The sequence below is a fragment of the Scleropages formosus genome, chromosome 7, assembly GCF_900964775.1.
Source record: "Scleropages formosus chromosome 7, fSclFor1.1, whole genome shotgun sequence".
Taxonomy (NCBI): domain Eukaryota; kingdom Metazoa; phylum Chordata; class Actinopteri; order Osteoglossiformes; family Osteoglossidae; genus Scleropages; species Scleropages formosus.
Window position 1 is genome coordinate 19,735,110 of NC_041812.1, and position 144,179 is coordinate 19,879,288.

Genomic DNA, 144,179 nt, shown 5'->3' on the forward strand with positions numbered 1-144,179 from the left:
TAATCTTACTTTTTGGTTTCCACTTACATTGATTGACATTCTCAGCCTTCTTCTCTGAAGTCAGCTTTACTGTGGCTTGTAGACCCGGCATGTTGCAAAAATTTTGACAGCTGCAGGATTATATATGAGGTAATGTGTATTTATAAGCTCCGTATACCATATTACACACGTACCTTGATCAGCGCGACATCGTCAAACAGACTTTTTCGGAATACATTCGTTTCCCTGTGTATATAAATGTATCGCTTCCTATCCACTAAACACAATCTTTTATCGTATTGGCCACAGTTGCTGACAATCTTGAATAACTTTCTTGGATCTAATGACTTACTTTCTTCACATTGGCGCAACAGCTTGTCAATCAGAAATAATACTAAGTCTCATTGTTTTCTTCCATTTTATTGGCTGGTTTAAACGTGACGTCTTATGTTTTTGTTGCCTATTGGCTTATTCTCCAAACAGGCGGAGTTACGGTGCGCGAGACCAGCATCGCAGACCGTCTTGTGGATAAAACGTCAATTTTCGGGCCAGCAAAGTTTTTCAAGCGAAGTGTTAGCGGTCATTTTTTGATAACGTATTCAGACACAAGTCTTGAAAATTTTGGGCAAATGGGTTTTTTTTTAAAATAAAAAAACTCGCGGAAGTCGGACATCGAGCAACCGCAACGTCTTTTAGGGAATTAGCTACATTTACATTAGCTGAGGTAGAGACTGAGGAAACGCAGCGTGGAGAGCGGAGAGTGGATTCGGCCGGGCGCTGAGGTAACCACCGTTCATATTTACTGTTATTGGTACATGAGTGTGAATTATACTGCTACCTACCGTTTCGCTATAACGAGATGAACACGCGCCGCGGACTTGAATGTACAGGGGAGATGAGAAGTGAAATTGCTTACAAAAAATAGACTAGACGTGTGGCCTCGGAATGGCTGACTGGGGTCAGCGCGAGCGTGGCTAGTAGAAGAACCCGCGAGGCAGAGAGTGTGTGTGTGAGTGTGATCGTGAGTGTGATCCCTAGTCTGCGGGGTCTCTCGACTCTCCTTTCTGTGTGTGAATCACACTGTTCCCCCAGTTCTGAGCACGCAAGGCTGCCCGTTTCTTGGGAGACTCTGACTGTGGCCTAAAATTCGCAAGCAATCTCTTTGCTTACTTAACTAAACTAGTTAGTTAACCACAGCGTGTTACAGTTAGTTAGTGTCTGGGATGGTCGGCGAAGTATGACAGCCAAAATTTAATGTTGAAGCCTAGGGAGGTGTGAAGAAGTGAATCTGTCTCATGTCCAACAGAATACCAACAACAAGTGAAGTGTTGTTGTTATTATTTATTACTTAGCATTCAGCATGTTTGATGCTTGCCACAGCTGTGACGCGTATGTTATGCTACTGTTGTTGTTAACCATTTATAGCTGGGTAATTTTTACTGGAGCAATTGGTATTGGGCTCAGGGATTTATATTTATTGTGAGGTGGGATTTGAGTAAAAGGTAATGGCTCTATCTTCACTCCACTGGTTGTACCGTTTATCTTTACTTAGACACTTTGGTTTGCAGAATGATTGTAATCTGTGCTTAACATTGTAAGCCATGATTTTGGCAAACGTTTATGCAAAGATGTTGAGTAACTGTGTTGGACGGTGGTTGTCTGGCTCCTTTTCCAGTGTGTTCTGTACAATACTTTTCTTGCTAGCGTGTTGTTTTTGTAGAACCAAGATGTGAAATTTGACAGCACGTGATATGTGTGTGAGGGCGTCCAGCAGTGCTGTGGGGTCAGAAGCAGTTATTTGGCTACTCTGGAGTCAGAGTCGGTAAAAACGACGTTCCAACTCTGACTAAATGATGTACTGTGTATTTGCCGGCGTATAAATTGATCTCCAAAAATTAGAGGTTTAGGTTTAGGCCTGTAGTTGCCAGATAAGTCGGCCCCCCAAATAATGTGCAACTTTTGGGCAGTGCTGTGGAGTCGGAAGCAATTATTGGGTCACTGAGTCAGAGTCGAAGATTTTGTATACCGACTTCACAGCCCTGCTGTGTAGATAGTTGACAAATGGAATGCCACAATATTTTATTTCTCTTGAAACTCTGGAACTGGAGCAGGATGGTCCTATGATGTCGTGTCTTTGTAGTAGTGCACCAGTGGATGCTGGGAGCTGGTTTCTCACATTGCTGCCATATTTACGCAAGCAGCAGCTGTATCTTTAATGTCTTTACAGCAGCAGTTTCTGTAGAAAGAACCATGTTTGTGTGGTATATCCCATCTGGCCTGCATCTCAGGCTGATTGACAGTTTGGGAGGCAGTTTTTGCTCTAGGGCGTTCTCTTCACATGTACCTATGTTGACAAATAACAGAACTATGGGGCTTCAGAATGGTGCTCTTTATGACTCAGTTAGTTCAGTATGGTTACTGTGAACATTGCCAGTTATCCAAGAACACTTGCTGAGTGTGCCTTTTTTCCTTGCTTTGCTTGAATGGTGTGGGATGAAATGTAGGATGGCCTTTTAGCTACAAGGAAACAAAGTGGAGCCGTTGTGAGCAATCTAGGCTTTATGTCAAACCATTTCATAACAAGTAAAGAACATGGATAGTACTGCAACCTAGACACTCTATATATTTGGTTTCTTACAATGTTTTTTTTTCTTTTTTTAATTGAAAGGGATGCAAATGATTTATTGGTTGACCAAATGTTTAAGACCCTCTCTGTCTATGTATTGCCTGTTGCTGAACAAGTAATAAATTTCTTTCCTTAATAATTGTCTGTTACGAATGTGTGGCAAATTACTAATCAAGTTTCTTATTTTCTGTTAACGAAATGTAAAATATTTTACTGCTTTCAGGAGGGGACAATGAAGCCTTTAAAATTGCTTGCATAAAGATGACTGAAAAAGGCAGTATAAAATAGTTGTCTCATCAAAAATTATGGAAAACTCAAGTTTTCATATAGTTCTTCTAAAGCATGCATAGGCAGTGGTGTTTTATACAGGAATGTAGGTTTCAACAGCTGTTTTTTTTTGGACATCTGATGGTGTAGTGGTTGGAGCTGTTGCCAGTGAATCCAAAGGTTGCTGGTTCAGATCTTACCTACTGCTGTAATACCCTTGAGCATGGTACTTAAGGTAAATTGCTCCAGTAAAATTACCCAGCTGTATAAATGGGTAAATAAATTAAGTAGTTAACATTTTAATTTCCTTTGAAGAAAAGCATCAGCTAAATGAATAAATGTAAACTGTAATCATTTATGGCATCCCATGTGCTATTTCTCTTGTTTGTTGCTGGTGTCAGAAAATAAAATATGCTGTGGAAATTAAATGTTACAACTAAATTTCAAATGCTGCTTGTTCATCTTAATCCAGGTTGCCAGTACTTTTAGAAGCCATTGTATCTGCAGATGTGAGTGTAGCCAAGTGTCCTCTCCTTCTTCTCCTGCTCCCATATAGAACACCTGTTATCAATATTTGCAGATGAACAAACTGCTTTGAAAGTGTAAACTGTTTTTTGGGTCTTTTTTTTTGTCCTTCCTAATTTCAAGATGACTAAATTGCTGAAATTGTCAATTGACAGTCCTAACTTTAAAAGTGTTGTAAAAAATGTTTATTAATACATTATTACTACTATTATTTGTATGTTTGTCATCTTAGAAACTACTGGTCATCCCTGACTGTTGTTCAGAAGTGAGTTGTACTTACCTGTGTTGTGCTTAGCAAGCCAAGGTTTTACAATAATAGAAATATCAGGCCCAGTTAAATATGTCATGGATGTCTGGATAGTTCCTTTAAAAACAGGATATATACATTAGCGTGGAAATGCGAAGGAGTGGTACGATGTATAACACATTTCAAAAAAGTAGTTCAACATAAAAACTGGAGGGATTTGCCTGGGCACCTATGGATTTGGAGCTCAAGGTCCTAGGTCGCTTGTTTGCCTCGATAAGGGGGCAGAGCCGCCGGGTGTTTACAGTTGTGTCGGACAAAAATACAGTCCAATGACACTGTCAATCGCTTTCACTTACTATTAACTAGTTGACAGTGTTAAACCAACCAACCAATGTCAACAACTGCTTATCCCGAGTGGTTTTGTGGTGAGCCGGAGCCTTTCCCGGAAACACAAGGCGCAGGGCTGAAGGGGGAGGGGAAACACTCTGGACGGGACGCCAGTCCATCGCAAGGCACCCCAAGCAGGACTCGAACCCTGGACCCGCCACACAGCGGGCACTGGCCAAACCTGCTGCGTCGCCACACCCCCCATTACAGTGTTAAACATATTGTTTAAATTATTTAAAGGTTACTGATTATATTATAGTCAGCTGTTTATTTTGATTAATAGTTGCTGAGTTAAACTCTTAGTAGCTTGTACCAGTATGCAGAGCTTCTGAGTTAGTTTTTGCCGTTAGGCTCTTCCAGTGTTTGAACAACAATAGTTTCTGTCTTTTTCTCTTGTGTAAACCATCTCAGGCTCAGGCCTGCTTGATATTTAATCAGTTTGTTGGCTGCAGAGTCTGACTGAATAGAGCGCCGTTTTCTGTTGCCAGGTAATTTGATAAGGTAATGCCATCCTTGTTTCGAGCAATTAGTTACACTAAAGGGCCAGTCTAGTTCCCCTCGACATGCTGTTGCATACAGTTTGAATTTGAGTAGGTAAATCATTTTGTACACAATGTTTACAAATATTTCAAGTGGATTGCATTTTTAAAAGTATCCACAACAAATGGCTTCTTTTGTAATCAAACTGATGCAGTTTTTTATTCATAATGTGATTAATAAACAAACTTGTTTATAGAGGGACTGATTGAAGACAGAATACATTTTAATGCCTTATTTTAAAGCTTTACTTGATATTTTCCTGCTTCTGTTCAGATTAAATGCTTTTTGCAGGGATATAACTCCACAGATCCTAACAGGACGTGAACCAGTGACTAGTTCACGATTTACATTTCCCAGTAAACACCACTTTTTGTACTGCATCAATTTTAAGTAATATCTTTGTCACCCTGTTTGAAATTTTTTTAACCTAGCTGTATAATTTTGTTGCTTTCTTTTTTGGTTCCAGGTGTGCGTGTCCCCCTGCCATTCTGTTATTCTCCACCTCTCCAGTTTGTGGAGATGCATCGCCTGACTCCCTTTGAGCCAAAAGACTGACTGGCACCCCGCACATCTACCAAAGATGGAGAGGAAACGCAGAAAGAAATGAGGACCCTGGCCCTTTCTGATTCAGGCACCATGTGTCTCAAAACCGAACTTTATTTTCCAGTCTTGATTTCAGTTTTTTGGCTTTTTTGATGTGGTGAGTGGTGGCCCCCATCCGGGGAGGGACTGAACCAGGACGCTGTTGAATTTGTAGGAGTGGGTGGCTGTGGTTATGGCTGCTGCCAGGACACTATGGTTCTCCATGTTGGTGGGCCTCCTGTGTTGGAACTGTCCCCTGGCTGGAACACAGCAAGAGGGTGGCCCCTCCGCCACTCCAGAGACACTGTTTTGCCAGAACTGCTCTCAACTTACCCTTAAAGTGGAGTTTTCTACCAAGGTGGTGGAACATGGTGAGTTAACTTTCCTCCCTAATGTAACATGTGAATTGTTCCACTGTTGTTTTATTTTTGTGTCTGTAAAAGTTGGCATTGTGTCAAATGCTGGTGATGAAATTAAGATTTGTTTGTTTGCTTGCAACCCTTTATGGTAGCAGCTCAGTTCATAGTGCATCCTCCTAGACATTGGCAAAATATGAGTTATAATATTGAACCGTTTACTGTGAAGGTGCCGTGTCTTTGAAAAGAAAAACTGGTGCATCTCATGGGTGACAATTTCTTTTTGTTTTGTGATCTGTGAACTAGGCTTTAGCAACACTAACAGGAACTCTTGGGATGTGGGACTGAGTTAGGCTGGAAGTCAGATGAGATTTGTATCTGTGAAAGTGCAAAGTTTGGCTTGAATTGTACATTCTAGGATCAAAAGTGTGCAAGCACCAGTATTTCCCCAGATCACCGTGCGCAGAATCTTATGTATGTTTTCAGTGGAGTGCTGTGTAGGTATGTTCCTTCAGTGCTTGTTTTTAATTATGCAGTGATGTTTTACTCAGTCTGATTCAGGGTACACTGCATTTGGTGAGAATTTACAGCTTTTTCTGTTTTAAAACCAATGTGTTGAGAACAAATTATTTGTTGTATTTTAAAAAGCACAACCAGAAAAACTGCCAGGCAATGACATTTTGGATTCTTCTTTATTACAGATGCTTATTTTGAAGGCTGCACATACCACACTAATCCAGCCAATGTTTATAGTTCCCAATATAACCAATCTGGATCCTGTAGTCCTGTCTTTAGTATCTGTGAAAGAGTCTGCTGCATACACCTGTGCTAGTACATTGTATTTTCTAGAAGCTACACTCTGGAAATGTTTTAAGAACTTTGAATATTATAGTTTTTTGTTTGCATGGGGGGATTCTAAGATTTAGGAATTTTGCCTTGCTTTGCTTTTTTTTTTTTTTTTGAAGATGGACTTTGAAATTTTTTTTTTTTTTTTTTTTGCAGATACCAACTATGGTTGTGAAATGGTTTAAAATTTTTGTAGCAAATAACCATCTATGCTTGACACAATGTTTGATTATTCACATTCTTACATTTCAAAACACTGCTAGCATGCTTTTATGTCTTATCTGCCCCCCTCCCCAACTCTGGAAAGTCTCCAGTGTTGATCACCTCAATGTTAATAGTCTGTTTTGTTATGCTTTAAGAAACAGTACTAGTAGCCAAAGTAATATGTGATTTGGACACTGAGTGAAACTGTACAACTATTTCTCAAGTTAAAGCAAAGGAAACTTTGAAGGCTGACCATGATGATATGGAGTGGAAGGCCCACATGAAGTGGCATTGAAAGCTGCTGAACTGAAATTCAGTTATGTGCCTTCATGTTCCTACAGGACTCAGCATTCATTGGCATCAAGCCCAGAATGTGGAGAGGCCTCCGCCTACTCCTTAAAGGGACAGAATCCTCTTGGACTCCCAGAACCATGGTGACCAAGAAGGATGGGGTGGAGGGGCAGGCTGTGTATGTGTAGAATGCCAGGGGGGGAAAAACATGATATTTATAGAGCTCGGTTATTGGTCTTATGAATGCGTGCTTTGTCTGTAACCAGTTTCTTCACCGGATTCATTTTTACTTTGTTCATTGTGGCAAAGGTAGGACATTTTTCACTAGGCGGGTTCTTGCCTGTGGGGCAGGCAGGGTAGTGGTTTATGAGTATGTTGAAGTAAACTTTTAATTAATGCAGAACAATTATGAAAATACCATAGTTTCTTTAAAATCCCTCTCTTTCTGCATTCCTCTACCTTGCGTATTGCTATACGTGTACATTGTATTAATGGGGATGATTTAACGTAACTGCACTCTGGTGGGATTTCAGAACACTTTTTTGGACTTTTCTAGTAATTAAGTATTAATCTTTCCCAGAAACAATGACTAATAGTATTATTTACTTCAGGTTGTGGAAAAAGAAGTGTACTTGATTAAAGCCACTCCAGTGATCTAAAATATTAATTAATCTCATTCATGCTTCAGTGGTGCTATTGGCAGTTAGTAATTAGTGTACAGGCCTTAAGAACTGATGTCTTTAGAACAGAAGCTTTTTAGAAATTCCACAGTTTGTGGACTACCAGCAGGAGGAGTGTTTTAGTGCTGAAAGAGGAATAGGCAGTCTCTGCTTTGACCTGGTCTGATTTGTTAAACCACGTTACTTATATCGCCTTATTCATTTGCATCCTAATACTGCTTTTTTGTACAGTGACCTTCTGCAGGGTTTCTAATAACATTTTATGCAAGCTGGTGAAGTGGTATTCTGCATTTTTCTTGAGGCTTATATGCTTTTGTTGTTCTGTAATGAGCATCTGAAATAACTCCTGCTCTTTCCTGTTAACATTATATTTAGCTGAGGCTTTTCTCCGAAGCAATTTATAGTGTTAGGCACTGCAACAATTTACCTATTTTTACAGCTGGGTAACTTTTTTTTTTTTTTTTAAACATGGAGCAATTTAGGTAGGTATCTTAGTAGTACTATATCAGTAGGTTGAGAGTCAAACAGACAACCTTGGGATCAAAAGGCAGCAGCTCTAACCACTACACTGTCGGCTTCTACCTAGCTAGTGCTATGCTAACCACCATTACACTTACCCTCTTTGAGTTGAGTCATTAAGGTAAAGATTTCATGGCACTTTTTTTCTGTTCCTTTCTCTGAAGAGTGTAATAGTGTATATACAGGTTGTGAATTCCAAGCCCAAGAGTACATGAACAACACTGTCTCTGGGGATAAGTGTGTGGTTTTTTTTTTTTTTTTGCTGGGCACTGCTCTGAGAGTTGTACTTTTGGTCATCTGTCTGTAAACTGCTTGCACTTTCAGAACTTCGCAGCGAAATTAAACTGATTGTTAAGTATTGAGTATGCTTCTTCTGGAAATACTGCAAACAAACTCCTGAGTATGATGGGCTCTCCTGTCAGACCAAGGTTGGTAAGGCTCTCATGGGTTTTTGACATTAGTGCCATCCTGAGATCCACATATAAACAATCTCTCAGGTAGTGTGCAATTGTGTGTATTGTTGCTTAATAAACAGCAGGATCGTGTCAGCAGGATTTTATTCTTGGCTTGTTATAGCTGTCTTATACTGTATAATATAAATAGTTAGAAAAATTTGTGTATAGTATTGCATACGGGTTTTAAAAATGTACAGAACTGTTTTCTAACCCAGTTCTGTCTGTATAGCAGTGATGGTCTCTATTCCCCCTCCACTGTCTTTAGAGTACATTGTGGTGTTTAACGGCTACTTCACGGCCCAAGCACGAAGCCGCTTCATCAGCAGTGCCCTGCAGGGCTCGCATGCGCTAGCTTGGCGCATCCTTCCCCGGGACAATCCAGCCAGTGACTACCCCAGCGACTTTGAAGTGGTTCAGATCCGGCAGGCCCCCCTTAAGGACCTGCTCACCCTCCAAGAGCACCCCTACATTAAGAGGGTCACGCCTCAACGCAAAGTCTTCCGTAGCCTCAAGTTCACTCAATGTGAGTACCTGCCTTTTCTTTTTTTCCTACATATTCAGAATGCTCTTCCTTTTCCTCATAGCACACAGTTACATAGCTGTTTATTTACTGAATATTTTGTCTTAAATGTTGAACCCGATTTGCTTAGATGCTGCTTACTGAGCTATACAAGGTGCATTATCTTTTTGTTTTGTGAGTGGGAGGTCTGTTGCCCTCTAACAGCAAGTTGTCTTTAATTAGTGAATAGAGGATATTCTGGACACACCCATCCCTCTGTGTCTGTAAAGACTATTGTTCAGAATGTGGTTGTTGGGCCCTTGGAGCTGTTTTTGTGCAGTGGTCCACCCGGAGCTTGAATATTTATGCCAGCTCATCCACCCGCTTTCCTCAGATATGTACCACCAGGCGAGGTCTCTTTTGTGAACTGAACTTGCGACATTGAGGGGTAGGGCTGTGTTTCTTTTTTTTTTAAAAAAAAATAAAACCAGATGCACATACTTACTCACATATTTGTGTGTTCCAGCTGACTGCTATCTGTGACTTGGCCTGCAAATACGCCTAAGCAGTAACTACTGTTCGACAGGCCCGCTCCTCTTTGCAGAGTATGACCCAGTAAATTTAAGTGGCTGTCTGTAGCAGGATGGTCTCCACCTCCAAAGGGCTGCTTCCTGTAACCCCATTTGGGGTGGAGTGAGGGTAGGCTGTCAGCAAAAAGCTGTTTGTTGTTACAGGGTATATAGAGAGATGATGCTGTGAAGGAGTGGGCTTGCAACTTGCTCTTGCAATATAGTATGAAGTAAAAGTCTCAGGTGTTTGGGCAGCCCGTACACCTTGCCACCTTTTTCTCACCCCACCCAGGCTACATGTATATGACACTATTATTATTAAAGAATATATTTTTTAATTTTTTTTTTTAAAAAAAAAATTTAAAATTGTACCCTTAATTGTGATGAAGTAAGAAGAAGGGGCCGACACAGTCACCAGGATTGCTGGGGGGGGTTTATTGGTTGGAGGGACAGTAGACAGAAGGGGGAGGGGGCAATGGGGGCGCAGGGAACTGGTGTCTCGTCAGGGTGCTCGGAGGGGGAGGTTATGGTCAGGATCGCTGTTGGGACCGGGGTCGTGCTTTCTCTCGCTTATGTCCCGGGGTCGTCTCCAGCGGGAACTCGTCAGACTCTCTTCTCTCCTCACTGGTCGAGCCGGGGGGAGGAAATAGGGGCATTGATTATGTTCAGCTGCTGCTGTTCCTTCCCCGGCTCTGTCCCCCCCTTCCGACTGCCCCGGTGTGTTACAGATGTATTCCTCCATTATCCAGTGATGATGATCAAAGGCAGTGGTCTGGTCACTGGTTTGTTTATAGTTTATTTTTCTTTAAATCATTCTGTACTCTGAAGTGTTAAAGCCTTTTTGGGGTTTGACATAGCACTATTTCAGATTTCAAAACAAACTGTTCATCCCCTATGCCCATTGACTGACACAATCTTGTCAAAGAACAGTACTATTTAAAAACCAATGGCTATTATTTGTCATTTAAATTGCATTAATTTTTTCATTAACTAAATGTTGAATTTACAGCCCACAGTTTGATGCTCTGTTTGAGCTTTAGATCACATTGAAATGTTCTCAAGAAAAAAAAGATCTCTCAACCTGTATCATTTTCCTGAAGTGCATATAATTGTTACAAGCTACCTATTACTTAATTGAAATTTACAGCTTGTTATCAATGCTTCAGTGACCATGTGTGTTCTTTAAGACACACATATTGTACAGCTGGTAGCATAGTGGTTAGAGCAACTGCCTTTGGACCCAAAGGCCTTAGGTTTGAGCCTTACCTCCAGCTGTAGTACCCTTGAGCAAGGTACTTACCCTGAATTGCTCCAGTAAAATTACCCAGCTGTGTAAAGGGGTAACTAATTGTAACCTTAACATTGTAAGTTGCTTTGGAGAAAAGCATCAGCTAAATGAATAAATGTAAATTTTGCGGTGAAATGCAATCTTTTATATAAAATTTACACTGTCTAAACTGTCAGGATAGTCTCTTCATTTCTGTCTTTTTTGCACTGAATTTATATTTGTATGCATTTACCCATTTAGCAGGCACTTTTGTCCAAAGTGATGCAGAACTTTGTGTAAACTGAAGTGCATGTAACAACAGATTGAGTCTGATATGACTCGAAGCATGGTTAGTTCCTTTGATACCACTGTCTTTGCCAGCAAATTTTACATGAGTTGCTGCTCGTAGACTTGAATCTGATGGGGAAATATAAGTTGTGATTGATGGTGTGATGTAAATTTGTAGAGCTGTTAGGTCAGGGAGAAGTGGGTCTGAAAAAGAAAAGAACCTTCTTGAATCTTGAAAGGCATTCAGCAGTCCTAAGGGGGAGAGAGAACTCATTCCATCACATCAGGGCCAACCTGCAGTTTTTAACTTTTTAAAATTTTTTTTTTTTTTTGGACCTTTTATGGATTGGCCTGCATGGGTCAGAGGAGCTTTGCTAGTGGATGGTGTGTCAGTGGGTGTATTATGTGAGTTTGCAGGTTGACTGTGTTTAAAGAGTGTCTTTTGGATGTCTGAAAAGCAAGACATCAGTGCCTTGTTTAAGTTTATTGCAAGTATCAGCTACAACACTATAATTACTATTGCTTTGGTGTTCTGTGATTCTCAGCGACAGACGTTCTAGCAACACCTTGCAATGACACCAGGTGGACTCAGAAGTGGCAGTCGTCTCGGCCGCTGCGGCGCACCAGTCTGTCCCTGGGTTCCGGATTCTGGCATGCCACTGGTCGCCATAGCAGCCGGCGCCTACTCCGTGCCATCCCCCGTCACGTGGCCCAGATCCTGCAGGCAGATGTGCTGTGGCAGATGGGCCACACAGGTGAGCTGCATTAGCAGAGGCTGCTCTAAGCATCAGTGGGGGGGGGAACTGAATGGAGCAGGTGAGTAGCAGCACATACGGCACAACAAATGTGCAAGGTTTAGGGTTTAACCTCTGCGTTAGTGATTGTAGCTCATGATCATACACAGGCAACAGTCAGGAACAGGTGCATGTTTTTTAAGTTCATTTTGATATGGGGGATTTTACTTTGACTTTCTGAAAATAATAGTGAGATTTTTCTGTTGAGAACTAAACTTCTGACATCAGCATCTACAACTGAGAAAGGTATTGACATGCATTTTATTTTACTTATTCAACAACATCTACAATTTTTTTTTTTTTTTTTTTGCTTTTCACGTAATATGTTCTGTAGTGTCTGTAAAATTTAATTTTCATGTTAATGTTTTTAGTGTTCACACTGATCACAAAATCCTTACTTAATTCTGAATCAGTCAACTAGTTTAACTGAAGCAGGCACAGATCTGGATTTCTCCCATGTATTCATGTCATCCATCAGTACACTTATGATAGTAGACTTTCCCTCTGTGTCCTATTGATGCTTTTGCTACATTTTAGGCACTGTACAAGTGGGCACTGCATTGTGTTGAGAAATGTAGCACGCATAAAATTCTGTATATTACTGTTGAAATGGGAATATTTTCAGAATGAATGCCTATTACCAATTAATCATTCTGGTTATATAATTCATATGACGTCAGTATTCTGTATCGAAGGTGTATTACACATAACTTTTTTTTTTTTTTTGCTGCATTTTTGTCAGAGCATAACTGAGGAGGCTGATGCTTCTGTGTGTTATTTAAAGCAGCTATCATGATTACAGCAGGTATGTGTGGTGAAATGCGTGACTCTCATTTTAAGGAGTCATGGGCAGCCAAAGAATTGTCTGAGAACTATGGCAAGGAATACGCTGCTAATCTTTCATGTTCAGAGAAACTTATTTTCAGTATAAGATCTTACTTTCTTTACATATGACAAAAATATCATACCAGTATAATAATATCATTAAAGATGGGTAGTCTTGTATGCCATTAAGTAAATAGAAGCTGAAGTTCAATATTCTGTTGAAATGTTGTATCTGTATATAAACTGAATGTTATTGTAGTCTAATTGTTTCCTTCTGACATTTGCTCTGATTCCGGTCCGTCCGCTCCCCCGTCCCCCCACTCATTTTTCATACTTTGTCTGCATTATTTTAAGCTGGTGAGAATTTTAATTAATATATGTGCTTTTTACAGTTCCACACTGAAATATAATGCATTCATATGATTCTCTATGTTGTCTTCATAAATCCACAACACTGTTTCACCATGGTAGTTTGTATATCTATGACTTTTATTTAATGTTTGTTTGTGAAATGAATGAGTGCTCTTTTGGAGTGAGGTAATAAATATTTAAATTCACTGTTATTAGAATGGTATGTATAACTACCCTGCAGGCAAGATTGTCTATAGTTGTTTGTGTAATAGGAATAACAAAAGAGTTTTATTGTCTGAAAGATTTCATTTTTAGGGTGTGGTTGTGGATATGTCAGTAGTAGAGGGTGTTGGACTCCTTCACCTATGATCTCTTAAGTTCATGTAAGGTGTAAATGTTGATGCACTATAACTTTAAGATCATGCCTGGATAAACCTTTACACATCTACTCCTGTAATGTAATATAAATGTTTAGAAATATCTCAAGAAAAAATTACTAGTAAGGTGATTAGGAATTTTGGATATATAAGTTTTATGCAGTTACTCGTGTGAAAACGTTAGTTCATATGGTGGAAAGAAACTTGGTTTACTTAATCACTCGCCTGCATCCATGTCTCTACTAATGTAATGCGCGCATTATATCTTCTATGAGATGTATGTCGCTTTGGAGAAAAGCGTTTGCTAAATGAATAAATATAAATGCAATGTAAATTATGTATTGATAAGAAGGGGAGGGAAAATTACTTTAAGCATCTTTTGATCTTTCTGTCACATTCCCAGAGGATTTCCAACAAGTGTTTTTAGCTTGTAAGGTCATCACATCTTTCTATATATGTTTGCTCAGAGACCAAATAGTTCAAATTAAGGAATCACTGTATTTAGGGATGCTTAACTACACTAATGTGGTAGTTGGATGATGAGTCTCACATGGCAGAGATGATGTGCTTTTGGGAAGTTTTCAGTTCTGAATTCCTCTTCTCTTTGTTGGTATTGGAACACCTTTATTTTAAATAGTTTGCCTGTCAGTTTAATGCAGTTTTTCCTTTGAGTGCATGAGGCTTGTTGACTTGTATCTGTCCTTTGTGCTCAGGCTTGGGTGTGAAAGTGGCAGTATTTGACACTGGGCTCAGCGAGAAACACCCTCACTTCAAAAATGTCAAAGAGAGAACCAACTGGACCAACGAGAAGACACTGGATGATGGTATGTTTACAGTCAGCTGCTACAAAGGTGTGGGATTTGTATTCTTCATTGTAGTCCTGACGTATAACTAAAGCTCTCTCACAGTGACATGACAGCCCATCTCTGTATTTTTTAGATGTTGCTTTATTAATCCCTGTGAGGAAATTGTGTAATTGTTTATTCAGGTGGCATGGTGGGACAGCAGGTAGTGCTACCACCTCACAGTGCCAAGGTTGTTAGGGCATAGGTTTGAATCCTGCAAAGTCTGTGTGGAGTTTGCATGTTCTCCTTCTGTCTGTGTGGGTTTCCTTTGAGTACTCAGGTTTTCTTCTGCAGTCCAAAGACATGCAATCCAGGTGAATTGGCCCCTGTGAATTGCCCTTAGTGTGAGAATAAGTGAGTGTGTGCATGTGTAGCTACAGTTTTGTGCTCATCGAATGTCTGCTTCGTGTACCTGAAGCCTGTCTATAGATCCTGTGTTTAAAAACTCTTGCTTTAGATGCATATCAGATTGTTGCTTTTGATGCAATGGTTGAAATGCATTGGATTATTGGACTGTTCTCTGGTTGATTCAAATGGCTATTTTATGCCTTTGTTCTCTATATATATATATATATATATATATATATATATATATATATATATATATATATATATATATATATATATATATGAGGTTGTATCTTGCCTTTGCAAATCAGACTGTTAGATAATGTGGAACGCACACAAAGTTAATTTCTCAATTTAAGTAAATTACTGTCAGAATCCTACAAAAACTTTTTTTTTATTTTTATTCAGAAAGGAATATTAAATGTTTACTAAGTTTTCAGTCTTGAGTGAGTGCTAAGGGAATTCAGGGCACTGCATGACCAGTGTGTACTTGTGTTTGTGTGGCTGTGAATACAGCTCATCCCAATGATTATATTGTTTGTAAATAGCTGGCAGCTATATGAAACAGTTTGTGGTTTCAGAGCTTTGTGCTTTATACATTCAAGGTAAAATTTTAATTAAGTAAGCATGTAAATCAGGAATGTACAAGAGATGGCACTAGTCTAGGAGAAACTGACCTCGGTAGGTTGTGATGAAACACCTCATGATGGTGTGTTAAATTTTTTTTTTTTTTTTTTTTTTTTTTTTTTTTTTTTTTTTTTTCTTTTTTCCTCCCCTTTTTTTGTGTTTAAGGGCTTGGTCATGGCACGTTTGTAGCAGGGGTCATCGCTAGCATGAGGGAGTGCCAGGGTTTTGCCCCTGACTCAGAGCTTCACATCTTCAGAGTGTTCACCAACAACCAGGTACCTGATTCCCACTTAATTTTCCCTCAGCTGCATGCTTTTGTCGCTTTGTTTTTCTTATTTCCGTAATATCTGTTATTTAATTGCCATTGTTCTTAATGTTGGAGTGTGTAAAACAGTACACTCTGTACATGGTGTTCTCATGAGGTGCTCACAAAAACTTACTGCTTGCTTGCTTTTAAGCCACCTGGACTCTTGCACATGCACTTATGCATACTTTAGAAGCCTTCCAGTCCTGCCTCTTACTGACATGACTGTTTCAATGTACCAAACTACATGTCAAACTTTCTTACATGTAGCTACCTCTGTCTGTCTCTAACTTCACCATTCACAGGTGTCATACACATCCTGGTTCCTGGATGCCTTTAACTATGCCATTTTGAAGAAGATTGATGTCTTAAACCTCAGCATTGGTGGGCCAGACTTCATGGATCATCCTTTTGTTGACAAGGTAAGTGTTCATGCCATATGCCAGTGTGAATGAGAAACTCTTTTCTTACATTCTGTAACTGTATTTAAACTTGTGTGTAGGTCTGGGAGCTGACTGCTAACAGAGTGATAATGGTTTCTGCCATTGGGAATGATGGCCCACTGTATGGGTAAGTGCAAGGGGAAATGGGCACTTACCTTATTTTTGTGAGGTCCTTGGATTAAATCCAGATCATTACCTTATTTTTATGCCCTAAAATGTTTTGAGTGTGCTTTGACATGAGCCTATTATTTTCCAGCACCCTTAATAACCCTGCAGACCAGATGGATGTGATTGGTGTCGGGGGTATTGACTTTGAGGACAACATCGCTAGGTTCTCTTCCCGTGGGATGACCACATGGGTATGTTATGGGACATTGTCTAAGCCTTCTGAAATTTCTCAGCGCTTGTGGAAAAGCAGTTTCTCATTGTTGGTCTTTTAAAGAATTCTAAAATTATTGATTTCAGTTTCAAAGATAAAGGGATTAAAATTCTGATCTTTTGTGTGTTGCTGCCACCTTTCTTCTTTTTTGTTGAATATAAAAATGTCCTGTATGATTTAAAATGGAGAGCAGTTGAATTTCTCCCACCCCATGGATTTTATCACTTTGCATTACCCACATACCTGTTGGAGCCAGCACTGTTGTTCATGGCATTAATTATACCAGTGTACCTCTATGTTTTTAAGTTTTGTAACTTATTGTAAATTTTTGTAGTAGTAATAGTAGTATGTTGTCTTCTGTGGTCCCACTGATCCAAGAGAAATGGTATTTCACTTCTATGTATGTCCTAAATGTATTGTGGGAATGACAGTAAAGTTGACTTGACTTTGACCTGATTTGTTTTACCATGTCATACTGGAGGGGTTTCTGTGTGGATAACCCTGCTGAAGCCATCTACTCACCCTCTGCCTGTCTGCAGGAGCTTCCAGGGGGTTATGGCAGAGTGAAACCTGACATTGTGACTTATGGCTCTGGGGTGCGTGGCTCTGGTATGAAAGAAGGCTGCCGATCTCTTTCTGGGACCAGCGTGGCCTCACCTGTGGTGGCTGGGGCAGTTACCCTGCTGGCCAGGTAAGGGTCTACTTCACCTGTCAAATACATCAGCAGCATTGCTGACTGCTCACAAATCTTCCTTAAGTTTTCTTCTCTGCCCTTACCTCCTCGGTACACTTTAGCACTGAGTTAGGAAATGCCTGCATACAGTCCCCTTTTGCCAACACTCATTTGGTCAGTGTTTGTTTGGGCATATCACTTAGAATTTAAACTGCTACTGCTTCACAGAATTCCTTCTTTGACATTTGATAGACATTTAAAGAAATTGGTCTTGTGAAGTTGACAAGATTGGCATGAGAATAATGTAGTGTTTGTTTTGAAAATTATTTTTCAATGGATAAAGGGGCTTGAACTTTTTTTACATTTAAGCTTGCTTTATTTATTACTAGCAGTGTAAGTAAATGCCTGAATTTGACAAACAGTTCTTGTGACTGAGTTGGTCTGATGTCACAGCCTTCTACGCAATAGAAAGTCATAAACTGTTTCATTGCCTGAAGCCTGATTTAAATTGTTGTGTTTATACTTGCAACTCACTTTTGGATTAAAGGCAAGATTAATCTCTTAAAGTACTAAGTCTTGCTTTTTGTGTTTCTGTAAATAGTACTGTATTTTATGAATTTCTGTGCCAAATAGCTACTGATATTTCATTTATTTTCCAAGAGAAATTACCATTATTGAAACTTAGTCCAGTGGACCACATTTGTTTGTAATAACCAAAGGTTCTTACCCATATTTACATTTATTGATTTAGCACACTTTTCTCCAAAGCAATGTACATCTCACATAAAATATGACCGTATATGATGATTTGAGGGCAGGCTTAATAAGGATATTACATTAGTGCACATTTTTCCTGTTGAATGAATGGCAAAGCTCTTTAAACTTTTTTTGTATTTTAGTTATGGTTTGTCATTTTTATTTCTTTTTTTAAATACAGACAGTCCCTGGGTTATGAACGTTTGACTTGTGTACAACCTGTAGTTACAAACAACCCCTGTAAAGCCTACCATGTCAAAAGATTCAAGTTACATACAATGATTCGTAATTACAAATGGGTGCTACTTTGCGACGCACATCAAAACATTGTGTGTACATAGCGATTTGTTGGCTTGTGGGCACGTGAGCTCGAGGTCGGACAAAGACTTGGTTCTTTTCGGTCAGACCACATTGCTGTTAAGTGGTTTGTGTGTTACTGTATTTGGCTTTAATTTCTTTTTTTTTGGTTTTTACCCTTGTAACCATGGCACCAAAGCTTAAATGTGATGGTGCATCAAAGAAAAGGTAAATGATCATGATTGAAACTAAAGTGGAAATAATAAAGCAATCGGAAGAAGGTGAAATGACAACGAATATTGGAAAAGCAAACATTAAAATTTCTTTGTTTTTACTTACACACACACTTACTTACTTTCTATTATAAATGCTGTAGTTGTCACGATCACACCTGAACCTCAACCAGGAGCACCTGGCTCCAGTTAAGCACCTGGCTTCAATTGGAGCACTTGGCTCTAAAAGACACTTCTCAACCTCTTCCCAGTTGCAGAATCTCACTCGAGACAACCATCCCTTCTTTGTTCTCAAACCTACCTCGCTTTGCTCTTACGAGTCCTGTCCCTCATCATTCTCCAGTCCCATTCCATGTCTTTTTGATAATGACCACCCGCCTTGTCCCTCGACCATGATTTCGGATCCTCGCCTCTGTTCAGTTCACCGATCGACCAACTGACTGACCATTTGCCCGACCACGAGAATATGTCTAGTCCTTTGATTCTGCATAAACAATCTTGTGCTTGGGTCCAGCCTCCTTCGTGTCCTGTGTTCATCATGACAGTAGTAACATTTATTATCGTACTATGTCTGTCTGTGTTATAAATACTGTAGTTACATTTATCATTACATTATATTACTATACTGTTATATTAAAGAAGTTTTAGTGTATCCGGAAGCGTTTCTTTAATGGTTTTTTTATACGTAGAAAGGTACGCGGTATACTGTATACGAAGACAGATGTTTGACTGACGTTAGACATGAACCATACCTAACTCTTCTGACTTACATACAAATCTGACTTAAAGACAGACTTAGGAACGGAAGTTGTTCGTATTCCAGGGACTGCCTGTAGTAGTGTGAATTTTGCTCCGGTACAGAAGCTTTGTAAATCTTGCCTTTAGAGTGTCAGCCCTTGTCTTCTCAGAATAACTGGGAAAAGTTGGAAACAAAGGATAATCAAGAACACATTCTCCTTGACCCCCCCCAAATGGCATCTCAGAAACTTAACATTGGTTAGCAAGTAAGGAAAATCATGTAATTTGGCTGACTTGTAGAGCCTGCTCACAGGAAAGCAGTTTGGATGAGGGTCAGCATCATGGCCTTCGCACTTCCAAGGCGGAGGTTTTTCAGGGCACTGGGTCCTGAAAAACATGTGCCCTTACCTTGCTGTTGTGCTTTTTGGCACTTTAGCCAAAGTACTGTGATCAGATGCTACACGACACTGAAAAAAAGTTGTTGTACATTACTAATAGAAACAGGTGTCAAAAACAGTTAGTTGGAAAATTAAAGAAGGTCATGTGTATGCATATTTTCCCTGGACTTCGAACCCCCACCCCATACTAGCCTTGATTCCTAGTTCTATACACTCACCCAGCCTGTTGTCACTCACATTCGCACACATCTCTGCCTCCAAACATTTTAGCACAGTGCAGAACCGGGAGCTAGTGAACCCAGCGAGTATGAAGCAGGCCCTCATTGCCTCGGCCCGTCGGCTGCCTGGAGTTAATATGTTTGAGCAGGGACATGGCAAACTGGACCTGCTTCGGGCATACCAGGTCCTCAACAGCTACCAGCCTCAAGCAAGGTAGGCTTTGCCATTTGGCAAATAACATAGTGTCTTCCATTCCTTGTCGTCTTTGTTATTTCAGTTCATCTTATCTGTATACATGCAGCAACCTAATTTTGTTGACATTGTAGTGAGAGTCAAGATTCCCACTTTGAACCCTATGGTGGATTTTTTTTTTTTGGCCTGCAAACCACTGACACTTCCTTTTAATTGGTTTCAGTCTGAGCCCCAGCTACATTGACTTGACTGAGTGTCCATACATGTGGCCCTACTGCTCGCAGCCCATCTACTATGGGGGCATGCCTACCATTATCAATGTCACAATTCTCAACGGGATGGGCGTCACTGGACGGATCGTCGACAAGGTGCATTTTCTCAAGCCTACTGATGATATTGTCAGGATTGGCTTAGCTTCCTGTGAAAGATGGCCTCTGCATAAAAACTGAAACTTCGTTCTAGTACTGTTGAATGATGTTGTTGAAAATATCTTTCTGTAGTATTTCAACATTCCGAACTTCTAATTATGCTTTTTTTTGTGAAGAACCTTTCTGTTTATTTTTGTGTAGCCTATCTGGCAGCCATACCTGCCTCAGAATGGGGACCACATTGATGTGGCTGTCTCCTACTCCCCTGTCCTTTGGCCCTGGGCAGGATACCTTGCTGTTTCTATCTCTGTTGCAAAGAAAGCGGCATCATGGGAAGGCATTGCTCAAGGCCACGTGATGGTCACTGTGGCCTCACCGGCCCAGAACGATGTGAGTCCTGTGGGAATACTTGCATAGAAAATTATAAAGAAAAAATGCTTGTGATAATGACTCCTTAAGTTCTTTTGGATAAAGAAACTTTTTATGTTGTCTGCCATCATTGATAAAATCACAACCTAGATTTGTGTAAAATTTATTGTGTATCATAGAAGTTATAGAAACATCTTCCCACCCTGAACCAAAATGAGCATGTGGTGTTTTTTCTATACAGGTTTATGTATTTTTATTTTTCTTGGAAATATCTTTTTTATGGCTACATCACTTAGTTTTTTTCCACTTATCCTACTGGATTGTTTATCTGCAGAACTAATGACTTCAAAGTCTAATTCCCCTGCCCCAGTTAGTGGCCTGTTTTGAAATACTTTTTTTTTTTTTTTTTTTAAAAAAAAAAAAAAAAAAAATCTTTTGAAAAAAACACTATAGTAGATCACTCCCAGTTTCGAGGTGAAAGTAGTAAACATATCAGGGTTCCCTTGCTGTGGAAGCAAGCTCTGCATTTTAGATTATCTTCTTGATTTGCACTATCCTATTATACTTGCAGTCGAAAAGTGGTGGGGAACTTACATCTACCGTGAAGCTGCCAGTCAAGGTGAAGGTAGTGCCTACTCCTCCACGGAGCAAGCGGGTGCTGTGGGACCAATACCACAATTTACGCTACCCACCAGGCTACTTCCCACGTGACAACTTGCGGATGAAGAATGACCCCCTTGACTGGTGAGTCTCCAGGGCAGTACCAGCAATGCAGTAGAACACCTGAGCCACTGCATTTTACTTTGTCAAAGTTTTAGAGCAAAGATGTTCAGTCTTTTTAGCTGTGGATCACAATCATTGTGAACTGGTCCAAGGGCTGTACATGTAAAAAGTAACATACTGAATCTTGCACGTATAAATTGAAAAACTTTAAATTGGTTGTAGTGTATGTTCAGGTGGGTTTGTATAACTGTACTTCATGATTAAATACGATTTGTAATATTCATGGTAGGAGTAGCATATTTTAATACGTTTACATTTGTTCATTTGCTTTTTCTCCAGAGCGACTTACAGTGTTAAGTTACTTACAATTATTTACCCATTTACATGGGTGGCCAGTTTTTATTTGAGCAGTTTGGGGTAAATAACTTGCTCAAGGGCACTGTGGTAGGAGGTGAGATTTGAACCTGCAACATTTCCTAAGGCAGCTGTTCTAACCACTATACTACCTCAGTAATAATTTAAATATTTTTCAAATATTCTTGAGTCCCATTCTGTAAAAGAGCTGGCTGCGTGTAGCTGTTAGGCTGCATGTTGGACACCACTGGTCTAAATGATCAAAAGGGCAATCTGTCTCTAGAGTGGTTTTCTCACTTTTTTTAAATTGTATTTTAATTAGGTGCAGTGTGTGTGTGTCTAACTGTATCAGCATGGGATTCAGTAGAATTGATGGTATTTATTGTAGGCATATATTAAATGTACCTGTGTTTATTGTAGCTGTATAATAAATCCTGCCAATGCACAGTGGCACAGCGAGTAGCGTTGCTGTCTCACAGGGCCTGGATGGTGCGAGAGGACGTGGGTTCGATCCTTGCTCAGTCTGTGTGGAGTTTTCATGTTCTCGCCATGTCTGTGTGGGTTTCCTCCTACAGTCCAAAGACATGCTGTTCATGTTCCCCCATAGTGTGTGAGTGACACGGCGTGTTCCACTGATGTATGGATGAGTGACCCATTCTAAGTAGTGTATCTAGCAGTGTAAATCACCTTGATGAATAAGCTGCGTGGTCTGATAACACTATGTAGTGTTCATTGGAAGTCGCTTAGAAGAAAAGCGTCTGATAAATAAATGTAATCATGCAAATATTATTTGCCTCATGCAGCCATGTGCTAATGCGTTGAACAGCCCTGTATCGACAATGGTAATGGAACAGATATTGAGCTGCATTAGTAATTACTCACCAGCAGGGGTTGCAGTGGCATCATTTCTCACAGAATAACGAAGATGACCGTCTGACTAGTTCATGTGTAATACCAAATTTTTATAGATATTTTATTGTATTGCTTTTGTAGGAACGGAGATCACATCCACACAAATTTCAGGGACATGTACCAACACCTAAGAAGCAATGGGTATTTTGTGGAGGTGTTGGGGGCCCCCATCACCTGCTTTGATGCTAGTCAGTATGGTAAGGAATTTTTTTCACTATTTGAGCTTGATATGCCTCTGGGCTTAGTGTTTTCAAATTTTTATGTTTGATAATTTTTCAGGGACTCTGCTGATGGTGGACAGTGAGGAAGAATACTTTCCTGAGGAGATTGCCAAGCTGAGGCGTGACATTGACAACGGGCTATCACTCATCATCTTCGGTGATTGGTACAACACCTCTGTTATGAGGAAGGTCAAGTTCTACGATGAGAATACCAGGTACGGAACAACCACTGCTTTTACACATGCATGTACATTGTAAGGTCATATGGCTTAGTGGACCCTTGCATTGTTATGTCTGGCCTGCAGGCAGTGGTGGATGCCGGACACTGGTGGCGCTAATGTGCCAGCCCTGAATGACCTCATTTCTGTGTGGGGGATGGCCTTCAGTGATGGCCTCTACGAGGGTGACTTCACTCTGGCTGACCATGACAGTAAGGCTTGGCTCTTCACTTATTTATTGTGTTTGTGGATGACTGTTACAGGACTTTTGACCTGTCTGCTTTTCAGCAACTTATTCTCCATGTGTTAGGCATTAATGTGTCACTCTGAGCTGTCTTAATTTCCCATTAAGTCTCACTTGTAATGTGTTGAAGCATGTTTAAATCTGTTTATATAGTCAATTAAAACACTATTCAGCTGATTTTTCTTGATAAATACTATAATAATAATATTAATGAAATATATATTCAGGTAGTGATGCAAATACAACCCCGCTCTTCTCTTTTAGTGTACTATGCCTCTGGCTGCAGCATTGCCCGCTTCCCAGAAGATGGGACTATCATTGCCAAGACCTTGAAGGATCAAGGTGCCCGTATCAGCTTTGATTTGATTTAATTTTTTTCTTCTCCAACCTATAGTTTTTTTTTTTTTTGACTTCTCAGATCTGTATTGCCATAGTAACAAGAGATGCATTTGAAGTTTGCAGTGTCTTTCTCTGACCGTTATTTTGTCACATACTTTCTTACTTTGTTCTCTTTCTTGATGACACATTTCTGTTTGTTCATTCTCTCCTTTTCTTGCTTTCCATTTATTTCTCTTCTTCCCAGGGCTGGAAGTGTTAAAGCAGGAGACAGCAGTGGTGGACAATATTCCCATATTAGGGCTTTACCAAACGCCATCAGAGGGTGGAGGCCGGATTGCCCTGTATGGAGATTCTAACTGCATTGATGACAGTCACAGACAGAAAGGTAAAAAAAAAAAAAAAAAAAAAAAGAACCCTGTTTCTTTTTACATTAACTAGTCTTTATGGGCTTATGAACTTGATATGTTCAAGTTTTCCTGAAATGAGTAGTTGATGCCTTCTATTTTTGAGGTTACAATGTTGCTTTTTGTAAACACCCATTTAAAGGATTTATACAGAATCTTATTCTGTTTGCTTCTCCTGCTGTTCTCTTTCCAGACTGTTTTTGGCTGCTGGATGCCCTTCTGCAGTTCACTGCTTACAGTATGACCCCTGCCAGTCTCAGTCACTCTCAGAGTAGGGCATTGCCCCCCTCAGTGTCTGAACGCCCTCTGCCGGAGAGGCTGGAGGGTAAACCACAAAAATCTCTCATCTCATATTGCATTGGTGTTTTTAACCCTGTCCAGTCTTCATTCCATCTTTTGCATAAGACAGCTAACAGACTTGTCTCCTCCAGGTAATCACCTTTACCGGTATTCAAAAGTCCTGGAGGCTCACCTGGGGGACCCTAAACCACGTCCCCTGCCTGCCTGTCCTCACCTATCCTGGGCCAAACCACAGCCAGTCAATGAGACTGCACCCAGGTGATTTCTTCTTCTTTGTGTAGATTCCTAGATTACTGCATGTCTGAGCAGTTGCTTGTGAATTTATATACATTCAGTGCTCTTATAACACGGGTGGCACGGTGGCACAGTGAGTAGCGCTGCTGTCTCTCAGCGCCTGGGTGGCACGAGAGAATGTAAGTTCAATCCCCGCTTAGTCTGTGTGGAGTTTGCATGTTCTCCCTGTGTCTGTTTGGGTTTCCTCTGGGTGCTCTGGTTTCCTCCCACAGTCCAAAGACATGCTGTTCAGGTTCCCCCATAGTATGTGAGTAACAGAGTGTGTGTTCCACTGATGTATAGATGAGTGACCCATTGTAAGTAGTGTATCTAGCAGTGTAAGTCACCTTGGTGAATAAGGTGTGTGGACTAGGAATGCTACATAGTATCCATTGTAAGTTGCTTTGGAGAAAAGCATCTGCTAAGTGAATAAATGTAAATAAGGCCCTGCACAGTGTAAAAACTGCTAGACTTAGAGAACTTATCCTGTGAATAAGTCAGAGGCCATTGTGATGTAGTGCTCTAATTTACAAGCCTAGTTATGAACAAACTGCCTGTTCAAATTGTGAGGATCCAGTATATGTGGTTTCTGCTTCCTATTACATTGACAATTTCACCTTATCACAAGCACTGATTATGGTAATTATAAATTACAGTTTAAATAGTTGGTTCAGTACTGTTGTAACTAGTTCTTTTAGGTCATGCTTCTCTCTAAAGCAGCTTACAATGTTAAGCTGCTTAGTTAAATAACTGTTTCTGTAACTGGGTAATTTTTACCAATTTGAGGCCAGTACCTTGATTGAGGGTACTACTGTGGGAGTGAGCATTTGAACTTGCAACCTTTTGAGTCCTTACAGAAGGAAACTATAAATTTGTCTCTTATTTAAATATGTACAACTTTTATGATGTGAACACTTTTATGCTATTGTATATAAAGCCTTAACTATGCAATCAAATGAAGGTCCAGCATAATTTCCTGCATGGCACAGCTAATGGCATAGGTTCTTTGTGTTTTGCAGAGTGAAAGACATGGGCAGAAATCAAGTGAACTTTATGTCATAAACATCTGTGAGCTAAATTATCAAATTTTTCCATCTAGGGTGTACTGTTGTAAACCCTGTGATTCCAGGGTAGACTCTAGACTATATAAGCAATTATTGATAGTGAATGGCTGAAAATATAACATTAAAGAACAGGCCAGAAATAAAAATTTTGTTAGTAATGTTTTAAAATACCTTGGTGGAAGAAATAATGGTAATTTGGCCCTCTCTTTTCTGGAATTTACCTAACAGGGTTATCAGTCCTGAATTAATGAATCCTGTTTTTTTCAGGTACATGTGTTAATATAAGTAATGCAATGAATGGTTTACAGCAGCGTATTTCCCTCTAAGCAGTAATCTCTGGAAACACCAGAAGCTGCTGTCAGTGGATATGGACAAAGTGGCGCTACCCAACATTCGAGTGTACCGACCCCAAGTGCGGCCCCTCTCCCCCGGGGAGAGTGGAGCCTGGGACATCCCTGGAGGTGAGTCCAGGGCTTGTAACAACAGAAGATGGTGAATGGGGTTTTTTAAATTATTGAACTCCACTGCTACTTCAGTTTTAAGAGCAGAATTTGTATCTTCAGCTTCATCTTTGGCCTTAACATGTAACTGGTAAATTACATGACTTCAGAGTTAATTTCAGTGTGTGGAAGCTCAGACATTCATGACAATGTTTACTGTAATACTGGAATTTTATTTTCCCCTCCATTCAACTTCAGAGTATTGAATGTAGCACCAATATGCTAATAATTTCATATGCTTTATTATGTGGGTAGCTATCTTTCCCTAACCCCTCTGTTGGTTTGTATTGCAGGTATAATGCCTGGGCGGTATAACCAGGATGTGGGGCAGACCATCCCTGTCTTTGCTTTTCTGGGTGCCATGGTGGTTCTGGCTTTCTTCGTGGTCCAACTCACCAAAGCCAAGAGCAAGCCTAAGAGGCGGAAGCCACGTGTGAAGCGGCCTCTCTTCCTGCAACAACTGCAGCAGCAACCACACACGGGTAAAACACCAAGTGTGTGAGCGCCTCGAGCGCTGGGAGTCGGCTACAGGGAGTGCGGCTTTGACTGGAGGAGGGATGGGTCTCAAACTCTGCCATGAACCTGGATACCAGCTATGGATACTGGCAGAGAGGCTCTTTGAGAAGGTTGCTGGAATTCCTTAGGAGAACAGATTTTTAATCTGCAGAAAAGACAATGTTGCTTTCATTCCTCTGACCAAATAGAAGAACTGGACTGAATCCTGAATTCTTCATTTTTGTATTTATTATGATTATTATTACAGGTTTACTAGTGTTCTCTTCTGCTGGACTTTCTAAATGAAGAGATGGCTCCATCAGTTGAGTTGGACTGAACGCTCAGTACTCTTGTTTTAGAGATGCACATTTTTGTGAAAATTTTCCACTTTTTTTTTTTTTTTTTGTATGTCCAGACCAATTGATCTCATTATTTAATCTGTCCCTCTGTTTTTATAAAATGGGCTTTACCATAACAATGTAAATATGCACCATGGTTTCCACCGTTATTGGTGGAATAGGGTTGGAAACTTTTCAAATATATCTCATCAATTATGAAGCTGAAACATCTGTTGTCGTCGTTATTTTTACATTTCTGGCTTCATCCCTTAACCCAACATCAAACAATGTAAATGTGATGTTATGTAATATCTTGTGCAATGATTTCAGTCTCTGCCTCCATCTATGTTTGTAGGGAGCCAGGTTCATCCATCCAACCATCCATCTATTTTCTTGCCCGCTTGTCCTTCTAGGGTCGCAGTGGTAACGGGGAGAGCATAGAAGCTCAGACGTCCTTGTCCCTTGCAACTTCTTCCAGCTCAACCCAGGGGATTCCCAGCTGCTCCCAGGCCAACTGGGAGATAAAATCTCTCCAGCGGGTCCTGGGCCGACCTCAGGGTCTCGTCCCAGTTGGCTGTGCCTGGTATACCTCCAAAGGGAGGCGCCTAGGGGACATCCTTACTAGATGCCCGAACCACCTCAACTGGCTCCTCTCAACTCAGAGGAGTAGCGGCATTACTCGGAGTTCCTCTCGGATGGCCGAACTCCTCACCCTCTTGCGGAAAGTGAGTCCCACCACCCTACGGAGAAAACTCATTTCAGCCGCTTGTATCCGTGATCTTATTTTTTCGGTCATTACCCAGAGTTCATGACCATAGGTGAGGGTAGGGACGTAGACTGACCAGTAAATAGAGAGCTTTGCCTTGTGGCTCAGTTCCCCCTTCACCACTACAGTCCGGTACAGCAACCGCATTACTGCTGCCGCTCCTCCTAGTCTGTAGCTAGTCTCACCCTTCCTTCTCCCCTCATTCGTGAATAAGACCCCAAGATACTTAATTTGCCCCAGGTGGAGGAGTTTCTCTCCTTACCTGAAGGGGGCATGCCATCCTTTTCCATGAGAGAGAACCATGGACTCAAACTTGGAGGTGCTGATCCTCATACCAACTGCTTCACACTCGGCTGCAAACCGTTCCAGTGCGTGCTGGAGGCATCCATGTGATGGTGCCAAAAGGATATCATCATCCGCAAAAAGCAGAGACATCATTGTCCGGCCCCCACATAAAATGCCCTCCTGACCTTGGCTGTGCCTTGATATCCTGTCCATGAAAGCCACAAACAGGAGTTGGGGACAAGGCACAACCTTGGTGGAGTCCCACACCCACATTGAACACGCTTGACTTAATGCCAAGTATGTGGACACAGCTCTCGCTCCGTATGTACAGAGACCGAATGGCCAGGCACCCCATACTCCCTAAGCACCTCCCACAGAATTTCTTGGGGAACGTGGTCGTAGGCCTTCTCCAAGTCCAGAAAACACATGTAGACTGGATTAGCAAAGTCCTATGCCCCCTTAATTATCTGTGAGAGGGTAAAAAGCTGGTCTGCTGTTCCACTGCCAGGACGGAATCCGCGTTGTTCCTCTTCAATTTGAGGTTCAATTATCGGCCAGAGCCTCCTTTCTAGCACCCTGGCATAGACTTTCCCAGGGAGGCTAAGAAGTGTGATTACCCTGATAGTTGGCACACACTTTCTGGTTCCCTTCCTTAAAGATTGTGACCACCACCCCAACTTGCCAGTCCAAAGACACTGTCTCTGAGGTCCATGCAAAATTGCAGAGGTGAGTCAGTCATGACAGCCCCACAACATCCAGGGCCTTAAGCAGTTCTGGGTGAATGTCATCCATCCCTGGTGCTTTGCCACTTTGGAGCTTTCCAACTACCTCGGCGACTTCCACCAGGGGAAATGAACTCTGATACTCTGGAAGCCTCTGGCCCTGACTCCTGTAAGGGAGGTATATCTCTCTCGAGTTTAGGAGTTCATCAAAGTGTTCCTTCTACCGCCTGACAATGTCTTCATTTGAGGTCAGAGTTTCTCCACCTTTGCTGAGCACAGCTTGAGCAAAGCTCCTCCAACCCCCTCCTGAGCCGCCGGATGGTTCCCCAGAACCTCTTTGAGGCCAACCAAAAGTCATTTTCCACAGCCTCTTCAATCTCCTCCCGTGCTCTGGATTTTTCTTCTACAAGCACTCCAGATTTCCCAGTCATTGCCAACGTGAACATTGCAGTCCCCTAGCAGGACTGTGGAGCCTGTAGGTGGGGACCTTTCCAGAACCCCATCCACTCTTTTCCAAGAAGGTTAAATGCTCTGAACTGCTGTTTGGCGCATAAGCGCGCACATACAACAAAGTTTTCCTCCCTGCAACCTTAAGTTGCATTGAGGCGACTCTCTCGTCCGCCGGGACAAACTCCAGCTGTATGGCAGCCATCTGGGGGCTTCTGAGCATCCCCACACCTGCTCAGTGCCTCTCACCCTGTGCAACTCCTGAGTAGGAGAGAGACCACCCCCTATTGAGGAGTTTGGTTCCAGAGCCAACACTGTGAGTTGTTGTAGCTATGTAGGTCTAAAAACTGTCCTTATGTCTAGTGTTGTATGTTTATATTTATGCTTATTTATGCAGCACCGTGGTCCTGCGAGACACGCCATTTTGTCCCACTGTATGTCCACACATGTAGTGGAATGACAATAAAGCTCAACTCGACTCGAGTGGACGTGAGCTCAACTATATCTCGTTGGTATCTCTCCACCTCCTGCACCAGTTCCGGCTCCTTCTCCCCCCCAGTAAGGTTACATTCCACACGCAAAGAGTCAGTTTTTCCTGTAAAGGGCTGTGATGCCATGCGCCACCCTGTCCCCTCCTGCTGTCTGAGAGGCATGACCCTGACCCTAATGTTGAACCTTGTGGGTGGTGGGTCCACAAGGCCCCCTCATGTTGCCTCTTCGGGCTGAGCCTGTCGGGTTACGTGGGCTGCCCGGCCACCAGGAGCTTGCCTAGGAATGCTGCCCACAGGCCCGGCTCCGGGAGGAGGTCCTGATGATCCTATTCTGGACAGGGTGAACGTTGTCTTGTTCACATTTGCCATAGGGGTTTTTCAGTTTTACCTGGCCCCAGGTAAAACTGAATCAATATAGGTCAGTTGTAACAGGTTGCACTGGATAGTTTTTTGACGGTATTGTATGAAGGAAGTGACTCCAGGCATGCTGTGACTGGTAAGTACGCAGGTAGAATGAACATTGTGCGATATATTTCTCATTTAGCCTCACCCATTAAAGCAGGACCTGAAAGCACAAAGGCCTTCATATGCATCCTTTAGATGAGTTACGCTGAAATCTGTTTTGCATGAATCTCATTGATGACATTTTGTGCAGTATGCCCAGTTATATATGTAAAATGTTATTTATTAAATGTGGACATTTTAAAACGTACTCTATTTGTGTGACTTTGAGCCATTTCATTACAAATTTCCCCACTTGAATTTGTATTACTGCAGTAACTTATAAGTTTGTGGTAATTGCGGTCTGTAGCATTTTTTTTTTTTTTTTGGCTACTCAATTTTCTTTGAGACCCATCTTTGAAACTTCCAATGCATAAAGTGGGTGTTTTTGTGATCTACATGTCTGCATTGCAGAATGTGACAGTTTCCATCATAGGTGCAGTAGAAAAAAGCAGGTCTGGCAACCTACTGAGCCTTTGCTCTTGTGGATGCTGTCAAAAACTCTACAAGCCATCAGGAGCACTTCGCCCATCACGTCGACTACACTGAGATGATGGTTACAGGTCTGCTTCATTGTGTACTACGGAGGGGTGTATTGCAGTTGAGTTCATACAACACAACAGTTCCTGCCACTTTTTTCTGTATAAAAGATTGGAATATAAATGATGTGTAGAATGAATTTTTGTGCCAGTGCTAAGATATTGTAGCACAAAGTAAACTTTTGCCTGTTAGAAACATATTGGGTTTCTCTGGACTAACTATTCACCTGGAACACAACAAATTCCAACGTGCTCCATTCCGTCAGTTCGTGGTAAGAAAAATTTTTTACCAAGACAGACATTAACATGTAAGTGGAAGGAAGAAAACTTGAAACGTTTTTTTCTCTGCATATTATCTGTGTTGCTGTGCATTTTTGGGCAAATCTTTCCACAAGTTTGTTGCATAAGATTATTTAAATGTGAATTTCAAATGCTTGGGTTTGCCATCATTGTTGAGGCTTGCCTTTTTGTGGGAGGGGGACTTACTGGGAGAGTTGTTTGCTTTGGGAATTAAAAGCCTTTTGACACACAGCATACCGTGATGTTTGCTCTGAGGAGTGCAGCGTTTCCAGTAGGCAGGGAACAAATAGCACGGAACGTCTCCAGTAATGTCGATATGAAAACGTTCAACACCGGAGAGAGGTAAGAATACACTTTTGATAAGGGTTCATCTAGACTCAAGAAGACTGTTGACCCAAGTATGAGCAGAAAGGTGAACAGGGCATGTATAAAAAAAAAAAAAAAAAAAGTGATAGCTGGCTAGAGACGACCAAAATTTATGTAAGCCATCACATGACTGAACAGTTTACTAAAATTGGTTAAAAAAAGTTACAGGAATACAAGTAGTATATATCAGTAACCTATCCGGGAAAAAATATGAATGATATATTTTATGTTAATTGAAACTGATTTTTGTTATCTGGTATAAAGCAGAGATTATAGACAAAATGTTGTGCTTTTTAATATTCTGTAGTGAAAAGGTGAAAAATACAGTTTACTGAGAACATAGAAAACTGTACAATCGAACCTCATGTCTGTCGGCCTGAAGCTCTCGCACACACAGGCCGAAACCACTTCTCCCAAGCAAGGTCACGGCGAGCCTGGCCCTAACTCGGCAACACAAAGGCGCAAGGCTGGAGGGGGAGGGGACACACCCAGGGCAGGACGCCAGTCCATCACAAGGCACCCCAAGCAGGACTTGAACCGCAGACCCACCGGAGAGCAGGACCCTGCCAAGCCCACTGCACCACCGCACGGTATGGAAAGTTATCCACAAAAGTCTCAAGTTTCCCTCCACAGTGATTATCATGTGGTGGCCCAAAAAATTTGTTTACAAACTTTCGGTAAACAGTTTCCTGTGAGTTTAATAGAAAATATTTTGCGTGTGTTTACCCCAAATTCTGTGGGTTGCCAACCACAAATGTAGGACTTCCATGCCGAGTTTATATAGTTCATCAGCTGTATTACTATGTGGGTTTTATTTTGATTTTATAAACATTTCTTAGGTTGCAGATATTCTTTCAAAGAGACATCCCTCAATCACACAGGAACTCGGCCTGGATGTTTCCGGACTGTAGCATAGGCATGTTGCTGATTCACAGTTGCCCAGCAGTTTATTTTAAGCCCCGCCCCACTCCTGAAGTAGCCCTATAGCAGTGGCTTCCAGTTATGGTGATGTTGTGTATTTAACCTGCGCCCCGTGCGTAGTGCCTGTCAGACAAACACACCCCCCTCTCCGTTCACTGACATCGGGAGCCTCTGAAGCATTTGCTAGGAGCACAAAGGAGCGCCACCAGGCAAGTACACCTGAATAGTCATACATAACCTGTTTCTCCTGGGCCACTTTACCAACATTTGGCTCCACCGAAAATCCTGTTACCTCCTTGTTCCTGGTGTCCTCCTGAAGGTACCGTACAGTTTGGTGATACCAGAAGGGGCTGAATAGGGTAGCGCGTGTCAGTGCTGTGCCGTGCCGGGAGGCGTGTGTCCAAAGCGAAACGGTGTTCTTGTGAAACCCATCCAAGTGCTCTCTTTGAGCACACCACATGCATGATGGGTACTGTGGTACTATCCACAGATAAGCCTGCGTTTGAGTAAAAAGCTCAGGACTGTGTGCATTCCTCACTTTTCCAGTGGCTATTATCTCGGGAAGTGTTTAGACTGCCCTTTGAAGAAGAAATGTGTGTGTGTGTGTGTGTGTGTGTGTGTGTGTGCGCACTAGGTTGCGCTCCCTTCATGTTGTGGCTTTTGGAGACCACCGATCCTTGTGGTTGTTCTTTGTGACCCTCAATCATACATGATTGTGTTCCCACAGACTCCGAAGGACAGGAAAATTAGCTGATCACCAACACAATACACAAACCAAGGTGCATGTTATTTACACTAAACACCCCGCACGGGACCACTGCAATGGCTTCAAGTCAAGTGTCAGGTGCAGGACTGTGCCCCCAGGACCCCCTCCCGGTGGTCATCATTGGTGAGTGTCTAGATGAAGCAATGATTCCTGGGAACTATGATAATTATATTAAAACCACCATTCACAGTGCGAGTGATAAATTTAAATGGAAAAAAAAAAAAAGATCTAAACTAATGTGCCATGTAATGCCCAATGCTGTCACATGACAAAGGTTTACAGAGGCCAGCTGGTCAAGTATAAATGAATGACCAAAGTTCTAGGTGGCCCAGGTTGATGATTGACAGAGAGTGAAATAAATCTTACGCAAGAGAAAGGGGAACTGGATTATAGTAATACAGCACCTCTCCAACAAACATTGAGCATGTTGACATCACGTCAGAAAGCTGTTATGCATTTTTGTCACTCCCTGCTTTTTTTTTTTTTTGGGCAGGTTGTAAGCAGTATTACATTTTGTTTCACTCTGCAGTGAAACGGATCAATTGAAATAATTCAAACAAAATTCAGACAATTAAAAAAAAAAAAAAAATCTGTCACATAATATGTAAAGAAAAACCATTAAAATCCAAGTAATGGAAAAAAACATTCATAAGGTCACTTCAGGATAGTCCTCCAGGAAGATAAGAGGGTGACCACCAAGTTATTATAAATGCTAATAAAATGTTTAATAAGTAATTATATAGCAAATGAATCAATTCTAATGATTTTAATAGTATAATATCATGTATATGTATTTTATTTTCTATAAGTTACTAATACTACTATTATTAAAATTATAATAAAGAGAATAACCATGAATATTTAAATTATTTAAATTAATTAGTTATGATATACGTAACTATTAAATTTTGTGTGTACAACCCTCTGTTCTCATAAATTTGAATCTTTTTCAATGTTGTTCTGCACATTTTCTTCTATGAAACAAATAAAACATAGTCATGTTTAGGGACTTTGTGGTCATTTTGTATGTTCAGTTAGCTGAATGGTTGATAAAATGCCCAAATAATGTGTGTACTGCATTTTTTGTTATTGTTAATTGCTCTCAAGTCCATGTCAACTCTTGGCCACCACATATACTGTATACCTCACACCCACAATGTCTTGTTTTCAATTTATGTCCTCCAACTGAAATGAAGTGTATCAATGATAGCCGTACTTGAGTCCTTCTATCTGGTTGCTGGTTGTGATCTTCTTTTCTCTCCAACTTTTCCAAGCACTCCACAGCCCCATCACTTGTGCTTCTGATGGCTTCTCTGGCTTGATTTTATGTGATCCATTGCTTTTTTTTTCTCTTGCCATCCGTGGTGTCATTTTGCTGATTATACCTGTGTTTGTGCAATGTAACCCAGGCAATGGCCCCTCTGGAATCTGCCTGTCCTACCTTTTGTCTGGTCACAGACCCTACCTGAAGGAGAAGGTCTCCCACCCCAATCCTATCCTGCACCAGAAGGTACAGGAAATAGCGGGAGAACCTTTGCTGGAACAGGTATGTTGCTCCCATTTCGGCTGCAGTTTGCAAGATTTATTTTTTTAAGTGAAAATTCTCTCCTCTCCTGCTCTCTACCTCACCTGATATGTTCTGGACACGCTTCACAAAAGCTGAACAGCTTTCATTTTTTTCATCAGTGGGTCCAAACTGAGTGATCTAGGCAACTGCACCAAGCACTACTGTTATTGTTGCTTTACTGTTTGTGGGAGCAAAGCTCTGATGCTATATGCTCTGTGTTTTTATACGTATGTTTAGGTTAAAGTTAGTGTAACTGTTGAGTTGTAGATGATTGTTGACCTCTGTTGACCTCCCTGTGCAGAACTTGGAGTACCTCTCTGAAGGTCTGGAGGGACGCTCGCTCAGCCCTCTCAGCCTGCTGCTGGACGCGCTGCTCCGGCCGGAAGGGGACCTGGGTGGGACTGCAGAGTCACTGCTCACCTGGCGCAGGGACCCTGGTCAGCACCTTGCACACCTGGTCCTAGGTAAGGGGCCAATAGGAGGGGCCTGGCAGGTGAGACCTTCTTTTACTGTAGACTGTAATCAAAGCACCTTATTGGCGGTGGTTGTAGATTGTAGATGGCCCAAAATCAATTAGAAGCACAGTTTCCTCCAATATTTGAATTGCTTCAGTTTTTTATTTTCAGAATGTAGACTTTCTCAGTGGTCATTCTCAGTTCCAAGGTTTAGCCCTTTTAGTGACACGGTACTCCATGTGCTTCTAGGAACAGGTGTATCTCTAGTTTGTGTTTCATTCATCATTTATATCACTGATTAATGGTTATTGGCTCTCAGACTGACCAGTAAAGGAATTTTCTGAATGACCAAAATGTCACAGTCCTGAACCTGTGCACTTCTTCTCTTCCCCACTGAGATTATAGCTTTGTCTATCTAGAAACTTCCGAGAGGGGATAAGATGAAACTGCCCCCTTAACTTGTTGGGACATCTTTTAATTTTTTTTTTCCCTCAATAGAGCATGACTGCACCTCAATTTATACCGGGCTTTAACATGAAATGTGTAAAAAGAATGACCTAATCCTAACCCTAACAGCAGTCGCCCTTAGTGCACTTGCACAGATCACACAATTTAGACGTATAGCTCAAAAAAAATTTAAAAAAATGTTGGCCCAGCGTATTCGTGGGCACTGGCTGGGTGTGTCAAACAAAAATTTCATGTTAGTTATATAAGAGTCCCTATTACAGAAAGTCTCTTGGCTGTGAAAAAGCAAACATACCAGACCTGTTCTGTAATGTCTCCTCATATTTGCCAGCAATACTGTCTTAATGCTGCACAACTGATAATAAATGAAATCGAGAGAGATCGATTGTTCCATAATAATTCCGGCTAACGCCTGTTGTTTGCCATAGGTGGACTTTTTCTAAACAAAATTTCTTTTCTCTTCACCCTATAGCACCCAGATGAGGCTTTAACAAGCAGTCACTTATCTTCAAAAGGGGTTTATTAAAAAAATATTAATGATAAAACGCATCACATGGCTTCTGTATATGTGCTGCTGAGCCTTACGATATCGTTGTCATAAAACAACAATTTATCCAGTTTAAATGGTTTGATTTTGATATAATAAACACTTTTGTCTTACTCCAGGTTGAGCAATACTGCTTAGCATAAGTCATAGTGGTTTAAAGTTCTGTTAAGGGTGTTTATTTGTGGGGATACACTGTACTGTTTAGAAATTGTTGGAAAGATATATCTAGGAAACCTGGTGTTCTGTCTGTTGGACTTTATTCCCTGGAGCCTGTCCATGTCAGCACTGTATTTTTTGACTACTTTCTGCTGCTGTTGTCAGGAGGGCTCTAAACCAGCTCTTCTTCCATGTTTTTCCCCTACCTCCTCTTCCAGGCAATGGAGGGATCCATGGTCACACTCAGCCTGGGGGAGTGGATGGAGTTGCCAGACCTGTCCTTCAGGGACTGGATGATGAGAAGAGGAAGGCGAGTGGTACAAAAATTCTGCCTTCATTTTTTTCAAATTTACTGCATATGACTGACATTGATAAATACACATGCAGACTTACCAGCAATAAAGGCATTGTGTTTCAGGTACACTGCTGACTGTAAATTTCCCTTTGTGTGTGCGCTTGTGTGTGAGTGAGTGATTGTGTGAATACATTGCTATGGACTATCGTCCCGTCCAGGGTGTACTCCTCCTAGCCTAGTGTTCAGTGATTCTAGGACAGGCTCTGGAGCAGGCGTTACCCTGAAAGGACAAGCTGTTAGGGAAAGAGTGCGTCAGTGTTCCTACATACAAAAGAAGACAACATGTGTTTTTGCTTTGACAGGCAACTCAGAAACAACCGTGCGACCACCAGGGATGTGGCGCAGTACTACCAACACTATGTTCAGGCCAAGTCCCTGCAACAGAACTTCTGCAGCGGTATGTTGGTGACCTCTGTTAGATTGCTCTGGCGAGATGAGACCGGTGCCTGGAACACAGTGACGGAGTGGGGAATGGGGGCGGCGGACCCCTCCGGCATGCTGTTTGAGGTCCAGGGCGTGGAGGATGTGCAGGGCAGCAGGCAGAGGCCATTCCGTGTCTTTGCACGAACAGTCGTGTTGGCTACGGGGACGTATGACTGCCCTGCCCGGTTGGGCGTGGAGGGCGAGGACCTGCCCAATGTCTTTCACACCATCGGAGACCTGGAGAGGAAGCTGCAGGCCCGCCAACTCGGCCCGGACTCCGATCCTCTGCTGGTGGTGGGGGCAGGGTTGACGGCGGCGGATGCGGTGCTGCTGGCCCAGCGCAGCGGTGTTCCCATTGTCCACGCCTTCCGCCGTGCCGTGCATGACTCCACTCTCGTTTTCAACCAGCTGCCCGCCCTCATGTTCCCAGAATACCACAAGGTCCATGACATGATGGCCTGTCAGCCGCTCACATCCTCTGGGCCGTACCGCGGATACACCAGTCTGCCCTGTCACCGTGTGCTGTGTTTCCACCCTTCCGGAAAGATCACGCTGGAGGACTGTGGTGGCAAGGGGAGTAAAAGAGAGAGGCGTATCTTTGACATCTCCATGGCAATAGTGTTGATTGGTTCAAATCCAGACCTGTCCTTCCTGCCTGATGGTGGGCGTGGCCTGGCGCTCAATCCTTGCCAGCCTGTTAGCGCCAAACGGAACCCGCTGGACACGGACCCTTTCTCGTATGAGAGCACCCGGCAGCCCGGTCTGTACGCCCTGGGACCCCTCGCAGGGGACGGCTTTGTCAGATTCCTGCAGGGTGGGGCTCTGGGCGTCACCTCCTCCCTGATGAAGAAGCACTGTCAGCACAAGAGCCAACGAGTGACTCTGTAAGGACAGTGCTGTAAACAGGACAGCATAAAGGATAAACTGTTGGAACCTGAGCAGAGCTGGAACCATTTACCAAAACATTACAATTTTATATATCAAATAACCATTCCAGGATTTTATATATTTTTATATATTTACATTGACACAAGTGTTTTTACAAAGTCATTGAGTGCCTTTATGTTTAAAGGTTTACATTTTGTATCAACTTATTTCTCTTTTTGTGTTTTAAATTTGGTACTGCATGTGTTACTCCAGTGTAATTTATTAAATCAACTGCAAATATAGTGTAATGTTGTAAATATATAAATATCTGTTATAGCTCAGTGTTAGCTTTTGTTAAGTTTAAAAAACTAGGTTTGTATTAAACATATGATTTCTTTGTCAACAAACCTGCTTTTCTGATCAACCTGCTTTTCTTTCAAACCTGCTTTTTTTTCTGCAGTAGGGGATTTGATGTGTTGAACACAAAGAAAGTCATACTGTTAAAGCAAGAATGAGTTCTTGGAAGTAAACGTATTTTTTTTACTTGAATTTGCCTTTTCATCTGAGAAAAATAATTATAGCTCCTGCGGTAATTTTCATCTCATTTGCCAACAAGTGCATTGAAAGAAGTAATTTCATACACCCACCGTTTTTTTGATCCAAGTGCCACTTTTGCTGAGAGGTACATCGCTTTGGACAAAAGCATCTGCTAAATGAATAAATGTAAGTGATTAATTCAGTTCTCTTAGAATCATGAAAAATTTCACTCAGTCCCTGACTGGACAACCTACAAAAAGCTGCTTTCAGTTTTAAACTTGTGCCATGCTCCATCTTTGCAACGCCATTTTCTCCATTCATAGCAAATGTTTCCCTTTTTTCCATAGTCGATGGCGAGTTATGGCAAGTGTTTCTGTCAGTTATGACAGTCACTGCTGCCTTTGTGACTGAGAGCTGAAGTTATTGAGTAATTAATATACATCGAGTCCTGCTGTCAGAGGGTTTGCCTTCAGTCAGCTCCAAAGCAGCCAATAAAAATATCATACATTACACTCAGTCATTTATTGAAAAAACCCCGGGTAATGAACTCACTATCACTTAGTAAAATGAACACTGTAAATAGTACGGTTTCCGCATTGTAGAATGGATGACAAAACGATGAAGTCCCCGGAAGAAGCACTTCAATAAAGGAGGTTCAACACAACTCCTATATCTTCTTAATTATTTAAAATCGCAGATTTGTCAAAAATAACAAAATATTTGGAGCTTGCATAGAACTTGCAGGGGGGGGGGGAGGGGTGTGGTGGTGCGGTGAGTTTGACCGGGTCCTACTATGTGCTGGGTGTGGGGTTTGAGTCCTGCTTGGGGTGCCTTGGAAGAGTCTAGTGTCCCATCCTAGGTGTGCCCCATGCCCCTCTAGCCCTGCGCCCTCTGTTGTCGGGTTAGGCTCCAGCTTGCCGTGACCCTGCTTGGGACAAGTAGTTTCAGACAGTATGCTTGATGTTGAAAGTTTAAAAAAAAAAAAAAAAGAAAATTTCCTTTTTGCTTTTTGTATTATGGGGCTTTCATGCATTATAATCAACGCTATATAGAAATGATGTTAAAAATGATAGCATTTTTAAATAATTGTACCAGTTGCATCATACAAATGAAATAGTGCCATTTTTCTTACTGGAAACCTGTGTCTGCAGAAGGTTACAGGGCTGTCCTTGATTTCAATCTGTATTTTACTGTACCCCAGCCCTGGGGACTAAGAAATCAAACTACCCACGAAATAAAAGAGAATGATCTGCAGAAAAATACAAAAATAAAAAAAAAATACTGCATGTAATGCAAACATTGTATTTTTCTCTGAAATCTCTGCATTTTTGCATTTGAAATCACTAATTTTTACATAAACTCCTGAACTCTTAGAGGAAAGGACACATGAGTCATTCTCACTGAGAAAATGCAGAATGGACTTCTAAGGCTGCTCTAAATGGCAAGGCTTTTTAAACTGCTCCTGGGAGGGCTGAGACCAGCTTTTGCACCTTTTCACATCATTCTGTCAGAAGAACACCTCCCGCTGCTCAGTGATCAATTCTTAAACCGCACCTACGTCACACATGATGCAGATAAGAGACTGACCCGTAGCTAGCTAGGTAGGTAGTTTTTGGAAACAAGTGGGTACAGTTGAGCTTTTTAAGGAGGTGTTAAATATGTCCGTGAAGACAGTAGCCAGTTGCTCACCGCATGTTTTTAAAACTCGCCCTGAAATTCCGTCCGGACCAGCAGCTTTGCGGATGTTGACTCGCCTGAAAGTTTTTCTCACCTGTGCCACAAAGACGGTGAGACTGGCGGTATCACGTACTGTGGGGATTCGCAGCGGGGATCTTTGTTCTCGAACTCGAAGCGGCCATAAAACGCATTCAGTTTATCGGGGAGAGACGCAGAGACACCTGTCAATGACCGCCTCTATGGTTTATAATCTGTTCAAGTTTGGATTCCCTGCCGCAGCCTACGTGCATCTTGAGTGCAGTTAAACTCTGAAGAAGAACAAAGTGAGCTGCCTTAATGACTATCGCCCAGTTGCACTGACCCCCATTGCAATGAAATGCTTTGAGAGGCTGGTGCTGGGACACATTAAGGACACCATCCCAGACACTTTGGACCCACTGCTGTTTGCCTACCGCCACAACAGATCCATTGAAGTCACAATATCACACGCACTTCATACCATTCTGTCTCACCTGGATAATAAAAACTGCTATGCAAGGCTATTATTTGTGGACTATAGCTCAGCATTTAACACTGTCATCCCAACCAAGCTGATCCAGAAACTACTAGGGCTGGGACTGAGTGCCACATTGAGCAACTGGATCCTGGATTTCCTCACCAATAGACCCCAGCGTGTGTTGATTAGCAGTGATACCTCCTCCCCACTGATCCTCAACACTGGCACTCCACAGGGAAGTGTCCTGAGCCCAGTGCTATACTCCCTGTTCACACATGACTGTGTGGCCAGTCACAGCTCCAACACCATCATAAAGTTTGCTGACGATACCACCGTTGTGGGTCTGATCACCACCAACAGAGAGGAGGTGAGGCTCCTGGGGGAGTGGTGGCAGGACAACAACCTGTCTCTCAATGTCAGTAAAACTAAGGAGCTGGTGACTGACTTCAGGAAACAGGATACGGCTCATGCACCCATCTACATAGGAGCGGACGTTGTAGAGACGGTCAACAGCTTCATATTCCTCGGGGTCACCCTCACTGCCAAACTCGCATGGACTGAGCACACAGCATCAACCATCAAAAAGGCCCATCAACGTCTTCACTTCCTCAGGCGTCTGAAGAAAGCCAGGATGTCCACTACAGTCTTCACCACTTTCTACAGGTGTGCTGTGGAGTCCATCCTCACAGGGTGTATTACATCCTGGGGTGGCAGCTGCTCCATACAGGACAAGAAAGAAAGCCCTACAGAGGGTGGTCAAAACGGCTCAGGAAATCATCGGCACACAGCTACCAGCAGCCGAGGACACCTACGCCACACGCTGCCTCGCAAAGATGATGTGCATCACGAGAGATCGCAGTCACCCCGCACGGGCACTTTTCTCTTCCCTGCCATCCGCAAAACGGCTCAGGTCTATTCGAACCCGCACAGCTAGGTACAGGAACAGCTTTTACCCCGCTGCTGTAAGATTATACAACACTAACCAATGTGCCACCTTTTAGTAACTAGAGTTGGACTGGTCCTTGCAAGCACATTGGTAAATTACACTGCCACTTTAAGCATTCTCATTCTCATTCTCTCGTTCTAAGTTCTCTGACTGTCAGCTGGCATTATTGTTACTACTGTTACCATTATTTATTGCTATTGCTGTTGCACTACTCACTGTTGTTGTCATTGTTTTGTTTGTGCAGTATTTCTATTGTCTTTGTCCATAGTCTGTGGAGAAGCATTCAGGAAGATTTTCATGATACATGTACATGATGCTTGTATCTATGACAAGAAACTTGAAACCTGAATTTCATTAGTCTCAAAGAAAATTGCACAAGTGCATAAGGTGCTATTCTGAGAAAAATAAGAAAGACAACAGAGAGAACTATCCCATTCAGCTAGAGGTCAAGTTTCAACATGCTGATATGATGCGACATTGTTATTATTCATTTTTATGGACTAGCTGGGGTGTGGACGGAGACCCGACTCAACACCTAGTCAGTTTTCAGAATGCTCAGAAACATAGACTGAAATCTCAGTGGATTGATAATACAAGGATTTTTTTTTAATGGGACATTTGATGCTGCTATACCCTATTGCAGCACTCAGGTGGGTACGAGGTTTGGGGTGTGGCCAGGCAGGAAGTTGTGGTGGGCAGCTTTGGAATTTTGTTTACATTTATGTAGCAGACACTTTTGTCCAAAGTCACTTCCAATGAACTCTATGTAGTGTTACTAGCCCACACACCTTATTCACCAAGGTAACTTACACTGTTGGATACACTACTTACACTGGGTCACTCATCCATACATCAATGGAACACACTCTCTCTGTGTCACTCACACACTATGGGGAACCTGAACAGCATGTCTTTGGACTGTGGGAGGAAACCAGAGCACCCAGAGGAAACCCACACAGACAGGGGGAGAACATGCAAACTCCACACAGACTGAGCAGGGATCAAACCCACATCCTCTCACAGCACCCAAGCGCTGTGGGACAGCAGCACTACTCACTGTGCCACCCCGTTTATTCATCCCTCTCATTGTAGCCAAATACACAACGACAAACAATCTCTTAGAGCAAACAAAAACAGCAATGGCAACAAGGGATCAACAGAAACGAATAAGACTGACCGACCAGTGTTTGAACTAAAGTTAAGATTTTAGTACAGCACACTATGGCCCAACTAAAGCCTTCAAACCTGCCATCCTTTATACTCTCAGGAACAAAAAAACAGTGTTTCAGAGACTGATAAACTGCACCTACTAGCTGCTGTCCTTTTAATGAGCTGGTCCCAGGTGCAGTATATAATCTGTAAGAATGGGCAACCTGGATCCACAAGTAATAAAGGAAAAAATGTGAGTGACTCAAATGTTACAACAACCACTGCAAATTGATTTTAAAAAGAAAAAAATAAGTGCAACATATTAGCCCAGTATTTTAGTGAACTTTTCTCAAGTTGTTTTGGTAATTAGTTCTCATGTCCACATGTGTTGTCTAGCAAGATTCCTGCTATAGACCAAAGCAGTGCTTTTCCGGTGAAGTGGTGGCTAAACTGCCTTTAGTGTGTGTATGTGTGTGTGCGTGTGATGCTTTATACTCCGGGTAGTCTGGATTTTACTCCAGATCATCTTGATGACTTTGACTCTACATGATTCATGAAAAGGAAACTGCTGAAGGAACATCTACAGCTCTCATGAGTTTTGAGCGCTGGGTCTTTTTCAGAACACTGGGATATTAGACAGACAGCAGGTGATAAATATTACATTACACTTTCATGTACTCATTTATTAGATGCTTTTCTCTAATCGATGTACAATTACGTACAATGTACTTGTTTATGCGCTGGGAAATTTTTACTGATTCTTGAAGGATTAGTCCATACCAGTTTGGAACGTTTAAGGAAAAAAAAACCATTCTATTTGTGATATTAATGTTAATAAACGTGAAAGCATACGATAGGCCCGTGAAAGAGTCTGTTGGGCTGTTCCCCCTGTTACACTGCCATTCATTGCCTGGCATAATCCCAGATCTTGGATCTCATTCTGGATCCATCTATTTCACCTCCTCTTCCACGCTTCCCTCCCCCCAACATGTTACTGTGCCGCCAAGTGGACTAATTCCATTAAAGGGTGGTGACGGCCCGGCCGTCCCTCTAAACCCCACTGATCCACTTTTAATGGGAGAGATCTGCCTGTGAAAATGTCACAGGTTCCTCTCGGATGGCAGCTCCCAATGCGTGTTAATTATCTGCTGAACATGGGAACTGACCCTGTGACCAGTATATGGGACTAAATGGATTTTAAAATTTCGTCCTAAGTGAGGTCATATGCCCTCTTTTCCTGAAAGGTTCCCAGCTTTGTTCCCAGTTTCCTCCCGCCACATTCAGGTCTTGAGTAAAATCCGGTGATTTCCCCTTGACATCTGCGGAGGTGACAGTAAGCCAACTCATCGGGATCTGTTGAACCCCACTCCCTTCTGTACTCATGGGAGTTGCAGTCAACACGTTGGTCTGAAATACATGCCAGGACCTTGCAGAGCTCCATGTATCTACTAGCATGTAGGTGAGTTGGGTACCACTCTCCTGTCAAATGATAACTCTTCTCTTACTGCTTTAGGAGAGCCACTGACCACAATGATGCACCACTGATCAAACTAGATAATCGTACTGAACAACTTGCAGCAGATGGCATAGTAGCTAGAGCTGTTTCCCTTTAATCTGAAGGCCCCTGGTTTGAGTTCCAATCTTGCTGTAGTACCTGTGATCGAGGTGTTTACCCTGAATTAGTCCAATAGGAATTTCCTTCTGCATAAATTGGTAAATCACTGTCATGTTGATAATTTTGTAAATTGCCTTGGAAAAAGTTGTTGGCTAAGTAAACAATAAAAAGTGGTAATAGCTCTCAATAGGCTACTTCTATGTGAAATTTAAATGTCAAAAATCTCTTTGTAAATTCCACTTTCAGTTTTTGTTGCCTCAATGGTTTCTCCACATATCACTGGACACTTTTATTACTTTGTCTTTTTTCTTTATTTAGGCTATGAGCTCGAATCGGAGGTTGTGACTTTTTTTTCACGTGGAACTGGTGCAAAAATCTGACATTTGATCCCAGTTACTTTCTGCTTTCATTTGAAAGGGAACATTTGTTATGGGGGGGTGCGGTGGTGCAATGGGTTTGGCCAGGTCCTGTTCTTTGGTGGATCTGGGGTTCGAGTCTTGCTTGGGGTGCCCTGCGATGGACTGACATCCCGTCCTGGGTGTGTCCCCTCCCCCCTCAACCCTACGCCCTGCATTGCCAGGTTAGGCTCCGGTTCACTGCAACCCTGCTCAGAACAAACAGCTTCAGCCTGTGTGTGTGCACTTGTTACAGAATTTTGTCTGCTCTCTGACTTGTCTTCATCACATCATCATATTTAGAAGCAAACCAGATTAGTCCTCTTTGCTGCTGACCTTGGAACCATCAGCTCCATAAAGAGCACATCCATTGAAGTGATGTTTACCAGCCTGTGTGGCTGGCAAAACAGGTGGATTTTTTGTTTTCTTTATAAAGCATTATTATTATTTTATTTTATTTTTTAACAAAGGTTTTCTTTTCTTGGAGAAGGAAAAGCAGTTTTGATTGGTGTGGAAACAAAGGCGACACCTCCAGCAGCAGCCCTCCAAGCCTGTGTCAGAAGACATGTTCAGTGAAGCAGAAGCTCAGGGAGTAGAGGTGTCGCTGGGAGCACCGAGGACGTGGACATGGAGAAGAAGATGGAGAAGGAGACCATGGACCTGCTGGCCCACCAAGGGGCCCCTCGAGCAGCTCGCCTGAGCTCGTCTGGGGCTGTCTTCATCATGCTTAAGTCTGCGCTTGGTGCGGGACTCCTCAACTTCCCTTGGGCTTTCCACAAAGCTGGAGGTGTGAGTGCAGCCATTGTCGTGGAAATGGTAAGTGGACTTTGTGAAGGCAAATGAGGGTCTTAGAAATACTCTGGGAAATGAAAAATTCATCCTGTTTGGGACGTCTGGGTGTGGATACATTGAGTTCCCACATTGTACTGTGTTAAGATTTAATTACTAGCTTCATGAACAGTACAGGCTCACACAATCAGACAGTACGCTGAGAAATTTGTAAATATGTTCACATACATAAAACAAGGGCACAAGGTCAAAAGTTACAATATTTCATAGCTATGATTATGTAGCACATTTCATAGCTATCTAGTTTCAGAAGGGTCTGGGCATTCCTGATTTCCTTTGAATTATCATGCAGATCATAATGTTTATTTTTCAAGCACAAGAAAATTAAACACTTCAGTCAATCATGTTTACATCTTTTAGCGACCCTTATTGTTGAAACGTATACCTTTTTCACTGTTCACTTTAGTGTTGAACTGTTTTCCTCGTGAACTGGACTTCAGTCTAAATTAGTATCAGTTTTTCATCATGAAATTGGCTGAAAACCACAGCAGGCCCACTGATGCCTTTATATCTCCCTATAGCACAATAAGATTATTTTACAATTAAAAAAACATTGATACACATTACATTTATTCATTTAGCTGATGCTTTTCTCTAAAGTGACTTACAGTGTTAAGGTACTTACTTTCGGAGGACTGGATTTATCCCAATGACCCTGAATAATTTTCATGTTTTTTCTTCCTTGTCTGCTCTATCCACCCAACCCTCCAGGTCTCCTTGGTGTTCCTGATCAGCGGGCTGGTAATCCTTGGACATGCCTCATTCATCAGCGGCCAGAGCACGTACCAGGGTGTGGTTCGAGAGGTGTGCGGACGTGCCATTGGATGGCTCTGTGAGGTCTGCTTTGTCTTCAACCTATTCATGATCTCCGTTGCCTTCCTGGTGGTGGTGCAGGACCAGCTGGAGAAATGTGAGTTGGACTTGAGTCCACCCCACTCCCACGCCTCATAATGACTATGCATAGTTCTTAGACATTTATTCAGGATATCTTGACTAGTTTTGAGCCATGTAATTTGTTGTTCAGTCTGCTTGTAAATTGAGTTCTTATGAAATTAACTCTTAATTAACATTGATTCAGATTTGGAAAAAATAATCATGCATTCTTAAGCCACAAAAGTTTCAGCCTCTTTTTTTCCCACCGAGCATGCCAAATTCACCAAATTCTTGCCTTGCCTTTCAAACAAAAGGCAAATACACACACACACACACACTTTCAGAACCGCTTGTCCCATACGGGGTTGCGGGGAACCGGAGCCTACCCGGTAACACAGGGCGCAAGGCCGGAGGGAGAGGGGACAAAAGGCAAATATACATCCAGAATATCAGAACTACGCTGGACACCTTTAAATCTGGGCTTAACTTCTCTTGTGGAAAATAACTCATACATAACATCCTCCCTTTTTCCTGGGAGCCCTCCTGCTTCATCCTCCCAGACTTGCAGTATAAAATATGTTTGTAAGTTGAGAACCCATTTCATTATTATACATTATAAAATTAAATATGAGTTACATGCAGTCAAACTCGTACAACAACACTCCTCATCTTCTGAAAACAATTTCGACTAGAAGTTCGTTCACAGTTAATTTTGTTTGTAAACTCAATGTCAGTTTTACTATTAAGTCATAATCAATAAGAGCCTTAATTACACAGACTTCCCATGATTTATTCCTCTGTTATATTCTGGAAATTCTGGATATAGATCTTCAGATTAAAAAACATTAAATTTATTATATTAACTTTGGGTTACATTAAAACTAATTTCAAATGACTGAACAATATTGCCCTACAAATTTTTATTACATTACATTTATTCATTCAGCAGACGCTTTTCTCCAAAGCGATGTACATCTCATAGAAAATACAATGTGTGCATGATTACCTTAGGAGAAAGAGACATAGCTGCAGCTGTGTGATTCTTAAGTACAGTGAGTTTGTTTCCTTCACCATATGCACTGACGTTCATCACACAAGTAGCTGCATAAAAATTACCAGAATATCGCAGATTCCTATTCCTGTTCTTATTCTATTCAACTAAGTACTGATTATTGATCACTTTATCCCATTAAGGCACTCACCACTCTTCCCTTGGCTACTGATCACCGACACTAAATATCAAGCATGAGCTGTAAATATTTTGGGAGCATTTGGGACAATAGTTTATACGCTAGAAGTTTGTATCCTTGGATATTTCTATTTGGTTATTGGTGAAATGAGGAGCCAGTGTAGCGCCTGAGGTGGATATACAGTTAATAAAAATATGTTCATGGATGGACGTATCTCATCCGTATGCTGCAGTAGGCCACTCTCTGTACGGAACAATGACGGGCTTTGCGGAAGCAGAAGTGCCGCACCACTGGTACACAGATCAGCGCTTTGCCCTCTTCCTCATTTGTCTCCTCGTCATTGTTCCCCTCTCCATCCCAAAGGAGATCAGAACCCAGAAGTACAGCAGGTGAGTCTGGGATAAAGGGCTGCATTCACCACCATCCTCATGACTAATAAATATGTATCTGCTGTTTGACTTTTGTTGATATCTTTATTTAATGCTAACTCATTACATTAACAGACACAGCGGATGGACTGACAAACCCCAGGCCTTATTACCATTCTGTATTATATTAAGTTTTAAATGTGTCAAAGTCTGGGTATGAAGTCATACTTGAGGACTCCAGTGGAGATCCCAGTTGACATTGTCCCCTGTCTGTTCTTTTGCCAGTGTTCTGGGCACTCTAGCTGCCACATACCTTAGTGCTGCGGTTATTGTGAAGTACTACACAGAAGGAGACCATGTGGTTGCAATCTCCCCTCTGTACTCCAGCAGGTGAGTGACTATTCTCCACCTTCCTGTAGTGATAACCCCCTCCAGGGCACCTTGTACCTTTAAGCAGCCCAGTTCAACATATACACTTACCGGCCACTTTATTAGGTAGACCTGTTCAACTACTTGTTAACGCAAATATCTAATCAGCCAATCACATGGCAGCATCTCAATGCATTTAGGCATGTAGACACGGTCAAGACGATCTGCTGAAGTTCAAACTGAGCCTCAGAATGGGGAAGAAAGGTGATTTAAGTGACTTTGAACATGGCATGGTTGATGTGCCAGATGGGCTGGTCTGAGTATTTCAGAAACTGCTGATCTACTGGGATTTTCACACACAACCATCTCTAGGGTTTACAGAGAATGGTCAGAATAAGAGAAAATATCCAGTGAGCGGCAGTTCTGTGGGTGAAAATGCCTTGTTGATGCCAGAGGTCAGAGGAGAATGGCCAGACTGGTTTGAGCTGATAGAAAGGCAACGCAAACTCAAATAACCACTTGCTACAACCGAGGTATGCAGAAGAGCATCTCTGAATGCACAACACGTCGAACCTTGAAGCAGATGGGCTACAGCAGCAGAGGGCCACACCTGGTGCCACTCCTCACAGCTAAGAGCAGGAAACTGAGGCTACAATTCACACGGACTCACCCAAACTGGACAATAGAAGATTGGAAAAACGTTGCCTAGTCTGATGAGTCTCGATTTCTGCTGCAAGATTCAGATGGTAGGGTCAGAATTTGGCTTAAAGAACATGAAAGCATGGATCCATCCTGCCTTGTATCAACGGTTCAGGCTGGTGGTGGTGGTGTAATGCTGTGGGGAATATTTTCTTGCCACACTTTGGGCTCCTTAGTACCAAGTGAGCATCGTTTAAACACCACAGCCTACCTGAGTATTGTTACTGACCATGACCATCCCTTTATGACCACAGTGTACCCATCTTCTGATGGCTACTTCTGGCAGGATAACGTGCCATGTCTCAAAGCTCAAATAACTCAAACTGGTTTCTTGAACATGGCAATGAGTTCACTACACTCAAATGGCCTCCACAGTCACCAGATCTCAATCCATTAGAGCACCTTTGGGATGTGGTGGAAAGGGAGATTCGCATCATGGATGTGCAGCTGACAAATCAGCAGCAACTGCGTGATGCTATCGTGTCAATATGGACCAAAATCTCTGAGGAATGTTTCAAGCACCTTGTTGAATCTATGCCACGAAGAATTAAGGCAGTTCTGGAAGCAAAAGGGGGTCTAACCCGGTATTAGCAAGGTCTACCTCATAAAGTGGCCGGTGAGTATATATAATGAATGAGAACCTAATACTTTGCTTATAAATATATTAAAAAAGAAATAATAGTTACAGTGCACACCTTTTGGTAATAACAGTGAAAGGATAAGAAAATCTAAACCAGGGGTGTCCAATCATAGGCCATAGTCATTATTGTGAACTGGCCTAAGGGCTGTAAATGTAAAAATCATAGTGACATACTGAATCTTCAATGTTTAAAAATGAAAAATTATTGAGTATTATTTTGGGTTGGTGTATGCTTGTATCATCACAGGATTCAATAGAATGTGAAAGATTTGTAGTAGGAATGGTACTCATTTCACAAAGGATCTTGCATCATGGGCTGCATTATGTGACATGGTGGTGTGCAAGCAGGCCTTGGTTTAGAGCGTTAGACACCCCTGTTCTAAATGATCCAACGTATCTGTCATTAGTCTTTGGAAAAGTTCTCCCAAGTAGCTCTGACTGGCCCTTCTTTGCGGCACAGCTTGTTTGTGGTGATGCGCTGATTCATAGTCTGGTGACAGTGTGGAGCGGGGACACTAATGTTCCATGAGCTGTTGCAGGGACTGTCCACAGTGTGAATTTCACTGCAGGTCTCAATGAATTATCCCTATTCATCAAAGCTTTATTATGCTCTTTTGAGTTATGTGGGCTGTTAAGTCAGTGCAACAGCATCTGAAGAAATTCTGCCTTGTATTTGTTTACCATGACGAGTAATTTCCAGGCATATAATTTATACAGCATATAGTTTTCACTTTGCTGTGATCTGGTCACTGAGGTGAGGTTCTGACTGTTAGATTTACTTTTACCATTACGACATTACAAGGGATCTATGTGCCACGATGTGGAAAAATCTAATAGTTTATAATAGTTTTTTTCTAAAACTAAAAAGTTATTTTTAGGGCTCAAGTGGATTTCAAAATGAACATTTTTACTTTCCTGTAACACTTCCCATTGATGTAGCAATTTGTTCTTGGCTTTTATGCTTTTGTTGCCAGGAAACATTCAAGAGAGCATGCATACATTACTCAATTTTCTCCGCTTTCAGTGCTGCCAACTATTGGGAATGTCACATGTGGCTACTGGCTCACTGCAGACTTCTGACAGGCCTCTAGGTGCTGAAAGTCCATCTTTCTGTGGCTCTTGGCTGTGTTTATACTGTCTGGGAGTGTGAATTCATTAGAACTCCTTTCTCGAGTGCTCCAGTGCGAATGACACTGTATCTGCAAGTGTGACCTCCCAAAGGACAGGCCTGAATGTAGATTATCGCTGTTCATATGCTAATTTCATTGATTCAATCTTATTTTCCCCCACCCCTTCCTTTCAGCATAAATTCCTGGGCAACAGTGTTTAGTGTCATACCAACCATCTGTTTTGGCTTTCAGGTCAGTAGGTACCTACCTGCTCCTTGCACTCCTACACCACAGCAAGAGTGCTGTGCTCCTTCTCTGCTTGCTTGGTGCTCTCACAGTTGATGGGTCCAAAACCAAAAGTCTGCAGGTTCTCACTTTTGACTCTGTTGTGGTGGAATGAACTTCCTCTCTCCCTCAGAGCTGCTGAATCCCTTTCAACGTTCAAGAAGGATCTCAAAACATTTGTTTCAGATCCACTTCTCTCCTGTTCTCTTGACCGATCCATAGACTTGCACCACGCCATCTGTCAGAATCACCTCTGTCTTTCCTGTCAATTCTATATGCAGCTACTTATTTAATGTGTGCCAGCAAAAATTGTGGTACAGGACAAGCTAACAGTGCTTCCACAATCATGTTTAATCTCTTATGAAATGCACGTTTTGTATTCTGAGATCTATGTCACTTTGGAGAAAGAGCGTCTGCTAAAATGAATAAATGTGAAACGAAAGTAGATATTTTGTCCTTTGCTTTTGAAAATCGGTGCACACAAATTCCAGCTGCCGGAGAGCTGACAGAAACAATGTGAGAATGGAGGTAGAACATATTGGAAGAGAAAAAGGAGGATGATCATGAAAAGGTGTGATGGAGAAGAGAGTTGGTTACAGATGGATTTATTGTGCATGCAGCTGCAGTTGTGGTCTTGCATCTCTGCATCCCACCAGTTGCTTGGATGCATGTGTGGCCAAATTTTGTATTGAGAGAATAAAGACAATATTAAGGACTTACATTTACATTTCTTCACTTAGCAGATGCTTTTCTCCAAAGCGACTTACAATGGATACTATGTAGTGTTATCAGCCCACACACCTTATTCACCAAGGTGACTTACACTGCTAGATACACTTGCTTAACTTAGGCACTTCACCTTCGGTGTGCAGCAGAATTTAGGTATAATTTAAATGTTTCTTTAACTGAGTGCTTATTGCTTTGCAGGCTATACGTATTTAGCAAAGCATTACTGAGTACTCTGAAATGTCAGTGTTTCTGAGTAAATATGCACATTTCCTGTTGTGGAGATGGGGCACAGTGGATGAACACTATGCAAGCTGTGCACTGTAGCTGACTCAACTGAGGACCGCAGTCCTTGCTCTCGTTGGCGTAGTACCGAGGGCACTTACTCCCGTCCTTTGTACATCAGTGTCACGAGGCCAGCGTCGCCATCTACAGCAGCATGGAAAACAAGACGCTCTCGCACTGGGTGCTCGTCTCCGTCGTGTCCATGTTCTTCTGCCTGCTCATCTACTCCCTGACAGGTGAACTCAGGCAGCGCTGGTCCTCTACACCCTTCATGCACAGGCTGCTGGTGAATGTTTGCTTCCACAGGCGAACTGCTAACCATCTGCAAGCACATTATAGTGGCATTTTGTGCAGTAGTGAGACCTTTATTTACAATACAGGGGTCCTCAACTTATGGCAAGGTTCTGCTCTGACGACCTTGTTGTAAGTCATAAACCTCTTTGTACTGTAGGATATATAAACACGTGTAACATGCATGAATGCTACATTGTGTAACAAGAGTTTTATTTTAAAATACATTTATATTGAGGGGGGAGCGGTGGCGCGGCGAGTTTGGCCTGGACCTGCCTTCTGGTGGGTCTGGGGTTGAGTCCAACCTGGGGTGCCCTGCAATGGACTGGCATCCCGTCCTGGGTGTGTCCCCTCCCCCTCCAGCCTTGCGCCCTGTGTTGCCGGGTTAGGCTCAGGCTCACCGCGGCCCCGCTTGGGACAAGTGGTTTTAGACAATGTGTGTGTACATTTATATTTGAACCTATTAATGTTAAAATATATAGTAATACACCATTGACTTGTAAATAACATAGCAAGAACAGTTGTGGTAAGTTGCACACGTTGAAATCAGGGATTACCTGTATTTTACATTTACTTTCCTTCAGCATGATGCTCAGCTTCGGCACCCATTTTCCCTTTCTGGCTCTTTGAACGTTCCCCTGCTCCCCCCCTTTTTTCTTCAGGGATTTTTGGGTATCTCACATTTGGAAAGGATGTGGCCGCGGACATCCTGATGTCATACCCTGGAGATGACATTGCCATGATCATTGCCAGATTGCTCTTTGGAATTTCCATCATCACAATCTACCCCATCACCCTTTTGCTGGGGAGGTAAAAACTGCTGATACTGAAAACACGAGAAGCCACAAGAGATGAGAGCAGTCAAGTCTGTCCCCTCAGTACTTGACTTTTTTGCAATTTAAGTGAGAGAAATTTAAATACATAGTACTATGTTTTGTAATATACAGACAAATTGCTGTTATATTGCCCAAGAATCAGCTTTTTGTCATACTGTCATACTTGTAGGTCTGTAATTCAGGACCTGCTGCTGCGGTGCCGATGGCAATGTACGTTGGTGACGCCACTGTCTGAGAGCCGCAGTCGCATGGTGCTGACGCTCACCTGGATTGCCGTCACCCTCCTCATCGCCATCTTCGTCCCTGACATCAGTGAGGTCATTAGTGTCATCGGAGGCATCAGTGCTTTCTTCATCTTTATCTTCCCAGGTATGATGCTCATGCATGTGCAATTTTGGTGTTACACCATTGCTTTTAACTCTACATGTTTTAATGTTCCGAAGAGATTAATGAAACCTTAGCGATTAATCTAAATCGCTTCAATAAAATAAGAATATTTAATTGAAAAACGAGAAAATTAGTAAGCAAAGGTGTTTTGAGTACAGGTAGTTTTTGAGTTATGACAAATGTGACTTACGCTGACGTGTAAGTCCGCTGTTTCTCTGCTGTATGATAACAGTTATGGCTGTACTATAGCAAGGCACCATATTTCTTATTGACTAGCAAGCAAAAACCTGAGCGTCCTGGTGGTGCTGCAAATAACAGATTTAGAAATGAAAGTGAAAATAATGATGCAGCATCCAAATACTGATCTGTATATTATTAATATTATTCTGTATTAGAATTATTTTAACATGAGTTATTTATGAAATTAGAAGAAAAATGTAAAATTCATTATACAACATAGCATTTGTGCATGTTAAATGATTATACTGTATATCCTTAAGGTTCATGTAATACACTATAAGGTGATTTTGCAACTTCTGATGAGGCTGTCGGGACAGAACCCCGTCGTAAATGGAGGTCACCTGTAATGTGCTCTTTGTCTTAATGAATCTTCAGGTCTGTTTACTGCCTTTTTTCCTGCAGGCCTCTGCCTGATGTTTTCTACACACTCAGAGTCTGTGTCTCCGAGGACAAGGTGAGGGAGAATGTGTGGTTTGTGTGGAATTTGATTAGAATCGCACCTGTGTCTATGAAGGCTAAACAGAAACTACACAGAAAATACAATACAGTCATTGCCTGGTTGACATCATATGCGGTCAATGAAGGCATACTTTTACAAAAGTGCCCTACCATGTTCACTTTAATGAGCATACATATGTATATACACACACACACACACACACACACACACAAACACACACTGTCTGAAACCACTTGTCCCTAGTGGGGTCGCGGCGAACCGGAACCTAACCCAGCAACACAGGGCGTGAGGCTGGAGGGGGAGGGGACACGCCCAGGATGGATCGCCAGTCTGCCGCAAGGCACCCCAAGCAAGAATCGAACCTCAGACCTACCACACAGTGGGACCCAGCCAAACCTGCTGCACCACTGCACCCCCCATCTTATAATCAATAAAAGCTTAATATATCTTAATTCCTCAATGTATACACAGGGTAAATGGGTGTGACACCAGTGCGTCGGGGAGCGGGAGAGTGGACTCAGATGCGAGGTTGTTCAGATGGCAGTTCTTGGGGCGAAGTGAAGATCGTAGTTGGGACATGCAAAGGGGTCCAAACCGAGGGGCGAACATCGCTCCAAGGATGATCCAGAGACGTGGTTGGACTGACGAGCAATGATAGTAGCCATGGGAGACAGGATACATAGACAAGGAGATGGGCGAGGAAGGACGAGGAAGGGAAACGTAGAAAGCAGGACAGGCAAGGAACGAGCGCGGTGGGGACAATTGTCTCGATGATATTCTGCAGTCAGGGAGTGATGAACTGGTGCCCTTCTTACCCGGCTGCGTTTACTGTGACCAGGTGCTTGCGGTTGTGTTGAGGACGTGGGCGTGACAATGGGGGCTCTGTTTAAAACATGAGCTAAAGCTAAAATGCATTGCAAGTTTGTTATAGAACTTCATCTATTTTCATCTACAGCTTTTGCAATGTAGCCTTTGTCTCTAGATATAATACTGAAAATTGCAGTTGACAGGATACACCATTGATGGGGCACCAGTTTATTTTACTACCGTTCATTAACACAAAGGCACATGAAAGTGGTCTACTTTAACATGACTGAAAATAACATCTCCACAACTTCGTATTCAGTGCTGTGTTACACACACGAGACGGTGTTGTGTGGGGAGAACGTATTAAGTGCTCCACTTTAAATCCCTACTGCGTGTCTCATGGTAATTGGTAAGCTGACAAAATTGGACTTTGTCAGCATGTGGTTTATTTCAATTTGCAGTCAAAACAGTGTAAATAATAAAAATGTACCTCTGTTTATTCACTCTGTAATTTCTGGATATAGGAATAATAAACTTGAAATAGCTGACAAATCGGTTGGAAAAAGGACACTGCTTGATTCCCCCCATCCACAGCTTGTTTGTTTTCTAAGTGTTTTGCTGCCCCTAGTGGCGGAAAGTGGAGCTACGGGGACTTTTTTTTTCAGTAACAATTTTTACAAAATGCAACTGTTGAAGAAAACACAAACTTGGAAATATTTGTATCTTTGAAAATCTGTAAAAAATTATTGTAAAATAAGTATTTACATATGTTTTTTTTTTTAATTTTATGTTAATCAATACTGTGGTATGCAGGGTATGTCAGGTTCACGGAATGACCAGGTATGTCCCTGAGTCGTGCAATTAGTGGACATGTGTTATTAACTGGCAGTGTAACTTGGGCAAGGACTATATTCACATGCTGATTAACATTCTGAGGAACGTTAAAGAAAGTCTGTACGTCACAAAAGGATAGTTAGAATAGTATTATGTAGAATATAAAGTTTTAGCGTGCATTTCGCCAATTATATTCAACATGTGCTTTCTTATATGTAACATCTCCTTTTGTCTTTGCTTCACTTCTTGGCCTTGATATGTCACACTGAGGAATCAAGGACACAAGAACCTGACATGGTTGTTCTCTTTCCCCTTCTCTGCCTCTTTTTCCATTTAGAGTGGCTCTGACCACGTGGGGAGTCGTTACCCTTCTGTGTGGGGTGTTCATCTTCGGACAGAGCACGACCGTTGCCATCATGGACATCCTGAACAAATTTTGAACGTTTCTTCTTCCATCAGACAGAAATGAGTTACCGAGCGGAGTTCCCAGTCCTTCCCAGGTAATATACAGGACAGCAGAATGCTGTGTAGGTGCTGCAGGTCAAAGTCAGCAACGGCAAAGAAGTTTTCCAAATATGTGCAAAACTTTAAATTTGCAAAATGTAACTCATCTTGTTTTTAACTCCCAATTTGTTTTACTACAAAACCTTGACTGAAGGAAAAGATGTTTACAAAAATGTGTTTGATAAAAGTAACTTCATGCTTTTGTAATGATGCAGCTCAAATGATTAATACAATGTAAAATCTGTGGATTTCAGATAAATGGGAATTATGGATTAAAAATCTGTATGTTTCATGTAATTTTCAAGGCTTATTCTATATCAGTCTTCAGAGAACCAGTAAGCACAAGCGTGCAGCATTCAAAGGTGAAGAATATTTCAGTTGATTTTATTATTTTTGAGTACAGTCACTCTACATGATCTAGGATTTAAATGAATCTGACTAAAGGCAACACTTGCATCCCTGCTTCGTCTGTATACACAAGTTTTCAGAGAAAGCCATTGTACTGAAACATTACAGAAGTATAAGAATTAGTATTTAAATAATGCCATAAATTTCTACAGTAGTTTCATTCTTTATACTTTTCACATTATTTGCTCTTCAGTCCCAAGAGGTTTATTATAAAATAGTTAGGAAATGCACAACACCCACCTGAAGGAGTACAGCTAAATTCTACAGCAAACCAGTTACTGAACGTTCAGAAGAACATGCACGCTAAAGTCAAGGAAAGCAAAAAAAAAAAAAAAAAAGATCACCACTATGGCAGACACTGCTTTGTAAATGATGGGTCATTTGCTGGAAATGGAGTAACTGCCCACAACCCATTAAGGAACCAGTGTTACCGATTTAATGTCTTTCCATTAAAAGACCTTAACCCTTATTTATATCACTCCAGTCGTAGCAGGAAATGCTGATCTAAATCTGCAAAAGAGTCGGTCCTTATTTGCAGCTGTTGCAGATTTTTATTTTTTTTTTTCCTTTTTTTGCTTTCCAGAGTTAGTTCACACAAAAAACAAAGAATATTGTGGATTCAAGCCACTGGGACTTGTGCACAATAAAATTGATATTAATGCCAGGCTGACAATACAAGATGCGGATGTTTTTTTCAGTCCTGAATTTTTAAGGTGTATATTGATTGTATTAAAAGTTCTAATGAATACTTTTAGCATTGCCTGCTTTTAAAATGACCATTTACTCCATCTACTTTGTGCTTCCAAACCGTGCCGGTTGAGAGGCATGGAGAAAAGCAAAGGGTCATATAGAGGACCCCCTTGCTTGATGGGGAGGGTAGAAGTGGGAGGTTAGGCCATCATTTTACTGCCAACTTGTACACATTTTTGTTATCCTTTACTTTGGACAGAAACACATAGTCCTCTTTCCCTGTACTTTACCTCGGAGAAGTGCCTAACTGCCACATCTAAGTCACTATAGGAGGCAGAGAGAGGGACAGGAGGAGGAGGAGGAGGAGGAGGAGGAAGGGATGCTGGAGAGGGGTGCCTGAAGGACTCCGCTTGGGGCGGGTCACATGCCAGGAGGCGTCAACCACATCAGTCTCTGTTGAGGGTACACCAGGCAGCTGCCAAGGGGGGAGACCCACATCAGATGTGTGTTGGTGTCAGTGTTCATGACAGTGTTAATTGATTCTATTCATGCCCATCTGTGGCTCACTTACTCTGACACACAATAAATCATAATGCAAATCGGACACTACAGGCTGAGACATTACAACCTCAGATTTATCAAATTAATTTTCTGCCACATACTTAAGAGTTCTGTTTTGCTTTAGGCTTAAAATATGATTGTTATAGGGGGCAGCAGGTGGCATAGTGGATCGAGCTGCCACCTTGCGCTTCAGCACCCAGGTTTGAATCCTCCTGTCTGCTGCAGTATTTTTGAGCAGGGTCCCTTCTCTAAAATGATAGTTAAAAAAAAAACAACTACCCTGCTGAATAAATGGGTAAACAACTGCGAGTAGCTTAACATTTGAAGGTGCTTTGGAGAAAAGTGTCAACTAAATGGACACATTTGTAATGCCGTATTAAAGATCTCTAAACCACAGCTGCATACGTCCACGCATTTGTTCCACCCCACCTGAGGATACTCCGTGTGGGCGGAGGAGCGATGCCCATGGGTCACCCACCTGGCACAGCAACAGCTGAGACGGCCTCCGGCTGGCACAGGGTGTCCACCTTGACGTGCTGAAAGGCCTTACAAGCCGCCGTCTGCAGGTGTCTGGTAGAGTGATGGAGGAGAAGCGATCACCACAACGTACACCCTACTGAGCAAACACAGTTATGGCATCTATCACGACTGGCCAGCCCTCCTACAGTGGAATCTGTGTGACCCAGGGACTCCCACTGTGCAAGTGAAGAATTCGCAGGGAGAAGCAGTGCTAGATCAGCCACAAATTGCATTATGGGTTCATCCATCTCCCAGCAGTACCAGTGCTGTACCTCCATAAGTTCCGTATCAATAAGAATTCACACAGGGCACATCTGCAGAGAGAGAGAGCACGGTGTATACTGACTGTCAGTGGGAGACGATACGGAGTCCTCAGGTGCGCCTGATGGAAATTACAAACAGAGACAAAACCCACGGCCTGCATGAAATTCACACGAGACCAGACCGTTGACCCTTTTTGTGCATTTATGCAGCTATAGAAGAGCAAACTGGAACAGGACTGAATAATTTAGGCCTCTTGGATATACACTCAGAACTTCATGTTTGTGGATTTTTAAAGATGTTTTTAAACAGTTTCTTCCTGCAAGATGACAAAAAAAATTGTGATCCTCTAATGGCTCCTTTGTTGATATAGTTTATTACAGTGAGTCTTCTCAGTTATTCTTCTTGAAAATGGCCCCAGAAAAGAAGTTTTTGAAAGAAGTTTGCCGTTCTATGTCTGGCTTTTGGAACAAAAGCAAGAACAATGAATTTTCTTTTTTCATTATTTAACTTTTTTCTTCTATTGTAGAGATAAATGCAGAAATTAAATATTGGTTGGTTTACAGTTGCAATTTTTTAAAAACATTTAATGTGTCCATGGGGTAACGGGAGCTATTTGCGGAAATGTAATGCTCCCCTGTGATTGTGAAGGATCTACTGTACTCACAGCAGAGAAGAGCCAAAGTTTCAATAACGGGAGGCGCTAAATTTTCCTTTGGTTGTTGTTAGACTGCTGCCACTGCATTCTAGCAACATAAACAAGAGCAAGCAAGTCTCTCCTGTTTATAATGAGTGCCACAAGCTGCCATAAAGCATGAGATAGCACTAGGGAGAGAACCCAAGGTAACAGGGCTTTTATCGTGCCAATTTATCATCGCACGAGCGCTGCTGGGCGCACAAGCCAGACACGTGCCATTGGACAAATTACTCATGTTTGCAGAAGTGGGCAATGACTAATGCTGTTGCTCTTCAGCCAGACAAGAGCCGTTCGGAAGGAGATGAAGGCTGAGCACCACAGGTCACCGGACGTGAAGGTGCAGTGTGATGCACAGATTGGAAAACTGCTTTCGGCCTTACCGTTTCCACTCCTCTTCTCCTTCCCAGAATTCATAGACTACGAAGGAGACGCCGTCCGGAAGCCTCACTGCAGTCACGCTAGATTGAGAGGGAAGGGGAGAACATAATAAACTCATGGCTCCTCATCTGAGGTCCAGGGGAAATGTGTGCAGCACTAGCAGTGTAACGAATGTCGAAAGTACACGACACATTCTGGCCCGTGTGTCTTCGGGACAGATGATGAATCAATGATTACAACAGTTAATTGTTAAACCTCTGCAATACACACATGTTGACAGCATGTTAATGCGATGGATGTACTTGATCACCAGCAATTTTCAACACCAGTTTCACTAGTCCTCAGCGTATTTGGTTTTTAACTACGCTTTATTTTTCACTTTACCGAATTCAAACGTTTTTAAAGTAGCCTGTTCTTTTGGATTCTATTAAGTAAATGATTTACAACGCAAAAAAATTTTACATTTTTAAAGTGAACAATTCAAGAAATTGAAACAATTGTCATATCCATTTAGAGTATCACTTTTCGCTAAAGTGACTAATAGTGTTACTTGAAATTATTTACCCATTTAAACAGCTGGGTATTTTTTACTACCTCAGTTTAAGGTAAACATCTTGATCAAGGGTACAACAAGCAGAGCCAGACAGCTGGTAGCATAGTGGTTTGAGCTACTACCTTTAGCTCTAAAGGTTGTAGGTTTGATCCCTGCCTCTGGGTGTAGTACCCTTGAGCAAAGTACTTACCCTACATTGCTCAAGTAAAAAATTACCTAGCTGTAGATAATTGTAAGCTTGTGATAATTACAGCTTTAACATTGTCAGTTGTTTTGGAGAAAACCCTCAGCCAAATGAATAAATATAAATTCAAACCTTGGTGCTTTGAGTTCTGAGGTTTTAAGCACTATGCCACCTGCTGTCCCATTATGTAGCCTCCATAGTGATTAATAACCTAAAAGGAACATTTGTTAAAGTCTGACCTGGGACCCAGAGCTGGGCCATCACTTTGTAAATGGTATGTCACTATAGATGAACTGTAGCACTGATTTATGTGCCGACTGCACTTTCCTTCTACACATTAGATTCATGTTTCATCCCTGACACTGAAAGTGTACCTTCCTACAGACTGTGGGCACTGCAAACATCATCAAATCTGTCACACCAGGCACCCCTTTGGCTATTGCTTCATAGGACTCTCTATGAAACATAAATATAAAGATTAATTATTTTAATGTGGGCTTTATTGGAACCTTAAGAAATAATGAGGAGCATCTACAATGATCTTTATTTGGAAATGTTTTAATAATCGTTTTCCTTCATGGCAAGGAACCATGAGTCACTTTCCAGGAGAAAAGCATAAGGCTTTAAGGATACAGAGAAAGCTCACACTACATTATTTACTTCCTTTAATGACATGTCTGTTAGAAAGGCACATGTCTAGCTAGTTAGTTAATTCTTTGCTATTGCCCATCTCCTTAATTAAATGGGCTTGACTACATGGTTGCAGCAAATAGTGAGAAGTAAGTTTAGGAGATTAACTATAAATCATGAGGCTGGCCGTGAGGCTAGTGGTTTCATCTCAAAAAAGGTTAAAAACATGTGAAACTGACATTTTTAAATTAATGTTGACATTATGTTTATGGAAACGAATATTCAACTACAGACAGATAAGTCTGAATGCTGCGCAGTTCAGTGAAGTCAAAGTCGCACATTACGACACCTCAGACCTTATTAAAAAATAATTACAAAGCATAATTTTACATTACACTACAGTCTGGTGTAGCGGCAGAACATAAACATGATCCTGTTTTGTTCAGTTTTTGCTTGAGTGTTGCAATCATTAGTAATTGCATGTGAGGTTTTGATAAGGGGTAAATGTGTCTCTTCGAAGCTGTTAAGCATGGTTGTTACATGAAAAAATAAAGTTTATAAGACTTATTCCATTGCAGTATTTATTGCTTTGATATTTATATTCATATGATTTTGCCAAATAGACTCGCAGAAGGAGACAGGAATTCTCATCTGGAATTTAAGAATCTCTGATTTATGGAAATTATCTATTCAAATCAACAGCGGTACCTAATTGCTCAGTTTTCATGCAGAAATGATCAAATGCGCATGAAGTGCACCGCACTGATTTGGAAGATCAACCCCAAACTTGATTTCAGATTAAAAAGCATAAAGCCCCTCTCTGTGCCTTTGATTGAATTTTGGGCTTTGGTTTGCATTATGTAAGGAAACGTAAGAAATAGCAAAAAATGCAAGCGTAAATTAATAATCCTACAGAGCCGCCACTAGATGACGCTGTTTTCACAGATTTCGCAAGTAACGCGTGCATTTGAGAGCCACGCAGTATCACTACAACCACTTCAAGTAAATGTAAATGTTTCATTACCATCTGTCACACCAGAGGATACTGATGAGAAAGTCCTCTCAGTTATGTGTTATATGAAGCCGTTTATAGATTTTTTTGAGCACTGCCATCAAAACACCTACATTGCTATTATTTCATCAGCAAAATCATGGGAAGAGTGGGACCGCAATCAAATCAGTGAACTTTGAAGTGATTTAACACTCCGCATATGTGAGTGTGTCCGTGTGTGCGTGCGCTTCGAAATTGTCTTTACCATTTTCGACCAAATCATGTCACCGTCGCCCTGCCGCAGTTTTGAGCTGCCGAGCTGCCCTGTCACCGCTGGTAATGACCGTCACTGACGCAAATGCCAACGGACACAGAGCAGAGAGGGAAGACGACCGTTTGCGCAGCGCACGCTGAGCAGGTCCTCCGCGGATCTCGCTGATGAGCGATACGCCATATCACACTCTGGGATGCTCCCGCTAAGTGCTGCTAACAAGGCCGGGCTCGAAGCAAGGCTTCGCTCCAGGATGGATTGTGTAACTGGATGGCCTGCGCGTTTGTCCCCCTTAAAACCCCGGTGGTCCGCATTGGAGTAACAGAAGAACCGCTCATTTGTTGTTCTTCTCATAAGAGCCTGAGCCTCACCGTTATAGCAGCTGACATTTCTCCCTGTTTGTTGAGCCTGTTTTATCTGTCACCGGCTTTCTAAGAGCCTCTCATGCTGACATTTATATACCCAGTGACAGCAGTCCCGGAAATGAGCGCCTGCACCCCTCGTACCTTTCAAACGGAACCCCTTGCCCAACTGGACCCTCTGATTCTCCTCCATAGAATGTCAGCTGTTCTCCCTCTCACTCCACCAAGGTCAGAGTTTGTTAACAAGCTCATTCAGCCACACTCATTCAGATGTATAATCAGCTGTGGAAAACCCCACCATCGTTACTTACACACACACACACACACACACACACACACACACACACACACACACACACACACACACACACACACACACACTGTCTGAACCGCTTGTCCCATACAGGGTCACGAGGAGCCGGAGCACAACCCAGAAACAGAGGGCGTAAGACCGGAGGGGGAGGGGACACACCCAAGATGGGACGCCAGTCCGTCGCAAGGCACCCCAAGGAGGACTAGAACCCCAGACCCACTGGAGAGCAGGACCCACCCAGTCCAACCCACTGCTCCACCGCGCCGCCCCTCCACTGCTACTTACTTATGCATTATTCCTTATTTCTGCATAGTAAGTCCAGTTTTTCCAAAGACAATACTACACAGGAACACTTAATACGGTACAACGTGCAATAAATAAAAAACTTCCGCACACACTGAAAGCAAGGTGTCAAATGGTAAATGAAATCTTAAATATATAAATTATGTGTATATATTTAAATTACACAAAAGTGTACATATTATGTATACAAATATAAACATATACACAGTGAATAAATACTGTATGTTCACATACTGAAAGGAGAGGAAGTGGAAGAGGGGGTAAATTGATAGTAAACCAGAAATTGTGTGCTGAATGGCATTGTGTGTGTGTGTGTGTGTGTGTGTGTGTGTGCAGTAGTCAAAGGCTCAAAGATCGAATATTGGCTCAAACAAACAAGAAATATCTGCTCACTGGAAGCAGTCCTGCTGGGCAGAGACGTTCTTCAGATACTGCTTGAGGGCCTCGCAGAACTCCCCCAGGTGCTTCTGGGAAACGGCCATCTCCTGACGGATCAGGTAGAGGGACTGGAAAGGGAGAGACAACTGATCACGGAGCAGCATCATCAGTGGTAACTGATTCACGGTGGGTCGATATCCAGTTCCACACTTACCTTCACACATCATCTCCCTACCTTTTTCCCCTAGTCTAATTTGAGGGGGGTGTCTTTCCCCCTTTTTCCCGAAGGACCTCACCCTCACCCCCAAACCCCCACAATGCATCTGCAAAGAAATGTCCTTTTTTTAAAACCTTCTGCATGTTGTGTAGTGTGAGGGCGAGTCAGTCTCTTTGGTTTGTTTCAAGCGTTCGGTTCCGTCAGGATGTCAGAAGCGCTGCGTTGTAAATTCAGATCGAAGCTGCAGCAGCTTCCATGCGTTTGGCTCGGCACAACACGACAACCCCCCTCCGCCAAGCTCTGCGTAGCATGTTATTATACATTATTATATTTGCTTCTCTGCATTACAATCTAAGCATCTCTCTACTTATGTATGTGCCTGGTTTGTGTCTTGTGGGTTAGGGTTATTAACCCCAGATGAATAATATAGACGGCATTTGGCAGTTTTACAGGGATAACCCCGCACCTTCCTGTGCTGCACCAGGACCATCTCAGTCAGTCACTATGAACAGGAAGTCAACATAAGACCCAGCTGTATTGTACTGTAATGCAGTACTGTTATCACATTACCGGTAAACCATTACAAAATGTCAAGGCTTCTTTGATTCTGCTCTTTGGCAAAAGAGGGTGATACAAGCTAATTGAAAGCATTAGACACCTCACTCTTTGACAGTGCATTTCAGATATGCAGGAAGGGGGATTATAGAGAAGAAAACCAGATAATAAACCCTAGTAGGTCAGAAACATTACATTACACAACACAATTCTCCACGGTGGATGATATGATATGTAGCAGAGATACATGACTATTTATCATCAGTGATCCATGCCAAGACCCAGTCAGCCAAATCTATATAATTACTAATCAAATATTATTTTATGCACTTTTATCTGCCCCTTACATGGATTGTTACGGCAGTTAAAGCTTTGAAGCTTGGCACAGATTGAACATTATGTGTAAATGCTGTGAGCCTCCACATGAAGGTCCATCTGACACTAAATTGCTTTAAGTATGAGAACAGGATTATTATAGCACTCTTATTCACAGGGCTACAATAATCTTGTTTGTGTGTGCGTATGTTTTTGTACGTGTACTGTCCTCCAGGGCACAGGGAACACAGGATGGGGAGGTAATCCTTGACAACCCCATTTTACAGTTACCATGGAAACTGGGAAAACCAACTTCCTTCCCCAGTTCTCCCCCAAACCTCCTCTGAGAAACCCCACAACCCTGCTTTCCCCACATTCACCATCTCCACTCTGTTTCTCTTTAGCATGTTGCTTTATCATTGAAATACACAAATCCAGCTTTTTATAAGCTTTAGTCATACTTATCACATTTTTACATGGAATCATGACTAAAGGGCAACACCCAAGTACATACAGTGACAAATATTAATCTCCAAGGAGAGTAGAAGTACACAGCAAAGAAGCAAGGCAGCAATATCTTCCTCCCTTTTCTTCCCGTTCACTCACAGATCCTCCACAGTGGTTTCTAAGGGCTCTAATAATACACAATGCTTGTATTCTGAAATGACTCCTCTACAAGAACCCATCTACCAGTGTAACCCCCACTGCAGTAATGGGTATATTCTTTTCTCCTGAGCAGAGTCTGTTAGAATTGTGCATGCTTATGAAGCACAACTGAAGTCTGTTCGTAACTCAGTTCGTTCAAAACTAAGTCACTTTAACCTCTAAATTGCAATCAATAAAAGTGGAATAAAACACAGGTGCCTCCACTTACTTATGGGTTAGTTATTGTAAAGACCTCAGACAAAGCCATAATAAAAACACTTCAATCCCTCCATCCAATTTTGAAAACTCCTTGTCCAAAGCAGGATTGCAGCGGTCTGTTGTATACCAGAAGCACAGGGTGCAATCCAGGGTACACTTGGGACATGATGCCACTACATTGCCATGTAACACATTTTTATGAACTTTAAATTAAAACAAGCTTAAAATCACTGAAAACAGAAAATGCAATCTCCACAACCTCCCATTCAATGTTGGTGACTTCATATAAGTATATCTATTGTTAGAGGGAGCACAGTGGCACAGTGAGTAGCGTTGCTGTCTCACAGGGCCTGTGTGGTGTGAGAGGACATGGGTTCCATCCCTGCTCACTCTGTGTGAAGTTTGCATTTTCTATCCATGTCTGCAGGGGTTTCCTCCCACAGTCCAAAGACATGCTGTTCAGGTTCACCCATAGTGTGTGAGTGACACAGTGTGTTCCACTGATGTATGGATGAGTGACTCAGTGTAAGTAGTGTATCTAGCAGTGTAAGTCACCTTGGCGAATAAGGTGTGTGGGCTGATTAACACTATATAGAGTTCATTGGCAGTCACTGTGGAGAAAAGTGTCTGCTAGGTAAAAAAATGTCAGTTTCTGAGCAGTTTTTTCACTTTCTAAAGTCAATAAAAATATATCCCTCGATTTATTTATGGATAGGATCATGTAAAAGTCTTCAAAATAGCTATATTAAACAAACACTTTGCAAGATTTTGCATGATAATATTTTTAACTTCTTACTACCTTGACTTTAACGTTGGTAAATACTGGAAACACGTTGAATGAAAGTCATTCACCTGTATTGCGTCTCTGTTCCTTCTGAGTGTGTTTTGCTGCCAACTAATGGTGGGGTGGGGAAGTGCAGGTAGTTTTACACAATGCTCAAAAATACAAATGTGAATGAAAGGCAATGGAAAATAAAGTGGAAAAAGATTGTGTCCTTGAAAATTTGTGACTTGAATGTCTATAAAATGAGCACACATGCACACTAATATTATATATACATATATATATATATATACATATGAAATCCAGAATCCTAGAAGAATCTGTTTATCCCATGTGAAGCAAATCAACTGAACTGAGACACATCAAAAAACATTGAGGAAAGCTAGAGCAGACATTCTTAGGTGTACTACCCCGACATCAGTGCATGTAGATAACAAGGGGAACAATGACTCACATCACACTCCTGTTTTATGTATTCCTGGACTAGTGTACAAGCATTTCTGAGAGTCCAGGCTTTCTATAGAAATTCCCATGTGGCTGTGGGAAGCAGACTTGAGAATTTCCCTTCTGACAGCCTTTGTTGGCAGTAATTGATTCTGCTCACAGATATTTCCAGAACTAAGATTCATGCAAAACAATGCTGTTCCTGCCACATTACCTTATCTCCCATCAATTGAGCTGGTTTTTCATGCCATCTCACTAAATTCGAAAACCTCAAAAATGTCATCCAGTCATCAACAGTTACATAACTGTTAAGTTAAAATCACATGCATCTCATATTGTTACCATGCTGCTTTAAGTGTAAAATGTTGACAGAAATAGATTTATACATTTCACATGCCACACATGCATAAGTCAGGACCACAAAGAACTACATTTCTGTATTTTCTTGTTCACTGCATGTGAAAGAATACTTTTAAGGGCTCTTCGCCTTTGCACTTCAGCCCCTATACAAGGGTCTAACTCGACTAGAACTTATGACCAGCAAAATGAAACTTGAAATCATGCTCAAAGTCATGTTACCATAGAAGCTCATCTGGGAGGTTTTTTTCTTTTTTTACAACAAAGCAGATATTGAAGGTCTGAGATGGTTTGCATGCAGATACCCAGTGGGTATGCTGAGAAATTAATTAATTCATAGCTGAGGATAATGACAATAGAGAATGTATTAGGGAAGGCTAGGAATATGCAGGTGCTTGCAATATCCACATCGGCCAGGCGCTGATGGGAGATTCCATATGGAAATGTGGGCTCTTCCTGGCAAACTGACAGGAAAGCCATTGTAACGCACTGTTTGGACCTCCCGTGGTAAAGATGTTACTTACTGCGCTAGCTGTGCCATCAGTGTCTGTTAGCCTCTGGTGCAGGTCAAAGAACACTGTCTGCAACAAGAAGCAACAGAAGAACCACACATGAATTCATGCCTTGCCGGACTTCTCTCATAATCACAGCGAACTGCAGAACCCTGCCCTGATTGTACAAAGCATGGAAAATGAGACTTTTATGTCCTTTATTGGCATTGGCACAAGTCATCATAGTAGGAGCAGTAGGTAATATGGAGGTTATGTCACCTTGCACTCCTACTGCTGTAGCAGTGTTGGATCAAGGAGCTCACCCTAAACTGGTGCAGTAAAAATTATCCAGCTGTATAAATGGGTGAGTCACTGTAAGTGCCTTAACCCTGAGAGCTGCTTAGGAGAAAAGTGTCAGCTAAACGAATCAGTGTCAGTCATCTCCTCAGCAGATAATAAATCAGGTTTTGGTAACACATGACTGTCAAAGGTTCAACAACACTGCCACTCTAGTATCGTGTGACTATAGAGCACTTTTTGGGGGAATTACCCTTGCCCCCCCCACACACACATCCATCAACGTGGTCACTTCAGAGTAACTAATTTAATGCAGTAAGTTTGGCCTGCTTACACTCAGACACAACTCTAAGACATATGAAAGTTGATAACATTTTTTCCAGTTCATCAGATTTTAAATGGAAAAAAAAGTATTTTAAGGTATAGAAAAATTCCCGGAAGGTTTATATTTCATGCTTTATTCTTGACAGGGAGCATGGTGGTGAGGTGGGTTCAACCAGTGCCCGCTGCGTAGTGGGTCTGGGGTTTGAGCCCTGCGATGGACTGGGTGTGCCCCCCCCCCCCTCCCTTCGGCCTCGTCTGCTGCGTTGCTAGGTTAGGCTCCAGCTCTTCAGGACCAGCGGTTATTGACGATGGATGGATGGATGGATGGATGGATGCTTTGGATGATATTGTTGCGATGAAATCTTAGTCAAGACATAAACACAGTTTATGGCTTTCTGCCCTTGTGGGTGCTTCAAACACACACACACACACACACACACACATACAAAACAGTGAGTACTAGGAAAACGTGAGCTCTCTGCTGAATGTCCCAGCGGAGGGCTAAGCATCTCATCGCGAGTAGGGGAACTGTAATACGCATTCAGTACTGCACTACACAGGCTCCTCGAACACAGCTCTGCTTGTAAAACACTTTCCCAAAGCTCTGCTTCATTACGTTCAATGAAGCACATCACTATCCCTGAATGTTAAACGGATACAGCACTCACCATGTGTGCAATAGACTGTTATTCTTCGCATGAGAAAGAACATGTGACAAAACCAAGAGGTGGGTTTCTGATTTACTGTTCGTTTTGGAATTAAAAGGCAGAAAAACACAGGACAGGAACCAACCATGAAGGAAAATAATGGAATGATGACATGTTCACTATTCCAATAACTCTGTAGTACTCTCTGTGCCACAATCATGATGCAGGAGAATGAAAGTACACATTCATAGTTATTCCTCAGAATACTCACAGCCCTTACGATCTCCAAATTCCACCCAAACTGCCTGGCGTGTGTATCTACTTCACACAAGCATAACCCCACTTCTTTGAAAAACTGAGCAATATTGGTGTCTCTGGGAATCTGTGTAAACCTTTCTCTGCAAACCCTTCTTCTTGCCTCATAGGTCAATAAACCAACCAAGAAGAAGGCTGCAGCAAACATCGCCTCCATTAAATTCCCATTATACCATGTTCATCACCAGTTTGCTACCCATTATGCCTGAGAGGCCCAGAAATGGCATTTAGGTCTAGAGATGGTGTTCACTAACACTGAGGCCCCTCAGCAACATGTTTATTAAAGAGCTTGTTCCCAAATTATTCACATGGTGTGTAATGGAGATTTATGTGCAGCAATTCATTTGAGCCCAAGGAAAATGAAGCCCTTGTACGTCGTCACTCATCCATAAGCAGCGTTCCTTAAAGTTATTCCTGAACATGGGCAAAATGTCACCAATGTGATTTATTATCTCTTTGTTTTTTCTGTGTTGACCCCTGCTGGTGTGCTTCACTGAGGCACATCATCTCTTCCTGGGTATTGGCAGGACTGGAAAAGATGCTCTCATGAACCCAACCAGCTGCACTGGTATGCAATGCTGAGGAGTAGAAAAAAGCATAGAATTTTAGTATAATCTGCTGACTAATTAAAGGTCTTTCCTGGAACAATAATGTGCAGTTTGACATTTTTATGTTTCATTCAAGCAAACAAATTCAAAGTGTACAGTGGTGCAGTATTAAAAGCAGTGTCTCAGAGACCAAGGTGTGGAGTACGTATGTTCTCCCGATGTTTGTAGCCCAAACATGTGTGGAAGGTGGCAATGGAAAACCACTTTGGTACCATTACTTATTGTAACAGCCACAAAAGTTGAATTTGAAATTATTTTCCCTTACCTTACTTTGTTCAGGGTACAATGACACGGCCCCATCCTTTGAACTTGAACATGTCCTGTTACAACACTACCTTCTGCCAATACACAAGACATGGAGATATTTATGACTTGGTCTTTCGTGCTAAGGTAAGACCAGATGGTCTGAAGGAAGGAAGCTTGTCCTCAAACATGCTGGAGCACCGAGCCCTGAACTATAATCTGCTTACTGAGTCCAGCAAGAACTGATGAGAACAGCAATATATTTTATTTACATATATAAACTGTGTATAAATAGGCCTGGTGTTTGTGAGCGTAGTTATATTAATAAAACTTTTGCAAGTGATAAAACTCAAGTTTTGATGAGCAACTTGGTTTTGGACTCCAGGGTCTAATTGCACTGATGCATGTAGGCTTTGTAACAGATGGGTATGTTAAAAAAGCTGACGGAAAGCTCAGTGAAGGACAGCTTTTTAAATCACCTTGGCATGGCTTGCAGTGGGTCACTTCACAGCACATTCTGGGGGTAGATTATTCTCTGAAAAGTTTGGCAGCCAAAGTTATCAAATCAATTTTTCCATCAAGGTCAACTTTCTCTTACAAACAAGAGTTATCTCTGTCAGAGTCACATCTGCACCACAGAATTCCTGTCTATCCCAGCAGATACTGAGGTACTGTGATTTTTAACCCAAACAATTCAAATGTGCACCACTGGGATTAAAAAAATCTAAAACTAAGAATAAAAATAAAAAGCAACACAAAAACAACATTTACAAGCCTTACTGCAAAAGACATACATAAATAATCGCGCATCACAATGGAAAAACAAACAGAGAATGTACATTTAAAAAAAGCAAAAACTGAGCCACATACTGTCAAAGCTGAAAAGAAAAAGAAAAAAAAAACACCAGTAAAGAAAGGCCAAGATTCTCTCAGAAGGGTTTTAGTGAAAGAACACTTCTAAAGCCCTGGCTGCCACAATGACTGAAGTCTTCATAATGCCACAGCTGGGACAGCACAAATGACATTCCCCAAAGGTGCGGCACACTGCTGAGGACAAGCTTGAGAGCTCATGGGGACCATCCTTCACACAGCCTCGAGACAGCTGGGTAATCTGAAAGCAGATCCTCCAGCCTATGAGGAGGAACCGCAGTTGGCACACTAAGCTACTTCCTTACTGTCGGCAGAAGAAGGAAAATGCATGCAATGATAACTATGGTGATTCCACAGCATTCCTTCTCCTTTCCCCTTCCCCCACTGTTAACACCCACTTTCTCTCTCTGTTAGACAGCCTTTAATTTGTGGGATCACCACTGAAGACAGTTTCTTTATTTTAAAGCATTAATAATATACTATATATTGTTATAATGTACACCAAGTTATACAGTACAAGATTTTAACAAAGTCTGACACTCAAACACCATGCATGAGCTGTAAACAGCTAACCCAGCATGACTCGATACACTACAAACAGTTTACAGCCCATTTCCTGTGTTTTTATTGTCCCATACTCATCTCACACTGCTGTGTCTTTGCACTTTATGTAGTCCTGTGTATTGTTCTGTGTTGCACCATGGTCCCCGGAGAAATTCGTTACGTTCCACTGAATACAGGCTATACAGAGGAATGACAATGAAAACCACTTGAACTTGAACTAAACACTTGCCGCAAGTTGAATTAATTGGTCCCACATTCCTACTGTCTATGGTGGCATTTTACTGCCAACTAATGGTTGGGTGTGGAAACACAGGTTGCAAAATAGAGAAGTGAAGAAAACACACACACACACACAGTCTGAACCACTTGTCCCATACAGGGTCACAGGGAACCAGAGCCTAACCCAGCAATTCAGGGCATAAGGCTGGAGGGGGAGGGGACACACCTAGGACAGGACGCCAGTCCGTCGCAAGGCACCCCAAGCGGGACTCGAACCCCAGATCCACCGGAGAGCAGGACCCGGTCCAACCCACTGCGCCACCGCGCCCCCCACGTGAAGAAAATATACAATTAAAAATTAATTTGTAAAAATTAATTGAAGGATGTTGGAGTGTTCAAAACTTCAAACTTTCATAACATAAGGAGCCCATTTATAGACATTAGCTAATAGGTCCTGCTGCTGAGATCACCAGGTGTCACTGAACCCTAACCCTAAGGATAGATCTGCAGTTCCAGGATGACCGCCGATTGTGTGCCACTGAGAGGAGTCTCGAGAAAGCCTCCCATTTATTAATCTTCAAAGCCTGCTTTGCTGCAGGCAGAATAAAGCCACCAGGCTGTTATTAGCTGCTGCAATAAAGACTTCTGCATGCCAGAAGTGGCAACATTAACTAGGGACTCCATTAGTCCTGTATGTTCACTCCCGGCTAGACATGAGCACTGGAGAGGAGAGGAAAAAAGTAGTTAAAAAAAAAAAATCAGGCGTGGGTAAGTGAAAGAGCAATAGATATTGGAACTGCTTCCTTTCAAGTCTATATAATTATTCTCTTTCTCTCTCTCCTTCTCAATACCTTCACACTGAGGCAAAACAATAATAATCAGGCAGAAGATTAGTGGGCTCTTCCCAAAACAAGCAAGACCTGATTCATAGTGCAAGCCTGGGGCTCTCTCTCTTTAATTACCTGGGGACTGATGATTATTGGCTACAGATTGGAGGAATTATTGAAACCCTGTACAATGGAGTGGTGATAAGTGTGAGGAAAGTACCCATTTTCGATCAATCAGAAATTCGATTTGTCATGTCAGGTTCACAACAATCCACAGAGCCATAACTGTAGACAGCGCACCAAAGCACAGGACATCTTTTCAAAGGAGCTGGGTCATCTAATTTGGGATTAACTAACCAGCCAGCAGCAGTTAGACTCAGCGAAGAGTCAAAAATCATTTAACATGACCCTGGACAGATTTAACTACGTTTCCTCAGCATGTTGTGAATGTAGGTACATCTCGCAGACATCTGTTCGTACACCTGGAGATGTTGGGGCATTTTGAACACCTGTTGGGAGGCGGTGGTTGTGGAGTGGTCTTAATGGGATGAGAAAGACTGTGACAAACAGTAGGGCCCCTACCTTATTTTCCAGCCGTCCAATCAGTTCCGCCAACCGGTTGATCTGGGCCTCCAATCCTTCCTTTCGTACCTCGGCAATTCCTTTAAAGTAGAACAAGGTGTTCATTTTCACGCCTATCCCTAACTTTCATTCCATTTAGGTTCATAGTAAATGCATCGTCCCTGAAATTTTAGCTGCAAAAAACATACACTAAGCATACACTAATTTTCACTCCTTATACACGCTGACTATCAAGGCAAAAAACAATGAATGTGGGATGTTGGACAGATGGTCTTTAACAAAACATTGTCTGCTTAGATATTTTGGCAGCAATGCCCTCTTTACTAGGAGATAATTAAAGGCTTTGACACAATGCACTTGCTATTTTGACATACAATTCAAATCTCTCCGTGCCCTGTGAGAGTCCCGAGTGGCCCGGCACTTTGTATGACAGTAATATTAGGCTTCTCAAACTACCTCCTTGATGAGCGTGGAACTTAATCTATTTCATTGCACAAAATTAAACGGCTGGAATATTGGGCCAAATCTGGTAAACTTAACTCGAAATCCTGATACAGGAGACTGCAGTCAGGGACCCCAGAGAGAACATGATCTCTCTAACTGTGGAGACAGGCCATGTCCCCAGTTTGTCACTTGTGCTGGAACTGGAACGTACCTGCTGTTTGTCCATGAATAAGCTTGGACAACATGGTTACAGTTATCCAACACAATAACGACATGCGCTGCCATCTGGAGGAATGGGAACACGCTGTCTGACATATGGTGATGGGTCTCACTGCTGTGTGCACAAAACCGGAATGAGTAACAGAAACTTCTCGAAAAAAGCCTTGCTAAAAGAAGCGTTGCAAGAGAAGGGAGGCATTATTCCAAATTGGTGCAAAAAAACATAAATTATCTTGCAAATCATTTTACGTAAGTTTGTAAAACGATATCCCGTGTGCTTTCTTTTGGCAAGTTTTGAGATTTACAGGAGAACGGAACCAGGAGAAAGGAGGAAAAGATGGAGGAACGACGGTTGGCTTTGAATTCCTGGAATCTGCTGTTTCCAAGGAAGGAGATGATGGTTGTTGCTGTTTTTTTAAGTGAGCATTACCATTGCAGAAAGTGCTCCCCCCCACTGATCCAAGAACAGCTCGCCTTCCTACACAGCTAAATTTAGACTCCTTGCTTCGTGCAGTTGCACTGCATTAGGAAGAATAACACACATCAGAGGTATTCTTTGCGGGGGGTCCAGCAGTTTCACACAGTGTGTGCTTTGGAGAGGGGCTGTGCGTAATTTGCGACGCTGTACAGGAAGAGGAAAAAGTGGCTGCACAATAATTGCTACCCTACAAAAATGCAATTTATTTATGATTACTTGTAAGAAAAATGATGTCCCCCAGTGCAAAGGCAGCTCATATGCATGGCAAAACGCTGCAAAGTAAGGTACTAGGCTATAACTGCTTTTCATTTTCCAAAAAAGCTCAAAAATAGGAGGAGAAACCAACCAGGTTTGGTTTTACTCAAAACATGGCTCAAAAGCCAATGTGTACAAAATACAGACTGGTGTCTGGGAAAATATTGCACTACAATAAACAGCAATCTTACACTCATCCTTAAATCTAATCATCCTAATCTTATACTTCTCCTTAAAATTCTATGCTTAATTTTTGTATACTCTAGGTAGCAAATCAGAATAATTGCAATTATGCCTCTTCAATTAACTCTCATTACATTATCTGTATGGTAGTCAATAAGTCAATGGACGCTGTTTTATTAAATACTTTTCTGTAGCTATAACTAACTAAACGCTGACCTCTCTTAATGCACATTTAGTCTATACTAAAAAAGATAGATGCATGTAAAACAAGTCATATCCCTGTCTGTATGCAAGCACCCCATGTGTGAGGAGAAGACATGACATATTGATTACACTTTCTCTTCTCTCTGGTTCACTGTTGTACACACACCTGCTGTTTGTGCTCTCAGCTACTTGAACCTTGCATCCCGAGAACAAAACATTCCCGACTCCAAAAACAAATAATTAGCATGTCAGCAATGTATCATCAAAGGTTAAGTCCACAAATTGTGTTCCATCCCTAGGAACTCCTTTTTTGCTCTTCTTATTGTGTGAGTCAGAGGATACAAGCCCTGCCATTCAAAGCAAAAAACTGTACATCAATTTCCAATCCACTCATGCTCATGTCTCCTACTTCAATAAAGACAGCTGAATAACAAACTAATGTAACAGAACCTCGGAAGTGACATTTCATTAGGTAAGAAGGCGGTGGGTCCATCTGAACCCACGTTTCTCTGTGCATTTTACAGAGCAAGAATTTCTGTAGTGGTTAAGGATCCGTGCTTATCATCCAAAGATCAAGTCTTGAACGAGACCTTCTGTAGCACACTTGGACCTAATTTGAAATTCTCCTGTCAAATACCCTGCTGCATAAATCAATAACATTTCAAGAATCTATAAATTAAAATTTCTGCAAGAATTTAATTGAATGGTGGTGCAGTGGGTTTGCCCTGTTCCTGCTCTCTGGTAGGTCTGGGGTTTGAGTCCCGCTTGGGGTGCCTTGCGACGGACTGGTGTCCCGTCCTGGGTGTGTCCCCTCCCCCTCCAGCCTCACGCCCTGTGTTGCTGGGTTAGGCTCCGGTTTGCCGCGACCCCACTTGGGACAAGCAACGTCAGTCAGTGAGTGCAATTTAATTGAATGAAAGCATGGAGACTGAAATTACTTTGAGGGAATTAAAAAAACACTGTCAAACTTTAAAAAGAATAATTTTCCTCCACCTCCAAGAAAACATAGTCTGTATTCAAAGGATTCATGGCCTAGAGCACTATTGTTGTTGAATAGCACATATTTATTTTCATTTTTAAACTGAGGTTACATGTCTGGAAAGAAAATGTATTCCATTGCACCAGTTCAGGCTAGAAGCTCCTTCCACCAATGTGTAGTTGACTCAACTCCTGCTAGAAAACATTTAAGCTTCAGTATAATTCTAATAAATTTTGGAGGATTTAGGCACCTTTTTTTGGCACTTCTTACAGTGCTACATTACCACGCCTGACAAATACTATAATCTTTCATCTTTATAGTCTATTTACTAGTATCTGTGTGTATTTGCGTTGTCTTTGTATATCTATTTTGTCTATGTTGACCAAGTACTATATATATATAAAATACGATATACTGTATATACTCCTCCGTGAACCGCCACCTTATCGTGGTGGAGGGGTTTGAGTGCCTGAATGAGTCCAGGAGCTATGTTGTCTGGGGCTACATGCCCCTGGTAGGGTCTCCCATGGCAGACAGGTCCTGGATGACAGACGAGACAAAGCGCGGTTCAAAAACCCCTTATGAAGGAAAAATCAAGGCGTCCGTTTACCCCGCCCGGTATGGGGTCACCGGGGCCCCACCCTGGAGCCAGGCCTGGGGGGGGGGGCTCGCATGCGAGCGCCTGGTGGCCAGGTCTATGCCCACGGGGCCTGGCCGGGCTCAGCCCGAAGCCATGACGTGGAGCCGCTCTTCGGTGGGCTCACCACCTGCCGGAGAAACCGTAAGGGGCCGGTGCATTGTGATTTGGGCGGTGGTCGGGGCCGAGTGCCCGGCCGACCCAAACCTCGGGCGCCAACTCTGGTTTTTGGGACTTGGAATGTCACCTCACTGGCGGGGAAGGAGCCTGAGCTGGTGCGGGAAGTTGAGAGATACCGTCTAGATATAGTCGGGCTCACTTCCACTCACAGCTTGGGTTCTGGAACCACTCTACTCGATCGAGGGTGGACTCTCCACTATTCTGGCGTTGCCCAAGGTGAGAGGCGGCGGGCTGGTGTGGGCTTATTAATAGCCCCCCAGTTCAGCCGCCATGTGTTGGAGTCTACCCCGGTGAATGAGAGGGTCATCTCCCTACGCCTTCGGGTCAGGGAACGGTCTCTCACTGTCGTTTGTGCTTATGCGCCTAGCGGCAGTGTAGAGTACCCGGCCTTTTTAGAGTCCCTGGGGGGCGTGCTGGAAAGCGCTCCCACTGGGGACTCTGTCGTTCTACTGGGGGACTTTAACGCCCACGTGGGCAGCGACAGTGATACCTGGAGGGGCGTGATTGGGAGGAACGGCCTCCCTGATCTGAACTCGAGCGGTGAGTTGTTATTGGATTTCTGTGCTAGTCGCGGTTTATCCATAACGAACACCATGTTCATGCATAAGGGTGTCCACCAGTGCACTTGGCACCAGGACACCCTAGGTCGGAGGTCGATGATCGACTTTGTAGTCGTTTCTTCTGACCTTCGGCCATATGTCTTGGACACTCGGGTGAAGAGAGGGGCTGAGCTGTCAACTGATCACCACCTGGTGGTGAGTTGGATTCGATGGCGGGGGAAAAAGCTGGACAGACCTGGCAGGCCCAAACGCATAGTGAGGGTCTGTTGGGAACGTTTGGCGGAGGCCCCTGTCAGAGAGGTCTTCAACTCCCACCTCCGACAGAGCTTCAACCAGGTCCCGAGGGAGGTGGGGGACATTGAGTCCGAATGGACTATGTTCCGCTCCTCCATTGTCGGTGCGGCGGTTCGGAGCTGCGGCCATAAGGTCTCCGGTGCCTGTCGCGGCGGCAATCCCCGAACACGGTGGTGGACACCGGAAGTAAGGGATGCCGTCAAGCTGAAGAAGGAGTTCTATCGGGCCTGGCTGGCTCATGGGACTCCTGAAGCAGCTGACAGGTACCGACGGGCCAAACGGAGCGTGGCTCTGGCAGTCGCCGCGGCAAAAACTCGGGCTTGGGAGGAGTTCGGTGAGGCCATGGAGGAAGACTTTCGGTCGGCCTCAAAGAGATTCTGGCAAACCGTCCGGCGACTCGGAGGGGGGAAGCGGTGTTCCACGAACACTGTTTACAGTGGAAGTGGTGCGCTGCTGACCTCAGCTGAGGATGTTCTCGGGCGGTGGAAGGAGTACTTTGAGGATCTCCTCAATCCCTCCGACACGCCTTCCGTAGAGGAAGCTGAGGCTGGGGACTCGGAGGGGGACTCGTCCATTACCCTGGCTGAAGTTGCTGAGGTAGTCAAAAAACTCCTCGGTGGCAAGGCTCCGGGGGTGGATGAGATCCGCCCCGCGTTTCTCAAGTCTCTGGATGTTGTGGGGCTGTCTTGGCTGACACGCCTCTGCAGCATCGCGTGGAGTTCGGGAACGGTGCCTCTGGACTGGCAGACCAGGGTGGTGGTCCCTCTTTTTAAGAAGGGGGACCGGAGATTGTGTTCCAACTACAGGGGGATCACACTCCTTAGCCTCCCTGGGAAAGTCTATGCCAGGGTACTGGAAAGGAGAATCCGACCGATAGTCAAACCTCGGATTCAGGAGGAGCAATGCGGTTTTCGCCCTGGCCGTGGAACACTGGACCAGCTCTATACCCTCACTAGGGTGCTGGAGGGTTCGTGGGAGTTTGCCCAACCAGTCCATATGTGTTTTGTGGACCTGGAGAAGGCATTCGACCGTGTCCCTCGTGGCATCCTGTGGGGGGTACTTCGGGATTATGGGGTTCGGGGCTCGTTGCTACGGGCTGTTCGTTCCCTGTACGACCGGAGTAGGAGCTTGGTTCGCATTGCCGGCAGTAAGTCAGACCTGTTCCCGGTGCATGTTGGACTCCGCCAGGGCTGCCCTTTGTCACCGATTCTCTTCATTATCTTTATGGACAGAATTTCTAGGCGCAGTCGGGGAATGGAGGGTGTCTGTTTTGGTGGCCGCGAGATCTCGTCTCTGCTTTTTGCGGACGATGTGGTCCTGTTAGCTTCATCAAGTCAAGACTTGCAGCGTGCACTGGGGAGGTTTGCAGCCGAGTGCGAAGCGGCGGGGATGAGAATCAGCACCTCCAAATCCGAGGCCATGGTTCTCAGTCGGAAAAAGGTGGATTGCTCCCTCCGGGTTAGGGGGGAGTTGCTCCCTCAAGTGGAGGAGTTTAAGTATCTCGGGGTCTTGTTCACGAGTGAGGGAAAAATGGAGCGGCAGGTTGACAGGCGGATCGGTGCGGCGTCCGCAGTAATGCGGTCATTGTACCGGTCTGTTGTGGTGAAGAGGGAGCTGAGTCGTAAGGCGAAGCTCTCAATTTACCGGTCGATCTACGTTCCTACCCTCACCTATGGTCATGAACTCTGGATCATGACCGAAAGAATGAGATCGCGGATACAAGCGGCAGAAATGAGTTTCCTCCGCAGAGTGGCTGGGCGCACCCTTAGGGATAGGGTGAGGAGCTCAGTCACCCGGGAGGAGCTCGGAGTAGAGCCGCTGCTCCTCCGCATCGAGAGGAGCCAGTTGAGGTGGCTCGGGCATCTGTTCCGGATGCCTCCTGGACGCCTCCCTGGGGAGGTGTTCCGGGCTTGTCCCACTGGGAGGAGGCCTCGGGGCAGACCCAGGACACGTTGGAGAGACTATGTCTCCCGGCTGGCCTGGGAACGCCTTGGGGTTCCCCCAGAGGAACTGGAGGAGGTGTGCGGGGAGAGGGAAGTCTGGAGTACTCTGCTCGGACTGCTGCCCCCGCGACCCGGCCCCAGATAAAAGCGGAGGAAGATGGATGGATGGATGGATGGATGGATATACTGTATATAACAGAGTATACTTTCCCCACTAATGGTGATACTGAGATACAATAATATGATACAAATTTCCTGCTCAAAAATGTAAGTGACGACTGGATAAGGTCTGAAGAGACATCATCATGTCAGCACCTCCTTTATATTTACAGATAAAACATGATGCTGATCCTAGCCTCGGACGACCGCAGTAAGGTACGTTACAATTTTATCCATCCGTCGGACTGCTGAACAGTACAATTCAAAAGTAAACTGCTCCAGTTTGAAATCTCCAGCGACGAATTCTTTGGATGTTAAGAAACTTTACCCAATCATGAGAAATAAAGACAGAGGTCCTTATATATGGCAGAGTTATTCCATTGAGGTCCTCTCCAGGAGGGCATTGACAAATATAATGAGTCTAATCATAAAGATAATCACAAAGACCATTAACTTTGTTTCACTGCCCCCAGTCAGAGTTATTATACTTTGCAAAAGTGCTATTCAGCTGAAACCAGACAGACATAAAATAAACTTATGCGTTCAGTACTGGCTTGGCAATGTCCCCACCCTTGATGACATCGGGATTTTTAAGTCCAAACCAGCCCAGGTTGTACCACTTAAGAACTCTAAGAGGCCTGTGCAGATACCTGGGATGGAGAGCAAACACAATGTAAATGCTCACTGCTTTTGTGTTCATAATCTGCTCAACCATCCAAACCATCTGCTCAGTTATACTCAAACAGACATGATCTGATGTGTCACATAAAATAAACAAACAAATAAATAAAAAGTGGAGCTGTGGTAGAGCAACATTTTAAAGTCAGTAACTGTTGGTTGCTTCTCTTAGGTTTTCTTATTTTGACTATAGTGGCGGGATTTCTGATCTCTGCAGCAGATGAGCTTTTCAGAGAAGAAGGTTCCAAACCATGTACTCTCCATGGTAATCGAAGTCTCTTCTACCAGGATTTTACAGGTGGTCCTCAACTTGCAACATATACGACTTACGGACACCTGGATTTATAATGGCTGTCCCTCCAACTCTATAGCATACCTGAGTCCTGACATTTAATTGTAACATCTAAGAATGACTACTTCATCTAATGTATGATGACATCAGCTGTCCGCGTTGCTGCAAGGCACCACATTTCCTATTGACTCAGACAGTGTGTCTATCAGCAATTGCGTTTTATTTACAAAATTTTTGTTTTTATTTACAGTGCTCGTTTGTGATTCCATCCAAGTTTCCTTTTTTATCACAATGCCTGGCAAGCAAAAACCCAAGTGTTCTGGTGATGCAGAGCAGAAAAAGCAAAGAAAACCAATTTGGAAATGATATTGAAAATAATATATTTACATTGAATCATTTAGCAGACGCTCTTCTCCAAAGCAACGTACATGTCAGAGATACTATATTACAGCATGAAAATATTATACTGTACTGTATGTATATTGTTTTATATTAATATTAACACGAATAATATGAGACATTGAAAAATATTAACAGCCCTATTACAGCATTCATGCATATTAGTTGTTTATATAGCCTTGTGATTTCTATAAAACAGTACAGGGGGTTTGTGAGTTATGTTGACTTATGAGGTCATTAGTAAGGAACCCAGTGATGTGTGTGTGTGTATATCTGTGTCAGTGTGTGGGTGCAGGAGTGCAGGGTACAGGGACCCACTGCCACAAGAAACAGATGCAGCAAGGGAATGGCCTCACCTGTGTTGCTGCTGACAGTCCTCATGGTGTCCTTGGTGCTGAGCCGGTTGTTTGGTGGGTAGTTGGGCACGGGTTGCACATAGCGGCTGTCTGGTACACGTGGGCTCGTCTTACTGTGGTACTGTCTGTGGGGCCGAGATGCGGGTGTATGAGTGCAGGCAAGATGCTGTTCTAGTAATTCATTTCTTAATCAAGCACATTTTAAACACAGATGAAATCTTATCTCACTCATCAGAACAGCTCAAAATGACACTTCCCCCTTTGACGTGCAAGTGGAGATTGGGTGACTAAGCAAAGTCATGAGTGCAAAGACTAACACACGAGAGGCTCACATCCTGGCATGGGGTCTAACCAACATGTCATCTGCTGCCCTGGTAAAGAACAGCAACTCACTGCACTCACCCTGACTGGCTGTGCTGCTCATCGATGGCGTCCACAGCACTCTCGACGGAATTCAGCAGCGACTGGATCTGATTAGCAGACTCTTTCAACAGGAAGCGAGCCACAAACTGCTCCACGTTGGTCCCTCGTTCATACACCTGGACAGGATGAGAAAGGCAGTGGCTAGGATTGAGGGTGAGGACCAAGCTCAGGCATGGGTATTATAGAATCATCTCTAGGTCATTTTTCTGCACATCACAACCTTTTACGACACAATATTACAGTTGCACAGTATTTGAAGGGTTCTTAAGGTGAAAAATATTCTTCCTCTGAACTGCTCCCTGTCAAAAACTAAACAGGAGCAATGTTACACACTCGGTGTTCAACTTATGAACACAGTTGCCACTGGAAGTCTAAGGTGACTTGATTTATAACTCAGAAAGTTGCTTTTACCACGTCACGATCAATGAAACCTGAATAATATACACATCTGTCCACTTTATAAACAGGTTATGTTCTGTAAAAACCTCAAAGTAACAAATGAATTTAAAAAAACAAACATTTCCATCTATCCATCATCAAAAACCACTTGTACCACACTTAGTGTTAGACTGCTTTGGACATTTTTTATTAACTTCAAAACTACATTACACTCACCAATGTATACTGGGGGAACACAGTATATACTGTAGGTCCCAAAATTTAATTTTTATGCAGAGAAGAAAAAGCGTGACAAGTCAAGTGCGTGCAAAGATCCCCCAGTTCCCTGCAACTGTGTGAAATATCATCTCATTTACAGAAATCACAGTAACCTTAATCTATTCTGGTCCTCATACAACCAAAAGTTTAAAAGGCAGGTGCGTAGCTTGGTCTAAAAGGAGAATTTTACCACTACCCTAACACCTTAAGGCTACTGCGAATAAACAGATTAAAAATACGTAGCATAGTGACTCAGTTAAGGGTTCAAAAATAGTTTGTGATGTAGGTCACATCTGCTGTGGTTGTGTGTATGGGTATTAACTGGAGAACTGGAAAAAGCATAAGCAGAATTTAAGAAAAAAGTAAGGTAAATTCTAGAAATATGAACAAAATATCAGTACTTCAGGCTTTTCAGTCAGAAATATGTTGGGATTTGCAAATATTATGTTAAAATTCAGTAACTGCAGACACTTGTATAATCGTACCATTCCATCAGTTATGGACAAGACAGTGAAAGCTTTGGCATTAACTGTTCAAGCATCTGTGTTTACACAGGTAATGGAGACTTCGTATTCCACCTGGCCTGGAAGCCAGCTGTTTTTGAAACGTTGTCATCTCTCAGGGGTCTGTTGAAAGTGCAACACTAGGCTTTTGTGTAACAATGCATTCCATTTAATAGCAGCCTCTTTTCTCATTCAATCAGCCTGAGAATCCAAGTGATAATTAATTCAATCACGAAGAAAAGGCTTTAAAACGCGAGGAATCAGAAGTTAAAAGGTCAGTATAGTTTGTAATGAATTCATTTCATTGAGCACAAGAGTTCCTATGACAGCTATGAAACTGCCATTTGCCAAATGAAAAAGGAAAGGCTGAGATCAGCCAGCTGGGCCTGTGTGGACCAAAGTGAGAAGTTTGAAGACAACGGTTGTATATATAGCTGGTTGTTGCAGGTTTGCTGTTTTTTCCCCTATCCTTTGGGTTCTTTGTGTTGTTTTAAATCCATGGTTCTCTTATTTGTCTTTATTCTTAAATTTTATTTTTGGCACCCTAGTCCCATCCACATTATTTACCATCATCCCAACTGTAAGCAACCACAAGTAAAAAGGGAGCTTCTAGTAAAGAATACATCAATAACAATGCAAGTTCTGCCCTGAGACACTATAAAAGAAGAATTACATTTCCACACTTGTCTAAAAAGACTGCATCAGCTGTACAGCATGAAGATGGAAATCCTAGAGAAGGGTGCAGCCCCTTAACTCATTAATTTCCCCATTCAATCTGTTCTCTGCTGAGCACGCTCCGATGGTCCCTCCTGGCACGCCAGCATGGCAACTGTAGGAAGTGATGGATTCCAGCGAGGTCCACCATGCCAGGCAGTAATGAATGGGTCAGCAAAAAGCAGTGGAGCAAACACTCTATGAGCAATAACTTAATAAGAGGACAATAAAAAGAGAATTACTCCAGCTATTCTGATCATAAAAGGATACCATGAAATATATGCAAGAGTCCAGTTTTCACACTGGCATGAATTAGAATCTTCTGTTGAACATGGCAGCTTCCAGAACTGCAATAGTTTAATTCTTCCATCTTCAGAATAGTAATGTCTGTAGTGGGTAGATAAACAGCAAAACCACTGAAACCTGCTGTTGAACAGCAGGACTAAAGTGCACTGCAATCTTTGGTTGAAACAGTGTAAGCGTCATAAGATAATGACCTCACTTGTACAATGCACTTATAAACAGGAAGCTCAATAAAAGCCAGCAGGAGGCCTGAGCTCTGCAGTAGGAGCAATTAGGGAAGCATGCCATTAACAGAAAGCCAGTGGTGTTTACATGCCTGCCCTCACTCATTTATGGATAATGAGGGGCTCGAAGGCATGACTGTTACATTATGGGTAGCGGGCTGCTGCATTGCTGCAGACCACTCAGGAATACGTGAATCGAATGCTGGAATTCTCCTGCAATACTTCTGCGCCCTGGGTTATTAGAATGGGAACCAAAGTCCCTTAAAACACAACTGTACTTCTGTCATTCAAAAACAACATGTGGGAAGAACTGGAGCCTTTAAGGTACCTATAGAATAATCATATCAACTAGACTGAGAGACATGGTTGAGGACCTGGTCCGTATTGGTTGGTGTGAGAGGGACACTGGTCAAGGAAAAGATCAGACAATGCTGGTAACTGTGAAAAAAGACATTTGTTTTGGATACATCACTGTCCATTGCAGTCATTCCCAGCCAATGATAATCAGGCAAAGTTCAGACTGGACTTGGGAGTGTTATTTTGGTGCCCTGGAAATACTTTATGTGCAGTTAAATGTTACTGCTAAGGAACATATTGACTCCTGTTGCTAGGATACAATTAATTTGTTTCAAGCCCAATCAGTCACCGTGATGTCTAGGGAGAAAAATGTTTGTATCCTTAAAATAGATTAGAAGTACTGTTTATAATGGAATACTTAAGAGGCAAGCAGTTAGTGTAGCAGCTGAAAAGAAATTTGAGCTGAAAAAGCATAGTATATACTAATTTTTCACGTTTAATAAACACGTAAAAGAGAAAAGATGTTTGCATACAACCTCTAAAACTAACAGACAAGCAAAACTTAGGACATTCTTTAACATTTTTATAGCATGATGAAAATTATTAATGGATGCATCAACATCTTTTTTAAAGAATCACATGTTAAACATTAATGAGCTCCATTTGGGGAAAAAATAATTTGTAACCATCAGTAGGGAAATAAAATTTGTCAGCAATGCAGATCCAAGTCTCCTATCTGGCACAAAAAAAAAAATTTGATGCAGATAAACAGAGAAGGAAGCAGAGAGAAGGTGAGTCTCTTGAAGATGGAATATTTAAGACAGATTCAAACAGCAGCTCCGATTGCAGAGGCATCATGCATACTGGACTGCGTACGGGACTTAATTTAATCACGTTCTACAGGTCGTGTGTTGAGCCCTCCAGCAGAATGCACCCCAAGAAGCATCCGTGACCGAGCCTAGCAGACAGGATCCCATTAAACAGCATCCAACAAAGACATACAGTTCACTCCAGACCTTTCCCTGACAGAAATCCTTAACAAGCCCAGTGTCCTGCCTGTTCCATGGGGGAAAAGCAGGGGACAGGAAGTGTGACTGTGACATACGGGAAGGTGACCGAACTGCTATTTCCATTATATATGTGGGAATGGACAGCATTCAAAGGAAGGCTTTAGCCAGGGTTTTTCAACCATGAGAAACCAAAGCTATTTAGAATTAAACTTTTTGATGTAAGACTCTCAAGTCCTGTTGACAGTTGACAGTCTGTAGTGCTCCTGGAAACACATAAAATGGTATACTTTGATCAAACTCAGAGAGGCACTCTGCCACATCTCAGTTTTTTTGGGGCTTGCTTTTCTCCAAAGCGAATTACACTGTTAAAGTACTTAGAACTATTTACCCATTTACAGAGCCGGGTAATTTTACTGGAGCAATTTAGGGTAAGTATGTTGCTCAACGGTACTACAGCTGGAGGTGAGGATCACACCGATGACCTTTGGAGCCAAAGAGATCAGACCCAACCACTATGCTACCAGCTGCCCCGTATTATGATTTACCCATTTATAGAGTTGTAGTGTATACAGATGCCATCTTTCTAACCATTGGACCAGTGTTCCAGTCCCACATCTTAGTGTAGTCCCCTTGAGCAAAATACTTACCCTGAATTACTCCAGTAAAAATGACCCAGCTGAGTAAATTGGTATATCCCCGTAAGTAGCTAAACACTGCAAGTCACTTTGGAGAAAACTGGTGGGAAGGAAATGAAATAGTTTCCATGGGCTTAAAAGGAAGAGAGAAGAGCCATGTGCTGCCCTCTGAGGGGTGTTCTGCCCATGTTATTATCTGTAACGGTCACCCACACAGGTGCACATCGTCCCCCTTGAGTTATCCCACTGAAATGATGGACTTCATCTGCAGGGGCAGAGGTAGTCTCATCAAGTGGGACCCCCCACCAGCACAGTTTGGGAGTCCCCTGGGAAAACAACTTCTCAAAACTAAGCTCATCAGCAAGACTTCAAAAACGAGTTTTTGCCTTGTGTGGTGAAAAGACAAAAATATCTTTATGTACCCATAGGAACACATGGGTGTGTGCAATCTGTTTGCATGCTGGTCCCGGGGACTCATCGGGAGGTCAATGACATGTCCCTACAGGGCAGCTCTGGAAATGATGCAGCCAAAGGAAATACTGTGAGTTTACTCTGTTTTTCCAGAACAGCAGGCACCAGGGATGCTACGCCAACAAGAACAGCATCCTCATTGCAATCGTACATCAAAGCATTTACACTCAGTAATTTTAATCAGGCGAATGATTTTGCGGAATCGCCACTAGGAATACAAGCTCTGTTGTGACAACCTGCTTTTTTACCGGATGGTGGAACTGCCAGATGAAAAATATGCTGAGACAGAAGCAGCATATCATGCGTGACTGAAATTCAAGCGCTGGGTAGCTTAATCAGTCCATTGACATGATTCACAGGAGCACCTGTAACCTGGACAGAGTTAATAACAGTGGTGGGAGGGTCTCAATCCATACATTACCACATTTTTATTGTTTTGGTTCCTTTCACATCCATTGCCATTTACCGCAGAATGCAAAAAGCAAAATTACTTTTAAAGCATAATTCAGCAGCTGTGTTGGTGGATAAGGAAGTTTGTGAGGTGAAATGCAAAAAGTCAGCTGCTGAAAAGTGGTGAACAGCATGCAGTGGAAATGCAGTAAAAACTGGTCTTGTCAGCAGCGGACATTGACAGGTATAGGTAACGCGGTGGGAAGCCGGCTCTGGAGAAACCTGAAAACCTGAAAACCAATTATTTTAAATTATATTTAAAAATAAAATTCAAAGAAGAGTCATATTGGTGGGCCAGCGTTCTATCATTAAGAGTAACCTTTCCAGGACTGTTTGATCGGTAAGTGCTGCACAGAATGAAAGGTAGAAAGTGAATGGAAACAGGGTGAGAAACACAAAAAACGGTATAACAGTACATGCAGCTGAGCCTTTTAGAAGTAGTCCAGTGAGGACATACTTTAGTCCTGTAGTGATTCTTTACTGCAGAAGAAAGTTTCTCACATGACTTCTGAACAGATATTTTCTACAGGGGAATGTCGGCATCTGACCCTTAGAATATTATATTTAAAACTCGTCGAATTTTAATTGGAAAGAAAATAGAGAAATATTGGAGAACAAAATCCACTGGGTTGCGAGGCTCTATAGGGCAACATGAAGAAAGGATGATTTCTTCTGATGGCAACTATATGAATATGACTTGAATTCAATTACCAGCTGATGCTTTGAACTAATTCTGCAGCTTGATAGCAAACATAGTTACTGAGTTCACATACGAGGAATAGAGGAAACAATGGCAAATCAATGCCACAAAGCACTGCTTATCTTCTTTGGGCCAAAAAACATACAATTTAGTTGACTGTTAGCATCCCTAAGAGGCTTTTGGAAAAGAGAAGGATTGTACTGTAAGAGCAGAAACCATGGGGCTCAAGAACCACCAGAATGGTCCAACTGATCCAAAATGAGTCTAATTGAAATATAATTTCTACAGGATAAAATTTGCTACATATTTAAAACCTCAATGCTGTAGCTTGTGTATAATTATTCTGAACACTCAGCACACACACACACACTTTCTGACCCGCTTGTCCCATATGGGGTCGCGGGGAACCGGAGCCTAACCTGGCAACACAGGGCGAAGGGCTGGAGGGGGAAGGGACACACCCAGGACGGGACGCCAGTCTGTCACGGGACTCAAACCCCAGACCCACCGGAGAGCAGGACCCGGTCCAACCCACTGCGCCACTGCACCCCCCACAACACCCAGCAGACTCTGGAAGTGTCTATATCTCTGGCCATACCAGAAGGCTGTACTCACTGCTGCAGTCCTAAAGTATTGATTCATGAGTTATTTGACATACATGTATGCAAGAAAGAGGCAGCCGAACTGGAAAGGCTGAATATTCAGAATCAGAATCAGATTGAGTTTTATTGGCCAAGTGTGCTGATGCACACAAGGAATTTGCTGTGGTTCTAGGTGCCTCCAGTATTTACAGACAAACAGCTGACACAGAATTACAGAATAAGTAAATAAATAACATATTGTGGCGCACAGAGCCGTGGGTTTGGATGGGGCGAAGAAGGACGCAGAGGCAGCATTCATTTCGAAAGTTTTATTGAACACCGGCACCAGGGAAATAATGCTCTCGGTCCGAGGACCCCGTTTCCTCCAGGACCTGTCCCTCTAGCCAGCCTTCCCAGCCTGCTTAAGGTCCCCAGGCTCTCCTTTCTGTGTCCCCCTGGCAGCCACAAACATCCCCTTATATTCTCTGTACGTCACCAAAAGCTAACCAATTACAATAAAGACATTTCCCGCTCAAACACAGTAATGCGGATTGTTACAATATTTACAGAGTATACAAACACTAGAGTATAAGTAGTAGGATAAATACAAAAAGTGGTTGGATAATGTTGTACTGAGTATCAACTGTTCATGAGAGTAATGGCCTGAGGGAAAAAAACTGTTGTTGTATCTGGTCGTTCTGGTGGACAGTGCTCTGTAATGCCTGCCAGAGGGGAGAAGCGTAAAGAGTTTGTGCCCGGGGTGTGTGGGATCAGTGACGATTTTGCCCGCCCGCTTCCTCATTCTGGACTTGTACAAGACCCGAAGGGTGGGCATGGCTGCGCCAATGAACCTCTCAGCCGTCTTGACTGTTCTTTGTAGCCTATTTCTGTCTGATTTGGTAGCTGAGCCAAACCAGACAGTTATAACAGTGCACAGGACAGACTCAGTGACAGCTGAGTAGAACTGGATCAATAGTTCCTGTGGCAGGTTGAACTTCTTCAGTTGACGAAGGAAGTACATCCACTGTTGGGCCTTTTTCACGATGGAGTCAGTATAGGTGTCCCACTTCAGGTTGTGGGAGATTGTAGGACCCAGGAACCTGAAGGATGCCATGACTGAGACGGAGACATGGTGTGGGAGGGTAGTGTAGGGCGGTTCCTCCTGAAGTCCACAATCATCTCCACTGTTTTGAGCATGTCCAGCTCCAGGTTCTTTTGACTGCACCAGCCAGCCAGCTGTTCAACCTCCCTCCTGTATGCAGACTCGTCACCGTCCTGGATGAGGCTAATAACTGTATTGTTGGCTGCAAACTTCAGCTATATTTAGTTACTAATTACTAAAAACAAATGTTTACTTCTATACTAAGGACACAGGAGTCCAGGTCTGAATATCAAATGGTGGGAGTAATTTCAAATAGAGTGAAGAGTTATTACAAATGTATGGCGAAAGCTGTGTCCAGAATTGCTCCATGATTAACTATCAGTGAACGGAAACTTACAGCACAGGTATGTAGACTCTGTCCTCAGAATGTAGTCCCATAGCTACCACCTATTGAAGGTACTGTTGAAAAACATTGAATTCATGATGCTCAAGGTCAAATCTCCTGCCAAGCACTGATCCAGAACCAGTCCAGTTTGAACACAAACTGCACAAATCCTTTCCATATACTGGGGCAGTCACCACTCTGCTGCAAAATTTTCTCTATTTCCACTAAAGTTTGTTGTGCCTCAGATTAACTCTGTCATCTTGACTGAGCAGAATCCCTTGACATATATGCTCTTGTTGTGGCATTGTCTAAAAGTATCTTGCTCGCTGGTGTATATTATGCATTTTGTCGGTAGTACTAGTTGGAAAATGTAACATTTTTTAAATGTTTTACTTTATACACAGGCTAGTCTGAATGAATGCATGAAAAGTTTAGTTTTTTTGTTGGTTTTATGCCCAGCACAGGATCAAAACAGCTTACAAATGTATGAATACTGTACCAGGAGCATCCGTGTTTTCACTAGTGAGTGCATAGCTCTAAGCCTACATCGGGTTCATTTAAGAGACTGCTGTGGAAAGTTCTGTGTTGTTTCGTCTATTTATATATGTATATTAAAATATTTGTTTTCATTTTCTTATTCAACCATTTCACACTTCTTCCAATTAATGCGTTAATTCAGCTCCTCTGGGGAATTGTACGAGTGTGTTGCTTGCTGCATAGCTGCAGTATGTGTTGGAACATGATGAAGGCAAAAAACACCATCTACACACAGACACGTATATTTAATTTAGACAGGTAAATTCAGAGTTGATGGTTAAATGCACATTCCCATTAAATTCTAATGGCAACAGAATGATGCTGGGCTTTTTAATGACAGCAAACACTAAGGAAGGGGAATCCTTTTCCAAGCTGGATCATATTTATTTTTAATTTACATTTTTAAGAATAAAAGGGATTATGGCTATACAAAATGCTGAGCATGGTTTAACCATACAAACAAAATGAAATGTGTTTGGGTCGTAATGCTGCAAACTGCGGTAACATCCGGGGCGAAAATACTTCCTATGCCAACTGAATGTGCAAAATCAGCATGCAGAAATAGTGAAAAAACTGAAGGGAGAGAGTTGCCATACATACAGGTCTTTGTGCTGGCAAAGGTAGTTGAAGAAAAGTGAACAGCTTGATTCGCAGTTGAAAAAGTAATTGAATAGCTCCTCTCTGTCTTAGTTGTGTCAGTGCCCTCCACTTTATAAACTCTTTAAGCAAACTGATTATAAAAGTCATTATAAATCTTTGCCAATGGCCTTAAAACTAATTTAATTTCAATTTACCTCAATCTTGGCAGCAGCCCCAGCAGCATTTGCCCTGTAATGACCCTGATGTGTTTGGGGGGGTCCTCTGAGCCTGGGAAACTGCCCAGGGAAATCACAGTGTTAACTTTAAACTTCATTGTGCTGTGCCACCTTCATTGTAGGCAACCCTATAGGTTTTGCCTCTCTAGAGAGCTTGAGGTATAGTGACATACATGGAAGGATCAACTCTAGATTTATCAAAGGCACCAAGGTCTATTTAATACACACACACACACACACACACACACACACACACACACACACACACACACATTTTCAGAACCGCTTGTCCCAGATGGGGTCGCGGGGAACCGGAGCCTACCCGGCAACACAGGGCGTAAGGCCGGAGGGGGAGAGGACACACCCAGGACGGGACGCCAGTCCGTCGCAAGGCACCCCAAGCGGGACTCAAACCCCAGACCCACCGGAGAGCAGGACCGTGGTCCAACCCACTGCGCCACCGCGCCCCCGGTCTATTTAATAAGAAAAGGAAAAGAAAATGATGCCTGGTATTATCATTAAGAGCTGTTCACAAAAAATAGCTTGGTGTATAATTTGCAAGGATAATCATTTGTGTAGAGACACAGTACTATTCTTTGAAGACTGGTCCTGACCTGAAGATCATTATGTGTTTGCCTGGTGGACGGTGACTCACACTTCACACACTGTTAATCCCATTTTGCTGACATCCAGAAAAGTGAGAGAACAGAGCTCATAAAATTACTAAAGGATGTTAAAACAGTGTCACACTTCAGGACCGTAACCAGAGATGCAGGAGTCCAGCCGCTCCAAGCTTCAAGCTATTTTATGACTTTGCTGCACTTTCCTACTGAAAAAAAGACTATTTTTATTCTTCTCAATTTGTATTTTAAAAAAGGTAGTTTTGACTGGTTCAAAGCCAGTGTCTGGCAAAATTCTATTTTGAATCAGTGCGGCTTAGGTGTGGATGGTTAAGGGGAAAATGGCATGAGAACAAACTAATATTCAGTGGCAAAAGTGAAAGAGAACCCACTAATATTGAAGGAGAAATGTCCACATGTCCAACTCCTTTTTCTGTGTCATTCTTATTGACGGTGTTCTGGTTTCCGCCCACAGCCCAAAGACATGCTGTTCAGGTTTCCCCATAGTGTGTGAGTGACAGAGTGTGTTCCACTGACGTATGGATGAGTGACCCAGTGTAAGTAGTGTATCTAGCAGTGTAAGTCACCTTGGTGAATAAGGTGTGTAGGCTGATAACACTACATAGAGTTCATTGGAAGTCGCTTTGGAGAAAAGGCTCTGCTAAATAAGTAAAACTGTTTCCAGAATGAAGATAAAGTCACAACACATTTCGACAACAAAAAACTAATCTTCCAGTCACGACTTCCAGGAAGTTGCTCTTTGGCACTGTTGCCAGGGAAACAATAACCGTGGGTCATGGGGGCTTCACCAGGAGCATGAACGCCATGTGGCTTCTCTGAACAGGTATACAATTGAGTGGGAACCCAAGTCATAGAGGTGGTAAAAAGGATGACCGGAGGGACTACAGCCCTAGAGAGAGAAGTAGTTGGAGTACCTTTAAAATAAAAGCATTTTCACAATAGTTGAATGAGTTATACATGTCACTTTGCCTAAAAGCATCTGGCAGACGCATAAATGTAAAGGAAAATTCAAGTCTGTGGTCAAATTCTGATCATATTTTACATCTTAAAGTACACAGCTAATGTTTCTTGGGACTTCCTGACCGCCTCCAGGTCACATTGACGTGTCCTTAACCACCACGTGCTGCTGTACACGCAATGCAATTGCAGTACAGTATGCATACATCAAGCATTCAAGATGATAGGCCACGCCACAATAATCAATCAACAACATTACTACCAGATAGCATTCAATATAAATGTTTTCCATTTGGGGGTGCGGTGGCGCAGTGGGTTGGACCGCAGTCCTGCTGTCCGGTGGGTCTGGGGTTCGAGTCCCGCTTGGGGTGCCTTGCGGCGGACTGGCGTCCCGTCCTGGGTGTGTCCCCTTCCCCCTCTGGCCTTACGCCCTGTGTTGCCGGGTAGGCTCCGGTTCCCCGTGACCCCGTAAGGGACAAGCGGTTCTGAAAATGTGTGTGTGTTTTCCATTTTTTTCAACTGAGCTGTTGCAGGGCCTTTGTTTGTACCGCTGCCAGTGTGCTGGATCAGTAACGATTTGGGGCCTCCGCACAAAATAGTGCACCTTGAGGAAAACTCACAAACTCATCCACCCAAAATAAAATCTGCATAAAGACAGATTCATTAGTATTCCTGGTTGGAACTCTGGCTCCTGAAACCCAAACGCAGCTTCAAATAAATTACCTTAGCTTGCTCTTCAGAGCGCGGAGGGGGCGGTCAAAAAGAACAGCTCTGTTCTGTGGCTTTCTTTCATCCACACCATTCCAGTTCTTCTCTACAGGTCACAGACATTCAAAACCAAGTCATTTTCTTGCTTTTCTGGCCACCTTTCCTTCTTTCGCTGTTATCACTCCTAACATGTGCCCTGTTCTTAATTGTGATTCGTTTTAAATGAGGGAAAGTACCACAAAAGACTACAGAAGCAACAGCAAGGAGAGGAGATAAGCTTTACTTTATGTCCTAATTAATGGCCTCTTCAGCTAAGGACTGGAGAGCGAGTAAAGATGCCTTCAATGGCACGCGGCTGAAGAAATGACCCAGGGATGCTGTAAGAGCACGAAACTGCAGGAAAGCGGCCCCGTCTGAATCAGAGCGGTGGCGGAAGGAGAGCGGTTCTGGTCCGGGCAGCTTGGAGTTGGCTAATGAGAACAGCTCATTAAAAACAGCCTGGGCCCGAGCAGAGCCGGTCCACACGAAGGGGTGATGTGCATATGAAGTGTGTTTTAATAAATGGAGGCTCTCGCTGCCCTCAGGACCTGCTATCTGTGCCTTCTACCTGCATAAGAAGGCAATTAAAGAGAATTTGGGAGCATATTCTGACTGCCCGGTCTCTAACCTCATTTACATAGTCATCTTTTACAGTTAGTTATGCGAGCATATTTATTTTTTCTTTCATTGTAGCAGTATGACATAAAAGCTCTTCAGCAAAAAGGGCACTAAGAATAAATGATTTCTGTACTAGCATGCCTGCTAGCAGACAGCAATATCCAGCTGTACTCCCATTGACACCCAGAGTGTAGTACCAAACCTTGGGGTAAACATCTGTGAGCTGTAAATCGGACAGTTGAGCCCCAGGAGGGAAGGTTAATCTTGTCTCGTTCTATTTAGATGGCAGGCAGCGACTTGACTGTCACTCAGGGGGTAAAAGAAGATGACAGGCAGTCAAGTGGGGAGGACAGCAACTCCTTTCCTTAAGTGAGGGGCAGATATTTGTCATTGATGATGGAGCTACTTCCTCAGCAGGACATAACCGCCCATCTGTAACTGGGATGTGATCCTGCCCAGTGGACCCCTGATAACCCCCCCCAGACACTTACAGATAACTCTTTCTCTGTCCTAAAGGGGGAAAGCAAGCCCATTTCTCTAGATGCTGGTGTCCAATCTCAGTAAAGAGGCACACTTAGTGTGGTGTTGCTATATTTGCCCATATTATTTACATTTATTCATTTAGCTGACACTTTCCTCCAAAGCAACTTACAATGTTAAGGTTACAATTATTTACCCATTTATACAGCTGGATAATTTTACTGGAGCAATTTAGGGTAAGTACCTTGCTGAAGGGTACTAGAACCAGAGGTGAGGCTCAAACCTGCAACCTTTGAGGCCAAAGGTAGTAATTCTAACCATTGCACTACACAGCTGTCCCATATCAAATTCAAGATGTCTGGCTGTAATCTCTGGTTATTGCCTACAAACCCATCAATGGATCTGCTCCCCAGTATCTATAAGACTTGATCACTCACTACACCCCAACCAGACTGCTACGCTCCTCCACCTCTTTAGGCCTGGTAATCCCATGCACAAGTGGTCCGAAAAGCACTGAGGTTTTTGGTTCTGGCTCCAACTTGGTGGAATGACCTCCGTGCGTCACTCAGAACTGCTGAATCTCTCTCAACATTCAAGAAGGGTCTTGAAAAATCTCTTTCAGACTCACTTCTCCCCAAATCTCCTATCTGCTCAATAAACGTGTACTATGCAATCTCTTTAATAATGAAAAAACCCTAAATACAGCAACTCATGTAATGTATACTGGTTTATACTGTGGTATGTGAGAAATTAACTGTACTCAAGAATCATGTGTCTGCATCTAAATCTCTTCATCTGTTGGTTTAATGCTCATTTACTATTGTTCTCGGAGATGAACGTTACTTTGGAAAAAAGTGTATGCTAAGTGAACAAATATCAGTTTAAATGTGTTCAGTAAGTTGCAGCTGTAAATAGCTGTATCAGTAAGGAGTGTCACACTGCTCTATGTGTGACAATATGTTGTCTTTGAAGCCTTCAGTAAATCTTAAAGACAGGGCCCTGTTGATGGAATAGGCAGTTCTTTTCAGGTCCCTAAAAATATGAGTATCATAGAAAAAAGAACAAGTTAGGTGCACTCAAAGGCTATTAGTTCAGGCAATAAAACTGTCTATACTATTCACTATGGACTTTTTCTTCCCATTACTAGACAGGCAGCTGTTGGCCTTACAAACTGATGGATGTGACAAAGATGTCTTCTTGCCTACCAACTTGTGGACACAACTTTTTGAGTGACCTCTGAAGCAAACATTCAAGGAGAAACAATGAAATGTTGGAAATGACCTAATGAGCACATTAGTAAAAATTAAAGTCGATGCTTTTGTGTTACTGACAGCGACCATCTGCAACATTTAAATACTATTTAAATTTGTTCATATACAGGACACAGAGACATTACACTAAAGATGACAACATTTAAGAATAAATTAGAAAAACCAAGAAACACTTCACATAAGTGTTCAAATGAAAATATTTAGGTTCATAGAAAATAATGAATGTAAAAGAAAATGGATGAATTGTACTTTTGCTGAGATGTACGTTGCTTTGGACAAAAGCGTCTGCTAAACGAATAAATGTAAATGTAAAAAAAAAAACCAAAATGGAAAATCTTATATAACTAATATATTAATTGATTAATAATATATTCATTTAGCTGACAATTTCTCCAAAGCAACTAATAATGTTAAGCTACTTACAATTATCTATCCATTGATACAGCTGAGCAATTTTACTGGAGCAATTTAGGGTAAGTACCTCACTCAAGTGTACTACAGCTGAAGGTGGGATCTAAAGCTGCGACTTTTGGGTCTAAAGGCAGTAGCTCCCGGACCCTGGACATATTAAACATTTGTATCCCACTAGAATAATCAGAAAAGCTATGAAAATATTACCATCTGTGGAGGTCCATCTGTAGAGATCAAATTTTCAGTAACAACACCAGTATGGATGGGGCACACAGAATACAGCCACACAGCCAAAATCAAGATTAACAGTAACTGTCAAGTCTTGCATATCACATGATTAAACTGATATCTTTGTCACTCTTTGAATTCGCAACATTTAAAATCCAGATTTCCCACATGACCTGTTATTTAAGGGAAAAAAAAAATCAGAATGAAATTAAAGCAGAACATTACACAGTTGTATGAGCAGAACTAGAGAAAACAAACACACACACACACACACTCTGAAATCACTTGTCCCAACTGGGGTTGCAGCGAACTGGAGCCTAACCCGGCAACACAGGGTGCAGGGCTGGGAGGGGGAGGGCACACACCCAGGACGGGACACCAGTCCATCACAAGGCACCCAAAGCGGGACTCGAACTCCAGACCCACCAGAGAGTGTGACCCGGCCAAGCCCACTGCGCCACCCCCCCTTCCTCAAAAATATTTTACATATAAATTGATTATTTAAATTCTGAAATTAAAAGTGTCCTACAGGGCACAGAAAGAAATGCACCATTTTAAAAGGCTGATCTATCATTTTACCTGTTTTACAGATGATAAAATACAGACCTAAATGGTGCCTTCTGAACAGTTCTAAGGGCAGACGCTATAAGATTACATTTTAAATACATTGCTTTAAAGCTGAACAGTTGTGGAATATGTGCAGATCCATGAAAACATAATTGCAATATACTTCTAGGAAAAATGCAGCGTTTCCATTACAAACACTGTTGCTTAGTGACTTGACAGTGTTGCCCCCTAGGGACACCTGAACGCAGTTACAGTAAAGGTACCGCAGTGCACTCCTTACTTCGTCAGCTTTTCATGCTGTCACACCTGTCCCGCTCCTTCATTTTCCCCCCATACTTTCTTACGATGAAATGCTGTCTCCTTAATCACGTACAGAAATATAGTAAAAGTTTCCAGGTTCCCATATTTCATGTGCACTTGTTTGTAAGTGTTGCCTCTGAATTGATAGCAACCTTTGAGCTTGAGATTCCATTAGCTGTTTACTACAGGGAAGAAACAGAAGAAAACCATACTGTAGGCCAGGATAAAAATGGTCTGCAAGTGAAAAAGATGCACTTTAATGCTAGATGTGGGAGACAGAAATTTATGGCTGTTTTTCAGCATTGTAGCAGGGAAACTATACTAGAACAAAGACTGAGGTTTAATGGAAGAAAATGCATCTTAAAGACTGATCAGAGAGCATTCTGTCGCTCTTTCTCTCTCACACACATACACAGTTTAAGGTAAGAAACTTTGGTGCCTACCCTGTGCTCTCCTTCACACACTCATATTTACAACAGCATTACAGTAACTTTAACATTAACACACAAGCACAGCTACACAGACAGAAAGACATCGAATCTCAAAGCAAATTTTGTTTGTAGGAAAACTCTAGAGACCATTACACATTGCAGAATTGATGCGTTTGTTTTTTATGCAAATACAGTTTGTCTGTGTTGTTTCTCAGAACTGATGCACTACTTGTAATGACAGAAAAAAACATGTTCCGAGCTTAAATTGCATGGCAAACTAAAACCGTATTTGTATCGATAGTTTCAGGGAAGTCACACAAAAGACGTATCCAAAGAGAGCGGACCAGTGAAAAGTTTGAATACGCTTGCTGGAAAGTAACCCCCACACAAAGCCATTGTTTAACAAATTTAATGAGGAAATGAAGCACCACATCTTCCCAGAAATTCAGGACACTCAGTTTATCCTATGCAGGTATTGCCGGGGTGTGCTCAAACTTTTGACTGGATGGAGCACACGATTCACCATGTACCCAGAACACTGCTCATATTTTATATCCTAGGTACCATCACATACATACTGTACAGGCCCACACACACGCACATACACAAACACACCACAGAACCACACTGATGTCTTGATTATTCCAAAAAACCGCAGCCATGATATTGCATTGCATTATATGCGATGTATTATTAATTGGTGCTTTTTTTACTCTTAAGGACAGAATACACTCACCCTGTTTACTTTTTAAATAATATCCTGTGCTTCTTTGCACTTGAAAACATATCTGTGAAATGATGACATTTTATTTACAGTACACACACACACACACACACACACACACACACACACACACACACACACACCATCTTCAGCCCAACACACAGCAGGTGTTGGTAAATCCATAATGTGCTGGTTTGCTCCTTCTGCCCTTTAATTGGACATTTACATTGGATAAATGATATTAAGCATTGCATTTTAAATGGCAATTTGTGGGGTGGATGCGGTGATCGACACCCATGACATTAATATTTCATGAAACGGATGAAAATATCACATGCCCATGAATAATGAGTGGCAACCCCCACCTCCTCAAAGTCTAAAGGATTAATTGTGTGTGAAGGAAATGGTGTGAAAGGGCAGGCAGAAAAGACATTAATTATTGTATGGAAGCCAGGAAGCCATTCACATGGACAATGACCGGACTGTCACGACCGTTATTCTGACAAACTTCAAAGAGAGAATGCACATCCTTTAGCATTGGCAAGCCAGTTACAGTACGGTTCGTGATATAGAGTCTTGTTTCCATGGAAACACGTCACTGTATCTGACCCTAGTTTAATCACAGATGCATTTCCCAGCAATCTGAACCCTTAAATATGGGGGATAGGGGGATGGGGGAGTTTTAATACTGACTAAAAATATACAAGGCTGGAGAGCGACTTCAGGTTTGTCTTCTAATGACCCAGTGTCAAGCATGCAATTGCCTAGGAACAATTTCTTACAACAACAGTTTCATATGAATAACTGTAATACAGGTCACATAAAAGATAAATTCATTCTACACACACGCATGCTATACGTCGGACACACAAAACCGATTGAAAATTTTTACATATTTTATTAGTCTTTTATTGACAGACTTGATCTGTAAAAACAAAAAGTGAATTATGCAACTCATGAAGTAAAAGTTTTATATATGTGAAAGCTGGGTGGTTTCAATTTCACTGTTCTCCCTAGAGTATTTTGAAAATATTTAATAACCAAACATCAGAGCATAGCAATGTTTGAACTGAAAAAAAGGAATATGAAATGAGTCCAAGAATACTGGGAGAGAGACAGATAAGCTGATAAAGGACGAGGAAATTAAAAAATAGGCAAGACTAAACATGGGAAAAATTCAGGCACAAGAATGACCTCTTTACTGACAGTTACTTGGCCACCTATGAAATAAAGATTAGCATAGCTAAGAGATACCTTAAATATGTCCCCTTTGGGGTATATTTTTACCTGTCTTTTAGGCATTCCATTTTATACATTTGGATATAAAATAGATGCCTGTATATGAACAAGGGGAGTAAGACCGCAAAAAAGAATACACACACACACACATTTTCAGAACCGCATGTCCCATACGGGGTCGCGGGGAACCGGAGCCTACCCGGTAACACAGGGCGTAAGGCCAGAGGGGGAGGGGACACACCCAGGACGGGGCAAAAAAAGAATATGAAACACCAAATACGAATGTACCATCTACTATGCTAAAAGACATTAAAATCTAAAGAAGTTCAGCTGTGACTGCACTTGCCAAGAAGCGTATTTTTGAAATGCACTAGTAGCGTGTTCTTAAACTCTCAGGTAGTCCTGGTAAGAAGCATGTGAGACATGTGGAAGATACTTGGATCCAATCACATGGATCTCTGACGGTAACCTGAGTGGTCAGGCCATGGTTAGGTAACAAGATTTTTGTTAGGATGGCATAGAGTTTCCATACGTAGAGTAGAGTACAGATATGCAGCTGGAGCTCCTACCTTCTTGGTGAAATCCATAGCTTTGAGGATTGAAAGGTTGAGGGTCTCCAGCGATGCCAGAACACCTTCATAGTCACCCATGTGTTTGGCAAAGTAGTCTGGAAAGGCAACACATCAAGGTGAGGAGAGGCGAGAGAGTCCGCCCCCAACACACACACACACACACACACACACACACACACACAAAATGGTGATAGCAGGACATTATCAGCATGACTTGTTCACATGGTAAGTTTGCTAGAATGCTGAAGTAATGATTGGATCCTAACTGCTGAGATTTACCTAGGAACCAGTCAAAACACAAACTGGTATAGCTTGTGCGACTGCACAAAAAAGCTGCGTTTTATGTTCTTATGATTTGCTCTGTGATTCAACACGAAGACAAAAAAAAAATTATTGCTTCTAGTCTTTTAGGTCCCCTTGTCTGGCTGTGATATATTTGCACTGTGCATTATTGGCAAACAGTAAATTGCCTTATTGACGCTTTCAAAAAGATCTGAATTCCACAGTGATGTTATACAGTATGATTACAAAAGTACATTGCAGGATACCACTGCATCGTTTCATGTATTACCAGATTTAGCATAGGAAATATCAATAGTAGGGTGAAAGGTTAATCCAAATCCATATACCACTGGGACATGGTCTCTGACTGAGCTCTCTGTCTGGCTCTCACAAACACTGACAAAAAGCAAGTCAGGACGCACACACACATACACACAGAAGGCTGAAGAGTGATGTACTGATACTCACCACAGAGTTCTCTAGTGTCAACATTGCTGACACACCACGGGTAGACCAGCAGTGGACAAGAAGACAGAGGAAATAAAGGGGAAGAGGGAGAAATAATAGAAAACCAGGTAAGGTAGAGGTAAAAATCTTTCACACAGACACACATCACCCAACACCGACATAATTAAAGCTCAACATGTCAGTTTGTTTCTGAGAAGGGAACTGCAGCCATGAGACCCAATAAGCCATGTTCCAACAAGAGTAGAGTTAGCACAGTTCACATGGCCAGAACAGTATGCGCTATGACAGCCATGATACATTGTTTATGTCTTTAATAGGAACGGTGGTTAGTCTACCCCATTAATAAGGAATCCTGCGCTAAATGCAAGCCTCTCCAACCCAGTAACCATGACATTCGGTCTAAGCTGTCGGTAACGCATCACCATGGTTACATGACCAAAGGTTCATGACCCAATTACTTTGGGTACTACAGACAAGTGGGAAGCTGGTGGGAGATGGAGGTGAGGAGGTGTGGTGTCTGCCAGGTCAAGTGTGGTCTGGATGGCCTTTGTGAATACCACACAACTGCAGATACTGTAAGCAGTCATTTTGTCAGTGATTTAACTCTTATTCATTTGCACAATTATCTTCATCTTAATAATATTCAATTCAAGATTATCACACTGAAAGCTGGACAAGAAACCTTGCTTTCAAAAGAATTCACTTATTCCATGCCCACAACTGCATTCAGCACTTATGCAGCAGTTACAATGGATTAATTAACCTTAAGTAAATGCAAGACAAGGAGCCAGAAAAACAAAGAAAAATTATAGTGCTTAAATGCATAGCTGTTTTTTTATTATACTTATAAATAACTTCAGCTCATCTGAACAGCTCTATAATTTTTGCCCATACACTTTTTAATCAAACGCAAATAAATCTTCTGACTGTATTCCAGTCAAATTATTTCATGTTGCTTTTTGTTGTTAACAATCCAATAAAAGTGTTGTTTCACCACATGGCATTCCAGCAGTGAGGTCTGCACAAGTGTCAGGTGGATTTAAACAGCTCTTCTGTGTTCCAGGCCAAATACTTTAATGGGACCCAACTGGACTGGGTTGTGAATGCAGCAGCCTGACCACAGCTGTTGGACAAGTATCGATATATGGACAATTACACAGAGACTCTCTTTGAGATGACCAAAAGGCATGAACACAATAATTCACAATCTCACTGTTGTGTGGGCAGTCAATAGACCAAATTGCCATTAAAGAACAAAGTCTTAAAGTACAAATTCAAGCCACTGAAAACTAAAGCAATTGTAACTGTTGGGAAAAAGGGTAAATAAAAAAGGCACAAGAGGCCAGAAATCCCAGGGAGAGCAGGCTAGAGAAACTAGAAGTATGCTGATCTTCACATACACACCATTATGATCGCCAAGGGAGGTCCAAGAATAAGTTAAAAAGTATCTACAAATTATATGTAAACTAAACCATAAATGTACTGTGGATACTTTCACTTATCTTGTATTTTATAAGGTAATAACAAACATGTGGAGGTCATATTTATACTGCAATAGACTTATTAAACTTTTAAAGGTCACTGCAATTGCCATATTAGATGGCCTGGGAATCACAGTCATTACATGTGCAGACCCAGTCTATTTGTCTTCCGTCACCTCTAAAACAACCACTTTCCAGAAAGGTTGGAGTAAAGTCCTTCATCCTTTTCTCTTGCTAGAACACAAGATATGATGGAAAGGCAGACCTGTGTCAGATCAAAGCCTCCTGGCACATACAGATTCCGTCCGACAGCAGGTCTTTTTACAAAGCGCGCTCTGAACTCCTTCCTGGTAATCATAGCTCTGCACCTGACATCAGTAATCAGAGACACTTCATTCACTGCACTCACATGCACATGTTCAACAAAAACAGAGAAATACCCCATTGCTGAATGTGATGAGAGCCAAACAGCAAAGGCATCAAAGCAGATGCCAGGAAATGAAGTCTTGTTATCAGGTTATTTCTTTCCTTAGCAGATGCTCTTAACCCTGAGGGACTGTCATTCCCGACACACCTAGCAGAAAAACTGAGACGAAACGGCAGAGTCGTAATTTCTGCTACTTGTCTCTATACTGTTAGATACTCATAATGTCAGAACAGTACCATAGTATACGGTCATCCCCGAGACACAAGCATTTGATTTATGAGACCTTGAGGTTATGAATGGTTTAATACCCCTACTTCAGTTCACAACAAATTTCTTCATAATGATACCTTTGGATTTTGTGATCCTCCCAACCCTGAGGTGACAATGAGACCAAAGGTGGTCTTCTCATAGTTTAGCTTGTGCTGCACTAAATTCTCAAGGCCTTATTTCCTGCTTTTATCTGTTGTAGTCTGAGCAATCATGGCCCTCCTTGGAAAGTCCAAGCCATGTCAGCTTGTTCACCGAGTGTGAACTAATTTGCATTGTTTTCATTGATTTCTTTTGCCCTTATGCCATGCTATGATAGCTAATATTAATTATTGTTAGTAATTGTGTCAATTTTAATGGGATTTGGTGATATTTTATCACAATACTTTAGCCTGCCACAAATGTTTAACATTGAAATGAATGGTTATTATATTTCTGATTTGAAATAATTCAGCTTATGAAGGATTTTTCAATAATTAATAGGTTGGGGAAGATTGCACTCTTTCACCATAGTGAAGGGACTTTGTAATAACCAACATGTAGCCTGAATACCCGGAGGTGTAGCATTCCTGTACTACAGGCAGTAACGTAAATATTCAGACAGGTACTCCTTGACTGCAGTCACAACCTTAAATTATTGGAAATAATCCTTTGCACAGTCTAGCTCTGAGACAAGCAAGGGAAGAACTGGCTGAACTGAGAGGCAGCAGAAAAAGACACAAGTACTAGAAACTGAAGGAAAGAAAAAGGAGGACACAGGGAAACAGCGAAGATGAAGTAAGAGAGGCTGAGTGAAAAGGAGCAAGACTGAGGTGTTTGGTATGGAAACAGACGTAGGCAAAAAGAGAAAGTCCCAGGCCACCCACTGGGATGAGAGTTGGCAATGACAGTTAAAGTGCTGGTTCTGCAGTGAAATGACTTTAACTCAGGGGAGCATGGGAGAACCCCCTGTCTTGGTGATTATTAAAGTTAAACTCAATTAAAAACTCTGCACACAGAGGAGACCTGTTTCTTCCAGAGCAGATGAGAGTGGAATATTACTCAGCTGTTTAAGGGCTGATAACTGGGTGGAATGTCAGGTATAATATCAGGTGTTTCTTCTTTTGAACAAATGAACCTGAATGATATGCCGATATGAAATTAAACCTGATAAATCTCTACAGGGTATATCTGCAGTTTAAAATCTTTTACCATTGACCAGCTAACTCACCTGAGTCTAAACCCAAGCAAACAGAGCTAACTTGAAATCACCCACAAGGGCACAGAAGGAGGGGTTCTCTAACAATTAACTTTTGTACACATAACTGCTCGCAAAACAATTAAAACAAGCTGTCTGATGCTACTACTATAGTTGTACTGCCACACATTACAGTCCTATATCATTGATGCAGAAGAATTATACAATTACTCCTCTGAGGGGCAAATGCTCTTGGATTGGTTGTTTCACATGGGGATCAGGTGCAGACAGCAGAAAAATGGTGATTATGACTTTTGGATATCACTCGGTAAAGAGATGCAACATTAAGCATGTGATGAAGAGGCATGTCTGAATTCAGAGTGGCACCAAAGAACATCCAATTAGCACTGTAGCAGCTATTCCACCTTTTACATGACTTTCTTTACGATTCCTTCCTGTATGGCAGCTGATAAAAGAGCTGACTGACAGGAATTGGCCTCTAAGTTACGAACTACTGCGGACACACTCTGAGAGTCCACAAAACAACGCTTTCTTTGAAACAACTGCTCCATCATACACAAAAACTTCCGAAGACTGATGTTACTGCTATTATGCAGCAATAAAGGTAATGTCAATCTACATGTACCATGCAACGTGGTAGAATGATACCATGCAACAGTGCTCTCTTTTTAAAAGAAGCACTCCTTTATACAGAAAAACTTCTGAAGACTGACATTACTTCCAGAAGTACACGTACAGTACATACTGTAAGCTTCAGCGATGTGGTCGGTAAAAACAAGGGTGTCACTGCAGGTTCATGTTCACTACATGGAAAGTGTGTGCTCACATACATATGGATTACACTTCAGATTGGTGTCAATACAACAGACAAGGGCGAACTCCTATGTATCGACAGAGGACTGGACTCAATGGACGGGCTCTGTCAAGGACACGAGAATAGGCCTACCTGGTGTTATCCGAGTCGATGGTATGAAAGAGCTTCTCCAGCTCCTCCTCGTTCAGAGTACCATCGGAGAAGAAGGCCTGGAATTCATCCAGGGACAGCTTCCCATCATCTGTGGATGAAGGATTGACACTGCTGCATGAGCATCACTGTGACAGTCACTCTCTGATGGACTTTACCTCCCTTTGCATTTCCCATCATGCTCACAGCTTTCCACACCATTTACTCAGTTGCTTAGCAGTGAGATTTATCCACAGTGACTTCCATAGCCTTTTTCCTTGTCTTTGACCACTGGACCTGCTAATAAAGTATGGATATCCCACAGCAGTTCAATATTAATGTATTCTGTTTTATATTCCACATGATCAAATAAAGGGGAAGTGTTATTACAGAACTGTTACAGGTGTGTTTGTGCTAATAGCTTTACTACAATGAGGTTTCTTCAGTACCAATTCCCTTTAACACAACTGAACAGACCCAAAGGTGGCAGGTTCAAGCCTCACCTCCAGCTGTAGTACCCTTGAGCAAGCTTCTTACCCTGAATTGCTCCAGTAAAAATTACCCAGCTGTATAAATGGGTAAATAATTGTAACCTTAACATTGTAAATTGCTTTAGAAAAAAGTGTCAGATAAATGTAAATGAATGTCTTTCAGCTCCTGAGTGTACCCATTCAGCTGACATGATTTGATTTGTGAGTTTTATTCATTGAATAGCCAAATGAGTATAATTTAATCATGAACTCAGCTGTAACAAAAAGCAGAACACCACACTGGGTGTCACCATGACCAGTACAGCTGACTACTGTTTTAACCAGCAGCACATTTACTATAAGCACACACCAACCCACAGGACAATAGTTTGTTCCTTGGGCTATAAAAGACACGCTATCTACAACTGCTTGTCCCAAACAAGGTTGCGGCAAACCAGAGCTTAACTCAGCAACACAGGGCATAAGGCTAGAGGGGGAGGCTACACACCCAGGACATAGCAATATAATAAAAACTAAATGCAATCAAGCCACCATGAAGCATTAAATATGCATTTTGAAAAGAATCCTATATAATCTTTGTCTTAGTAACTCAACATTCCTTTCAACATAATGAGACACAACAGCACCTTTGCACGATGGACATAGAACTAAAAGTATATGTATTTGAATGAGAAGAGAAAAATGCTCTTGTTTAATATCAGTTGCCAAAGATAATTTTTATTCAGAATAGTGAAAGAGGGTCTTTTCAGATTTTATATCCAAGTCTGCTGACGTGAAACTAGCATAGTCATTAAATGAGTTGTCTGCAGGGCTTCACCACAAGACTCCTTCACATTCCAGGGCGCCAATCCATCACAAGGGACCGCAAGCAGGACTCGAACCCCAGACCCACCACAGAGCAGGCCCTGGCCCTGGCCCAACCCACTGCACCATTGCACCACCACACCCCTCTACTCCAAAGCACACAATTTTTCATTGCAATACAATTTGTGCATTACATTAGGAGAAAGAGGGACATAGTCGCAGACGTGTGATTCCTGAGTACAGTTAGTTCATTTCCACCACAAGCACCAATGTTCATCACATAAGTAGCTGCATAAAATCGATGATTCTTGATCACCTTCCTACAAATTATTCTTTTTTTTTTTGGAGATACACAAACATTTACGTACATTACAGGAGCTCTTAAAGTAATGGTGCATAACATTTACACCTCACATGAACTTAAGAGACCATGGGTGAAGGAAGTCTGGATGAGGTGAGTTTTCAGACCCTTTGTAAATGTGGACAGAGTTTCAGTGGTTCTGAGTGAGAGGGGGTGGTTTTTCCACCACAACGGAGCCAGAACCGAGAACCTCCGTGCTCTACCTTTCGTGTGTGGGACCACCAAGCGGGCAGATGTGGAAGAGCGCAGCTGTCTGGTTAGGCTGTAACGGTTGATCAAGTCTTATAGATAGCTGGGAGCAGTTCTGTTGATGCATTTGTAGGCTATAATCAGGGTCTTAAATTTGATCCGGGCAGGTATAGGAAACCAGTGCAGAGAAACGAGTTGAGACGATACATGGGAACGCTTCGGCAAGTTAGAGAACTCAGGCAGCAGCATTTTGTATCAGCTGTAGAGGTTTGATGGAAGTATTGGGAAGGCCACACAGGAGGAAGTTGCAGTAGTCCAGATGGAATGTCACCATGGCCTAGACGGAGTCTGTTGTGAGGACGGATCCTGTGGATGTTATGCAGGCTGTATCTGCAGGTCCAGGTAGTGGCGTCAATGTATTGAGAGAAACATAGACTTGAGTTGATCATCATTCCCAGACTCTTAGCCAAGGAGGTAGACAAAATGAGTGAGTTGTCCAGGTTGATTGAGAGATCGTGACAGGAAGACAGGCCAGCTGGGAGGTGTAAGATCTCTGTTTTGAAGAGGTTCAGCTGGAGGTGGTGATCAGACATCCATGCAGAGATGTCCGACAGGCAGGCAACAATGTCCGCGAAAATGTCTGATGCTCCAGGTGGAAAGGAGAGAAAAAGCTGGGTATCCCCAGCACAGCAGTGGTATTTGAATCCATGGGAGGCAATGACAGGGCTGAGGGAGGAGGTGTAGATCGAGAAGCGCAGAGGGCCCAGTACCGAGCCCTGCAGGACACCAGTTGAGATCAGCAAAGAAGAATGGGAGCCGTTATGCTCACTTTAGGCATTTCTGCAAAACTCTGAAAGTCCCACCACAGCATCTCAATGGAATTCAGGTGTGGACTTCAGTTTGGCAATTCCAACACCTTCATTTTTTTTTCTCTCCCAGACATTTAGTTGTAAATCTGCTGATGGGCTCTGGAGTATTTTGGTATAAAGAGTTCATGGTCAGTTTGACTGTAAGTTCCGTTGGTCCTCTGGTGGTAAAACATGCCCAAATCATCACTACTGTGCTTGATGATTAATATGACATATTTGTGGTGGTTGGTTGCTGTGCTTGGTTTTCAGCAAACATGGCATTGTGGATAGTGACCTAAAATCTCTACTTTGGTCTCATTTGTCTAAAGGACATTGTTGCAGAAATCTCTTGGTTTGTTCAAATGCAATTTAGCAAGCATAAGCAGAGCTACCATGTTCTTTTAGGCAAGAAGCTCTTCCTTAGCTACACTTCCATGACAGCAATACTTGTTCAGTGTTTTTGTGATTGTATTGTCACAAACTTTAACATTTAACATGTTAAGTGAGGCCTGTAGATCCCTATATAAAGCATTTAGGCTCTTTGCAATTTCTTTGGAGATTATGTAGTCTGTCCTTGGGGTGAATTTAATGGGGCACCCAGTCCAAGGAAGGATGGCAACTGTCTTGAATATTCTCCTTTTGTAAATAATCCATTTCACTGTAGAACAATGGATTTAAAATAGTTTGGAAACGTGTTATAACCTTTCCTAGACTGAGGAGGAGCAGCAAAATTAGCTTCTAAGTTTATTGCTGATGTCTTCTCTTCTTGACATTTTTTGCACAGCTGAATGCTCCAGACCACCAAACGCCCAGAGGCTCTGGTTTTATAGAGGTGGTCACATTTTCCGATGATCAGCTTGTCAAGTGCATTTCATCAGCTGCACCTGGCGACTAACTACCTTCTTAATTTCGATGGAAGCAGTACAGGTGTATTTAAATATTTCCACATGGATTCTGCACTTTGACTTACTTTTTGCTGAATAAATGATGACATAGTCAAATCTATAATGTGTGGTCTGTTATCTTAAGACAGATATATCTATTTTAGAAGTTGGTTAGGGCCTGATGATTGTCATTTATGCCCTGATATGTAAAACCTTTGAATTGAAAGCGATGTGCTTTCTTTCTTACATGGCTACACATATTTATAAGACCACAAACATCTGAAGTCCATTCCAATGAAGGGAGACCACCAGTCTGTGCTTATTTCTGGCAGCCGCACTGCAATCTACTGTATTTACAGTCAGTAGCATCACGCTGTGCCTGTTCCTGCTAACTCACTGCCCTTTCCAGCATCAGCCAGGGAGTCTGCTCACATTGATTAGGAGGAGACAGCGAATGGAGACAGGAAGAAGCCACTCCTCGCTAAAAGGAGACTAATTTTCCCCAGCACCTTCTCCCTCTGTCCGCCTTCATTTAGACTTGGGAAGGAAGGTGGGGGTGGGAGGATTGGGGGGTTTCATTAAAGCCTGACCCAGTTTATCGTCATACAAGCTGCTAGAGAATTTTCCTGTGTTAGAAAGGAAGAACTGAATCTCATTCTGGTCAAAGTCAGTATGTTCTGTTTCACTGCAAGAGCAATAATGGTAGCATCTGTGCCATATAGAAGGCCCATCGCAGTCTACAGCCTCATTTTTTTATAGAACAGAACACCGTGAAATCCATTCCCACAATGCAGCAATGCTCTGCACAATGTATTCTGGTAGCCCTGCCTCATTTCATCTGAGGAGATACTTACCATCACCTTTTTCACTCACTACCTTATTTATTTAATTACAAATTTATCTGCTTGATCACTTTCTGTATGGATAGATGTACATGCAGGTTGCATTGTGTATAAATGTATGTATGCTGCTACAACTTAACTGAATTTCCTTCTGGGTTTAATAAAGTTTCATTCATTACATTTACTTATCAGACACTTTTCTCCCAAGCAACTTCCAGTGGATACAACAGTATGTAGAGTTATCAGCCCACACATCTTATTCACCAAGGTGACTTATACTGCTAGATACACTACTTACAATGGGTCACACATCCATACATCAGTAGAACACACTCTCTTTGTCACTCACACACTATGGGTGAACCTGAACAACATGCCTTTGGACTGTGGGAAGAAACCCACACGGAGAATGTGCAGACTCCACACAGACTGAGTGAGGGTCAAACCCATGTCCGCTCACACCACCCAGATGCTGTGAGACAGCAGCACTACTCACTGTGCCACCGTGCCACCTTTAAGTAGAGCTGTAAATTCTATTAGTACCTTCTGACACCATTCAAACATTTGACGACAGTTTGGAGGTGAACTTGAGAAACTGGAAAAATTCTTTGTTGAACAAATTTTGAGGGTTTTGAGCAGTCTTTACGTAGGGCACAAGTTACTAGAACACAAATGGCTAGTAATATGTCAGGGTTAGCCAGAGATGCCTGACAAGAAGAAGACCAGCTCATCAGAGCAGACACAATGGTTTCACTGGTTCCGTCAAATCTTAGGACTTAAACAATGACTACAGAAAAACACATTATCTTTTTGTCGTTACCATCATTTTTGTGGTCAGGGGTATTTTGTTGTCATGGTAACGTGTGGAAAGGGACTGACCCTTTAGAATATTGCGGTTCTCTGCTGGCTTCGTTTTAGTTCTAATTTGGAGAGAGGAGATCTGTCACTCCTAATTGCTATCATACTTTCTTCTTCCACACCTTTCCCCCTCTCTTCATTTCAAAAGGACCCGAACCAGTTTTTAAAAAACAAGGGAGAAAATAATTTATTTTCAAATGCTTTGGAGTCCTGCCTTCTTCTGTCTTCGGTCTTGACTTTCAGAAGAAATTTTCTCCTGTTTACCTGTGCAGACAGTCTAATATGGCATATTTTCTTAAAATCAGGAACATGACGATCAGTATTTCTGTTGCAGAGATTTCAGTGCAGAAGTTTAAAATTCTGTCCATTTTTTGCAAATGAGCTCACGTACGTACATGTTTTTAAGTTTGTGCAAGACAGAAAATGAGATTGAGCCCAACCGCATTCTGCATTCAGTGACAGACACTTTAAGGGATGCTCTTGGGACCCCCTCCTGTGAGGCAGAATGGGAGACATTGGGGTTCAGAGACTAGCTTTCTCTGTTCCCAGCAGACAGTGTCCGCGTTTCCTCTGCAACAAAGCCTTCTGAGCATGAGCACCATCTGGAGCAGCGGCAGCGTGCCCGACTCAGACAACACTGGATAAACTGTCAGAAGCACATCACAACCAACTTTGCTTAACGTGCCTGCTAAAGGACTCAAAGCAACCGAAAAAAGACATATGCTTTCAATGTGCAACACTTTACAAGAGATATGTGGGCCTGTCATTTACCGTAGGTGGGATAAAACCAGGGACGAACGGGCTATGATCAATAAATCTCTCTCGTGAAAATAAATCTGTGCATGTGTGGGCCAACCTTTCGGCGTCCAGCTGCTCGATTATCCCAGAAATGAAAGTCTTAATGCGATGATGAATGGAGAGTACACCTGGCTATCTGGAGGCCACAATTTTTCACGATACACAAGCATTCATCATAAGAACGATGCTGAAAAAATTGTTAAAAGCAATACATAATGTAATGTACATAAAAAGGTCCATGAAATTGTGTCACACTGTTCATGTTAATGGTTTGCCAAAGGTATGAAATTTATTCAAGTCTAGTTTACATTTACATTTACATTTATTCATTTAGCAGACGCTTTTCTCCAAAGCGATGTACATCTCAGAGAAAACACAATTTGTGCATTACCTTAGGAGAAAGAGAGACATAGTTGCAGAAATGTGATTCTTAAGTAAACCTAGTTTGTTTCTTTCCACTTTATGTACTGATGCTCATCGCATGAGTAGGTGCACAAAACTCAGGATAGACTAATTCTGATCACCTTCCTACATTTTTTTTTTGAAAAGGTACACAAACATTTACATACAATACAGGAGTAGCTGTGTTAAGGCTTATCTGGGTGTGATCGTAAAGTCATGACACATGAACATTTACACCATACATGAGCTTGAGAGATCACAGGTGAAGTGAGTCTGGAAAAGGTGAGTTTTCAGACCCTTCCTGAATGTAGTTATGCAGATGAATGAAAAATGAATGCCATTTTATCAGCTGAATGCAACATGCCTCTTTTTTATATGCAGTAATCTGGGATTTTAACTCAAAAGCAGCAAACAAGTGCCTAGTCAACAGAGAACAAGCATGAATCCCAGTTTTCTGTTATGCGAGAAGATTCTTAAGCGATGTCACCCTCCTTTGTCAGTTTCCTCAACCCAATCTGAAAAAGTCCCCTAGCGCATTAATTAACAACAGCACACACATGCATCACACAAAAAACAAATCATGGGCACAAGAAAAAGAAGTAACCTGCCAAAGGAACAATCCTGAAAATTCTGACAAAATTATACCAACAAATCAAAAAAAGATCAAATATCTGAATCAACTTCTCCAGCAGCCAGTCTTAATAGCTGTTTACAAACTTAAACCTTGTTTTTGACTTTGTGCTGTTATTCAAAACATTCGCATTTAGTGCTAATCCATACAAGTTTATTGTCTGGAGCAAGGACCATTGAACCTGGTCAATCGTGTAAAAAGGCAACACAGTGTTCTAAATCACAGTAGTCTTTGCCCTACATCCCCATAGTCTGTCACTGTTATCCATGGTTCCCAACCTTTAATGTTACAGGGAGCCATCTGACAGGAATCATGAGGTTTCATGATTTCTCTGCATGGTCATAAAACACCCACAAAACAGAAAGCCATTTTAGTCATCCAGGTCCATCCTGTGGAGAAGAAAAACTTTGTAGATAGCAAAAATATATGGTAAATAATTCCCCAATACACGCTGCTAAACAAAATGAAGAATAGTTTCACAATCAGGATGAAACAAAATGCCTTCCTGTATCTCAGAAGATCAATAAATCTCAATATTTACATTTAGCAGATACTCTTCTCCAAAGAGACAGACCATGACTGCTATGTACTTGCTAAGTATTTAGCACATCCAAAGATCCAAAGTGACTTACCATGCTAGATAGACTACCCTGAACTCACTACTCATCGGAGCAACGTAACAAACACACACACACACACACACACACACACACACACACATACACACATTGGCCAATCTGAAATGACTAATTCCCCAAAACACACTGCTTTGAACTGTAGGAGGAATCCGGTAAAAACGTGGGCAGAACAGGGAGAGCATGCAAACTCCCTGCAGAGTGGGAATTTAATCCGTATCCAATCATACCGTCCAGACACTATGAGACACCAGCGCTACCTTCTTACCATTGTGTTGAGCAGACATCAAAGAACCTTTGAGATGTTCTGGAACACATAGTGCTGACATTTACACTTCCATCAAGCTTCTAAGAACTTCCTGAAGAATAGCACAGTGTCCCACTACACAGGCTCCATCATAATTCAACACATCAGGACCTTTTAACATAGATCTGTCAATGAAAAGCTTTATTTGCTCTACTTAGAAGTGGATCTAAAGATGGTTTTTGTTTATCTCTCTCTTACAGCAACCCGTTTTTTTTATTTCTGATTGTATGCAGCATGGTGTCATTCACTGGCCCATGCTACTGAAGGGAACTGAAATATCTTGACCTCAGAGGGACTTGGGCTTGTTGAGCAGCTTCTCATCCTGCAGCACACACATGTGAACACACACATCTGCCTTCTTTTATCACTTTGTGTTAACTGTATATGTTATGTAACTTGGCTGATAGAAGCACTGGATAAAGAATTCATTGAAATTTTAAAAGATTTTGTATCTCCATGCTAGTCTGATTAGTTGCAACTCTGTATTTTATCCTAGAATGTCATCAGCTGACAATTATACAGCATTGAAAGAACTTTTTGGACTTACATTTAAAAGATATCCCTCAAAGTCAACATACACAAATGTGTCAAGTAATAAATAAATTATAACTTTTGTCTGCGCCACATCTGTTTCCTCCATCATTCTCCTGCCTACTAATCTTACTACTGTGCTGTCAAATGAGACCAAATCTGGATGTGAAATGCAGTCAGTCCTGAGCAGAGAAATTCAGCCAAATAACTCCACTGAAAAAATATCAGATTTCATGGAAACACAAATGTAGACAAGAGAGACTTCTTATCCCCTCCCCCTACACACAAGCAGATGGAGAAATAATGAATAATCTTATTTCTTTGAGTAGTATAAAATGGGAACTGATTACAGTGAGGTGATGAAGGGAACACCACAGGAAAATTGGAAATGAGCAATTCAGTCCAATCAGAAGGCAAAATTACAAAGAATAAGTTTATTATGGCTTACACAGTGTCCCTGGAGAGGATGGTTGCTGTCTTAATGAATAAGAGGCTCATTAGAAGCATGGAGACTTTAGGATCATATGTACGAAAAGTGCATGGCTCTGCTGGGTCACTCAGGTAGTGTTAGGAGCCTCTTTTGTAAGCTGTCAGAAAGAATTCTGCTTTGCAGGAGACCATCCACATGCACTGGCGAACAACAGCCAGCTCTGAGCTTCCTGTTGTGATGTGCTACAGTCACACAGGGCTGGTTTTATAATTGGGCAAATCCAAGCAATCGCCTAGGGGCACTGAAATTTGGGAGTGCCAAAGTCAAAAAATAAATCTTGGAAAAAATGTTAAAAAAGAAATGAATGATTAATAAAATTGAAGATCCACCACCGTATATCTAAACAATATTTTATAACAAATTGCTGCCCTGTGACTTCAAAGTGTATGCAACTTTATAGCTAACTTTTCTCATGAACAAACTGTTGGTCTGTGTTCTAAATAGCATCTATCTACTTGTTCCCTTAACAAACTTTTTCAGTAAAGTATGAATTTGTGTTCTGTGCATATATAATGCTTATACATTATCATAATCACATCAAAAAATCTGAAATGATAAGTAATTTTCCCTTCTTCATGAGCTGTATGTATTTATATCTAAAGTCAAAACAGGTTTTAAATGTATATATATACAGTATGTGTGCCTTTATTAATTTAGAGATAGATGTCCAATGAGCGCTGAATTGATTCTTGACCAGGGTTAGCAGAAACCCTGCAGTCATGCATTGCTGGTGCCCCATTACAGAGGCAGGAGGACAAGAGAAGAATAGAGCAGCTAAAGACAGGACATGAGAGGAATAGAGGGAGACCATATATATACGTGTGTGCATGTATGCATGTGTCAGTATAAACTCATGAGTATACTTAAAATCTCTGCCTGGGAAAACAAAATTCAGGAAACACGTTAATTACGGGGAAGTCGTGGGATGAGCATTGGTGCATATGGTGGAAAGAAACAAACCAACTTTACTTAAGAATCACACATTTGCATCTATGTCGCTCTTTCTCCTAATGTAATGCACACGTTGTATTTTCTATGAGATGAACGTTGCTTTGGAGAAAAGTGTCTGCTAACTGAATAGATGTAAATGTAAGTGTCACTGGTACTGGCGTCCCTGGTGTGCCCGATGACTGCGCGTCTAGCAACCATGTGCTTGACAACCACCTCAACTCCTCCGGTGACAACCCCAGAGATGCAGTATAAAAGCACTCGCTCCGACGCACCTGGCTGCAGAACCTTCAAAAGAGAGATGTTCTCCTCACCTCTCTTCCGAGGCTAACTGTTCTGCTTTGTTCTCTGGGTGCAACCCTATGTGATACAAACAGAGTTTACTTTTACATTTTATTCATTTGGAGGGCGCAGTGGGTTGGACCGGGTCCTGCTCTCTGGTGGGTCTGGGGTTCGAGTCCTGTTTGGGGTGCCTTGTGATGGAGTGGCGTCCCGCCCTGGGTGTGTCCCCTCCCCCTCCAGCCTTATGCTCTGTGTTGCCGGGTTAGGCTCCGGCTCCCTGCGACCCTGTATGGGACAAGCGGTTCAGACAGTGTGTGTGTATGTGTGTATTCATTTAGTAGATGCTTTTGTCCAAAGTAACATACATCTCAGCAAAAGTACAATTTATGCATTACATTAAGAGAAAGAGACATGGCTGCAGACATGAAAGTCTCAAGCAAACCTGCACCGAGGTTCATCGTTTGAGTAGGTGCATAAAACACAGGATAGACAAATCCCGATAGCCTCCCACCAATTTTTTTTTTTTAAATATTATAAAATACACAAATAGTTAGAGTTAGCATCAGCACTTGAGTCTGGTCTCTTGAGTCTGTGGCTGAGCCCAGTCCACCCATGGCACTGGAAGGTAAGGAGTATGTGACCGTGAAAATGCGAACAATACTCCTGCAGTTGCCCCACGACTCTCCCATTGCCGGTCACCCCGGCGTGCGCCAAACACTGTCCGTCCTCCAAGGGAGGTTCTGGTGGCTCTCCGTGCCGGAGGATGTCCAGTAGTACATGGAGGCCTGCACAATCTGTTCCCAAGCCAGAACTCTAACACAGAGACCTGCTTGCTTGCTGGAACCACTGCCAGTACACTCGCCACCTTAGTCTCATGTAGCAGTGGACTTCCTGGTGGACCTCCCACCTTCGGATGGTAAGACTGCGATATACTAACCTTGATTGACCGATTTTCCAAAGCCTCCTGCTGATCTCTTTACAATGGTTGCCCATAGCCCTGGAGACGGCGGAGGCACTATTCCAACAGGTCTTCCGCCTATATGGTCTGCCTAAGGACATCGTGTCTGACCGTGGGCCCCAATTCACCCCAAGAGTGTGGAAGGCCTTCTGGGCGAAACTGGGGGTCTCGGTGAGCCTCAAATCTGGCTACAACCCCTAGTCCAACAGGCAGGTGGAACGACTGCAGCAGGGTGTCAGTCGCTTCCTCCGCAGCTACTGCACCCATCAACAACACCAGTGGGTCCGGTTCCTGCCCTGGTCCGAGTATGCCCACAACGCCTTGACCCACTCCTCCACAGGTATGTTACTGTTCCAATGTAGTTTAAGGTACCAACCTGCTCTGTTCCTTTGGTGCCCCGGCCCGAGCAACATACCCGCAGTCGACGCCTGGCACCAGGCCAGCGGGGAGACGTGGTGTGCCACCAAGGCTCATCTCCGGCGTAGAGCCCTCTGCTACAAGCAGCAGTCGGACCACCACCGGTGTCCCCTCACGTTCCAGCCAGGGCTGAAAGTGTGGCTGTCCACCCGGGACCTGAGATTACACCTCCTCTCCAAGAGGCTCGGCCCCTTTGAGGACCCCGTCTATGCTTTTCGGGCGCTCCTTGATTCCTGTCGACAGCGAGGGGGCCTGCAGTATCTAGTTGACTAGGAAGGTTATGGCCCAGAGGAACAGTATTTGGTGCCTGCACACAATGTTCTGGACCGTGTTCTGGACCCTGTACTGTCACTGGTACTTGAGCCTCTGGGGCGCCCGACGACTGCGCATTTAGCAACTGCGTGCTTGATGACCACCTTGACTCCCGTGGTGATGACCCTGGAGACACAGTTTAAAAGCAAACCCGCTTGGACGCACCTGACCGCGGAACCTCAAACTGAGAAACGTTCTCCTCACCTATCTTCCAAGACTGACTGTTCTGCTCTGTTCGCTGGGTGCAACCCCCTGTGATACAAATAAAAACAAGTTAGCAGCAGCACTTTGAGTTTGCTCTCCTGATCCCCCTCACACAGCGTGACAGTAAGTCTCCTTTTCAAAGTAAGTTTGTAATTTCCATTTTTTTTACTACACCTTTAAAATTTAATTTTGAATTCATCTGCTAGAGTGGAGTTTCTTTTAACACCCCGATTAACACCCCTATTTTGAATTACGAGGCATTCAAATTTGGATTTTGTGCGCCTCCTGACAGCTGAACAGTGCAAGGCATCTATATTTATTCATTCAGCAGACACTTTTCTCCAAAGCAGCTTACAATTAGATGGAATTCAGCTGATACCTTTATCCAAGGTGACTTATGGGCACTTATGAAGCACCTGCAACAGGTCTGAGCTGTTAGTCCTCTCCCGATCTTTAGATAAACTCCCCTCGAACACCAATTATTAATACAGAGGATATGCACACCATACAGAATGCTGTTACCAGTGCTTTTTCTTTTGTGCAGAGCCCTGGTTGCAGAGCACAGTGGTAATTAACCATGTTTTACACTCCAAGAATCAGCAAAAGGCCTGTCGCTGTCATCATGAGCAAATGGCTGCCTTTGCTAAATGAAGCGGTAAGCAGCCTCTGTCACCATTTATGAAAGTAGGACAAGGCGACAGTCAGCATCTGTAGGTTTCTGGACCGGGATCAGGGGAGGGCAATGGCAGTGATCTCTGGAGTAACCTGAGCTGTGGATCCTATGTGATGGAGAGCCTGCTCCTCGTTCATATTACCGGAGCAGGTGGTGGGAGGTGGGCAAGTGGAGAGTTATGCTTTACAGTCCAGAGACAAGAACTGAGAGGTGAGAGTACACACACACACACACACACACACACACACACACACAGAGATAGAGAGTCATAAAGAGACACATTCTCTGACACAAGTTTTTCCTTTGTATTTTCTTCCTAATTAGACACCAAGCACTAATTAACAGGGATTTAACTATCACCTTGACAGGGACCCTGCTGTGCTTGGCTTTGCTTTGTGTGTCTGTCATTACACTTGCAACCATACAATACTAATTATGGTACGTAATGGTGCCCCATGCTCTGTGCTCAGGTGTTCCCACAGAGACACTCTGTCTGGCCACGCCAGTGCAGCCGTCACAACGATTTTCCACCATGATCCACAGATCTGTCCACAAACAAAAAAGGTAGTCAGATGCCACATATGGTGTAATGGTTCACATCAATAGGTAAAAACTGGGTAGTAGGTATGTGTTGGGGAGGTACTGTATGTGGTGGAGCAGAACCACACAGCTCACACTTTCTCTCAAGCTCTCTGAAGTTTGTGAGTGAACAACTATAGCTTACCTCCATATCAGGGCACCAGGTGGTACAGTGGTTCAAAGGATCTCAAATACCTTCTGCTGTAGTACCCTTAATCAAGGTACTTGTCACACCCTCAAGGGAAAACGTCACTGAGAACGGTCATCGTAGCTAATCTCAAATACATGCCATACACGTGCACTTCATTAAAAATACTGTTAAAAAGAGAGAGGCCTCCCCGCAATAATCTCTTTTGAGAAATCTTGCTTCTCTTTGCACTCAGTTTTGCTCCTTGTTCTTTGTCTTTTGGATCTCAACCCTCATTGAACTGTGACCACGACATTTTGAATCACGCCTTGAACTCAACTTTGCCCCTCAAATCTCGAACCCACGCTTACCTCCTGAGTGTCATTCCTGGATAAGTCCTCCCAAATCCTGTCTCCAATTCCTCTCCGTTCCCTTTCCGGTGCCCATCGACCTCTGCGCTTGCATTTCAGAGATAACCCGCAGAGGCATGACAGTACTTACCATACATTGGCTCAGTAAAAATTACCCTTCTGTATAAATAGGGCAAGTATTATAAGTAACGCAGTAGCATACAATCCTAATATTATCAGCACCTTGGGAACAATGGGTAGCATAATAGTTATAGTCCCTGCCTATTAATTCAGAGGTGCCAGGTTAAAATTACTCCTGTATTATAGTACCCTTGAGCAGCTGTGCTAAATTGTTGCAGTTAAAAAATAATGCAAGCTATATAAATGGGTAAAACACACACACACACACACACTTTCTGAACCGCTTGTTCCATACGGGGTCGTGGGGAACCGGAGCCTAACCCGACAACTCAGGGCGTAAGGCTGGAAGGGGAGGGGACACACCCAGGACAGGACACCAGTCTCTCGCAAGGCACCCCAAGTGGGACTCAAACCCCAGACCCACCGGAGAGCAGGACCCGGTCCAACCCACTGCACCACCGCACCCCCACATGGGTAAAACATCCATCCATCCATCCATCCATCCATCCATCCATCCATCCATCCATCCATCCATCCATCCATCTTCCTCTGCTATCCGGGGCCGGGTCGCGGGGGCAGCAGTCCGAGCAGAGTACTCCAGACCTCCCTCTCCCCGCACACCTCCTCCAGTTCCTCTGGGGGAACCCCAAGGCGTTCCCAGGCCAGCCGGGAGACATAGTCTCTCCAACGTGTCCTGGGTCTGCCCCGAGGCCTCCTCCCAGTGGGACAAGCCCGGAACACCTCCCCAGGGAGGCGTCCAGGAGGCATCTGGAACAGATGCCCGAGCCACCTCAACTGGCTCCTCTCGATGCGGAGGAGCAGCGGCTCTACTCCGAGCTCCTCCCGGGTGACTGAGCTCCTCACCCTATCCCTAAGGGTGCGCCCAGCCACTCTGCGGAGGAAACTCATTTCTGCCGCTTGTATCCGCGATCTCATTCTTTCGGTCATGATCCAGAGTTCATGACCATAGGTGAGGGTAGGAACGTAGATCGACCGGTAAATTGAGAGCTTCGCCTTACGACTCAGCTCCTTCTTCACCACAACAGACCGGTACAATGACCGCATTACTGCGGACGCCGCACCGATCCGTCTGTCAACCTGCCGCTCCATTTTTCCCTCACTCGTGAACAAGACCCCGAGATACTTAAACTCCTCTACTTGAGGGAGCAACTCCCCCCTAACCCGGAGGGGGCAATCCACCTTTTTCCGACTGAGAACCATGGCCTCGGATTTGGAGGTGCTGATTCTCATCCCTGCCGCTTCGCACTCGGCTGCAAACCTCTCCAGTGCACGCTGTAAGTCTTGATTCGATGAAGCCAACAGGACCACATCGTCTGCAAAAAGCAGAGACGAGATCCTGCGGCCACCAAAACAGACACCCTCCGTTCCCTGGCTGCGCCTAGAAATTCTGTCCATAAAGATAATGAACAGAATCGGTGACAAAGGGCAGCCCTGGCGGAGTCCAACATGCACCGGGAACAGGTCTGACTTACTACTGGCAATGCGATCCAAGCTCCTGCTCCGGTCATACAGGGAACGAACAGCCTGTAGCAGCAAGCCCTGAACCCCATAATCCTGAAGTACCTCCCGCAGGATGCCACGAGGGACACGGTCGAATGCCTTCTCCAGGTCCACAAAACACGTATGGACTGGTTGGGCAAACTCCCATGAACCCTCCAACACCCTAGTGAGGGTATAGAGCTGGTCCAGTGTTCTGGGTAAAACATTTTAAGTTTATTTAGAGGAAAGGATCAGCCAAATGAATAAGATGTAAATTTATCCTGACTTAAAATCTGCACCAGTTCCTGCAATGGCAGATTGATGGTCTCCCTTCTCCACTCACCAGGAGGTGCCATGATTTTATAGACACTGTACCCCTGGATGGGCACAAGGCTTAAACAGAGAGCCCCCAGGATTCTACTTCCCGGCTTTCTCACACCAGCGAGGTGACATATCCCTACGGATGGGGATGCGACAAACTGCAGGTGACTGTAAACTGCCGTGATGCATGAAATGCGTCTGCACGCTGCAAGACCCTGCTTCCTCTATCATGGCACCGCAGGGGAACTCTTCGCACCCACAGTAGGAGGCACAGTGTGTTTTGCAGCCTCTGCAGATCCTGATGTCTCTATAGCGCTCTCAATAACTCCAGTGACATTTTGCTCCGGGTGACGTGACAGCGGTCTGTGATGACCACTTTCACATTTCACAAAGAACAAATGGTCAGAATGCCAACAGCTAGCGGTGATTCTATGATGTTGCGAAAGATGGAAATTATACACACAGGAAGCTGGCAAAATGCTCTTTGTGGTATAGACATATGTGGTTTAGGAAGGATGGGATGGTGATGAGCATAGGAATTCCAGATAGGAAACAGCATTTTATATATGCTATAATGACAATCTACCATAACAACCTCAACACGTGTGCACACATAGATTCCAGAGTTATAGCTGCCTTAAATGCAGATATATAATCCCAGCACCACATCTTTACAAGAGAACCCATTGCTAATCATCAGTTCAATGGGTGAAATTTTTTCATAGACTAGACACTGCATTTATATTTACTCATTTAGCTAATGCTTACAATGGTTTACCCATTTATATAGATGGGTAATTTTATTTATGTATTTTTACCAGCTATACACAAGCATATGAGATAAAGATAAAGAAGCATAAGGACATGACTGTGAATTAAGGAACTTTTACAGCTATAGCTATTATGTGTCCAAAACAACAGAGCTTCTGGAAGCATTTGTGCCTGCCCCATCCTCAGGTATCTCTCATACTTTCTCATATACCTTCCTTCTCCAGCTTCCTGCAAAGGCTCGCCTCACCCTGTACAGTTTACATCACTTTACAAGAGTTTGAAATTTCTTTTTTTTGGCATATTTCTGGAATTCTCCAGGGTTCTCTAATATTGGCTTATTTCTGATTCAGATTCTTATGCATTCACATTGGCGAGGAGTTTGCAGAGTAACACTGACCCAAAAATAGTCACAATTCTTCCTCAGCTCTGAACAGACCTTTTGCTTGACAAATCCTGTCTTCCCTCTAAAAGTAAATCATCCATTAGCATTTTTCCAACTCCTTTAATTAAAACTGATGCTTAATTGCCCCCTCCTCCTCACTCCCCATCCAATTTAATTCGCCTGCTGGTAAAATTAATTCCTTCATCATTTCTTTCCCTAAATCAAAGTACGTCTTTTCAACCTTGTAAAAACGTATTAAAATTTCCAGCATTGTCCCCACAATGTGTATAATTGACTTGTTTTATTAACTTGCTGCATTGGCTAGGATGAAACATGACTTCAAAGACATTAATTGGGCAGCCACTATCAAAATACAGTGTACGTCACTGTGAACTACCAAACTGTCCTACTGGGAGACCTCAGTGACCGTTTTCTAGCATAGTCAGTTTGTCCAATAAAGCAGTTTTGTTGGCGAACATTAAATGAGCAGTTGCAAACAGAACTGAAAGAAAATACAAAGGTGATCGTGACAGATGAGGTGATGCAAGTTGACAGAGTATTTAGGATATCAGGAGAAGAGTACAGCCAAAAGAGATGTGTTTTCAGACCCTTGTTGAATGTTGAAAGGGATTCAGCTGCTCTGAGGGACAGCAGGAGTTCATTCCAACACACTACAGAAAAAAACCAAGCACATACATACTTTTGATTTTTGATCTCTCAGTGGTGGGAGACCACTTTAATCACTTTAAGAGCCACAAGCCCTGCCTCCAGAAACTCTGTGGGCTTTCTTAGAACTTCAACAACTCAGTCCCTATCTTAAATAAACCGCTAATATTTTTCTCAAGAGGAAATAAAATTATGAAACTCTGAGGCCAGAGGACGTCCAGCCCATTCCATCCAAAACATGTTCACAGGTTTCACTGGTGCCATTAATCATACTGACTGCTCAAATCTCCCTGACAGGGGGAATCCTGCTCCAGTCACATCATCTATTCCAAACAAACATGGCTTAATAAACCTTCTGACTATGCTCACTAAATATTCAAACTTTTCCCTTTTAGCTATGCAGATACTATTCTCCAGCACATGGAATGATTTGGTCCGGTTCTCAGCCCAGAGATGGACCTTAGCACTGTCCACAGAACTTCTCACTAGCAGGTGCCCGAAGGTAATTCTCTCTTTTAAATCTTTAAACAAAAAAACCTAAAATTTCAGCAGCCAAGCTCACCGTGATCATTTCCCTTTCCTTTGTGCATATAGCAGCTATACAGTAAGTCATATTTGCACAAACACACACCGCACTGTCGCAGGAGGATAACATGCTTTCATTAGCACAGGGGAACAACTGCTATGAGGCCATCTCTGACCACATACAGCTGCAACACACAGAGTTTTGAACTCAGTACATTTACAAATGTCTGGAAGCCGGAGGCTGCAAAAGCAGTGATCGCAGGGAGGATATTAACCACACTACCCACACACAGTCCCATGGGGCTCTGCTCCCACTGCCCACGGAGTCCTTCTACTGAAATCGGAGACATGCTCCTTGGTCTGTTTTCTGCATTTTGCCTGACACAGAATTAAACAATTCTCTCTCCTGTCTAAACTTCTGCACCTCATACGGTCCTGAGGTGAAAACTTTTGCAAGTATCAGTGGGGTGTCAACATTTGTGCATGCATGTACAGTACATGCTGTTTTGGCAAACACTTGTGCATATTTATCTCCTCCTGTTATTTACCCAGTTTAAAATTCCAAAAAGCTCGGTAAAAGAGAATTTTGATGGAAATTTTCAGCTCAGTTTTAATGGAGGCAATAAACTAAAAGGTGATAAAAAGCAAAGGGTGAGGCTAAAACATTATTATAGAAAGTGCCTAGAAAGCAGGCAGGATATTCATAAATCATTGAGGAAGAAATGCAGCACACGCCATGCATCGAGGTGTGTCTATGACTACATGTGTGAGGTGTCATTGTTTGGTCTATCCAAGGCATTGATAGTTTCACTCTCTGCCACTTCTGGAACATACATTTCTGCACAGCTTCACTGCCAGGCTGGAGGTTGTTTCATAACGGAACCGGATGATGGCACCAGCACCAATGGTTCTGATGCCAACACGGCTTCAGGTGAACTATACATACCAAACAAGACAGAACAGGGTTACTGCTACTCAGTCTCTCCATCAGCACCTAGTTTGCTGGAATACATTTTTCCCATTGTAGAAGTTCTAATTAAAAGCCCCTCATGTTTTGCCCTACAGCACATTATTACAGAAGAGATAGACTCAAAAGCAGCTATTCAAGGAGCTCTGAAAACAGCAATGTCTGTAAGTTTTTGCTAGGAAGAAGGGGCACAAAAATGGTTATAATCTCACTGAAAATAACACTGGAGTTTATGAGGAGTAAAAAATAGGGTAAGCCAGAAGAGCAGGAGATCAAAAAGTTATCCTGTTCCCCACTACAGCATATACCAACTGCCAAGAAAACAAAGACCTGATTTTTTTTCCCCTTTCATTCTCTTGATGAATTGACAAAGCATTGTTACTGTCAGACATGGCAGGTAAACACGTATCAAATATTGAAAACTGGCATGAGAAAGATTTTCTAATATGCTGTGGGCCTCCCAAGCATTGCATTCTGTGGAAGAATTTTAGACAGCTGTTTACAGCAGACCTAAGTAGGGAAAAATGTTTTCCTGCCATTTTGGAATGACACATTCCTACAGAATTCCAGTCTTTCCTCAAGACAAACATTGAAAACAGGTCAGAATAGAACATGGACAGAGTGAGCAAATGAACCTAGATGGAGATCACGAAGAAATTCCCAAAACAGACAAGCTAACTACCCAAATCTGTTACACAACTCAGGTTCTTTCTTTTCTTTTAAATTGTAGATGGTAGCACATGAAAACAATGTGTAACTCTCAAACCAGTCTGTGACCCAGAGATTTTCAGAGTTAATGCAAATGAAACGTATTCATTTTTGCAATTTTGCAAAAATTTTGTGAGAATAAATGGTCACTCCTTTCTCTGGGTGATTATTTCGGTGCATGAGAATGCCATTCTATACTCATAGTCTCAAAGGTATGCTTGTCTTTTAATTTTGTAAAATTTCTAGTATATGACTCATTAATTAAAATATCTTATTATGCAATTACAGCAAACCTGTCATTTACTGCTAACAGTGTAAGAGTAATGCCCATGTATAGTATAATACAAAAGAAGCATTACTGCTTTTCTGAATCTGTCACTATTGCTCATTGTGGAACTAAGAATTGAACAACTCCAGCATAGTGTGTTTGCTGCAATTCTTTCCAGCATTCTTGTTCTTAACTAGTCTTAACTGGATCATCATGAAAATCATTTTAACGTACCCCACAGAAGTCTTCTTCTAGGTGAATTTGTGATAAACACTAGCTCACCATCTTCATTTCAGACATAAACTGGTAATGCAGTAAACAATCATGAAATAGAGAATCCCAAAATTTAATTGTTTGAACATTTAAGTAATTGCAGAATAACTGAAATTTTTACAAATGCCCTAGCTTAATTTCCCTCTTAGAAACATTTCATCAACTAAAAAGATTTGGTTTCATGCCACATAAACACTGGACAAAGTGGGCTGTTATACTGCTCACTTTAAAATGATGTGAATCCTATGATCTATTCCAACACCTCATTAATTAAAAACAAAAGGCTCTACACTGCAGCTATCCTGAACCAGGGTGGAGAGTCTCTTGCATCCCTCTTCAAACAATGACTATGATGACAGTGTCTATGGAAAAGTACTATATTAGTTACTAAGTTTAACATTTTCTCACAGCTATGAAACAGCAAAATCCCAGCTTAACACACACACACACACACACACACACATATATATATATATATATAATCTATCAGAACAGCAGTTCCCCTGCTCTATATATGGTACATAAAACTAAAAGACCATGTCTATAAACTGCACCTTGGATAGGCAGCAAAAAACAGCAGAGAGCAAATTTTTTTCTACATTCCAAATGGCTTTCAATAAACATCAGTTGGAACGAAAATAAAATATGGAATAAAAGGCAAACAGAACATCACATGCTATAGTGTGTGCACGTCAATAAGGAAATGCCTAGCACACGAACAGCAATTTGTTATTTAATAACTTGTAATCAATGAAATCTTGTGTAATAGCTGCTATTATTCCTAATATACATAAAGAAGATATATTTGATATGCTTTTTAAATTGAGATAAAAGACTTGTTTGCTTCTGATACTCTGGTTACATTTGCAAACACAATGTTGAGGTGATTTAGAGAGAAAGTACAACAAAATACTGAAACTGTATGAACAGGAAGGCATTCGTCAGGAGAAACGTAATTCAAATGGAATACGAGAATGTAAATCTTAAGTCTAGGTTATAACAATCATAATGTATTTCGGTGTATCAATCTGTTGTAAACACAAAGCAAATATAGTAAGCGATATGATATAAACAAGATATTTGATCTGGTCGCCGAAACCGGGTTAGACCATTTTACTGAATGCTTACGGCTCAGGCCTTGGAAGGGAGCTCAGAAACACCTTTGATCAAAACATTTCATAATTTCAAATAGTTTTGAGTCCATTGTGTTAATATACAGACCCCATGGAAAATTTTAGTTGAAAAAAATGTTTTTTCCAGGAGCTTTAAGTTTTAGACTTTGGGTGTGTGTATTGTGAAAGTGCTTGGTATACGTTCCATCTGGGGTTTAGAGTCTGCTGGAGGGCTTACACCTTCCATCAAGCGAAGCTGTTGAGCCCCCCCATATGAGAATCTATGGACAGGGGAAAGATGGAGATGGGGAGGCTGTGGTTATGTGACCCAGCATAAATAGAAGCTATTTTTGTGAGCGACAGCTGCATATGGGCATGTCTCAATCTCATAGTTCTCTCCCAAAATTACATTTCAACAAACTTCAACTTTCAAAATCAATTGCTTGGTTTGTTGGTATTACAATTCGTGACTTTAACATTCAAAATAATATTAGTACATCTGGGAAAAGCATTCTAACCCTCTTCAATTCCATAGAAACCTATAACTAATCTAACACAATTAAAAGCTGTCCTGGAAAAGACATTCTAAGAGTGGTAGACTATCATGGTTTATTATAAGACAATCATCTAGGATTGTATTTTCTATTTTCATTAACATTGAACTTTTATTTTCTTAACTTCAAACTGCATTAAAATTAAAATGTCTGAAAATAAAAACATCTTGTCTTTACAAAATCCTATCAATCTTCTATCCCAGTTGTTGACTCATTTATACTATAATAATCTCGGATGATTGTCATCTTATTATTGATAACCAGTACTGCAGACACCAAGCACAAGTGCTAGTCCATGTGGAAGTGACTTGAATTAATATAGTCCCACTCTCCAATACTGCCTGAATGTGTTTTACAGCCCATTAACAGGTAAACACAAAAAATGTCAGTTGTTTTTTCTTTGCAACAGACAAAAATTGTAGAAAACTACTAAGAAAATGGGTGTGGAAAAATTAATTGCGGTGTCACAGCGGGTTTCGCCAGGTCCTTCTTTCTGGTGGGTCTGAGGTTCAAGTCCTGCTTGGTGTGCCTTGTGACGGACTGAGGTCCTGTCCTGGGTGTGTCCCCTCCCCCTCCAGCCTTGCACCCTTGCAGCCTTGCAGTGTTTGTAATGGAAACTCTGCATTTTGCCTAAAAGTATACTGCAATAATGTTTTCATGTATTTGCACATATTTCACAACTGTTCAGCTTTAAAGCAATGTATTTAAAATGTAATCTTATAGCGTCTGCCCTTAGAACTGTTCAGAAGGCACCATTTAGGTCTGTATTTTATCATCTGTAAAACAGATAAAATGATAGATCAGCCTTTAAAATGGTGCATTTCTTTCGGTGCCCTTTAGAACACTTTTAATTTCAGAATTTAAATAGTCAATTTAAATATAAAATATTTTTGAGGAATTGGGGGCGGTGGTGGCGCAGTGGGCTTGGCCGGGTCACACTCTCTGGTGGGTCTGGAGTTCGAGTCCCGCTTTGGGTGCCTTGTGATGGACTGGTGTCCCGTCCTGGGTGTGTGCCCTCCCCCTCCCAGCCCCGCACCCTGTGTTGCCGGGTTAGGCTCCACAACCCCGCTTGGGATAAGCGGTTTCAGTCAGTGTGTGTGTGTGTGTGTGTGTGTGTGTGTGTGTGTGTGTGTACATAATGAATACATAATCTGGCAAAATGTTTGCAAAGTCATGATGAACAGAAAAATATCAGCAAGAGTATTTAAAGGATTTATCAGCAAATACTGGGTGAAAATAAAGCTTTCTTGCACAATGGGGGTCAAATCCCTATTGTAATACTTATGTTGATGATGATAATAATAATAAACTGCCACTTGCAGTATTAGGGTAGATCAGGAAATCTATTAAGGTGCAGGTTTTCAAGTCAACATGGGCTGATAGTATTTTGTTCTATAAAAAAATGCTCTCTGGATGTTTCCCTCCTGTTATTACTTCAAGGTAGTGGAAAATAACAAAAACAATTCTTATATGCTGTTCAATCCTGAGCTTAAGTTCACACGTTAAAAAGTAGATCCGGCAATTAGTATTTCACCTAATATTAATAACAGTGATTTTGTAGATGTTCTTCAATAAAACTGACAATATGGAAGTTCACACCCGGCCATCATTTCACTTTACAGAGGTTTTGGAGAAGTTCTCCAAACAAAAGCAATGCCATGATAATTTTAGGACAGTTAAGGAACCAGAACTGCAAGTATAACTATCTGTGTCTTGTAAATATAGTTATACTTGTAACAATGTCAACCAATTGTCTGCTAGATCCCATCTCTATTAAAGTGATTAAAGATTCACAAGCAGTACTTATTATTCTCACAACAACAACAACAACAACAACAATAATAATCACACACACAATTTTTACAACTGCTTGTCCCCAGCAGGATCGCGGTGAACCGGAGCCTAACCTGGCAACACAGGGTGCAAAGCTGAAGGGACGCCAGTCCGCCGCAAAGCACCTCAAGCAGGACTCGAACCCCAGACCCACCACCCAAGAAAGTCAACAACAATAATAATAATAATTATATTATTATAATACTGAAATACATAGTTATTAATGTTGTGTTATCCACAGATGTAGATTGTTTTACTATATTAATGCATGCAGATCTTAGCACCGCTGCTGACAAAATACATCATGCCTTTCTCCAGTATAGCCAAGGCAATACACTAATCTGTCTGGACATGTGCTTTAGTGATGGCTTCGATGTTCTCGCCTGCATCGAACACTCTTCACCTGCTGCAAAATGTGCCGCTCGCTCTAAGCCGTATGCAGCCTTGGACAAAAACATCTACTAAATTAATAAATGTAAATGTAGAAGATGGAGAAGATCTCTCCTTTGCAGACCACAAGCACGCCATCTTCTTTAATGTATGCAATTGTTATTACTGAAGGAGGTCTCTGTGCTACTTCTATCGCTGTCTGTTGAAGTAGCTTAGACACATATTATGTGTGGGATTTGGAGATAACAGCAGTCTGTTGAGAAATACTCAGGCGTTTACATAGACACCTCCCCATCTTCATCAAAGAAGTGTAATGAAGCAGTCAGAAAAAGCAAACAATATGATCTCCTCTGTGCGTCCTTGGAACAAGTTCAGGGAAAGTGTGCTAAGCCTGCACAGTGTGTGTGATGAACCTCAGTGTGCAGCCATTGTTTAGACCATGGGGATGACAATACTACAAGGACCGTTCTCACACCATACACAATGTGACTCTTAGGTTCATCAAAAATCTCTGCTTTCCCACAGGGCTAAGTACCCAAATACTTGTTAATATTTCAGATGCTGTGCTCACAATTCATATTTGAAGCAGTCAGAATAATAACCTAGCTATGATAACAAGTGCATTCAAATTCATTATATATAGTTATTTAATTTAGATATGAACACGTTGCCCTGTGTCCTAAATGTACAAATGGCAGCAGAATAAGACAAAAAGCTGGACTGTCATGTTTACTGAACTCTGACGATAATAGTTCGTCACACAACAGTTTGTAATGAACTTGTTGTCAATATGTATTACCAAGGATTTTCAAATTTAAAAGTTCCATTGTCCTGTTTCACAGCTCATCCTATTTTTGCACCACATTTAAGAAACCCCCTCACCCTTGCCACACAATTTTCTCTGGTGTGCTCTTGAAGCTGAACCCCCACCCCTCAGAAGCCCGAGCCGCCCCAGCACCGCAGTCGAAGGATGAGAGGCAGCGTACTCCCTCTGAACTCCAACACAGTGCTCACTTGCTGCCAGTAGCAAATGTGTCTGCGATGAATAAATCATAAGCACTACGGCAAAGGAATTGTCCCCGGTGCTCAGAACATACCACTGCTCCACTTTTCGAACGGATGAAAAGGCAGTTGAAGGGGTTTAAAGAAAGGGAAAAGACAGCAGTTTCCAAACTGATTTTCCTTTAAATTAAAACCGTGCACTACTGGAGTGGACTTAACGGCCAGGAAGGTTCATTCTCTCTAAACAGCAAACGTCTCGGCTCTGTGCGTTGGTCACCTCTGTAAAGGTCAACATAAAACTTGCAAATGTGTGTCCACAAATCTAAAAGTTTAGCAAACTGGACACACAGCCTTCGAGGGCCACTGCCATTTCCATCTCTCCCTCAGCTGGCGAAGGGAACAGATCTCCCTCCAGCCTTGTAAGCATTTTTGGAGAAAGGAACATTTATCTGGCGCTGTGGTTGGAATTTAAAATGGTCCAAGAAGCTGATTAAATTTCCATTACCGCCCACTTATCTACAATTACTGCACCTTGCCTTCTGCACAAGTGTTACTCTGAAAGGTGACTGCAAAACTAATGTCAGTGTATCGGGGGTTTCTTAGCAAAAGTGCTGGCTTTTGGTCAACTGTAAGAGCACATGTACAAACCGGAGTTAATGTGCATAAATATAGCCTAGCGTACGTGTTCAAATAAGTGTATTGCTGTTCCGTGCTCCTATCACAGGAAGTGTTGCACGTGCAAATAAATCCAAAAGAGCAGAAGAGAAAAGTGCAATGAAACACGTGCCCACAACCTTCTGGAGAGAGCCTGCAGTTGTATATCAGTGCATATTTGCAACTGTTACATCCTGTAGCAGTGTAGATACTTCAGAAAGTACAAAGTGCAAGACTTGTAAATACAGAAAATACACACACACATTTTCTGAACCGCTTGTCCCATACGGGGTCGCGGGGAACCGGAGCCTACCTGGCAACACAGGGCGTAAGGCCGGAGGGGGAGGGGACGCACCCAGGACGGGACGCCAGTCCGTCGCAATTAATTAATTAAGACAGGTCAGTAAAACTCATTTAAAAAACAGGTTGAAAACAGGAGGACAGTTTACGCAGATCTCCCAGCTGACTGCATTAGTGCAGGCGCTGTGCCTATTGAGAATCTCAGACTTCCGTCATCTATCAGCGTACTGTCCTTTCCCAGGTGGGACTGTTTGAATTGGCCACCATACAAGTATCTCCCAAAGGGCCACCATGTATTTGCAAGCCAGGAATCAGCAGTCCAGTCCTTTCCCAGTACAGATTAAACAATATACAGTGTGCACAGAACATATGTAACTGTCTAAAGAAAATGAGAGTGCATCACCTGTCTGAGGTACCAGCCCAGCAAGGCAGGACTCTGCAGAGAGCAGTCAGATTGAACTGAAAATCAGTGTTAGTGTGAAAATCACACTAATAGATGTTTTTATTTACAAAGTTCTTTTTGCTGTCACTATAATGTCTATAATAAACCCACAAAGAAAACTTTACCCCTTGTTGTAACACTCATGAAGAATTAAACAACATGACAGAATGAGCAGAACAAAGCTGATCTTATCTTTGACACTTAGTGTGTCCCTATGGAGTAGAAGATTCTTATATATACACAGAGGCAAAAAACCCACATAGACAACAGTTTCATCCTGTCACTAAAAAGGTTTTTTGTCTCCCCAAAACAAATCTTATGTTTGAAAGAAAACACGCCTCATCAAAATGCAGACCAAGTTATATCCATTCAGTTTGTCTCATCCTAAATGAAAAGTAAGGGCTTGTGAGAGAAGCTACATAATACATAATTTCGTATGAAAATGCGGCTTCTCTAAACTAGGTCATAAAGCAGAAATCAGAAGACTACACACTCATATTGAAATGCTAACTTTTGTTGAAGTAGAGGGTGAAATCAAGACAAATTATGAGACCCTTTTACTTTTAAGATATATTAACCAGCGAGACGTAAGTGAAAAGCATGGTGGTGGAACATATATGCCATAGGGTTTTTTCCTTCAGTGGGGACAGGGGCTCTGGTCAAGGCCTTGGATCTCAGTCCTTTGGAGAATCTGTGGAACCAAAAGACGGCCCTGTCGAGGACATCCGCTTGCAATTTCACTGAGCTACATCTATGTTACAAAGTGGGATAAAACTGCAAAGTCCAGGTGTGCCAAGTTGATGAAGAAAACCCATCAGCACTAACTGCTGTAATCAAAACCAAAATGTTTTCTAAAGAGTGGGCACACTTATGCAACCAAGGCATTGAAAGTGAACACAATCCACTTAGTTTCCTCTTATACTACTGATAAAAAGATCTTATTCAAGGTGAAAAACATCTGTTATAATTTGTCTTAGTTTCAGCCTTTACATGAAAAGAAGCTTAATATTCAATAATATTGTATAAACTTTTGTCATCCACTGCAAATCTTATCAAAGCACTAAAGAGTAGTTCAGAAGAAAATTATAAAGGAGTCACTTTTTTTGCTTCCATGGCAAGCCAAAGTCCAAATAATTTATTGTACCCATTTACGCCATTTATGTAGCTCAGGAATTTTCCTGGAGCAATTTTGGGTAAATACCTTTCTTAAGAATACTACAGGGGTAGGTGGGATTTGAACCTGCAACCTGTGGGTCCAAAATTTGCTTCTCTAATCATGCCGCTACCAACTGCCCTCAGGTACAGTTAGCGAGGGCAATTCCTTTGAGTTCTTCTGCTTGCTAGTTTTTTGCTATCAAAGACAGCAACAGAGGAAACTGGGACCACAAGGGAAATCTTAATGCAGCCAGCGCTGGCGCTGTGTCTACCAGCTTTTCTGTCCACACCGATTAGATCCACAATGACCCTCAAATGAGATACCATACCCTCTGGAGTCAACCAAATGGAATATTGCTCCAGCTTGGCCTCCTAACAAGACGATTTCACAGAGCAACCCATGTGAGACTCCAGTTCACATTAACTGTGCAAAGTCCCAACCATAGCAGGGTTCGCTGTTGTGTTGAGCCAGAAGTTGGGGGCTATGAGGTGTGTGCCTTATGATTCAAACACTGAAGCCCAACATCATGAGCATGAAGCATCCCAAACATGAGAACCAAAAAGGCAGATCAGTGAAAAAAAATAGATATTTTGAACTTACCATCTTTGTCAGCACGTCGGAAAATCTGAAAAAACAGAAAAATAAAAGTTTTAGCCTGCATTAGTAAAAGAGCGGTAGCACTGAGAAAAATGGCCACTGACCTGACCAGTCTAATAAAACAGACATCGCTCATGAAGAAATATCTAGTGTAAAAACTTCATAAAATGTAAACTATGTAAATGTAAACTTTAAGAAGGTCTCCTGACACTCTGATACTGGTGGTTTCGTACCTTCCACAAGCTCAATGGGAAAAATCATTATCCAGATACATTTAGTGATACTGAAGTTTTTACACACTACTGAGTGTCCGGTGATGGAAATGTTCCTTATTTCTGAACAATATTGCGACAATAGCGTGATCGACATCTTGCAAAAAAAAAAAAAAATCAAAAATGAACTTTGAAAAAAGCAAATAAATCATAAGTTTGTAGTAGAAAAAAAGCATGGTTCACTGGTGAACTATACCACAAATGGGCTTGTGTATTTTTTAGGAAGGCTATTGTATGTCAACACATCGAATAATCAGTATTCAAGGACAGTGGCCCAGGAAACTGAAGCATTCATTATACACATAAATGCATTTTTATTTGCATTTACATTTGCAATCTTTTGTCTGTCAATAGGGGGGTGCGGTGGCGCGGTGGCGCAGTGGGTTGGACCGGGTCCTGCTCTTCAGTGGGTCTGGGGTTCGAGTCCCGCTTGGGGTGCCTTGCGGTGGACTGGCATCCCGTCCTGGGTGTGTACCCTCCCCCTCCAGCCCTACGCCCTGTGTTGCCAGGTAGGCTCCGGTTCCCCACGACCCCGTATGGGACTGGCGGTTCAGAAAGTGTGTGTCTGTCTGTCTGTCAATATGGTACTAATGCAGGAGTTGCAGAGGAGCCAACTGTCTCCTGCTGTCCCCAGTACTTCAGTAACTGTTAATTATTAAGACCATTTAGCATGGACATTCAGCTCCAGAACCACAAACAGGTTGCATTAGATAGTGGAATTCTGCACCTGTCCATTAATAAAGATCTGGGGAACTCTAAAAATCAGGCCATGGACAGCTCCAGGCTCTTGTGACCAGCCCCAACTATGTGGGAAATGGTTGACTCCATCAGGCAGGCTGCCCTTCTTCCATGGGATCTTGTCTGTTTGTATCAGCAGACCACACAACCTCTGATCACCACAGCACTGATGTACATGAGCTGGGCCACACAGCCTTTCAGTAGTGCACTGTCTACCCTGCTGGACCTGGTGGATGGCAGGAATTTCTTGTTAAACTGGGTTATTTGCAGGGAGAAGATCTTATGCTTGCCATGGCCCATATTGTATTACAGCTGAACCTTGACCAAAAGTGACAGCATTTGATTCCTGAGGATAATATGAACAGACCCTAGCCTGAACAGAGTAAATACAGATGATCTCAGGTGATTTTTTTTCACCAAAATAGCAATATATACACATACACACACACACACACACACACAACACACACACACACACACACACACACATACACACTGTCTGAAACCACTTGTCCCAAGTGGGGTCACGGTGAACTGGAGCCTAACCCAGCAACACAGGGCACAAGGCTGGAGGGGGAGGGGACACACCCAGGACATAGCAATATAATAAAAACTAAATGCAATCAAGCCACCATGAAGCATTAAATATGCATTTTGAAAGGAATCCTATATAATCTTTGTCTTAGTAACTCAACATTCCTTTCAACATAATGAGACACAACAGCACCTTTGCACGATGGACAGAGAACTAAAAGTATATGTATTTGAATGAGAACCGAAAAATGACCTTGTTTAACATCAATTGCCAAACATCAATTTTATTCAGAATAGTGAAAGAGGGTCTTTTCAGATTTTATATCCAGGTCTGCTGATGTGAAACTAGCATAGTCATCAAATGAGTTGTCTGCAGGGCTTCACCACAAGACTCCTTCAAGTTCCAATATCAATAAAGTATGAGAAACCTCTTCCTCTCTAAGTTTCCTTCTCCTTTTGACTGCATTTCCTGTGCACCCACTATACATGATTTAACGTACCATTATCTTTATGATTTAATGTTATGAGTGTATCACTTACAAATATAGTTTTTTTTCATACATTTGCATGCATTTCTGACTGAATAATTTTCTATAATGGTCAACAATATAGAGGATGGCAGTTTATCTGCAAGCGCATTATCTCCCATGTAGCACTGGTAATTGTTACATGTTTTATGTGACTAATATTCTGCTGTAAAATGCTGAAATAACCGAGAACCAAATACAAACATACTATACTTGGATAGATATATGGTACAATCCGATACACTAATACAGAACACGCTTTAATAAGTTATATTGTTTTTAACTGAAAAATATACTATGCACCTGGATATTTTGAAGTGTAAACATATAGTATGCACATAAAATTAGTTTTTAATGGTCTGATTGTTTTCATACTGAGTTTCACTTAAACTTTGAAAATAAACATGTTCACCCCATGTTCAGTCCTGACCCTCTTTTGTCAAAACCATTTCCCGGATGCTGTGTCTCTTCTTGATTATTTTGGAAATGCTAAATATGTTTTGAAAAGCTATTTTTGAAATCAGACCTTGCAAAAATGATAAAAATATTAAAAACAAATAAACGAACTGGAAAATGTTAGCATCTTTCACTAATTGTAACTTGAAAATGTAAAATATGAGGAATCACTGTACGTGATGAAAATCTTCACACACTTGTGTTTGAAAATGCTGGCATGTTTTCAAATTACAGAATAAAACATTTAACATGTTGACAGGAGAACACAAAAACACTGAGAGACGTGGATGAACAGTCTTGCATGTGTCTAAGACCAAAAATAAACAGAGAAGGTCCAATAAACTGAGAAATCTGCATGAAGAAAATATGTAAAGACACTGAACAAAAGCTGTTCAAATATTAATATTTTCCCTCCTTTCTGGTGTTGCAGATAATACTTATTTTTTTTCCAGCCATCAAGGAGCCATAAGTCAAATCAATGAGCTTCACACCTTGACACCTTGGAACAAAGCTTTTATTCAGTTTCATGCTAATTAAAATAGGCAGATTTTTGCTGAAGGTAATATACCCTGGTATATGGACTCCTGGTTTACAGGTTTTTGGTACAACGGCTTTAGTAAAGTCGTACCCATGTTCGTTATGTGGACCAACTGCTCCCTTTATTAAGTATTTTTTTCCTGTGTTTCAGGCAAACTTTCCCCGATGATGTAGAAGTCATGAGCCAATCAGGCACAGAGTTTTCCAATAATGTATGATAACTTCTTTTTCACGTTGCATTGTTCTTCCAGGTTCACAAACTCTGGATATATGCACGGGGGTGTGGTGGCGCAGTGGGCTTGACTGGGTCCTGTTTTCTGGCAGGTCTGGGGTTCGAGTCCTGCATGAAGTGCCTTGTGATGGACTGGTGTCCAATTCTGGGTGTTTGCCCTGCACCCTGTGTTGCCGGGTTAGGCTCTGGGTTGCTGCGACCCCGCTCGGGACAAGCAGTTTCAGCAAATGTGTGCGTGGGTATATGGACAGTTTTCAGGAAGGAATTTGGTCTGTATAAGGGGGGATACCTGTATTTATCTACTTAATTACTTTACAAGGTTCTATTACAGTATTAACCAGCATTTATTCGAAAATGTATATTGAATAGGGGGGCGCGGTGGCGCAGTGGGTTGGACCACAGTCCTGCTCTCCGGTGGGTCTGGGGTTCAAGTCCCGCTTGGGGTGCCTTGTGACGGACTGGCATCCCGTCCTGGGTGTGTCCCCTCCCCCTCTGGCCTTACGCCCTGTGTTACCGGGTAGGCTCCGGTTCCCCGTGACCCTGTATGGGACAAGCGGTTCTGAAAATGTGTGTGTGTATATTGAATATTCAATATCAGCACTAACTTGTACAATTGTTAAATCCAGAGTGGAACCATACATTTCTTTTGAGAAAAATATAAAAGAATATTTTGAATGCGATCACTATGATAATAAGGAGATTGCTCATGCAATTCCCTCTAGATACTGTACTGAATTTGAAGCAAGTAATTAAACTTGGAAATGTAACAGGGCACTTATAAAAGTCTTTTTCCCACACCGGCTTCAAAATTATTTGCACAGAAGTCTTCAGAATTTCTTCTTAAAATAAGGTATCAATAACTACTTAACACCCAGCCTGTGAAAAAAACTGAATGCAAAAGTAAAGGCCAAAAACATAATTAAAACAATATCTTTAAGCCACTAAATAATTCACACCACTAATACTGGTCGAAGTGACTTGACAGTAAAGTGTACTAAGGTTGGAAAATGTCAGGGTTGTATGTAGGCTACCACATGACTGTTCACCCTGAAAGACTAAATTATAGATTGCTGAGGTCTTCACTTTGTAAGCATTATACATAATAAAGCAATAAGACGAAACTGCAGCAAGGGGTAGGACAAGATTACAAATGGAAAAAAAAATAAAAAAAAAATCAGTGTTTTTATGGTCTTGAAATGTATAACAAATTCACAGTCTGCAACCATAAAGAAACTAAAAATGGGATTCCTGTTACTCCTTCTCTCCCCCTCACTCTCTTTTCCCCAGTGAATAACTGGACACCTCCAGTGTATATCAATAAGAGGTAGCACAGCTTTGTTCACCAGCCAACTGTGGTAGTGAAATAGCCGAGGAGAAAAAAAAGAGACCAAAGCTGCATAAAATTTGGGATTCAGGATTTGTTTTTAAATCTCGAACACACATTCATACATTCTCTCTTGGTACAGTGAGTAGCGCTGCTGTCTCACAATGCCTGGGTGGTGCAAGAGGACATGGGCTCAATCCTCGCTCAGTCTGTGTGGAGTTTACATGTTCTCTCTGCGTCTGCATGGGTTTCCTCTGGTTTCCTCCCACAGTCCAAAGACATGCTCTTCAGGTAGATTGGTGGCTCTAAGTCACCCATAGTGTGTGAGTGACAGTGAAAAAGTGTGTTTCACTGCTGTATGGATGAGTGACCCATTCTAAGTAGTGTATCTAGCAGTGTAAGTCACCTTGGTGAATAAGGTGTGGACTGATAACACTACATGATGTTCACTGGAAGTCACTTTTGAGAAAAGCGTCTCCAAAATGAATAAATGTAAACCATCATATCAGTGTCAAAAAATTCATACAAATCAGGTGCAACCATCACCTGGTATGTAAGCAACAACCTTCATAAGGACAGAAAAGTGAAAACTTGCAGAAACACTTCTTTGCATTTTACTTATTTTTTCCAGTGGTAAATTACTTCATTCTTATGTCTTCCTTTCAAATTTATCAAGTATGACAAATCTGGATATGAAAATGGCACAAACATCACTTATGTGTATGCTGTAAACTATTGTTTCGTATTACTCTATAGGTTGTAGGCTTCAGCAACCAACATGACATTATCATCATAGACCCTATAATATAGAGCCAATTATCATATACTCTGTTCAACCTACAATGTAGAAGGTGCCCAGCTGATCCCTGGACATAGCTGCGAGCAATAAGAGGGTAAGAACTCAACTCATTTCATCCACTTAATAGGACACACATCAATCTGCGTTCTCCACATCTCAGTACCGTAGGTGGTTGGCATGGCTGCACAGGCATTTGACGCCTTGTCTGTACTGTCGGGAGCAAAATAATTCATTGAACACAAACTATTAATTTTAATAATACTGCAATTTGAGTGATAAATACAACGGTTTGTTAAAATCTTTGTAGTCAAAATACAAAGGTACATACTGCCTGAGTACCTCTAATAATCTTTTCAGGCTTCGGGCTTTTACCTCTACCCCAAATAAAACTACAGTACCCTGTTCTTTACAGATAATTTTACCATTGTCATTCATTTTTAGCAACTTTTTCCAGTAAGGGTCTAGAGCTTAATCCTTGGTTTTCATTCTTGATCTGCAGTCTCTCTAAGTTTTATTTCTTATTTAAAGACATATATTTGGTTTTTTGGCTACAAAAATTATTAATTTTAGCATTGTTTCCACACAGCAAGGTCATGGATTGTTCAAAGGAATCTGAGAATACTTGCATACTCTTTATCCCAGGAGAAGAAAATGTGAAGTCCATGATGACGCAGGGCCGTCCTGTCCACTGAAAGACTGTGCTGATTCAGTGTCAGTGACAACTTTTTCCTATACTAGCCTTGCTTCTTACCTAGAAACATCAACACTAAGACCTGCTAAAAAGTTATTTGTCTTCCATTCACAACTAGCAGCACACCCTTTCTGGGTTTCCAATACTGCAGTTCTGTGAAGTTGCTCTAAGGAATGGCATTAGTACATGCAGAATTTATTTGCATTCTGAAAAATCAGGAAACATCATATACAATGCACTGTACTGATCCTTTAAGTCTTTTGTTTTTGTTCTTAAGTTTTTTGGTGATGCAGTTGGGGGGAATCACTGCTACAGACTGTCTCCAACCCTAGGAAAGTTGCATTGTTGTAATACAATTAATATCTCCTTCAACTTTCATCACTTAATATGTCCAATGAAACCTTAATTAAGAACAGACTTTGACTACTACTGAATGAAATTATCTGTTTTAACCCTACAAGAACTTTCTAAATATCCAAATTTCTTTATCTGTTGATGCAATACATTCTGTGTTTTTTCTCTGAGATGTATGTCACTTTGAAAAAAGCATCTGTACGTAAATCAAATGTAAATTTAAATGAGGAAGCATTAACTGATTCTTTACCTAAACATTAATTCTGCACACTGACAGTTAAGAACCCATGTAGCTCCTCCCGTCAGTGTGGTACAAATTACTGAAAGCTTTACAGTGGATCTTCAACTCAAACAGATTCCCAGGACACCCATCTCCTCATCCCCACCCGACTATTTCTTGTTGAACTAGACAGCTCTAGGTTGATACTGTACTGTACCACAGTGTTGCACAGATTGCATTCCTGTCCATCAGCTGCCGCCAGGAGCGCATGGCTGCCTTGATGGCGTACAGTACATGACATGATCACTGCATACTGTACATTATCTCAGTTCCTGCTGCAGCCTCCTGTACTGTAGGCTACCTCACCGGTGTGAGCGCTTCTAATGACCTGCAGGTGTAGATCACACTTTACACTGCACTGGTTCACAGATTCCTCCGATGTAGAAATGAGATCTCTCCCACATATTCACGATGCGGATTTCCATCATTTTCATCAGATCTCTGAAGGGCTTTAAAAGAAATCCTTCTTCTTCACTGATTCATTTCATCATACAGGAGAACATTACTTTTATTTTATGTGTAATGCTCATTTTTGTCTTCCAGAATTGTGATCTTACGATAAGCAAAAACATGTAGATGCCATAATAAGGGATGAACGGAAGACTGAAGCAGCAATTTGAGCAATGGAATGAGGACCGCGGAGAGCTCCCGGGTCCCGGCAGCTAGCGGCGCAGGGAGAGCGCGCTAACGCACTACTGATTAATAATTAAAAGTTGGGTAAGCCTGTGAAATATGCGATGGGGGCTTTCTCGATCCTTCATGGATCTTTCCCACATTTTTCTCATGCAGCAGTAATTCAGTATGCTGGCAACTTAGTGACATTAAACTGTATTATAACATTCTATACTCATATGGATGTCCTAGGCCAGGGCAGGGGTGTAACAACTTGTCTGGAACTGACAAGTGAAAAAAATCACAGGTAATCACAGTATTAATTATAGCAAAAACGGAGTTATGCACTAAAATTCCATAGGGATGCATTCGGCTCGCTTGAATTGAACAGTGATGTTGACAGTTTCGGCGATGCCGCCGGCCAGTAAAAAGTCATACTTTGGAGAGTTACGGGCATGTACACCCAACTTTCTCCTTTAGTAATGTTTTTTTTTTTTTAAGCGTTATGCCCCGGGGAATATTTTAAGCCGCGCAGCCCTGCCTTCCAGCGCAGCTGTTCCCTCTTTTCTTTGCAGCGAGTTCAATACAACAAGTAATACCTACATCCAAGATAACGGAGATGCCTTTCCGTGGCTCTGGGGCAAAAAACTGCTCCTGAGCCACGGCTGCCTCCTCCTTGACGTACTCCCGGGAGGAGATGCTCTTGTTGTCGCTCATCTTGGTGACGATCCAGCGGACGAGCCCGTCGATTCCGCCGGACTGGGCGCCGCTGTTGCCGGACTGCGCAGCCGTTGCCGTGTCGCCGAGCGCTGCTCCGGGTTTCGGCTCTTCCTTGCAGTCCCGCGCTCCGGGTCTGGGCTGCTCTCTGCTGTCCCGCGCTCCGGTTCTGGGCTCTTCCCTGCTGCTGTCCTGAGCCCGGAGTTTGGGCTGTTCTTTGTGGAGCAGTTTGTGGACACCGTCCCTGCAGTAGCGCGCTGCTTGCTCACACATCCTTTCGCTACAGAGCGTTCATGCTGAGCGCTACGGGGGCATTCCCTCCCTCCCTCCTCGCTGACATCAGCAGCCGCACACCCCCGGCACGCACCTTTCAGGCCGGAGCCCTTGGGCTTCTTCTTCTTCTTAATCTTATACAGCAAGAGAAGAGCGCGAGCAAGGAGCTGCAGCCTTACACACGATCCTAATACTAGCAACGACTCGACCGTGTGTGTTAAAAATCCCAGCCACGCGAGAAATAGTCAGTCAGTAAGATAACGCTGCAGCCGGTGATATTCTTTTGATCTTCTGCTACTACTAACATTCGAAACGAGAATCAATGCGCATAACTGAGTACATGATCGTACATGCATGATCAGTGTAATCATATTATTTCTGGTTTTCGCGTCTTTCCGAATGACAAGTCGTTGCCTTCACTTGACCGTGTTCCGTGTAAAATGGATAAGGCTCAACGGAGGTCGCCGCTCTGCTCTCTTCGTAGTATATAATTTTGGTGCTAAATTCGTTATGAGGCCATACCAAATTTTTTTAAAACATTTCAGATGACTTACAGTGAATTGTAATTCATTATGAATGAATGAATTAATGAATGAATTTAAAAAATCGAATCATCATTGCTGTGTGTCTGAGATCCTGTCACCCGTTATAATACTGTGGAAGGAGCGTCCCCAAGCCGGTTTCAGAAATTCCTCAATGAGCTCCTTCCTCCTGCCAGCCATACGCAGAACTGAAGCCATCACAGCCCTACCCTTGCTGAGAATTGTCTGGGTGACACTGTGGTTAGCGAAGGGGCCAAATTCAGCCACTGTTTTGTGCTATACTTCTAAAGGATCAGGGTTCATCACTCAGGCCAAGTTTAGTGAGGCAGGAAGGCTACTTTACAGTAGGAAAGATAGGAGAGGATGAGATTTTCCAGAAATGCTGAAAGCATTAAACATTGCTGAGGTTTCTTGGTTAGCACTCCTTTCCAGCAGGGTATGGAAGGTTCAGACAGTACCACTTGACTGGCAGAGGGTTGGGGTTCCCAACTTTAATACAGAGGACTTGAGGGTACAGGTAATGAGGCCACAGGGGATTGCTGAACCTCACACTCAGGAGGAACATTGTGGATTTTGCTCTGGTTGTGCAGCAGACAACTGTTAATTGTTGCAAAGATACTTGAGCAGTCATGGGACTTTGTCAGTCCTGTCTACATGAACTTTTTCAACCTGGAGAAGACCTCATATCATATGTTGGCACACATTCTGTGGGTGATGCAGCAGGAGAACATTGTGGCAGGGCTGCTTCTGCAAGCCATTCATTCCCTGGATCTGCAGAGTGAAAACTGTGTCCTCATCCTTGGCATTAAGTTGAACTTGTTTGGTGTAGGTGTTACACTCTGCCAGCATTGTGTCTCGCGTCCTCTTTCATTTGCAGCAGAATAGCCATGATCCACACACACACACACAGCTG

General features: G+C 42.3%; 4 protein-coding genes across 4 annotated transcripts; 3 read left to right on the forward strand and 1 right to left on the reverse strand.

The window, feature by feature from the left end:
* Positions 1-667: 667 nt before the first annotated feature.
* Positions 668-27,266, forward strand: mbtps1 (membrane-bound transcription factor peptidase, site 1). Its single transcript, XM_018726663.2, has 23 exons — positions 668-761; positions 5,038-5,524; positions 8,770-9,027; positions 11,673-11,882; positions 14,188-14,298; positions 15,460-15,569; positions 15,904-16,020; positions 16,101-16,168; positions 16,298-16,400; positions 16,960-17,111; positions 19,786-19,947; positions 20,150-20,294; positions 20,496-20,684; positions 21,235-21,407; positions 22,734-22,849; positions 22,932-23,088; positions 23,179-23,303; positions 23,600-23,677; positions 23,919-24,059; positions 24,272-24,403; positions 24,510-24,636; positions 26,046-26,176; positions 26,509-27,266. The coding sequence occupies exons 2-23, from the start codon at positions 5,347-5,349 to the stop codon at positions 26,715-26,717; spliced, it is 3,192 nt and encodes a 1,063-aa protein (XP_018582179.1). The 5' UTR covers positions 668-761; positions 5,038-5,346; the 3' UTR covers positions 26,718-27,266.
* A 5,854-nt stretch (positions 27,267-33,120) lies between these two features.
* Positions 33,121-38,070, forward strand: LOC108918960 (oxidative stress-induced growth inhibitor 1-like). The gene is made up of 5 exons (XM_018726609.2): positions 33,121-33,275; positions 34,562-34,698; positions 35,021-35,212; positions 36,561-36,652; positions 37,000-38,070. Exons 1-5 carry the CDS (start codon positions 33,170-33,172, stop codon positions 38,006-38,008), a joined length of 1,536 nt encoding a protein of 511 aa, XP_018582125.2. The 5' UTR covers positions 33,121-33,169; the 3' UTR covers positions 38,009-38,070.
* Positions 38,071-45,429: 7,359 nt separating this feature from the next.
* On the forward strand, positions 45,430-56,490 carry slc38a8a (solute carrier family 38 member 8a). Its single transcript, XM_018726610.1, has 10 exons — positions 45,430-45,618; positions 46,363-46,561; positions 47,947-48,103; positions 48,368-48,472; positions 51,094-51,151; positions 52,317-52,431; positions 53,149-53,296; positions 53,492-53,691; positions 54,352-54,403; positions 56,388-56,490. The coding sequence occupies exons 1-10, from the start codon at positions 45,430-45,432 to the stop codon at positions 56,488-56,490; spliced, it is 1,326 nt and encodes a 441-aa protein (XP_018582126.1).
* Positions 56,491-57,014: 524 nt separating this feature from the next.
* necab2 (N-terminal EF-hand calcium binding protein 2) lies at positions 57,015-106,093 on the reverse strand. Its single transcript, XM_029253541.1, has 12 exons — positions 106,075-106,093; positions 105,899-106,007; positions 101,580-101,605; positions 100,827-100,924; positions 82,239-82,375; positions 81,837-81,961; positions 73,577-73,656; positions 68,114-68,170; positions 64,069-64,181; positions 60,071-60,148; positions 58,692-58,783; positions 57,015-58,127 (listed from the first exon to the last, which is right to left on the reverse strand). The coding sequence occupies exons 1-12, from the start codon at positions 106,091-106,093 to the stop codon at positions 58,099-58,101; spliced, it is 963 nt and encodes a 320-aa protein (XP_029109374.1). The 3' UTR covers positions 57,015-58,098.
* Between the last annotated feature and the right edge of the window lie 38,086 nt (positions 106,094-144,179).

Excerpts from the sequence above, each read along its gene's own strand:
- LOC108918960 (XM_018726609.2), top strand. The coding sequence starts at position 33,170 with ATGTTATTTACACTAAACACCCCGCACGGGACCACTGCAATGGCTTCA. Across the intron at positions 34,699-35,020 it reads GAGAACCTTTGCTGGAACAG|AACTTGGAGTACCTCTCTGA; the intron begins GTATGTTGCTCC and ends CTCCCTGTGCAG. Across the intron at positions 35,213-36,560 it reads CAATAGGAGGGGCCTGGCAG|GCAATGGAGGGATCCATGGT; the intron begins GTGAGACCTTCT and ends CTCCTCTTCCAG.
- slc38a8a (XM_018726610.1), top strand. The coding sequence starts at position 45,430 with ATGGAGAAGAAGATGGAGAAGGAGACCATGGACCTGCTGGCCCACCAA. Across the intron at positions 53,297-53,491 it reads ATCACCCTTTTGCTGGGGAG|GTCTGTAATTCAGGACCTGC; the intron begins GTAAAAACTGCT and ends TCATACTTGTAG. Across the intron at positions 53,692-54,351 it reads CTTCATCTTTATCTTCCCAG|GCCTCTGCCTGATGTTTTCT; the intron begins GTATGATGCTCA and ends TTTTTCCTGCAG.
- mbtps1 (XM_018726663.2), top strand. The coding sequence starts at position 5,347 with ATGGCTGCTGCCAGGACACTATGGTTCTCCATGTTGGTGGGCCTCCTG. Across the intron at positions 19,948-20,149 it reads AGCTACCAGCCTCAAGCAAG|TCTGAGCCCCAGCTACATTG; the intron begins GTAGGCTTTGCC and ends AATTGGTTTCAG. Across the intron at positions 23,678-23,918 it reads CAAGACCTTGAAGGATCAAG|GGCTGGAAGTGTTAAAGCAG; the intron begins GTGCCCGTATCA and ends TCTTCTTCCCAG.
- necab2 (XM_029253541.1), bottom strand. Across the intron at positions 100,925-101,579 it reads TGACACTAGAGAACTCTGTG|ACTACTTTGCCAAACACATG; the intron begins GTGAGTATCAGT and ends TTGCCTTTCCAG. Across the intron at positions 68,171-73,576 it reads TTGGACGGCTGGAAAATAAG|ACAGTGTTCTTTGACCTGCA; the intron begins GTAGGGGCCCTA and ends TTCTTGTTGCAG.